Source organism: Lithobates pipiens, unplaced genomic scaffold, assembly GCF_037356315.1.
Source record: "Lithobates pipiens isolate NorthernLeopardFrog02 unplaced genomic scaffold, aLitPip1_a1.2 Scaffold_30, whole genome shotgun sequence".
Taxonomy (NCBI): Eukaryota; Metazoa; Chordata; class Amphibia; order Anura; family Ranidae; genus Lithobates; species Lithobates pipiens.
Window position 1 is genome coordinate 85,885,848 of NW_027507791.1, and position 144,179 is coordinate 86,030,026.

Here is a 144,179-nt window from a genome sequence, read left to right on the forward strand (position 1 = left end):
ACTTTTGTTAGGACTGTTGGTGAAGCCATATTAGATTCCCCGCCCCCCCCCTTTTCACTACACATTAAAAAAATTGAATGCAAGTTTGATTATAACCCTTGTGGCAGCAGGCAGGTAAAGTAACCTGGTTGTATCCAGGATGGAAAATACAGTGGTGTGAAAAAGTGTTTGCCCCTTCCTCATTTCCTGTTCCTTTGCATGTTTGTCACACTTAAGTGTTTCGGAACATCAAACCAATTTAAACAATAGTCAAGGACAACACAAGTAAACACAAAATGCAATTTGTAAATGAAGGTGTTTATTATTAAAGGTGAAAAAAAATCCAAACCATCATGGCCCTGTGTGAAAAAGTGATTGCCCCCCTTGTTAAAACATACTATAACTGTTGGTTGTCCACACCTGAGTTCAATTTCTATAGCCACACCCAGGCCTGATTATTGCCACACCTGTTCACAATCAAGGCATCACTTAAATAGGAGCTGCTTGACACAGTAAGGTCCACCAGAAGATCCTTAAAAGCTACACATCATGCCGAGACCCAAAGAAATTCAGGAACAATTGAGAAAGAAAGTAATTGAGATCTATCAGTCTGGAAAGGGTTATAAAGCCATTTCCAAAGCTTTGGGAATCCAGCGAACCACAGTGAGAGTCATTATCCACAAATGGCGAAGACATGGAACAGTGGTGAACCTTCCCAGGAGTGGCCGGCCGCCCAAAATTACCCCAAGAGCGCAGCGACGACTCATCCAAGAGGTCACAAAAGACCCCACAACAACGTCCAAGGAACTGCAGGCCTCACTTGCCTCAGTTAAAGTCAGCGTTCATGCCTCCACCATCAGGAAAAGACTGGGCAAAAATGGCCTGCATGGCAGAGTTCCAAGGAGAAAACCACTGCTGAGCAAAAAAAACATCAAAGCTCGTCTCAATTTCTCCACAACACATCTTGATGATCCCCAAGACTTTTGGGACAACATTCTGTGGACCGATGAGACAAAAGTGGAACTCTTTGGAAGGTGTGTGTCCAAGTATATCTGGCGTAGAAGGAACACTGCATTTCATAAAAAGAACATTATACCAACAGTAAAATATGGTGGTGGTAGTGTGATGGTCTGGGGCTGTTTTGCTGCTTCAGGACCTGGAAGACTTGCCGTGATAAAAGGAACTATGAATTCTGCTGTCTACCAAGAGATCCTGAAGGAGAATGTCCGACCATCTGTTCGTGTACTCAAGCTGAAACGAACTTGGGTTCTGCAGCAGGACAATGATCCTAAACACACCAGCAAGTCCACCACCGAATGGCTGAAGAAAAACAAAATGAAGACTTTGGAGTGGCCTAGCCAAAGTCCTGACCTGAATCCTATTGAGATGTTGTGGTGTGACCTTAAAAAGGCCGTTCATGCTCGAAAACCCTCTAATGTAACTGAATTAGGATAATTCTGCAAAGATGAGTGGGCCAAAATTCCTCCAGGACGCTGTAAAAGCCTCATTGCACGTTATCGCAAACGCTTGGTTGCAGTTGTTGCTGCTAAGGGTGGCCCAACCAGTTATTAGGTTTAGGGGGCAATCACTTTTTCACACAGGGCCATGATGGTTTGGATTTTTTTTTCACCTTTAATAATAAACACCTTCATTTACAAATTGCATTTTGTGTTTACTTGTGTTGTCCTTGACTATTGTTTAAATTGGTTTGATGTTCCTAAACACTTAAGTGTGACAAACATGCAAAGGAACAGGAAATGAGGAAGGGGCAAACACTTTTTCACACCACTGTATGTGTGCCCTAGATTCAGGCTTTATGCAGACTTGTACAACTAGAGGGGAAGAGTTAATGAGCCCAGCTGAAGTAAGTGGGCTCATTAAGACCTCTACAAAAAACCCCAGCAGGCTTAGGGAGATGTTCCATCCTGGAACCAGTTTTGTGTTTGTATAGACTGGGGAGTGTGACACCTGTTCTGTGCGGTGAGTTAACGCCTGTGTGGCAAACCTCTACGACAGAGACAGCACAAGGCTGCACAAGGCTGCACTCAGTTGTTAGACAGGGAATCTAAGTGTGTGATTAGAGGTCAAGCTGACCAGGATTTATTTTCATGTTTTATTTTTGTTTGGCTGTTATATGTTTCACTGCATGAAGCATAAATAAACCGCATTTTTTGTTTTTTCCACCTACAACGCTGTCTGCTGTGCCTGATTTTGTGTTGTGAACCCATCCAGGGGGTCACACACACCCGCTGCCGAGCTAACCCCTCACAGTTGGTGGAGAATTTTGGCAGTTTTTTTAAAAAAAATTTTTAAGGCCAGCATGGAGGAGATACTGAGACAGCTGGCTATAGCAAATGCAAATCAGCAGCAAACAAATGCGGGTTTACAAAAGAGCCTTGCAGCTCAACAACAGAGCCTTGCAGCCCAGCAGCAGACAAATGCAACTTTGCAGCAGAGTCTGGAAGCTCAGCAGAAAGCTCACCAGCAGAGTCTGGAAGCTCAGCAGAAAGCTCACCTGCAGAGTTTGGAAGCTCAGCAACAAGCCCAGCAGCAATCTGAAGCCCACTTCATAGACCTGTTGCAGAAGCAAGAGCAGAGTTTTCAACAGCAAATAGAGACATTAATACAGCAACGTCCGCAGACCAATGAAGCAAGTGGTTACACTAATACCGCATCCTTTGGTGTGAGCCGTTTACTGACAAAAATGACTGGAGAGGATGATCCGGAGGTGTTTTTCACCACATTTGAAAGGACTGCTGAAAGGGAAAAGTGGCCTAAGGAGCAATGGGCTGGACTGGTGGGCCCTCTGTTAACTGGGGAATCGCAGAAAGCTTATTATGACCTAGAGCCTGACCAAGCAAAAGACTATGTGGTGCTAAAAACAGAAATATTGGCACGGCTGGGTGTCACCCTGGCCGCCCGGGCTCAGCGTGTGCATAATTGGACTTTTCAGGTTGGAAAACCCCCCAGGTCTCAAATGTATGATCTCATTCACCTGAGCAGGAAGTGGCTGCAGCCAGAGATTTTGACCGCACCAAACATTGTGGAACGTGTTGTTATGGATCGTTTCCTGAGAGCTCTTCCTACTGCCATCCAAAAATGGGTAAGCCATGGAGACCCAGAAAATGCAGATAAACTTGTGGATCTGGTTGAGAGGTACTTGGCTACAGAGAACCTGACCACCTCTTCCAGAGACTCACGGACTTTCCACCCTAAGACCAGATCATCCCCAGTGGCGGGTAAGATGACTCCAAGGGGTGAGGGTGGAGAGAGTGAGAGGGTGGCAGTTCTACCTAAGGTCTGGCGGGAAGCCCGGGAAGCCCAGGCTGCAAGAGGCAGCGAAAAAGATTATTTGCTACCGCTGCCGGCAAGAGGGACATATTGCAGCCAATTGCCCAATTGTGGATGAGCCTATGCAATGTGACTTTATAAGGGAGAGATGTCAGTCGCTGTTTGCGACAGTTGCATGCACTGCCATTCGGGGACCTGAGAAACATTTATGTAAAATGTGTATTAATGGTAGAAATGTTGATGTGTTGCTGGATTCAGGTAGCCTAGCAACATTGATAAAAGCTGAATTAGTTACTACAGAGGTCTCTGGGAAGAACAAGGTGGCTGTTATTTGTGTGCATGGGGACACCCGAGAGTATCCTGTAACTTCAGTGTTTTTTGAGACCCCCAAAGGTAACCTCTCTCATCAGGTGGGGTTAGTGTCTCAATTACCACATGATGCTATTGTGGGAAGGGAGTTTCCAAAATTCTGGGAACTCTGGGATTGTCCTGAGCCCCCCACTGGTGCCCCTATAGACCAGGAAGATGACCAGAATTCCTCTGGGAGTGGTGAGGACTCTCCTGAATTTCCCTTGTCGGTATTGGCGGGGGAAACTCGAGAAACTGGGGAGGAGCCAACATCCTCAGATGAAACCATGCCGTCTGTGGAGTTTTCGGATCTTGAGGTTCACAGGGAAAATTTTGCCACAGAACAGTTAAAAGACCCCACCCTAATAAAGGCACGGGAAAATGTGGTGAAAATAGATGGTGAGTTAGTGAACCCAGATAAGACTTGCACTTATCCGTACTTCACTATGGAAAGGGACCTGCTGTATCGAGTGGCTCAAAGGGCAGAAGAAACCATTGAGCAACTTGTGGTGCCCAAACCTTACAGGAAGTTGGTGTTAGAATTGGCCCATGGGCACATTCTGGGAGGTCATCTGGGGACCGAGAAAACCAGAGAGAGGGTATTGCAGAGATTCTATTGGCCTGGGGTCATGAAGAAAACAGAAAATTATTGTTCCCCCTGCCCTGTGCGTCAGAAGTCGGCACCTATGCCACATTTCCGTAACCCATTGGTACCTCTTCCTATCATTGAGGTCCCCTTTGAGAGGATCGCAATGGATTTGGTAGGTCCGATAATGAAGTCTGCTAGGGGGCATCTGTCAGGGTCGTTACCTGGATGGTCGCGGTGCTGCCCGTGTTGGTGTGCGCCGATGTCCTGCAGTGCGTGCTGGGGTGCGTGTTCCTGTGCGCGCGGTGTTGCGCGCTCCTGTGGGCGCTGGTGCGCGTCGGTGTGTGCCCTCGCGTGCCCCTGCTGGCGCCGGTGCGCGCTGTTGTGGGCACTGCGGGTGCCGCTGGTGTGTCTGCTGGCGCCCGGGTGCGCGTGCGCCTATGCGCACGTGCGCGGTGCTTGGCGCCAATCAGCCTATTTGGGCCTGCTGCTGAGACCATTCAGGTGCTGCCTGATCAACAGCTCCTCGGTTCCTGTCCCGTTGTCCGTATCCTGCGTTTCTGTTTCCAGATCTCCTGACAACCCGGCTCTCCTTGGACACCTCTGACCTCTGTCTGCACCTGACCTCGGCCTGTTTGACCTCTCTCTTGCCTGCTCCTTCTGTACCTCTGCTGCCCGCTTGTTGCCAAACCCTGCCTGCACCCGGACCTGCCTGCTCTGCTCCTGCTCCGTACCCAGTTTGCCTGTGTCCTACCTACGCACCTGCTGCTGGAAGTTTCCTGCAGGTTCCTGCTCCTGGAGCCACACCACAGGCTCTCTTACCACTCCGCACTCTCAGCCACCTGTCTGCTCTATCAGGGGTTGTAAGTCGGACACGTACGGGAGACCACCCTCTGCCCAAGCGGACTCACCAGTTCGGTAAGTGCCAGTCTGACAGTATCAGGCAGCCATGACTGAGTCCGGGCAGGGGGCCTCCCCCATGGATGAATTATGCAGACATTTGGCGTTCTTTTCTCGCAAACTGTCATCATCCGAAAGGAACTATGATGTTGGGGACCAAGAACTTCTGGCCATTAAGGCGGCTCTGGAGGAATGGCGTTATCTATTGGAGGGTGCTGCACATCCCATCCTGGTCTACACTGACCATAAAAACCTGGAATATTTGAGAACTGCCAAAAGACTTAGACCACGGCAAGCCAGATGGGCTCTTTTTTTTTCCCGGTTTCAATTCCACATCACCTGTAGACCTGGTTCTAAGAACGTCAAGCCGGATGCCCTGTCACGTATGTTTTCTAACCCTGAAAAGACTCGGCCTCCTGATACAATTCTCCCTTCTGGGAACTTCCTGCTCCTCCAAGGGGACCTTATCTCCCGGATCAGACAGGCTTCTGTTGGAATGCCCCCGAGCCCTGAGGTCAGCTGTAGTGAGGGGTTGTTCTTGCATAAAGGCAAGATTGTGGTTCCTGAAGCCTTGAAGGTGAACGTGTTGGAACTCTGCCACGACCATAAGATGGCCGGACACTTTGGTACCCTGAAGACTGCCGAACTGGTTCAGTGCACCTTCTGGTGGCCTCAACTTCTCAAGGATTGCAAGGACTATGTGGACTCTTGTAGCACTTGTGCCCGAAGTAAAAATAGCCGGACACGGGCTTGGGGTCTACTGAAACCTTTGCCTGTCCCTGAGAGACCGTGGAAAATGATTTCGATGGACTTTATCGTGGAACTTCCCCTATCCGAGGGGTTCTCTACTATCTTTGTTGTTGTAGATAGGCTGTCCAAAATGACCCACTTCCTCCCGATGAAGGGCACCCCCTCGGCAATGGAGACGGCCAAGATCTTTATGAAAGAATTGTGAGGCTGCATGGGGTCCCGGCAAGTATTGTTTCCGATCGAGGTGTCCAATTCACTTCAAGGTTTTGGAAAGCGCTCTGCGGGTCTCTTGAAATTGAATTGGCCTTTTCTTCCGCTTATCACCCCCAGACAAATGGACAAACGGAAAGAACCAATCAGTCCCTGGAGCAGTACATCCGCTGTTTTTCTTCTTTCTCGCAAGATCACTGGGTCTCGCTACTACCTATGGCGGAGTTCGCATATAACAACTCCTTGCATTCCGCCATCAACCAAACACCGTTCTTTGCCAATTACGGCTTCCACCCAGCTTTTTTACCCAGCTCAGTCCCAGAATGCTCTGTTCCGGCAGTTTCCGAGACATTGGACTTCTTCTCTAATAATAACAAACTCCTAAAGGAGACTATGGCCCGGTCCCAGGAATGCTATAAACGGGCGTTTGACAAGAAGAGACGTGGAGAACTTGTTCTGGCGCCCGGCAGCCAAGTATGGTTATCCACAGCTAACCTAAAGATGGCCTGTCCCTCCAGGAAGTTAGGCCCTAAATTCATGGGCCCTTTCACAGTAAAGAGGAGGATAAATGAAGTTGCCTATGAACTTAACCTACCTGACTCTTTTAGAGTGCACCCGGTCTTTCACGTGACCTTACTGAAACCCGTTACTCCAAATCCCTTTGCTGACCGCACTACTGGCCCACCCAAACCTGTTATAGTGGACAATGAAGAAGAGTTTGAGGTCGAAGCAATCCTTGATTGTAGGAAGAGGGGTAATGTAACCCAGTACCTCATCAAGTGGAAGGGGTATGGCCCTGAAGACAACTCCTGCGAGCCCGAGGGCAATCTACATGCTCAAGAACTTTTGCGGGCCTTCAAGAACCGCCAGGTTTCCAGATCGGCTCACCTGGGCAGCCGGAGTCTGCCCTTAAGGAGGGGGCACTGTCAGGGTCGTTACCTGGATGGTCGCGGTGCTGCCCGTGTTGGTGTGCGCCGATGTCCTGCAGTGCGTGCTGGGGTGCGTGTTCCTGTGCGCGCGGTGTTGCGCACTCCTCTGGGCGCTGGTGCGCGTCGGTGTGTGCCCTCGCGTGCCCCTGCTGGTGCCGGTGCACGTTGTTGTGGGCACTTCGGGTGCCGCTGGTGTGCCTGCTGGCGCCCGGGTGCGCGCGCGCCCGCGCGCGTCGGCGCACGTAGTGTGCGGTGCTTGCCGCCAATCGGCCTATTTGGGCCTGCTGCTGAGACCATTCAGGTGCTGCCTGATCAACAGCTCCTTGGTTCCTGTCCCGTTGTCCGTATCCTGCGTTCCTGTTTCCAGATCTCCTGACGACCCGGCTCTCCTTGGACACCTCTGACCTCTGCCTGCACCTGACCTCGGCCTGTTTGACCTCTCTCTTGCCTGCTCCTTCTGTACCTCTGCTGCCCGCCTGTTGCCAAACCCTGCCTGCACCCGGACCTGCCTGCTCTGCTCCTGCTCCGTACCCAGTTTGCCTGTGTCCTACCTACGCACCTGCTGCTGGAAGTTTCCTGCAAGTTCCTGCTCCTGGAGCCATACCACAGGCTCTCTTACCACTCCGCACTCTCAGCCACCTGTCTGCTCTATCAGGGGTTGTAAGTCGGACACGTACGGGAGACCACCCTCTGCCCAAGCGGACTCACCAGTTCGGTAAGTGCCAGTCTGACAGCATCAGTACATTTTGGTTATATTGGACTATGCCACCCGTTATCCGGAAGCAATTCCTCTTCGAAATACCTCGGCCAAAACCATAGCCAAAGAGCTATCTCTTGTTTTTAGCCGCGTGGGTATTTGTAAGGAACTGCTTACGGACCAAGGTACACCCTTTATGTCCCGGGTTATGAAAGAACTATGCAAGTTGTACAAAGTGACACAATTGCGTACATCTGTGTATCACCCCCAAACAGATGGGTTGGTTGAAAGATTCAACAAAACCCTAAAACAAATGTTAAAGAAGGTGGTGGATAGAGATGGAAAGAATTGGGACTGTCTAATACCCTATCTGATGTTTGCCATTAGGGAGGTACCCCAATCCTCTACGGGTTTCTCACCCTTCGAGTTGCTCTATGTGAGACACCCAAGAGGGCTGCTGGATATCGCCAAGGAAACTTGGGAAAATGAGAGTTCTCCTCACAGGAGCGTGATTGAGCATGTCGCCCTGATGCAAGATAGAATTTCACAGGTAATGCCAATCGTAAAGGAACATTTGACCCAAGCGCAGTTAGCACAGCAGAGAGTGTACAACTGTGGGGCCAAGACCCGTACTTTTTCCCCGGGGGATAGGGTCTTGGTGCTAGTCCCTACGGTTGAAAGCAAATTTCTGGCCAAATGGCAAGGTCCATACGAAGTAATTGAAAAAATTTGTGAGGTGAACTACAGGGTTAGACAGCCAGGAAGGCGAAAGCCGGAGCAGATCTATCACGTCAATCTGCTGAAGGCTTGGAGGGATAGGGAATCCCTAGTCGCAGAGACTTTGTCACAAGCCCAGCCTGATTGCTTAGTTCCTGAGGTTGGAATAGCAGTCACCTTATCGAAACCCCAACAACAGGAGGTTAAAGAGTTTGTACTTCGTAACAAAGAGATTTTCTCTGAGCTGCCGGGACAAACATCTGGCGTAGAGCATGACATTATCACCCCGTCAGGAGAAAGGGTAAAACTAAAACCTTATAGAATACCAGAGGCCCGACGGGAGGCAATACGTGGGGAGGTTCAAAGGATGCTGGAATTGGGTGTGATAGAGGAGTCCCAGAGTGACTGGTCCAGTCCTATCGTGCTAGTGCCCAAACCTGATGGGAGCTGGTGGTTTTGTAACGATTTTCGACAATTAAATAAAGTTACAAAATTTGACACCTACCCCATGCCGCGTATAGATGAGTTGATTGACCGGCTGGGAACAGCCCGATATATGACAACTCTTGATCTCACCAAAGGGTATTGGCAAATTCCCCTGGCCGAGTCGGCCAAGGAGAAAACTGCGTTTGTAACCCCAGATGGGGCATTCCAATATAAGAGAATGCCGTTTGGGTTACAGAATGCACCGGCAACATTCCAGCGGAAAATGGATAAGATTCTGAGGCCCCATCAGAAATATGCTGCAGCTTACCTGGATGATGTGATTATCCATAGCACAGACTGGGTCTCACATTTGCCAAAAGTACAAGCAGTCCTAGAATCTATCAGTGTAGCTGGGTTTACGGCCAATCCAAAGAAGTGTACCATTGGACAGGAGGAGGCCAAATATCTTGGGTACACTATTGGGAGGGGGGTGATAAAACCCCAAGTCAATAAAGTCGAGGCCATACAGAGTTGGCCACGTCCCAACAGCAAGAAACAGGTACGAACCTTTCTGGGAATTGCTGGCTATTATCGACGATTCATTCCCCATTTTGCTTCTCAGGCTGTGCCCCTCACCAACCTGACAAAAGGGAAAGAGTCTGTCATGGTTAAATGGTCCCCAGAGGCTGAAGAAGCATTTCAGTCCTTAAAAACAGCCTTATGTAGCCAGCCAGTGTTGTACTTACCAGACTTCTCTAAGGACTTCGTTGTACAAACTGATGCATCAGACGTTGGGTTAGGAGCAGTGTTATCCCAGGTCTGGAACGGGGAAGAGCACCCAGTCATTTACCTCAGCAGGAAGTTGAAGTCCCATGAGGTAAATTACGCCACGATTGAGAAGGAATGTTTAGCAGTGAAGTGGGCTCTAGATTCCCTTCGATACTATCTGCTAGGTAGGCACTTTGACCTGGTGACTGATCACGCTCCTTTAAAGTGGATGGCTCAAAACAAGGAGACCAATAGAAGGGTAAATAGGTGGTTCCTGGCCCTACAGGAATTTAACTTTACAGTTAAGCATCGCCCTGGTGTTAAAATGGGGAATGTGGATGCTTTGTCTCGGATACATGCGTGTCTGACTGCTTGTGTTACAACCCCAAGGTTGAAACAAGAGGGGGGGTATGTGGCAGCAGGCAGGTAAAGTCACCTGGTTGTATCCAGGATGGAAAATATGTGTGCGCTAGATTCAGGCTTTATGCAGACTTGTTGTCAGGTCACCTTGAGGCGAGGTGACAGGTGCACTCCGTAGGGATCCGGAGTGCACCGCAAGGTTGTGGACCCTACGGCTGACTGCTGCAGACGGGGGACAGATCCCACTGGGGATAGAGCGTGAGATTCCCTGGGGCGCGGAGTCTAAGAGCCAGCAGGTGTTCACCAGAGCCTCCAGTGGTGAGGATGGACTTGGCTACAACTGGCTCCAGGTCGCGACCCCCAGGGTCCCCCAGCTCACACCCACAGTAGGCAACAGGAGGATAGGGATGAGGGACAAAGCCAAGGTCGGGGCCACAAGCAGACAAGAATAGTTGGGTACACGCCAAAAGGTCAGGATCACAGGCAAACAAGGATAGTCAAGACACGCCAAAGTCGGTAACAGAAAACAGAAGCAGAGCACACGGCAGGCAAGCGAAAGCTAACACACAAAGAATACACAATGGTTGATCAGCACTGAGGCCTGCAGTGCACAGGTTAATATAGGGCTCCCTGATAGGGCCTGGGGTGGAGCCATGCTTAGAGGAGAGGTTATAAAAACCACCAGGTGGAAGTGGCTGGCTTCTTAGTCTGAAGACATGAGGGAAGGTAAGCAAACACAGGAAGATCACTGCATAACCATGACAGTACCCTCCCTCTTACGAGGCCTCCCCCTTCCCTGCCTGGGTCCAGGCTTAAAGGGAAACTCCAGATGGAACCTCCTTAACAGACAGGGAGCAAAGACCTCAGATGCAGTGATCCAATACCTCTCCTCAGGACCCAACCCTTTCCAAAGTACGAGGTATTGAAGAATGCCTTTACGGAGCCGGGAATCCAAAACTTGACTAAGCTCGTATTTTAGATTATCCTCAGAGACCGAAACAGAGGTAGGGATAGGACGAGAGGACTTGAGGACTAAAGGCTTTTTAGGAATGGGTAAGGGCATGAGAAGATCAGGAGTCTGAGCAGGGTCCCCCAGACCCTTAAAGATGAGTTGGGCATCTATAACCGGACCACCAGACTGGGCAGAGGTCAGTGGATCCCTGAGGTCAGGTTGGATAGAAAGTGACATGTCACAAGAGTCAAGCTGGGTAGCTGAAACAGAAACAGAATGCAGAGTACCCTGAGAAAAAGATTGAAAACCCCTCCTGGCCGAATGAGGTATTCTATTTAAAGGATGGATTGAGCCTCTTAAATGGGTTTGAACGGACATAGTAGCAGTAGGGTGAGGCTGGGTCACAGAAGGTCCTGAACAAGAAGCAGGAAGCTCATTGGGCATGGGCTGGACTATCATAAGTGGTGCAGAGGCCGACTGAATAGTATTGTCAGATGTAGCGACCATCTCAATCACATCACAAGGCATAGCGACTCTGGAACTTGCAGACAAGTTAGCCTGGCTGTGCGTCCAAGGGAGATTAGGGACAGGCAAAGGTAAATGGTTATGCGAACTGGAGTGAATGATCGACTCAGGTTCATAGGTGGGCTCCTCATCCAGAGTACCACATAACCCAGAGAGTGCACCAGTCCGACTATTGCAGGACGTATCACAGGGATCGCTATATACAGCAGGAAAAGCAGAAGATACTGGGATGGTGGAAACAGGAAGTCTCTCCTTTGGGGTACCCTTGAGTAGGCAGGAAGAGGAACAGGAGGAACCCCAAGCCAGGATCTGTCCAGCAGACCAGTCAACGTGTGGAGAATGGAGCCGTAACCAAGGAAGACCTAATATGATAGGAGATGAAGCCTTAGGTAAGACAAGGAAGGATATCCACTCCTGGTGGAGTTTCCCTACTGACATCTTAACAGGAATAGTCTGGAAGCGGATAGGGCCCCCTGGGAGAACCGTGCTATCAATCGCCAAGACCACCAATGGTGTTGTAAGGGGCAAAAGGGTAAGTCTCATGGAGGATGCAGTTTCCCAATCCAAGAAATTCTCAGCGGCTCCGGAATCCAGATGTGCTAAGACCGAACAAGAGGAAGCACCGACATGAAGCAACACAGAAAGGAGAAGACGAGAAGGTGAAGGTGATATTTCAGGGTCTAATACTCCACCTTCCAGATGTATTAGCCCTGAGCGTTTTTCCGGACGAAGAGAACAAGTGTCAAGGAAATGACCTTTGGCCCCACAATAGAGGCATAGGCCCAGAGTTCTGCGCCTAGCACGTTCTTCGGGAGATAACTTAGTCCAGCCCAATTGCATAGGTTCCTCGGTAGGCAGGGGGTGCTCCTCGAATCGAAGAGAAGGGACTGGGGGCTCAGGTTGCCTAAAGAACGGGGAGTGCTGGCGACTTTTTTCCAGGGCCCTCTCCTGAAAGCGAATATCGATCTGGTTACACAAGGTGATGACACTGTCCAGATCAGCAGGAAGGGATCTTCCTGCTAATTCACCCTTCACTCTATCAGAGAGGCCATGTAAAAAGGTTGCAACTAGGGCCTCATTATTCCAGCTCAATTCAGCTGTGAGGATACGGAACTGAAGCGCATACTGTCCCACTGAAATAAATTGATACTTGTAAAATATTTCAAAGTCTTAAGTATATATGTTGAGATCGATTAATCTTGTGCGACGAATTTCCTTAATTAGATCTGAGTCAGCGTAATTCAAAAATGTGTATTTATTTGTACACATTTAAATACAAAAGGATACTTACAAAAATAGTACAATAATAATCATTTGTATCTTTAAAAATTGTCTTATGAAAATGTAAGGTTATTTCCAGGTAACTTCTATTGTCTAAAATGGCGGAATAACCCTTTGTATGCTGGAAGGCTGTGTGCAAGACATGTGTCTTTCTTCTAGCTTGCTTGATCTTCAAAAGCACATCTGCCTCGTTGTCTGAGCAGGATACAACAGGCTGCCCCCCTCCCAGCACTTCTCATTATATTAACCAGGCTCTAATCTCCCGCCCGAAAGATAACTCCTCCTTTACAAAGGTGTGGGCTGAGTGATTGATTACTATAGCAAAGTAACATGTGTTACTACTTTAAGGTTTAAATGACCTATAACCTTAAACATCTCAGTTACATAGAGATAGATTTTTAAAAGCATATATATAATGAGGTGGATAAGTAAAAACTAAACAATGTATCACTTACATAGCCCTTAAAAGCATATATAAGATATACAATATTCATCAAAATCCTGACAGGTTTTAAATGTTTACTTTTTCAATTATTGCAAGTCATTAGGGATGAGCTTCGTGTTCGAGTCGAACGCATGTTCGACTCGAACATCGGTCGTTCGTGCGTTCGCCGAATTCCGAACGTTTGGGCCGTTCGCAGCAAAATTCGTGTGGCCCACAATGCACTGCGATGGCGCAATGCATTGCTGTCTCACGATTGGCCAAGCATGCACTGTGACCCCGCATGCTTGGCCAATCGCAGCGCCAGCAGCGAGGAGAGCCATGGTTGGCCACAGGCATCCTGCCTGTGGCCAATCATAGCTCAGGCTGTGTAGTGCACGCCCCACACTATATAAGGCCGCCATTAAGGCGGCCTCGTGCAGTGTGTTGGCGTCTGAAGCAGTGGGTGTTCTGTGTACCTTCAACACAGTTACACACCAATCGTTTTTGGCTGATTTACTATCTTGCTCTTGTGTAGTGGTTACTGTCTGTGCCCTGACCGCAGTATACACCACTATATACACCTCACCTATATAGCTAGTGATCTAGCTTTAATAATAGAGCTTGCAGTCAGTAGTGTTAGTGCGTGCTGTCTGCGTGCTCTGTACCCAGTACATACCACTATATACACCTACATAGCTGTTCTCTATTTGGGCCCGATTGTCATCTGCAGGAGTTATTGGAAGTTGTGTGTGCTTACAGCACAGCACAGTATACATCTGTATATACCCCTTTAACTCTGCTGTTTTCTGGTTATTGTCTGCGTGCCCTGACCGCAGTATACACCGTGATATTCACCTCACCTATATAGCTAGTGGTCCATCTTTAACAATAGAGCTTGCAGTCAGTAGTGTCACTCAGGAGATAGTGCGTGCTGTGTGCGTGCTCTGTACCCAGTACATACCGCTATAATCCACCTACATAGCTGTTCTCTATTTGGGCCCGATTGTCATCTGCAGGAGTTATTGGAAGTTGTGTGTGCTTCCAGCACAGCACAGTATACATCTGTATATACCCCTTTAACTCTGCTGTTCTATAAAAAAGGCATCTGCAGGAGTTAGTGGGTGTTGTGTGCCTCCAGCACAATATAAACTACCCAACTACTGTTTTACCCAACTCCCTTCAGGCCATTACCATGTCTGGAAGGCCAGCAAGGAGAGGCAGACAGGCGCGAGCTGATAAAAGAGGGCAAGCAGGCTCTGTGTCTAGAGACAACAGTGCTGGTCGTGGACGCGGTGCATTGTCATCAGCACGTGGCCATGGGACATGCTTGTCCTTCTTTTCTGCAGCTGGACATGTTGAACCGCAACATGCCAACGACTTGGTAGAGTGGATGACCAAGCCCTCTTCATCCTCCTCATCCTCTCTCACCCAGTCTCAGGGTAGAAAAAAGGAGCTGCCAACACATCGTCGTCCCTCCTCTCAATGTCATCATCAGTGACTCCTTCCCTAGACCCACCACGTCCTCCTGAGGAGTCTCCTGAACTCTTTGAGCACAGTGTTGGGTACATGCTCCAGGAGGATGCCCAGTGTTTGGTGGGCTCTGATGATGACACTCAGCTAGAGGAAGGCAGTAGCGTGAGCGCAGAGAGAGAGGATGCTCAAGAAGCACAGCAATCTGGCAGTCATGTTCCACAAGCTGCAGCATACTGCCAGGTTTGCTACAGCGATGAAGAGGGAGGGGATGATGAGGGCACTGACTCCACGTGGGTGCCTGGAAGGAGGGAGGAGGAGGAGGAGGAGGAGGAGGCACATGTCCAACGAGGCAGGATGCCCTCCGGGGGCCAGCTTAGGGGCAGCACACCGACTGAATCACACCGCAGAGCTCCGCCTGCGCAGAGCGCTTCCTCTGCGCGTTATTCTAAAAGTTCTTTGGTGTGGGCCTTTTTTGAGACGAGTGCATCAGATCGCACCGCTGCTATTTGCAACATATGTCTCAAGCGTATCTCACGTGGCCAAAACATCAGCCGCTTGGGCACCACATGCTTGACCAGACATATGTTGACCTGCCATGCAGCTCGTTGGCAAGCATACCTCAAAGACCCACACCAAAGAACAAAGCGGACCTCTCCTTGCTCCTCATCAGCTGGCATCTCCAACCCCACTAGACCTTCAGTCCTCTCTGAAACCTGCTCTGAGAGGAATGAAGGTGTAGAATTAGGTGTGTCACAGCCAAGTGCTTCCGGGAACTCTGCTAGTGGTACATCCACGTCCGATTATAGCAGGCAAATGTCCCTGCCCCAGCTGCTGGACCGGCGGAAGAAATTTACTCCCAGCCATCCACATGCCCAGCGGTTGAATGCTAGCTTGGCTAAATTGCTAGCACTTCAACTGCTGCCTTTTCAGTTGGTAGACTCCGCCCCCTTCCGTGAGTTTGTACAATGTGCGGTTCCTCAGTGGCAGGTCCCCAAACGCCACTTTTTCTCACGGAAGGCGATTCCGGCTCTCTACCGGCATGTGGAAGGCAATGTCCTTGCCTCGCTGGACAGGGCGGTCAGCGGTAAGGTGCATATTACCGCTGACTCATGGTCCAGCAGGCATGGACAGGGACGTTACCTGTCTTTCACGGCCCATTGGGTCACTCTTCTGGCTGCTGGGAAGGATGCAGGACAAGGTGCAGTAGTGTTGGAGGTTGTTCCGCCACCACGCCTCCAAAATGCTACTATTGGTTGTGACACACCTCTCTCCTCCACCCCCTCCTCTTCTTCTTCCTCCATGGCCTCTTCCAGTGCTCTGTCCTCAGAACCAGCGGTGCTCCGTAGGCGTTGCAGGGGCTACGCAAGTACGCAGGCAAAACGATGCCATGCCGTGCTTGCGCTGGTTTGTTTGGGGGACAGGAGCCACACTGGGGCGGATGTTTTGTCAGCTCTGCAGGGGCAGGCCGAGAGGTGGTTGACGCCACGCCAGCTTAAGCCAGGAATGGTGGTTTGCGACAATGGCACCAACCTCCTCTCCGCCCTCCGACAGGGACAACTGACCCATGTGCCCTGTGTAGCTCACGTCCTTAACCTGGTGGTGCAGCGGTTCTTGGGCAGGTACCCCGGTTTACAGGATGTCCTGAAACAGGCCAGGAGAGTCTGTGTGCATTTCCGCCGATCATTTAATGCCTGTGCTCGGCTGGCTGAGCTCCAAAAGGAGTTGAACCTGCCCAAGAACCGCCTTATATGTGACATGCCCACCAGATGGAACTCAACATTGGCCATGCTGCAGCGGCTGCACACGCAGCAGAGGGCCATCAATGAGTACCTGTGCGACTACGGCACCAGGACAGGGTCAGGGGAGCTTGGTTTTTTCTCACCACGCCAGTGGGGCATGATCAGGGATGCATGCACTGTCCTGTCACCGTTTGAGGAGGCCACAAGGATGGTGAGCAGTGACAGCGCATGCATCAGTGACACTGTACCTCTTGTCCACCTCTTGGAGCATACGCTGCGTGGAATAATGGACAGGGCACTTGAGGCAGAACAGAGGCAGGAAGAGGAGGACTTCCTTGCCTCTCAAGGCCCCCTTTATCCAGACAGTGTTCCTGCTGTGCCACCCATCACACAGGAAGAGGGTGAGGAGGAGGAAGAGGAGGAGGAGGATGATTGTGTCAGCATGGAGGTGGAGGCTGGCACTCAGCATCAGCAGCAGCAGCAGCAGTCTTATAGGGATGATTTACAGTCCCAAGAAACACGTGGACTTGTACGTGGCTGGGAGGAGGTAGCTGCGGATCATGTTGTCCTTAGTGACCCAGAGGACTCCGGACCGAATGCCTCAGCTAACCTACGCTGCATGGCCTCCCTGATCCTGCAAAGCCTGCGGAAGGATCCTCGTATTCTTCGGATCAAGGAGAGGGACCATTACTGGCTGGCCACTCTCCTTGATCCACGGTACAAGGGTAAGGTTGCCGACCTTATCTTGCCATCGCAGAGGGAGCAGAGGATGAGACATCTCCGGGAGGCCTTGCAGAAAGCTCTGTGCAACGCGTTCCCAGAGACTGGGAGGTCACAAACTCCTGGTCCTGGACAACGTGTTGCTGAGGCATCAGTCAGAAGGAGCGGTGGAGAAGGTGGCCGTCTGACTGATGCTTTCAGACAATTTTTTAGTCCGCAGCCCCAAGGTATGATTGGTTCCAGCACCCATCGCCAGCGTCTAATTTACATGGTGCAGGAATACCTAGGGGCAAGGTCAGACTTGGACACCTTTCCCACTGAAAATCCTTTGGCTTACTGGGTCTTGAGGATGGATCACTGGCCAGAGCTTGCACAGTATGCAATTGAGCTACTGGCCTGTCCTGCATCCAGCGTTCTTTCGGAACGCACCTTCAGTGCTGCTGGTGGCTTCGTTACCGATCACAGGGTGCGCCTGTCCACCGAATCAGTTGATCGACTGACCTTCACCAAGATGAATCAGTCTTGGATCACCCACAGCTACCAAGCACCTGAAGCTGATGTAACCGAATATTTTTTTTGAAATACCACATCCCTTCAAGACTGCCTATGCTGATGCTGAGTGACTGTCCTGTTATGTTGATTGTCTATCCTCTTCCTCCTCCGCTGATATGTTGGAAGAACATTTTTGGTTCTGGGTGATGCCAGCAGCCCAATTTTTCTGCCCCTGTTTAACAGGGGCGTTTAAGTACAATTTTTGATGCAATGCTTTGCAGCAGGGCTAATTCCTGCAATAAAACTAGAGTATATGGCAGAGGTTGCAGTGTGATGGCACCAGTGCCTAAGGCCCAATTTTTCTGCCCCTGTTTAACAGGGGCGTTTAAGTACAATTTTTGATGCAATGCTTTGCAGCAGGGCTAATTCCTGCAATAAAACTAGAGTATATGGCAGAGGTTGCAGTGTGATGGCACCAGTGCCTAAGGCCCAATTTTTCTGCCCCTGTTTAACAGGGGCGTTTAAGTACAATTTTTGATGCAATGCTTTGCAGCAGGGCTAATTCCTGCAATAAAACTACAGTATATGGCAGAGGTTGCAGTGTGATGGCACCAGTGCCTAAGGCCCAATTTTTCTGCCCCTGTTTAACAGGGGCGTTTAAGTACAATTTTTGATGCAATGCTTTGCAGCAGGGCTAATTCCTGCAATAAAACTACAGTATATGGCAGAGGTTGCAGTGTGATGGCACCAGTGCCTAAGGCCCAATTTTTCTGCCCCTGTTTAACAGGGACATGTAATTACAATTCTTGATATAATATTTCACAGGAGGGCCCCTTCCTGTGCCCACCCAGAGTAACGGTGAGGACTTATAGTGTTGTGGCACCAGCACCACAACCACCAAAGGTCAATTTTTCTACCACTGTTCAACAATGGCATGTAATTACAATTCTTGATATAATCGTTCACAGCAGGGCGCTCCAGCGCCCACCAAGAGTCACTTTGAGGGCTTACAATGTTGTGGCAAAACCAACACCTTGTTCCGCCATTTCTGCAGAGCATATAGGGCAGGCCCCTACTTTCAAACATCCAATTTACAAACATCTCCTACTTGCAAACGGAAGGAGACAACAGCAAGTGAGATGAAAAAAGATGGACGACAAAACAAATTATACAGGGGTGATAACCCTTCCCTATGTTTTCCAAAAAGCTTAAAAATAGTTTTTTTGACTGGAGCTACACTTTAAAAATGTACCAGTTGAAAATTACAAACAGATTCAACTTAACACAACAAACCTACACAGTCCCTGTCTTGTTTGCACCACCTGTATACTGCTGTTCTGAGTATATAGGGCCTGGGGGCCACACACATTTCCTTTTTTTAATATGGGTACGGGGTTCCCCTTAATATGCGTACAAGACCCAAATAGGCTGGTAATGGGCAGGGAGGGCTACCCATGCCATTTTTCTGAATGATTTTCAACCATATTGCAGGAACCAGATATAACATTAAAACCGCAAGCAGTTTTAAATGGTGTTATTTCCGTTTAATGTCATTTTGTGCAGGGACTGTTCTAAACACGGGAAACACGTGGCACTTCACAGGCATACTACAGACACCCCCTAGGCACCATATTTAAAGGAATATTTCATTTTTTTTTTCACTTTAATCGTCATTAAAATCAGTGTTCCCGCCAAAACGGCCGCTTTTAAAACTTTTTATTGCATTGACCCATGTCCCCTGAGGCAGGAGTCAGGTCCCCAAACCCTTTTTAGGACAGTATCTTGCATATCAGCCGTTAAAATTAGCACTTTCCATTTCGAACGTTCGAGTCCCATAGACTTCAATGGGGTTCTAACGTTCGTTACGAACGCGGGGTCCGTTCGAAAGTTCTGGTGCGAACCGAACCGGGGGGTGTTCGGCTCATCCCTACAAGTCATAACATAGAATTAATTGATTCAAAGGTTTCTTTCACACAGTATGGAAATATTATATTCTGAATAAAGTATAATAAAGCCAATTAAAATTTAGATATTAAGAATATAACATTCCCCTCTGAAATATGAATACTAATCATATTTTTCAGATTAAAATTCATTCATCACCATTCATGTCACATTTAAACAAACTTTGATTCAATAACTCCAAATGTTTTGTCATGCACAATTGAATTCATACCTTCAAAACCCATTTTCCTCTTCAATTTATTTTGTAACAAGTCATCTCCTTTCTTAATATCACTTCTAATTCGATAATATAATTTTTTCATTCTAAACATTAAACATAACTGGAATATAAGAAATAACATGATAATAATAAAAATAATTACAATACGATGTGATAAAATATTTCCTGCTGCTGAAGTTATCGAAGTTTTTCCCCACATGGATACACTATTACTAAATCTTTTCCACCAAATACTTCCTGAAAATTCTGACCATTGATGTGATATTTCTTGCAAATTACCTTGTTCATGTTTAAACAATACTTCTGCATTCTGCAATTCCTTAGCCAAAGCTATTAATAAACCTTGATCCTTTTGAATTATATTTGCCCATTTTTCCCATGGAAATTCATCTATTTGGGAAATATTATACTGTGTAGGTAGAGCGCTAATATTTTTCATAAACATATTTGTTAAATTTGTTCTCAACCCATTAATACTTATTGCAACAATATCTCCTTCTATACAATACAACCCTTGATTTAGGTTTTCTGTATTTGTACAAGAAGAGAAAAAAGTTTTAACCCTTTCTGTATCTGACATAATCTGAAAACAAACCTTCTTTTTATCTACACGAGTAATTAATTCAGAATTAATTATATTTTCAATTCTTGCTGAACATAATGTATGATTATGATAACAAGAATGAAATATGCTTTTATCTTGATTAGGTAAACATATAATTTTAGACTGGAATTGTAAACATGATGACAAATCTAATTGTTCTAATTCAGAATTTTCATTGTTAAATACAAAATCTGTATACTGTAATTTATAATATAATAATTGTGTATTACTGACAGGTAATCCCAAAACAGTGATTGGAACCAAAATTTGTTCTTTTCCGGCTATTGGAATCATAGAAGAACTATAACATATGTCCTGCTTGCATCCTATCCATTTATTTACCCATAAATCTGTATGATTTATCGCATATAAATATTCTTTGGGTAAATACTGTAAAATGCCAAGAGGAGTTACTCCACTCTGAAATGCTTGCGCAATTATTTTAAAATTAGTGGAATATTCCGTTTGAATCTCTAAACATGCTCTGGCTATATGAGAATGTTGTTCACTTCTCATCAAATCAAGAGTAATATTTTGAAGATGTAAAATAGATGGACCCATTATATTGGCAGTTTTAATTACCATATTTTCTAAAATCTGATTTAAATGTCTTTGTATTTTAATACCATTACTTCCCACTAAACCAGTGGTTTCTAGATCAGACTTTAAAGTATTAATATCCATACTATTTGTTATACTCCCGATTGTGCCAATCCCTCCTAAAATACCTTCAACAATACCACGCTTATTTCTGTTATGATTTCTATTATTAATTCCAAACCATCTCTCAATACCCAATTCCATATTAACCAGATATCCTTGACATTGTGGAAACCTTGTAGAAATTTTCCATTCTGAAACATTAAAGTTCCACAAAATAATGACAAATTTTCCTTCTCTCAAAAGAGTTCTGGATTGAAAATGGTTAATCTGAAAAGGGCTTGCAGAGAAACTTTTCTTATTAACACATGGAGTTTTCCTTGGAGACATAACAATAACACTTGCCTTTGCACATTTCACCGGACAATTTCCTATTGATATGCAACATTCATATATGCCAGTATCATTCAAAGATACTCTCATCTGTTGATAAACAAATGTATCATTGATCCAATTCACACTACCAAAAATTCCTTTATGAATTATGATAGTAGAACTATAAAGAAAACTACCCAAAAACTCATCATTCCTTTTCCAAGTCAACAATGAATTTTGAGGTAAAGATATTTTTGTATCACATATCAAATGCAAATTATCTTTATCTTCCATAATTTTCAAAGATTGTGGGAAAATATTAATTTCTGGAACAATCTTATCAACTATAAAGATATCAATTTTGACCCTTATTTCAGTAAATTTTCTTGTTACTTTAAAATCCCATGTTCTTACAACATCTCCTTTTTCATCTCCAATGATGTTTAAATATTTTGGATTTAATATCTTTACAAAACTTTGAAAAAGATAATAAAATTGATCAAAGGAATAAAGTATTTTCCCAGATCTTGTCATAATATTAGTAACATCTCCAGACCACATTGTTGACTCATTACCTTTTAAATATATAGACCAAAAACTCCTCAACAATATGTTACACTCAAAAGTTCCGGTTTTGTTATTTAGTCTATAAGATCCCTGCATTTTAACAAACTTTGTTTTGGATTCTATTTTAACTTTGATTTCAATATCATTGCTGTGAATGAAATACAATTGTAAACAACAATGATATCCATCTCCAATACATAAAAATCCATATAAATCTTCTGCTGTATTAATATCAACATCACTAAAATTATGATTTTTATCATATGCATTAATATCAATAACTCTATCATTTTTGTCCTTTGTAATGATATCAATGTTCTTATTTTTCAGTTCATCTGCATTGATATCAATGTCTACATCTCTCTTATTTCTGAATAACATATGATCTTTGTTGTGTAATTCTTCATTCCTGTTAGTCTTTATATAACTTGAGCAGTTCTTGATATATCTTATCACAAATAAAATTGTCACTAGGGAAAAGATGCATCCTGTAATGATGATACACTTTCTCTCTTTAAAACTTTTCATTTGTTGTGCTGACATCTTTTTTCTTTTGGAATACGCACTTTCTTCAGGTTCGATTTTTATTTTTAATTCCTGAAAAAAGAAAGGCAGCATCATTATCTTGGAATATAAAATTTGTTATACCCACATTTTTCTTTCTACATACTTGTTTCACTGAAATGAGAAAGTATTTGTACCCCTTGAACATCCCAAAATGTCCATGGACTTTCCCAATTACTTTTCCATGTTTCAACTCCTGAAACTCTGACGTGCATTTCACCATCTCTGGGTGTGACCTCGCATGTAACAATTCTTTAATCATCTTTTATCTTTTCTGTCTTAGACTTGTGTCAACAATATCTAATTTTATCTTAAATAAACCTTTCTGTTCCTGGTCTACTTAATAGACCGCTTATCTTATACAAAAAATAATTTTGGTTTAACAACAAAATAACAAAATGTTACAAAAAAACAATATCAATTGTAAAATATCAAAGAAATAGATTATTCTTACAATGAAGATTAAATCCGATATGTGCGTGGATTTAATAACAATCCTTCATGATATATATAAATATATGTCTTATGTGTACTGGAATGAAACTTTCACTGTAATGTGTGTACTCTATTGTCTGTGTCCACTCCTAAAACAAAAAACCAGCCCCCACTTTATTTTCCTTCTTAAGGTTTTTCTGAGCATGACAGTTCTACAGAATGAGTATTTTCCCTCCCACCTTTCTAAAACAATGGGTGTCTCATTCTAAATTCCTAAGGGTTGCTATGAATAACCCTTTGTATAAAACCATTTTAAACATACACAAACCTTTTTACCTTATTCATATATATACAAATTATTTCTTAATCAAGAAACATTGTAATATAAAAACTTATATTTTTAACTAACAAAGACACTTTTTATCATGAATTAACTTTCTTTCTCAAACTTAGAAATATGAGGAGGAACCATTTTGTATACCTTCTTCAACCAATTATGACTCCACGAGGCAACACAAACTCCATTTTCCTTTCTCCATTAAACTCAAAAGGAGAATACTTTGTAACATCAGAAATTGTGCTTCTTACATCCATTAAAAATAACTGTAACAACATCAACCCAAATATTTTCTTTGTCCAATAACATTTATTTTTAATTCTATATTTAATTATCCAATACATCCTCACAATAATACCTACAAACTGTGAATGTTACCACACATGAAATCTCTGTTCTATTCCCTGATATTACACATCCTCTGTCACTACTGAGGTTTGCTGATATATCCCAAACTAGAAAAACATGATTATTCAACATCTAAACAATAGTTAAAGCATCATCATTAGTGAATCCCACCTGTAGGTGCTGTGAACTATAAAAACACAATAATCCTTTTTTGTCATGACACAAACTTATGGTCTAATGACCCAAATAATAACTTTGTGGCAACCTATGAAGACAAAAAAAAGCTCGTGACCTTTTTTTCCTCTGAAATTAAAGGAATATGTGTGTCCACTTTCTTCACAACATTAATTGATACCATTTCAGGTTGAACTACTAACTTCCCATACAAAACTGTTTCCTTTGCCAATAAATCTGCTGTTCTATTACCTACAGATAACTCACTATCTTTTTTATGTGTTGGAATTTTTATAATAACATATGCAAAAGAATTACTCTCTGCAAGGTCAAAAACTACTTCCAATGTCTCTTTCTGCACAAGAGTCTTATTGGATGAATCCACAAAACCTCTAAATTTCCAAATAGGTAACGTACAACATATGAACTGTCACTATAAATCACTAGTGAACCTTTCTTCTCTTCCTTGTCAATACTCAATGCAGTTTTCATCAACAAATACAAGCTCATCAATATTCTCTGTCTCTCTTTGTTGTCTATTCATTCAATTGCTAATTATGTACCATGCTGAAAATGGTCTTCAGTTACTGAAAACAAAACTATTCTTACTCTTCTTTTCAAGTGAACTAAACCTTTCAATGTTCAGCTTGAACAAAACAAAAATAAAAACGTAATACTCATGACAATGAAACATTGATAAAAAATAATAATCCAATAGATTATCCTTGAAAATATTAAAAATTATATCAAAGTCCTCAATAATATTCCAAACGTCACAACCAAAACTTAAACTCAAATCAATCCTTATTCATAGCCATTAAACATCAACCAGAAAATTCTTACCATATCTGCAGTTAATTTAAGGACTGCTGACTGTTTTCAGAGTGTTATATGCTACATAATTAAACCTTTCCTGTCTTAATGGACTATTTTCAGTTTGCAATCTTTGTCTTTGGGTCTTAGAAGAAAAATGAATTTGCTTATTATGACCTCTATACCTCAGATTACTGTGCCAACGTACAGAATAAACCTCTTGACGCCTGGGCAAAATTTTCGGATAATACAACCTCTTTTGTGTATTATTATTATTCAACTTTTTATAGACTTTCCTCTGAGCATATGGCGATGAAAATCTACATTTCTGCTTAATATCAGTATTATTGAAGTCAACTGACTTCCCACTCCCATTGTCTGAGGAAATATTAACATTTGACTCATTACAGGATATGACGTTCACGTCTGCCTTAGTCACATGTTCACCATCCTCCATTTTTGAGCACTGAGCATGTGCAGGAATCTCAGCTTGCAATAATTGGGTCTTAAGCAAATTTAAAATATTTTCATGTTCAAATTTTTCCTGAGTCAAGACAACAATTTGATTTTCATTTTCTTTAAGAGATTGCAATAATGCATTCATTTTATGTTCCAATTCAATTTTTTCAGTCAATAATTGTTCAGTATATTTCTTCTCCTGCTTTGCTGCAATTTCTATTGCATTCTCTAAATGTTCAATACACGTGCAAAAAGTTTCACAACTTGAACAACTAGGTTCAAAAAATACATTTTCAGTTACACTTTGACTTTGTTTTCCTGGCATATCAAACACCATAGCATTATAACTTTTAACAAGTTTCATTACATTACGTACTTTTTTCTTTGTTTTAACTAATGAGAATCTATCCTTCTCAATGTCAGCATTTGCCTGAAAACATTGATCATACATTAATTTCCATAAAACAGCATCAGAGACCTGTTTCGATAAACCTTTAAATTCTAATGTACTTTCATTAGCTAAAACATCTACAAATTCCATATTACTTTTCTACTCACCAAATATAAAACTCGTCAGTTTTTTTCCGCTGTCCACCGTCTTTCAAGACTTCTGTATATCTGAAATTCTCCGGTCTTTCACAATCAATCGATCGATTTTCCTTCTAGGTTCTTTTTCAATCTTTGCGAAGTTTAATCTCTGTTCATCACTTCCCCTCTGATCAAAAGGATGGAAGTTGAAAAAAAAAAAACTTCCGACTTATGATTGACTGGCTGAAGTTCGCCAATGAAATAAATTGATACTTGTAAAATATTTCAAAGTCTTAAGTATATATGTTGAGATCGATTAATCTTGTGCGACGAATTTCCTTAATTAGATCTGAGTCAGCGTAATTCAAAAATGTGTATTTATTTGTACACATTTAAATACAAAAGGATACTTACAAAAATAGTACAATAATAATCATTTGTATCTTTAAAAATTGTCTTATGAAAATGTAAGGTTATTTCCAGGTAACTTCTATTGTCTAAAATGGCGGAATAACCCTTTGTATGCTGGAAGACTGTGTGCAAGACATGTGTCTTTCTTCTAGCTTGCTTGATCTTCAAAAGCACATCTGCCTCGTTGTCTGAGCAGGATACAACAGGCTGCCCCCCTCCCAGCACTTCTCATTATATTAACCAGGCTCTAATCTCCCGCCCGAAAGATAACTCCTCCTTTACAAAGGTGTGGGCTGAGTGATTGATTACTATAGCAAAGTAACATGTGTTACTACTTTAAGGTTTAAATGACCTATAACCTTAAACATCTCAGTTACATAGAGATAGATTTTTAAAAGCATATATATAATGAGGTGGATAAGTAAAAACTAAACAATGTATCACTTACATAGCCCTTAAAAGCATATATAAGATATACAATATTCATCAAAATCCTGACAGGTTTTAAATGTTTACTTTTTCAATTATTGCAAGTCATAACATAGAATTAATTGATTCAAAGGTTTCTTTCACACAGTATGGAAATATTATATTCTGAATAAAGTATAATAAAGCCAATTAAAATTTAGATATTAAGAATATAACACCCACAGACGCGGACTCTTGAAGACGTAAAAGAGCGCTAGCCGCTGAGGAGACATGACTCGGTTCCTCGAAGATATTCTGAAAAAGTTTCAAGAAATCAGACAGGCTAGAAACCACTGGATCATTCAGTTCCCACAGAGGGGCGGCCCAAGCTAACGCCTCGCCGGACAGGAGGGATATGATATATGCGACTTTTGCCCGATCAGACAGGAAGTTTTGGGGCTGAAGTTCAAAATGAATAGTGCACTGGCTAAGGAACCCCCTGCAAGCCTTGGAGTCCCCAGAGAAACGGACCGGAGCTGGTAGTAGTAATGAATGTGTGGCTGGGACTGATGCGATAGGTGCAGCAGCAGATAGCGGTTGAGGTTGTTGAACTGGGGGTCCTAATGAGGCCTGAACCTTTTCAAAACGGGATGCCAAATCCTGAAGGAATCGCATCACCTGGGTCTGATGCGATTCTTGGGTCTCAAGTCGCCGAACTAAGCTCTGCAATGGATCATCTGTAGGAAGCGGCACGTCAGCCGGGTCCATGGCTGATCAAACTGTCAGGTCACCTTGAGGCGAGGTGACAGGTGCACACTGTAGGGATCCGGAGTGCACCGCAAGGTTGTGGACCCTACGGCTGACTGCTGCAGACAGGGGACAGATCCCACTGGGGATAGAGCGTGAGATTCCCTGGGGCGCGGAGTCTAAGAGCCAGCAGGTGTTCACCAGAGCCTCCAGTGGTGAGGATGGACTTGGCTGCAACTGGCTCCAGGTCGCGACCCTCAGGGTCCCCCAGCTCACACCCACAGTAGGCAACAGGAGGATAGGGATGAGGGACAAAGCCAAGGTCGGGGCCACAAGCAGACAAGAATAGTTGGGTACACGCCAAAAGGTCAGGATCACAGGCAAACAAGGATAGTCAAGACATGCCAAAGTCGGTAACGGAAACCAGAAGCAGAGCACACGGCAGGCAAGCGAAAGCTAACACACAAAGAATACACAATGGTTGATCAGCACTGAGGCCTGCAGTGCACAGGTTAATATAGGGCTCCCTGATAGGGCCTGGGGTGGAGCCATGCTTAGAGGAGAGGTTATAAAAACCACCAGGTGGAAGTGGCTGGCTTCTTAGTCTGAAGACATGAGGGAAGGTAAGCAAACACAGGAAGATCACTGCATAACCATTACACTTGTACAATTAGAGGGGAAGAGTTAATGAGCCCAGCTGAAGTAAGTGGGCTCATTAAGACCTCTACAAAAAACCCCAGCATGCTTAGGGAGATGCTCCATCCTGGAACCAGTTTTGTGTTTGTATAGACTGGGGAGTGTGACACCTGTTCTGTGCGGTGAGTTAACGCCTGTGTGGCAAACCTCTACAACAGAGACAGGGACTGGTGCAGCACAAGGCTGCACTCAGTTGTTAGACAGGGAATCTAAGTGTGTAATTAGAGGTCAAGCTGACCAGGATTTATTTTCATGTTTTATTTTTGTTTGGCTGTTCTATGTTTCACTGCAATGTAGCATAAATAAACAGCATCTTTTGTTTTTTCCACCTACAACGCTGTCTGCTGTGCCTGATTTTGTGTTGTGAACCCATCCAGGGGGTCACACACACCCGCTGCCGAGCTAACCCCTCACACCCTCCTGAATTTACTCCACTGAGTTATGCTCACAAATCAGCTGATATCATCAGAACTCTGTATGTCACTCTGCTCTTCTGCTCTTCTCCCCCCTTCAGGCAGACTGCTTCGGGTGTCTCTTCTGCACATGCAGTAACTCATGGCATGGCAGCTGCCAGCTACTTTGTGGGACTCTGTGATAAGATGGGCAAGCTTCACAGCAACAGGTTGTTTTAAAATGTGGCAAACTCAAAACAGACATTCAGGCTGGGAAGAAGTGTGTTCTGTGTATGTATTGTATGTACTGCTGTGTGTTCTGTGTGTGTGTATTGTATGTACTGTGTGTGTTTTGTGTGTGTGTGTGTATTGTGTGTATTGTATGTACTGTGTGTGTTTTCTGTATGTTGTGTGTGCTCTGTGTATGTACTGTGTGTGTATTGTATGTACTGTGTATGTACTGTGTGTGTTCTGTGTATGTATTGTATGTACTGTGTGTTCTGTGCGTGTGTATTGTATGTACTGTGTTCTTTGTGTGTGTTTGTGTGTGTATTGTATGTACCATGTGTGTATTGTATGTACTCTGTATGTATTGTGTGTGTATTGTATGTATTGTGTGTGTTCTGTGTATGTATTGTATGTACTGTGTGTTCTGTGTGTGTATTGTATGTATTGTGTGTGTTCTGTGTATGTACTGTGTGTATTGTATGTATTGTATGTTCTGTGTATGTTCTGTATGTACTGTGCCTTCTGTGTGTTTTCTGTGTATGTTCTGTATGTACTGTGTGTTCTGTGTATTTACTGTGCCATCTGTGTATGTACTGTATGTATTGTATGTGTTGTGTATGTACTGTGTGTTCTGTGTTCTCTGTATGCATTGTGTGCTCTGTGTATAATGTGTTTGGGTATTAGGAGCCATGACACTGGAGGATGGGTAGGTAGGGACCTGGAGGGGTTTGCGCCCCCCCCCCCAAATTTTTTTATCACCAGCTGCTACTGGTTTGGTATGTTGGAATACTGTCCTGCAGCCCAGTCTCCAAAGGGAGGGGATCATGCTCTGCTTCAGTATGTCACAGTACACGGCATTCATGGTTCCCTTAATGAATTGTAGCTACCCAGTATCAGCAGCACTCATGCAGCCCCAGACCATGACACTTCCACCACCAAGCCTGACTGTAGGCAAGACACACTTGTCTTTGTACTCCTCACCTGGTTGCCGCCACACACACTTGTCACCATCTGAACCAAATAAGTTTATCTTGGTCTCATCAGACCACAGGACATGGTTCAGTACTCCATGTCCTTAGTCTGCTTGTCTTCAGAAAATTGTTTGTGGGCTTTCTTGTCCATCATCTTTAGAAGAGGCTTCCTTCTGGAGCCATGCAGACCAATTTGATGCAGTGTGCGGCGTATGGTCTGAGAACTGACAGGCTGACCCCCCCCCCCCACCCCTTCAACCTCTGCAGCAATGCTGGTAGCACTCATATGTCTATTTTCCAAAGACAACCTCTGGATATGACACTGAGCACCTGTACTCAACTTCTTTGGTCAACCATTGCGAGGCCTGTTCTGAGTAGAACCTGTCCTGTTAAACCGCTGTATGGTCTTGGTCACCATGCTGCAGCTCAGTTTTCAAATTCTTTTACAAATAACTATGTGAAAAGTGTAGCGTGCATTTGTATTCAGCCCCCTTTACGCTGATACCCATAACTAAAATCAATTGCCTTCAGAAGTCACCTAATTAATAAATAGAGTCCACCTGTGTGTAATTTAATTTCAGTATAATTACAGCTGTTAAGTTAATTTCTGTGAAGTCCTCAGAGGTTTGTTAGAGAACCTTTGTCAACAAACAGCATCATGAAGGCCAAGGAACACACCAGACAGGTCAGGGATAAAGTTGTGCAGAAGTTTAAAGCAGGGATAGGTTATAAAAAAAAATATCCCAAGCTTTGAACCTCTCACAGAGCACTGTTCAATCCATCATCCAAAAATGCAAACCTACCAAGACACGGCTGTCCACCTAAACTGACAGGCCAGGCAAGGAGAGCATTAATCAGAGAAGCAGCCAAGAGCCCCATGGTAACTCTGGTGGAGCTGCAGAGATCCACAGCTCAGGTGGGAGAATCTGTCCACAAGACAACTAATAGTGGTGCACTCAACAAATCTCAGCTTTATGAAAGAGTGGCAAGAAGAAAGCCATTGTTGAAAGAAAGACATAAAAAGTCAGTTTGCAGTTTGCGAGAAGCCATGTGAGGGACACAGCAAACATGTAGAAGAAGGTTCTCTGGTTAGATCAGACCAAAATTGTACTTTTTGTCCTAAAAGCAAAATGCAATGCGTGGCAGAAAACGAACACTGCACATCACCCTGAACACACCATCCCCACCGAGAAACATGGTGGTGGCGGCATCATCATGTTGTGGGGATGCTTTTCTTCAGCAGGGACAGGGAAGCTGGTCAGAGTTGATGGGAAGATGGATGGAGCCAAATACAGGGAAATGTTTGAAGAAAACCTGTTAGTCTGCAAAAGACTTGAGACTGGGGCAGAGGTTCACCTTCCAGCAGGACAACGACCCTAAACATACAGCCAGAGCTACAATGGAATAGTTTAGATCAAAGAATATTCATGTGTTAGAATGGCCCAGTTAAAGTCCAGACCTAAATCCGAATGAGAATCTGTGCAAGACTTGAAAATTGCTGTTCAGAGACGCTCTCCATCCAATCTGACAGAGCTTGAGCTATTTTGCAAAGAAGAATGGGCAAATATTTTACTCTAGATGTGTAAAACACATCCCCAAAAAGACTTGCAGCTGTAATTGCAGTGAAAGGTGGTTCTACAAAGTGTTGACTCAGGGGGGCTGAATACAAAGGCACACCACACTTTTCACATATTTCGTTTTATAAAATTTTGAAAAACATTTATAATTTTCCTTCCACTTCAAAATGATGTGTCACTTGGTTTTGGTCTATCACATAAAATACCAATAAAATACATTTATTTACATTTACATCTGCCCAAGAACAAATTGGCCAAAAAAAAAGGCATTAAAATTAACAACGCATCGCAAAAAACACTGCAGAAAGGGACCAAAAGCAAACCGCATAGGTGTGGACCAGGTCTTGGTCCAGTGCAAAGAAATAAAACCTATAAACCATATTTTCTTTGCCAGGGAATAAAATCTAGTGTCCATTAATGGTGCCAATAGTGAATTATTTACCCCTAAGTACAGCCTATATATGCATTCAAAGTTATCGCATTTGTATCTCTAGATAATTCTAAATCTTTGTGGTATCCAAACCATCTGATCCAATGGTGCCTCACTCTGTGTCATCTCAATATTCACCCAACACACGAGCGGAATGTCCGACAGAAAAAGTCAGATGGGCGCTTTTCATCGTATATTCCGATTGTGTGTATGCCCCATTCTGATGGACCTAGAAATGGAACATGTTCTAAATATTTCCAATGGAACCAATTTCTATTGGGAAAACCGCTCGTCTGTATGCTGTTCACGGGTTCCAGTGAAAGAACAAACAGTAGGGGTGATAACAGAAACCCTTGTCTTGGGGCACTGAACTTATGAGCGCAATTTCCGTCTGAAAAATCTTCGATGGTGGATGATAGAATTACGCTCAAGCTTGGCTTGCATACACACGGTCAGACAAAAGTTCTCTAAACTTTCAACCGCCAAGAACGCGGTGACGTACAACACTACCACAAGCCGGGAAAATTAAGTTCAATGCTTCCAAGCAAGCGTCAAATTGTTTCCGAGCATGCGTAGGAATTTTGCACGTTGGAATTGCTACAGACGGTCGGAATTTCCAATCGGAACATTTTCCATTGGAAAAATAGAGAACCTGCTCTCAATCTTTAGCTGACAGAAATTCCGCCAGCAAAAGTCAGATGGAGCATACACACAGTCGGAATTTCTGATGAAAAGCTCACAACAGACTTTTGCTGGCGGAATTTCCGATCATGTGTACGGGGAATGCGTCTTTGCCCCAGGTGAAATAATGTCTAGCTTTGCCACTGTCGCTATTCATGAATCCGCACCGCCAGAGACAGAGCCCGAGCCTCAACCTGTTACTTTGCTTCCCATGCCACCTGATCATTCCTGCAGGCAGCAAGGCTTAGCATCTTGCAGCCTGGGGGATACTGGAGCTCACTCTAGCCCCCAGAGTGCAGTGCCATGTGTAAGCTCCTCCCCCCCAAAATTCATTTTTTTTGCTGCTGTGATCTGACTTCCTGTTAGAGAACATTTGTTCTCCATCTACTGTATAAAGGAATGTAGCCAACCTCTCTTGCACGCTCTTGAGATGGACTAGGAAATATGTGATGAATGAGGGACTATGAACTATGGCAGTGGTTCCCGTGGTTTTTGGCACCGGGAACCCGGCTATGTGGAAGAAAATTAAGAGAAGCCCCGAGGGGGATGTGTTTTTTTTTTTGTGGCAATTTGTTGGGGCAATGGCTGTGTTGGCATTTCAATCATCAGAGCACCATGGTTAATATGGTGTCGGGATGATTGAAACACATTGTTTCTATTGATACATTGTAATATAAAATGAAATAGTTCAGTTTAGCATTGAGAGATGATGTAATCTCTCTTCTGCCCATGGCCGCACAGTGAGTGCAGAACTGATACAGGGCGGACGGTGAGAGATGATGTCATCTCTCTGTCGGTCACCCACCTGCCCGCTGCATTTGCGAGCCCAGCTACAGAGAGGTGGTTGGGGACCCCTGGGCTATGGGATGATCTAGGGAATATTTTGATTAAACCAGCAGCCTTAGGTGAACAACACTGGACTGAGAGGGTCTGTAAGTACATAAAAATATAGAAAACACCAGGTACTAAGAATAATAGGTACAACTGCTCGGGCAATAGTGTGCATACTCACAATTATTAGAAGCAGAAATGAAATGTCCACTGCTGATCTGCTGGTCACAATATTGCTCTAGGGCAGGCTGGAACTGAAAGGCAGTTAATTAATTGTTCCAGTAGTTCAAATACAGGCATGTACTGATGTGTGACTGACAGGCTCGCAGGGCTGCAAACACTGCAATGAGAGAGCCTGAGATCGCTACAGAGGGGATTTCTGCAGATCCTGAGTGAGGAAGAGGTACATGGCTCCTGGGGTTGCAGCAGGCAGGTGCTAACACCATAAGAACTTGGCCAGGTAGCAGTGATGGGAGAGCATCATGACCAACCAGCTCTTTAGGCTCTCTCCTCCTAGTCCTTGCAGTTCTCCACACGAACATCTTCCTTAGTAAGGAAACTAACAGGCTCAGAGAGGCATGCTGACAGTGGAGGCATCACAGATTGAACAATGGACCGGATGTGGCCTGGGGGCAACAATTTTCCCAGGTCTGGACTATTTGATGCACTATGAACTATGGAATGTGGGATAGGCTAGGTCTGTGATGATGCTCAACTTCACTGCAGAGTGCATGAGCATCATGGGAAATGTAGTTCCAAAACATCTGGGGTGCCAAGGTTCGCCATCACTGGTCTAGGTACTATGGACTATTTTATCCACACCAGCCAGATTTCAATTTGAATAGAAATGGTTTTTAGTCTGCTTGTCATTTGGGCTGCTTATTCCTTACTCTTTATCAGGAATTGAACGTCTGGAAGCAGAGCTGTGTCTTGGGCGGCACTTTGCGGGGTGGTGGGGGCTTTTTGCTAACCCCCCACACGAAAACACCCCCGACCCGTCCTCCCCATGTCCCGCACATATACAGCCTACTGTGGCCGGCTCCCGCACAGATAAAGCCTCCCGCGGCTTGCCACATAACATGTGCACTGCACTCAGCACTGGCCGGGCGCATACTTGGTGGGGAGGGGGGGCGATTGCCGCCCCCATAAAACAGACCATGAGTGACCGTCAGAGTAACTGGCCATACCTTGTGCACAATGCACTTGCTACTAGCTTAACTGGAAGAAGGCGAGGCGGAGCCTAAAGCTCCGCCTACCCACCTCTGTGCGGCATCATTGAACGTTCTCCTGCTCAGGGAGTCGGACGGGGACGGATCTCTCTGTAACCACTGCCAGAGCCCAGAGGAGGAGGACCGAGTGAGAGGAGGACAGCGGCGGGAATGGCTCAGGTAATAGATATCGAATGGTCCTGGATATATATTAATGAGTCAGGAGTCCAATTTAAAATCTTATATTGGATCCCCAGTCATCGTATACCCAGTCAGCTTTAGTAATGCAGCCAGAGGCTGCATTTGATGGCACAGTGGCTGCATTTGATGGGCACAATCTGTGCCCATCACACGCAGCCACTGTGCCAAATGCAGCCACGGTGCCCATCAAACACAGCCACTGTGGCCCTCAAACACAGCCACTGTGCCCATTAAATGTAGCCACTGTGCCCATCAAATGCAGAATAGGAAGGAGTGTGGCCTTGACAGGAAGGGTGAGTCGTATTTAAATTAGGGGGTACATGAGTTTAGTCAGGCCTAGGGCAGCACAAAACCTAAATACACCACTGTCTGGAAGTATTATATCTTATAACATAAGCAGTACTGCAAGAGTTTCAGATGTTGCACAGCTAATTCAGGGAAGGGAGAATAATGGTGAAGTGCTGCTGGGAATGGATAATTGTGGTATTTACATGGAGAATGCTGAGTAGGGAATGAGGTACTAATCTTTCTAGGGACATTACACTGGTGGGCCAGGTATGGGAGAGTTTTACTGTGCCCCCAGAGAGATCCTGCAGGGGTTGGGGGACAGTAGTATTTCAAGGGCTTTGCTAGGGGATGGCCTGATATTGGTTGAACTGGATGGACTTGTGTCTTTCTTCAATCAGACTAACAATGTAACTATATTTTGTAGACACTACACTGATAAATCAGATCATCTGGAGACAATCTGCTGCTTGGTATGGGGAAAATGTGGGTTTTGCAAAGAACAACTAAACTCCAGCAAAAACATAACAGAGATATTAATTCTTCCCCGCTCTGTTCAAAACGAAACAGAACATCTTTATCTGAATCAGCGCAGCAATCTTCTACAGACACAAAAATAATACTCGTATAAAAAAAAAAAATATATACAAAGTATACACAAGAGTTTATTAATAAATACACAATTTCTTCATTACAAATAGGAATGTTACACATTTATTTATTACAGGTATTTATAAAGCACTCACAATTTACTAAGCACTTTACATATATTGTACGTTCACATCAGTTCCCGCTCTCAAGGAGGTAACAACCTATGGTCTCTATCCCACATGCATACATACACAAGCCAATTACCCTTCCAGCAAGTCTTTGGAGTTTGGGAGGACACCAGAGTTCCCAGAGGAAAACGAAGCAAGCACAGGGAGAACTCCATGCAGGTAGTGTCGTAGTTGGGATTTGGACTGATGACCTTAGTACTGCAAGGCAGAAGTGCTAACTGCTAATAGATAGTGAATTTTCTGCTATCATTCTAGATCAGCAGTACTGAGGTTCTGTGGAACCCTAGGGTTTCTCCAGATATTGTGAGAGGTTCCTTGAGCTGGTGCCAATTTATCCCCATTTGATTGTGCTTGCATCATTCCAGATCCAACACCGCTTGGCAGACCTTTTTAGCAGTCTGTAAGGGGGTACACTTCCCACTAAGCCCTGGTAAATTCCTTTTAGCAGGGTTTTCCTGAGACCAGAAATGTATTTGAAGGGTTCCCCCGGGGTAAAAACATTCAGAAAGGCAGTCCTAAATATTTCAATTTAACCACCTCAGTCTTGAAGGTTTTACCCTCTTGCTATTTAGAACTGCACTACTTTAACTGGCAGTTGCGTGGTCATGCAATGCTGTATTTAAACAAAATGTATATAATTTTTTTCATAAAAATAGAGCTTTCTTTGATCACCACTGGGTTTTCAATTTTTCATGATATAAAACGGAAAAAAAATCAGTTACAATATTATACACTGTCACTGTACTAAAGACACGAACTGGGAAGGGGTTAACATCTAGAATGATCAAGGGGTTAACTGTGTGCCTCACAAATGTTACTGTGTGCTGCTTTTTACTAAAGATTGTTCCCTCTGTACTGAGCCGATCAGCAGGTCCCAGCCATGAATCATTGGCTGGGACACGCTGACAGACTCTTGCTGTGTACAATCACAGCAGGTGTCGGCGGGGGGGTGTGCATACATGCATTCTAAACCAGGCAACAGGCAGTAACGTACCAGTAAGTCGCTTTGCCTGTACGGGCCACCCGTCTGCAGTACATTGCTAGCATTCACTTCAACTTCACAGTCTAGATTAACACAAACTTTTCCCATGTATGGCAAACCAACAGGTTCCAAAAATACCCAGCAGCCATAGTCATTGTTTCTTTGGTCTAGCTGTTGCTAGAAGGAAAAAAATATTGTGCAAGCTCTAAATTGCTTTAATTGGAGCTTCCGCAGGGCCAAGTCTTTTCTCCCACCCCCATTTGACAGTGCTGGGCGGATCCCCAACCATCAGTGCTGTTACATATGACATTTGAAATTTGAAATTGGAAATGTTTAGGAGCCATCTTCTAATGCATGCACTAGAGTAAACTGCAGTCATCGTAATCCATGGACCAGGGGTAAGGAGTAACACCAAAACAGTCCTCTATGACAGCGGTCACAAACTGCGGCCCACGGGCAGGTTTTGGCCCTTTGCTTGCCTTTATTCAGGACCTGCAGCACTGTTTCTTTCACTGACACCAATGATGGGGCATTTATTCCTTCCACTGACACCAACAATGGGGCACTATTCCTTCCACTAAAAAATATGGATGAGGCATAATTGTTCCCACTGACTTCAATGAAGGGGCACTATTCCTCCCACTTATACCCATGGTGGCACTATTTATTTTACCTACTGACCACAGGAGCTGTGTTACATTTTTTTACTCCCACTGACCACCAAAGCTGGTCATAGACAGGGGACAAAACATTGAAATTTTAGGTCTATGGCCAGGAAACTCCCCAGACCTTAATCCCATTAAGAACTTATGGTCAATCCCCAAGCATTGATTATACAAGAATGGACTGCCATCCGTCAGGATGTGGCCCAGAAGTTGATTGACAGCATGCCAGGGTGAATTGCAGAGGTCTTGAAAAAGAAGGGTCAACACTGCAAATACAGTACTATTTGTATAAACTTAATGTAATTGGCAATAAAAGCCTTTGACACCTATGAAATGCTTGTAATTATACTTCAATATATCATAGTAACATCTGACAAAAAGAACTAAAAACACTGAAGCAGCAGACTTTGTGAAAATGTATATTTGTGTCATTCTCAAAACTTTTGGCCACGGCTGTATATTACCACCTAACACTTACACTCAAAAGTAGAAAAAAAAGTAATTAAAAAATATTTCATTCATATGTATGGATGCCATTGACATAGCATGCTTTTAACTGTATGATGGCTTCTGTTTGGAGTTCTCCTTTATTTGCAGGTGATCTTCTAATGGCCCAGATTTGTGTCTTTGTTTAGTTTGGGTCTGGCGCAATTCACTTTGGAGGTTTTTAGCTTTCCTCCTCTCCACAGCAGTATGGAGAGATTTTATGATCAGATCCTTGTGGTTTAGGAGATTATATTGTGTCAGCTTCATCAGTCGGTCAAAGTCTTGTTCACTGTAAGTAAAGTTTGTGAGAAAATATGGGGACCAGGGTCCTGTAACATCCACATCCCCAGCTGACATTTCTTCTGAAGTCCTCAAAAGCCCTACAAATATATGAAGGAAATACATTAAATACCATGTAAAAGAAAATGGATACCTATTAACCCCTTCCCACCACTGCCTCTGGCCCTTTAAGAGGACCTAAATGCTGGGAGGTGGAGGCGGGCATTCCGATCATATGACCACTGTGATTGGCAGTCACATGATTAGAAAAGCTCCTGATCTTAAGTATGCATCTAGAGCTTTCTGGGATCTACTCATCAGCAAAGTAAAGTGTTTACCTTGGGCCGAAAATATGCGCCATGTTGGCAGGATTTGCTTAAATACGGCGTGTGATGAGAGATTAGTCTTAGAATTGCCTGTGTAGCACATAGATTTTTTAGGAATTGCAGGAAACGGAGTTGGCAAGTCAGAGTTGCATTGCCAACATACCCAGGCAAAAAAATTAATAAATTGTCTATACACCTAGTAAAGCAGATTTCAACAAAAGCTATGCCCCCTTTGGCAATCTAGATGATCAAAAATGGTAGCAATTTTAGGTAATAAAAAAAAAAGAAAAAACACACACACATAAAACACACACACAAAACACACACACACAAAACACATATTAAACTGAAATGAAAATCAATTGACCAAACTAGATAGGATAGTAAATGATAAACCCTCAACTAAAATATGTATGTATCAAGCATATGAACAATCAGCTGCTATAATTATTTTTTATATTAGTTTTTAAAAATGCCAGATACACAGGCATAGAATGAAAAGGACGCACCTGGTTCTTTATATGTTCGGAAAGTGTCATTAACAAGAGGGAAGTGAAGCACTATGGGAGCATTGGAAATGTCTTCATCTTTAAAAATGTAGCACTCTTTGTGTTTCTTTCTGTCCTCGTCACTCAGTGATACTCTGGGGAAACAGATACCCTGCGTTGTACAGTAAGTACATGTCTGTTCCAAGGACTGCAAACAGAAGGAATAGAGATTAATAATTTATTTTGCCCACTGAAGAGGTTCTCATTGTCATCTATGATAAATAACATTTTTTTTAAGAATTTAATAGCTGCTGATGAAAAAATATATATATTATTGAATTAGTAGGGTGAAAAATAAATTACACTGTATCTATAGCCCAAACATTTTTGTTACGGTGGAATAAAATAGGTAAAGGTTAGAACCTCTGTTTGTCTTTTTTTTTCAGATTCCCTTATGTCCCTGCTGAGAAGAATAACTCTCTTTATATGTTCCGGTCACTACGGTCACTGAGACAGAAAGTAATGGGAAATCCCACATTTTCATAGTTGTCACCCAAACGGGAAGCAAGGGGTAATCTTCCAATGGGCTCACCCATACCAGTGACAATTGTCTAAAGGGGCATTTTCCTTCACATTTTCCTTCACTTTACACCCACCCACCTCACTTTATCCTTCATAGATTTGCACCCTCTTTTTTTTTTTTTGTGATAGAAAATCTTCCCAATGGCACACAAGACAGCAAGGAAAAAGCAGCTGGAGGTTCTAGCCATTATACACACTACATTTTGGCTATAGATATATTCCAAATAATGGCTACATTGGATAGCTGACAAACTAATATATAGACAATGTGGGTAATAATTTAATATTAGAGACATAAAAAAAAATTAAAAGATAAATTACCCCTTGAATGATTAAACATTTAAATAAAATGAAACAATTTAATTAGGTTTCTAGCACATAGAGGTTGATTTACAAAGGGCAAAAAGACTGTGCACTTTGGAATGTTGCAGTCTATTGGCCTTTAGTAAGGCTGGATTCACACCTATGAATTTGTAGTGCTTTTTGCATTTTGCAGATTTGCACTACAGTCCATTCACCATGGTTTCCTATGGAACACGTTCTATAGTAAAAATCTGCAAACTAAAACTGCATAGGTGTGAATCCAGCCTAAATCAACCCCATGGTATTACAGCAAAAGGAGATGCAGGAAAAACACTGCTTGTAAAAAATGAGTCGTACTATAGAGTTAAATTGGACTGATATGTTAACCGAAATCGGTCATGCGCCAAAACCTTTTATTTTGCCCTGCCTTCTCCCCCACCCATTCTCACATTTGTATGATACATTTTATTAATGGATTTTTTTTTTCTGTATTTCTTGCCTAAGGCTGGATTCCCACCTATGCATTTTTTGTGCTTTTTTCATTTTGCAGATTTGCACTACAGTCCACCTAACATGGTTTCCTATGGAACATGTTCTGTGGTGCAAATCTGTAAAATGCAAAAAGCACTAAAAATGCCTAGGTATGAATCCAGCCTAAGTGAGAGACATACCCCCCCCATAATCTCATAGGTATAAGCTGTCATAACCACCACTCAAACTAAAAAGTGATATTAGTAGCTTTCTGGTCCCAACCTATCCAACTGTTAAATATCTTTGTGGAAAATCTTGCAGTCAATAATTATAATCTCTTACATTTGATTGGGATGATTGAAAAATGATTGGAATTTCCCAAAGTGCTCACCTGAAGTGGGGTATCTAGAGTATAATCAAATGACAGAATGATATCGACCTTCCTCTCCGGCTGCAGTAAGGGAGGGAAGCTGGCATTGATAAAGTAACCAGCATCTACAAGACACAGGTTGTCAGCCATTGGGGTGAGCTTGTTGGGGAAGTTGTCTAGACTGGAATCTGAAAGACAGCAGTTAACATTCACTTGTTATTAGAAGATGATCAATAAGACAATTATTTCTTTATTTTTTATTTTGGAAAGCATGGAAAAAGTTATAAGTGAACTCTAGACCAATATACAGTAAATTGCACAAAATAATGCAGCTCTGTGAACAAGAATATGTTGTTAAATGTATTTTTAATACAAGTGGTGTGGGTACCTGAATTTGACCTAGTATAAGCTTTGTGCAGTCCCTGTATAAGGCTGGATTCACACCTATGCATTTTTAGTGCTTTTTGCATTTTGCAGATTTGCACTACAGCCCATTTACCATGGTTTCCTATGGAACACGTTTTTTAGTACAAATCTGCAAAATGCAAAAAGCACACAAAACTGCATAGGTGTGAATACAGCCTTACAGGGATATGGCGCAAGAGAAAGCCAATCAGTTCATGTACTACAATAAACATGAAAATCCACAGGATCTAAAAACACCTTCACTAAACAACTGTACCACTGTACCAAAAATACACAAATAATAAACCTACTCAAGCTGCCACTTTATAATAATAGTATAAAAGCAACAAATCTGCCTACGCCAAAAAAAGAAAGGTAAATAGTGGCGCTATAGAATTACATTACATAATTTACTGCAGAGTGACAGATGAGATAATCACTTTGCTGCTTCTCCTTTCACTCTCCACTTACAGACTGGGGTAGGTCCAGAATGACCTGGGCTCAGAGGAAGTGGGTTCAAAGATACTGATCAGACTGAGGGCACCTAGTGGCAGAAAAAAAAAAGAAAATTTCTCAAATGCAGAGCACCTGTTCAATCTTTATTTCATCAGACCAGAGAATTTTGTTTCTCATGGCCTGAGAGTCCTTCAGATGTCTTTTGGCAAAATCCAGGCGGGCTGCCATTTTACTGAGGAGTGACTTCTCTCTGGCCACTCTACCATACAGGCCTGGTTGGTGGAGTGCTGCAGAGATGGCTGTTCTTCTGGAAAGTTTTAATCTCTCAGAATGACCATCGGGTGACTCCCTTCTCCCCAAATCTCTCAGGTTGGCTGGGCAGCCTGCTATAGGAAGAGGTGGTTCCAAACTTCTTCCATTTAGAGATGATGGAGGCTGCTGTGAAAATTGGGTCCTTTAATGCTGCAGAATTTTTTCTGTACCCTTCCCCAGATCTGTGCCTTGATACAATCCTGTCTCGGAGGTCTACAGACAATTTCTTGGACTTCATGGCTTGGTTTGTGCTCTGACATGCATGGTTAACAGTTGGACCTTAGACAGGTGTACTTATGTACCGTATATACTCGAGTATAGGCCGACCCGAATATAAGCCGAGGCCCCCAATTTACCCCAAAAAAACTGGGAAACGTATTGACTCGTGTATAAGCTGAGGGTGAGACATGCCTGTCCATCCCTGTGTGTCCGTCCATCCCTGTGTGTCCGTCCATCCCTGTGTGTGTGTCCATCCATCCCTGTGTATGTGTCCATCCATCCCTGTGTGTGTGTCCATCCATCCCTGTGTGTGTGTCCATCCATCCCTGTGTGTGTGTCCATCCATCCCTGTGTGTGTGTCCATCCATCCCTGTGTGTGTGTCCATCCATCCCTGTGTGTGTGTCCATCCATCCCTGTGTGTGTGTCCATCCATGCCTGTGTGTGTGTCCATCCATGCCTGTGTGTGTGTCCATCCATGCCTGTGTGTGTGTCCATCCATCCCTGTGTGTGTGTCCGTGCAGCCTTGTGTGTCCAGCCTACCTGTGTCCCGAGCCTCCGTCCCGTCCCGAGCCTCCGTCCTTCTGCCATGCCAGGATCGCCGCTCTTCGTCGGGGGCCTCGGCGGCCATTCCACTGTTCAAAAGCCGCGCCTCCGTCTGTGATAGGCGGAACACTCAATTTCCCAGCAGTCTGTGTTCCGCCTATCACGGACATCCTCTCATCCTCGTCCGTAGTATGAGGATGAGCGGATGTCCTTGATAGGTGGACCACTGACTGCTGGGAAATTGAGTGTTCCGCCTATCAGAGACGGAGGCGCAGCTTTTGAATAGTAGAATGGCCGCCGTCTGTCTGCTCGACACGCTGATCGGGCAGGCAGACGGCGATGACTCGAGTATAAGCCGAGGGGGGCACTTTCAGCCTCAAAAAAGAGGCTGAAAATCTCGGCTTATACTCGAGTATATACGGTACATGTGATTTCTTTCATTTTTTATTTTTAGTATATTATTTAGTATATTATTTAGTATATTTACAAAGATTTCAAACAAACTTCTGTCAAATTGTCATTATGGGGTATTGTTTGTAGAATTTTGAGGAAACTAATGAATTTAATCCATTTTGGAATAAAGCTGTAACATAACAAAATGTGAAAAAAGTGAAGCGCTGTGAATACTTTCCGGATGCACTGTAATAATGAATATTGTAGCAAAAGCTGATTTTGTTATCTTATCTTTAAACGGGATACTGACCCCATAGTGGGGATTTTCCTTTAATTCCTGTTTCTGTTCCATTAAGAAATAGGATAGGAAAGCACTCATAGCAATACAAGCATTGTGAGAGGTTTTAACCCTTTTCCCTCCACTAAAAATATATTTTTTCTGTTTCTCCATTGTTGAGATTTCTCATAATTTCTTGCTCTCAGAAGAAGTGAGGCGAAATCTCCACAACAGGGCAAAAAGAACCTGACAGAGCCTCAAAAACTTTCCTGTTCTAACCAAAATGTTTTAGGCTGGGTTCACACTGTTGCAAATTGGATTTGGGTTTCTCCACATCCAGTTCGCATAGCAGGAGATTGTGACTGGCTCTCTATGGAGCCGGTTCACACATCTCTGCAGCGGCTCCGGTGCGAATTGCACAGGAGTCCCGTGCGTCTTTTGGTCTGTTTCAGGTTTCCGAATTCAGCCCAAAATTCAGGCTAAAATGTCCCTTGAGAAAGTCACGTGACCTGTGAAGCAACATGTCGGGAGGAGATGGTGCCAAAACTTCTGGTGGCTCTTATCCTCGGAAGCGCAGTGAGGAGGAGAACTGTCAATGAGCAATAATTGATTATACAAGGCTTTTTAGAAGATGTACTAAATGCAACTGAATCTATTTATTTTAATAAAACAAGTATTGCTTTACAATCTTGGGCGATGATGATCTTTTGTTTGCTTTGAGCATTGAAACTTGGAGGATTGGTTTCCAAATATATTGGGAGAAGCTCATAGGATCTTGGGCCAAACAGCTGGTGTTTAAATCCCTAGGTGGCTGATTTTATGGATTAATGATGTAGCACCCTGATGTTTAAGCATGTTTTGGCATTTCTGCCACGGCCACCGCCCACCAATGTAAGTCACTTAATTAGTCTCACAGACAGTCACCTATGTCAGCGCCCAGCGGCACGGTACAAATTGTGTGTGCCCTGCCGAGTGCGCTCCTGCATTCTCCCTTCCCTCCATTTCACTGTTTACTCCCCCTACGGAGGAGTCTCGTAGTCCCTGCCAGCTGCGTGACGTCACCCACGGCCGGAGGCGAGGTGAGAGGAGCGCAGGAAGCTGTGACTAGGTGCGCTGTGACCTAGAGGAGCGAGGAGCTGCTGCCGCCTGCCTGCCTAGCTGAAAGGAAGCTAGAAGACTGCAGCCGACAGTGTGCTACTGCTACAGTCCGGCCCATAGGTACTCTTTTTTTTTTTTTTTTTTTTAGATGACAAAATTATCACTGGATCTATATATCGGTAGAATATATATATATATATATATATATATATATATATATATATATATATATTTCTTAACCACTAGGCGCCCGCTATAGCCGAAAGACGGCTGCAGCGCGGACGCCAATTGCCGGGAGGGCATCCCTGGATGCATTGGGGAAGTTCTGTGCTGGCCGTGTCCCTGTAAATGGCCAATCACAGCGGCCGTTTACAGCGTGAGCGGCATGTCCGATGAGAGATGATCTTATATGTAAACATATGAGATTATCTCTCATCGCCGGCTCTCCCTCCTCACACAGAGGCAGCATGTGAGGAGGGAGAGATGAACCGCTGCAGCGGTTAGTAAAAAAATAAATAAATAAAGTGCCATCTACCCCCACTGCCACCTGTCCTCACTGCCACCTATCCCCACTGCCACCTGTCCTCAGTGCCACCTATCCCCACTGCCACCTGTCCCCACCTGTCCTTACTGGCACCTGTCCTCACTGCCACCTGTCCCCAGTGCCACCTGTCCCCAGTACCACCTGTCCCCAGTACCAGTGTGCCATCTGTCATCAGTGCTACATGTCGTCAGTGCCACATAGTGCCATCTGTCATCAGTGCCAAGTATAAGTGCCATCTGTCATCAATGCTACGTGTGGTCAGTGCCACATAATGCCATCTGTCATCAGTGCCACATCAGTGCCATCTGTTCAGTGCCACATCAGTGTCACATGTCATCAATGCCACATATCACTGCCATCTGTCATCAGTGCCCGTATCAGTGCCATCTGTCATCAGTGCCACCTGTCAGTGTCACCTGCCATCAGTTATCAGTGTCACCAGTGCTGCGTATCAGTGTTTCAGTGAGAAATAGTGTAATCCCTTGATTTTGCACTTTTATATATTAATATTAACTCTGTTTCTATTGCATTAAACCTAATTTAACTTGTATTGTCTTAAATATATTCTTGTTTTGAAATGACGTTTATTAAAAAGGGGGGGGGGGTGCAGTTTGCCATCTTTGCCCTGGGCACCAAATGGCCTTGTCCCAGCACTGTGTGCAGGGCATATTAAGGGATAAAACTCTCAGGTTATTTTTGCTGCCTGTTTCCTGCTGAGGACAAAATGAGGGGAATTTCCATCCTAGACCACTGTGACCAGAACACTCCCATTAGAAGATTTCCCCTTTTGCGTTTTATGAGAATTCTAAAATGTACTATTTTCACTTTACTGTCTGTTTAGGTGAGTGGGAATCTCCTCGTCTAGGAGTTAAGCCCCATACACACGATCAGATTTTCTGCTGATTTTTGCCTTCAGATTTACCAAAACCATGTAGTGCAAGGGCCTGCCTGATTGTATACACATTGAAACTCCTAAGGTTTGACCTCATATTATATGGTTTTGGTAAATCCGAAGGAAAAAAACAGCAGAAAAAGACAATAATACAAATTTGGCAGAGGGGTTAGCCCTTCTCAACTCTATTCAAAACTAAAACCTGTTTTGTCTTTATATACGCTTTGACTGACTTGGCAAAAAAAGGCACAAAATGCAAAGCAAATATACTGTACGTGCTAACATGTAACATTGGAGATCATGAGCTGCTGTGATGCTGAAAAAATACTGTGTCTTTCATCTTACTTATGGGTTTCGGTGCTTCCGGATCCTTTAGAGTGGCATTTTATCATCACAGAACATCTTTTGGAGGAAAGGGGTAATTATCATTCATTAATCTACTCCTGTTTACATATGATAGCCGGCAGACAGCGGACGTCAGGGGTTTCCTGCACTGCTACAAGTACTGTTTAGCGTTCAGAAAATGTGACAAGTTATGTTAAGTTTTTTTTTATTGTGTTTTTTACATCCTTGTAAAGAAGAATAATTTTAACGTATATCTTAGCATAATGTCTAAAATGTTAAGCAATATTGTTGCCTAGCAGTATAGACTTTTAGCCCTGGTTCACACTGACAGCGGGAATAACATTTTGCGAGTTTATCTGAACTCGCACAATTTCATTCCCGCATGTCAGTCCCAACTTTAGGGGCAATTTCAGAGACATCTGTGTTGGTTTCTGCACAGAAGTCTACTGAAATCGCACCCCGAATTCGCCAAAATTAGGTCAGAAACTACTTTTGGCAAATGCGGCGTTGCACCGATCCGGACAGTGCCATTGCCAGCAATAGCCGCCAATTTTGCATGCGATTTGACATGGCAAATCACTTGCCAAATCGCTGCAACGTGAACCAGGGCTTAATTCAAGTCATTAACGATTATTACATGGAGTCTGTTTTTTTTGTTTGTTTGTTTTAACCACTTCAGCTCCAGAAGGTTTACCCCCTTCCTGACCAGGCCATTTTTTACTATACGGTACTGTTAATTTTTTCCCACAAATACAGCTTTATTTTAGTGGTTTTTGATCACTGCATTTTTTTTGTGCTATATACAAAAAAGACAGACAATTTTGAAAAAAGAAAACAATATTTTTTACTTTCTACTATAAAACCTTCCCAATTACAACTTTAAAAAACTTACCATGCCTCTTACTAAATACCTTGGACTGTCCACATTCCAAAAAGGGGTAATTTGGGGGGTATCTGTACTGTCTTGGCATTTTAGGTCCTTAAGAAATGAGATAGGCTGTCTGTGCATCAGGTGTGATCAATATTCAATGACTGGTGCCATAGCTTGTAGACGCTATAAGGCCGCGTACACACGGGCGGACTGTTCGCCCAACTTTGTCCGTCAAACAGTTTCGGCAAACAGTCCGCTCAAAATTAGCATGGACGGACATGGCCACACACGACGAACGAACAGTTTGCTGAAACCGTGCGCGATGACGTGAACGGCACGTACGACGGGACGAAAAATACGACGTCCTATACACTGCATTATAACTTTCGGCGTGTAAATCCTTTCTGAGCATGCGCGGAACTTAGTTTGACGAACAAGCCTACACACGGGCGGACTGTTCGCTCAAACAAGGTTTCAGCGGACAGTTTTACGGAATTTCCGAAAAACCTTGTTCGTCAAACTGTCCGCTGAAACTGTCCGCTGAAAGCCCACACACGAGCGGACTGTCCGCCCAAACACTGTTCAGCGGACAAAGTTGGGCGAACAGTCCGCCCGTGTGTACGCGGCCTAACTCTCACACAGAGCAAATAATATGCACTGATTTGGGTTATTTTTACCAAAAAACTGCAGCAGTATACATTGTGGTCAACGTTTATTAAGAAAAATTACTTATTTGCTAAATTTTATAACAGAAACTAATAAAAACACATTTGTTACAAAATGTTCAGTCTTTTTTCATTTATAGCGCAAAAAATAAAAAAACCTAGTGGTTATTAAATACCACCAAAAGATTTTCTATTTGTGTGAAAAAAAAATATTATATGGGTAAAATGTTGCATGACTAATTATCATTCAAAGCACTGAAAGCTGAAAATTGGCCTGGGCAGGAAGGGGGTGAAAGTGCCCAGTATTGAACTGGTTAACTTAACACTGCTCAAAAAAAAAGTATGCTCTGTTTTGTTTTGTTTTATTGTCTCAGATTTGAAAAAAAAAATCATTGTTGCAAGGCATTTTATTAAAAAGAAAGCCTTGTTTGCCCTTAAAAATATTATATATAATGTTTTATATATTTATTTATTATATGTAATTATGTGAAATATGTATTGTTTTCTTAAAGCGGTAGTAAACCCGCATTTTTTTTTTTTTTTTTTTTTAAACCTGCAAAGCAAAAGGCATAATGAGCTAGTATGCACCGCATACTAGCTCATTATGAAATACTTACCTTAGAACGAGGCCCCGACATCTCGCCCGATCCACGCCGAGGAAGCCGACATGCTCCCTCGGCGTCTCTTCCGGGTATCGCGGCTCCGGCGCTGTGAGTGGCCGGAGCCGCGATATCGTCACTCCCGCGCATGCGCGCGGGAGATTTAAATCCGGCCGGACGAGCGCTGCCGGATTTTCGCGGAGAGAACCCCCTTGTGCGCATGCGCCGCTGCAGTCAGCGGCGCATACCGAGGGGAATATCTCCTAAACCGTACAGGTTTAGGAGATATTTTTTTTACCTACAGGTAAGCCTTATTATAGGCTTTCCTGTAGGTAAAAGTTAAAAAAGTGGGTTTACTTCCACTTTAAGTAATGACAAGGTTATTGCCAAATAAACAGGTCTATAGCAGAAATGTAGAAATTGCTCTTGTACATAGGGGTGAACAGGAGGGAGGGGTGAAGCTTGTTAAAGTAAAATACTGAATTGAACCACTTGACTACGAGCGATGTATTGGTACATCGGTGAACTTCAAGTGCTTATACCAGGACGATGCCTGTATTGTTTTTTTTTAAAGCAAACTGTTGTCTCTCTTGTGAAAAGCAATCCTAATGGCTAACTAGCCACTGGATTGCTTTTACAAGCAGCAGGAGAGGACATCCCCCCGCTCACACAGCCTTTGTGTCTTTCTCGGGCTCTCCCATCCCATCAGGAGATCAGACGCCTCTGTTCACCTCTATGATATAGGAATGGAAGGGATGAGCATGCATCCTTTCTAGTTTTCCTGCATGCAAACAGCTCCATTTTTAAGAATGAAAATCATCTGATCACACCGATCTTGGTTTGCTTGCTTTTAAGGGCAGAGGAGGGATCTGGGCTCTAATAGACCCCAGATTTCTCCATAAAGAGTACCTGTCATTGCCTATTGCTATCACAGCGGATATTTATATTCCCTGTAATAACAATAAAACTGATTTAAAAAAATGTAAAAGTGACCGTGTAAAAAAAATAAAATAAAAAAAAGAAGGTAAAAATGTTTAGGCATCAGTATCCCTCCTTACCCCTCCCTTTTTTCCTTACCGGAGCCCTCATTTGATCCAGCGCAGTGCACGTCTGCAGCTCTTCTCTCCCCTCACTTCTGGGTCTCACTGGCTTTGCTGGGGCACTGAGTGCCATTGGCTTTCACTGCTGTCAATCACAGCCAGTGACAAGGGAGAGGGGGCAGGGCTAAGTCCCACAGTCTGTGTCAATCGCGGGGTTTGGGAGCAAGCACACACACACGAGTGCCCCCATGGGAAGTGGCTTCCAATGGGGGCAGTTGACATAGAGGAGGAGCCAGGAGAGCCAGCACGGGACTCCAGAAGAGGAGGTTCGGAGCGGCTCTGTGCAGTTCTTTTACACAGAGCAAGTAAGCATGATATGTTTGTTATTTTTTATTTTATTTTACACTTACAACCATTTTAAAGCTACATTTTATAAAGGCAAGTGAGCTGTCAGGCTAGTGACAATTGAACCATAAATGATTCTTGTTATTATTATACCATAACCCTTGCTTTGCACATACCTATGAAAAAGTATGTGCTACAGTGGGGCACGTGTTCATGGCTTACCTTTCCATGTGGTAAATTGTGAGTGCTGATGATAATTCTTATGTAGATGGAGCCCACGCAGGAAGTTTTGCTGCTGTCCATCTATTGGCCTGTTGGTCAGTACTCCCTTCAGAAGCTGGTTGACTGAGCCAGATGGGGTGAACAAACGGGTTTTCAAGTGAGCTGATTCTCTTCTCTGTATGATGTCATCCTTATCTTGAGGAATAAAAGAGGAATATATCATAACCCATTACAATGATTTTCAAGGTAGTATGCAAATTCATTGGTTAAAGAGAAGGTCCAGCCTTCTTTAGAAAAAAATAAAAGCCAGCAGCTCCAAATACTCTAGCTGTTGAAGTATTAGGACACTTACCTGTCCAGGGATCACACAATGTTGGCACCCCAGCTGATTTTTGCTCTTGGGTGCTGCCACCGCCATTGCTTCTAAGGGAAACTGGCAGTAAAGCCTTGCGGCTTCACAGCCAGCTCCCTACTGCGCATGCATGAAGCGCACTGCACTTTCTGAATGGGCCGGAGGTGGGCGAAGGAGGAGGGGGGCCGAACTTTAAAAGACAGATAAGCGCTCCCCCCGAAAGGTGCCAAATGTGGACTGACAACTCATGGGGCCCCCGGGCAATAGGAGATTATGGGGCCCCCATGCAATCCGAGATTATGGGGCCACACAGTATACACACACACAGTATACAATCACACAGTATACACATACATGTACACACAGTATACACAGACATGTTTCTATTGGCTGAGAAGGTACTGGAGAGGTGGGGCAGCTATAATCTCAGGATTTTTAGACCAAAAGGATGTCGGTAAGGGACATTTCAGAGACAGATGTAAAAAAAAAGATTTTTACATCCTGTGCCTTGTTTTACTGAGGCTGGCAACCCTGATGGGGCCCCCTAGTGGCTCGGGGCCCTCGGGCAGTGCCCGAGTGGCCGAATGGTCAGTCCGCCCCTGACTGGGGGGGAGAAGACAGATAAGCAAAGCTTCCACTTTTGGGTGGTGCTCCGCTTTATGCTTATACCCTCCCTAGTTCCTCACCCCCCCCCCCCCCCTATTTTTTGTCAGTCTGTTTTAGCCTTAAATGCCTGAACACAGGTTAATGAATATTATAATAAAAATATATTATACACATTTGGCTCATATAATTACTTCATCAGTGCTAGGACACATCTTTTCATTCAACATTCCAATAACACCACAAAATATACCTATGTCCTTAACTCTGTCTTTCACCCAGTTGTCCCAGAAAGTATCCAACTGTGTTGTGAGATACCACGTGTCCACCAAGTTCAAGGAGAAGACATTTCCCCACAAACCTGCACAAAGAAGCAGAAAATATTTTTTTTTATTTACGTCCAGACTTGAAATGAAATCACTTATAATTTTTCTTGATGCAGTGTAAAATATTTCTCATGCAGATTCCATATTTACTATTTAACCACTTGCCTACTGGGCACTTTTACCTCCTTCCTGACCAGGCTATTTTTCAGCTTTTAGCTCTCTCGCACTGTGAATGACATCTGCGTAGTCATGCAACACTGTACTCAAATCATTTTTATCATTTATTCACACAAATACAGCTTTCTTTTGGTGGTATTTAATTTTTTTTTCTTTTTTTGCCTAATAAACAAATAAAGAAAAAAAAAATTTGTTATAAAATTTTGGAAACGGGTAATTTTTTTCTCCTTCGTTGATGTGTGTTGATGAGGCTGCAATGATGGGCACTGATGAGGCAGCACTGATGGGTACTGGTAGGCAGAACTAATAGGCGACACTGATGAAAAGGCACTGATGGGCACCACTGATTGGCAGCAATGGTGGGCATAGATTGGCAGCACTGGTGGGCACACATTGGCAGCACTGGTGGGCACACATTGGCAGCACTGTTTGGACTGCACTGATAATCATGACACTGATAATCAGTGCCCTGAGTATTAGTGTACATGTCCCTTTTAGAGAAGCCAATTATCTCCTCCAATCCTCGTGCTGACAGCATGAGGAAAGGAATGCCGATAACCGGCTTCTATTTGTTTACATATGAATCTGTTTAAAAATTCTTCTGATACAAAGACATCAGAGGCACAGGAAGAATCAATGAAAATCTGACATGTTTCACACCACTATGGGGTGCTATGACTAAGCACCCCATAGTGGTGTGACAAGGCTAACCTTTACTGTTTTAACAGGTGCTCTGGACTGATGAGTCAAAATGTGAAATATTTGGCTGTAGAAGGAGGCAGTTTTTTGCCAAAGGGTACAATATTGAGTGTCTGCAGGCAACAGTGAAGCATGGTGCAGATTCCTTGCAAGTTTGGTGCTGCATTTCTGCAAACGGAGTCGGAGATTTGGTCAAGATCAATGGTGTGCTTGATGCTGAGAAAAACAGGCAGATAATTATCCATCATAACCAGTGGTGGCTGGTGCTCAACATTTTTTTTTGGAGGGTGCAAACAAACTGAAAAATTAAGATTTTTTTTTACATCACAGAAACGTAACATTTTAACAGGGGTGTGTAGACTTTTTATATCCACTGTATATATATATTTATTTATTTATTAAATATATATACACACACACACACACACACACACACACACACACACACACACACACAAAGCTATACCTTGTAAGTAACAAATACGAGGTTCGGGGTGCTTCTTCATTAACCGCCCCATATAGAATTCACTTCCAAAGTCTTCTGTGCGGATGGAGGCACCATATTTCAGAAGCCCTACTTCATATGGTGTAAACTCACACCACTCTGGAAAGAAATAATATTATATAAAACACAAAAATAGAGGCAGCACAATAACACAGTGTCTGCAGCAAAGTCCACTCTGCTATCCCTATGGACAGGCCATCAGGGGGGTACAGGCAGTACTCAGGTAAGGGGCCCAAGCGTCCCAAGGGGCCCGCTCCACATAGAGCAGCACATGAAATTAATCTATCACCTCCGACCTCCATCGCCGCTAGCAAGAAAAAAAGCCTCCACCTCCTCCTCTCACTAGCACACACATACCCCAGCTGTAGATAGAGAAGTGTAGAAAACCATTAGTTAGATCAAGCCCAAGCCTCCACGCTCGAGTTACAGAGCTGCAGGGATCCCCACCCCATGGAGGACAGAGGACCAATCGTCAGGCGGTGTCCTGTCAAATACTGTCCCCGTCGGATAGTGTCCGCTGTGTACTGCGCACGCGCAGTACACATTACAAGTAGATTCCGAAAATATCCGAAGATGAACGGCGTCCGGGTTAAAGCCCCACCATCCAAGAGGACATAGAGTTAGAATAAAAAAGAGCAGAGAGAAGCAAGGCCGTGCCCGGAGTGTGGCGAGTGAAGTGTGGCTAGCGAAGCGAGCCCGCGAGGGGCCCTCTATGTGCAACCCTATGCCCACTTGGATGGTGGGGCTTGCACCTGGACTCACGGCACATCATCTTCAGAGATTTTCCAAATCTCCTTGTGCTCCGTACTGCACAAGCACTGCGCCTGCACAGTACGGGGCGGACACTATTCGATAGGCGGACATTTTTGGACAGAACACCGGCATTGTCCAGGGTGGGGGGCGGAGACACATAGCCTGCAGTCCAGAGCCTGTAAAGACATGCAGGAGGAGCCGGCTTGTAGATCTTCTTCAGTGGTAAGTCCAAGTGTTATGATCACAACTTGTAAAGCTGAGTTCCTGTCTCTTTGACACAGATTTTACAAGCAGGCAGCATCTTACACATAGTGCCAGTCCTCGGCTCTGGCTCCAAACGCCTAAATTAGTGAGGTGACCATCCATGGCATCATGTAGTGTGGAGTCTACAACAGTAAGATTTCCCAGCCCTAATTTGGGGTGAATATTCTCTGAGGCCAGGTATATGATCAGGAGAATCAATGATCAGTTTGTCTCAGATTTCAGGCCCATGTCCATGCCCATCTCCTATCACCATGGAAACAAAGTTTGGAGTTAAAGGGAACCCATTTACTGGTGCAATCTTTATAAGATTTATTCGTGTACACCCAGCACAATGGCTAATGCTGCAGCAGCTGCACATTATCATGGGTATGATACATTATGAAGATTGCACCAGTAAATGGATTCCCTTTAAAGTAGAACTCTGGGGGAAAAAATGCGTGTCCCATGCAGGGAGGCTATGCCCACGCTACATGGGTTGACTTGTTGGATCAGCCTCTTCTTCCACTTACATCATATCTGAACTCTGGAGGTAGACTTTGGGTTTTACATCTGACCACTTTACTAAGTGTCAGTGTTATGAGCTAAAGTTTAGCTATTAAAAAAAATCAGTACAAGGGACATTCTTTACTGTACCCCCTGCCCTTGTGCTGCTATCTCCTGGCTTAGTGGGAAAAAGAGGACACTCACCAAGAGTGCCTGACTATGCCCTCCCTTTCCCATCCACAGATGACTTACTATAGCTTCTATGAATGAAAGAACAGGTATGCAAAATTAAGCTGGTGGATCTTTCATTCATCCTTCTGTTCTCCATTCATAGATGTTTTTTCTACTAAACCAAGAGACAGCAACACAAGGGACAAATCACACAGATAAAAAAAAACAGCACAGGGGACATTATTTACTATCTGTGTGATGTGTCTCTTGTGTTGCTGTCTCTTGGTTTAATAGAAAAAATATCTATGAATGGAGGACAGGAAGATGAATGAAAGAACCACCAGCTTCATTTTTAATACCTGGTCTTTCATTCATAGAAGTTATAGTAAGTCTTCTGTAGATGGGAAAGGGAGGGCATAGTCATAGTATTGGTGAGTACCTCCTTTTTTCTACTAAACCAAGACAGCAACACAGGGGACACATCACACAGATAGTAAATGATGTCCCTTGTGCTGTTTTTTTTTTTTTTTTTACTAAAAACATAAGCTTTAATGGTACTTGATTGAAAAGTGATTTTCAAAATGTTTTCAAAATGTTTTATAGCATTAGGTATACAAGCGGCCAAAATAGGCTTTTCAAATATTTTGAAGGAGCATCCAGTTCAATAAATAAAAAAGAATGAAATGAGCATTTGGCTTTTGGCTTTTTTTGTCTTAAAGCAAGGAGTTGAGCAAGTTTCACTCCCCCATACATTTGAGTCAATATTTAGTGAATACCTTTAAAGTCCAGTGTGCTGACTGCATCATGCTTTACATTCATAGCCAGGTAAATAGGTAAGGGGTTCTGGCCGTTCTCCAAGGCCGATTGTTGATCAGAAAGCCTGCTTTCATTTCTCTGTAAAGTAAAAAGTTATATTACATCAATGTCTGTACTTTCAACCCAATAAAAAAAAAAAGTCAACCGTTCAACCTAATAATAATCAGGAAAGTAAAAAAGAGTAAAGGTAAACATTTTGGTTTTAAAGGTATGCAAACTTATGCCCCGTACACACGAGCAGACTTTTCGACATCAAAGGTCCGAAGGAACAATTCCGGCAGACCATTCGATCGTGTGTGGGCTGCAGCGGACTTTAGATTTGTAAAAATCCGACAGACTTTAGAAATAGAACATGTTTCAAATTTTTCCGCCGGAACTCTGCCGGACCGAGAAGTCCATTCGTGTGTATGCTAGTCCGACGGACAAAAACCGATGCTAGGGCAGCTATTGGCTACTGGCTATGAACTTCCTTATTCTAGTCCAGTCATACGTCATCACGTTCGAATCCGTCGGACTTTGGTGTGATTGTGTGTGGCCAAGTCCGTTCATTCGGAAAGTCCGTCAGAACTCTGTCAGAACTCCGTCAGAACTCCATCGAAAGTCTGTCGGATCTAGTCCCTCGAAAAGTCCGGTCGTGTGTATGCGGCATAAGCAGAGTTTTCCAAGACCATATCACCAGGATCTCAGTATGCTAGCAGTAAGAGGCGCTGTGGTGAACAAAGAATTTATCGCAGCTTGGTTTTCTTTTTTTTTGTTAACACAAGCAGTGTAAGTACTTGAATAACCCGATATCTGCTTCTTGCAATGCCTATTTAGCAGAGCTCACAAATAGAGAAGCAGAAGCAGCCAATGAGACAGATAGTTGTGTTCAGTGCTCCTATCCTAACAAGGAACATGTTCATGGAAGGACAGAGAAGATATGGGGAAATCAATCTGTTGCTTTTTCACTGTCCCTTCACAGCCTTGGGGAAGCACAAAAACTGTAATGCCGCATACACACGGTCAGATTTTCCGATGGGAAATGTTGGATGTAAGCTTGTTGTTGGAAAGTCTGACCAAGTGTATGCTCCATCGAATATTTGCTGTCGGACTTTCCGCCAACAAATGTTTGCTAGCTGGTTCTCAGATTTTCCGGCAACAAAATGTTGTTGTCAGAAAGTCTGATCGTGTGTATACAAGTCCGTCGCCCATTAACACATGCTCGGAATCAAGCAGTAGGAGCCGCACTGGCTTTTGAACTTCCTTTTTCTTGGTTCGTCATACGTCTTGTATGTCACCGCGTTCCCACGTTTGGAATTGTTGGCCAACATTTGTGTGACAGTGTGTATGCAGGACAAAAATCCACGGTTTTGTAGGCGGAAAGTCCAATCGTGTGTATGGGGCATTAGTGTTACTAAAACAAATGTTATAAGTGTCTGTGCCATTACCTTAAAGTGGTTGTAAACCCTTACAGACCACTTTGAATTACAGGTAAGCCTAGATTAAGGCTTACCTGTAGGTCCAAGAAATATCTCCTAAACCTGCACGGTTTAGGAGATATTTGCAAAAAGACAGGCACCGCTGTCAGCGGCGTGCAGGCGCACTGAGCATGCCGCTGCTAACGGTGATATGCCGTTAGTGGCGGCTCCCATGCGCATGCGCGGGAGTGACGTGATTGCAGCACAAGCCAATCACAGCACCAGAGCCACAATACCCGGAAAGAAGATGGACGTTCCGTTGAAGAGGGGACAGTGGTGACATTGCTGGCTCCTGTGTCAGGTAAGTGACACATAATGAGCTACTATGTGATGCATAGTAGCCCATTATGCTTTACCTTTGCAGGGAAACAAAGAGGAAGTAAACCCATCAGGGTTTACTGCCTCTTTAAATGTAAGCAAAATGTTGTCCACTTAGAATACAGATTTAAATTGCACATCTGTCCTATTCAGCTCTGATTCAGCTGACAAAGCCCATGTAAAAGGGCCCCAAGACTCTAATGGCCTTGGAAAAAAAATGGTAGGTGGCAGGCTGTGATGTCCTCCAGCACGGTCTGCCCGATGTACATGTGGGGGGGTGTGGGCAGCAACTCCGGTTTCCTCTTCCTCCGCCTCGTGTCTCCTCTCTCTTCTGCCTAAGCGTTAGGCATCCAATAGGATCCCTGATGCTTTGGCCAATCAGGAAACAGGTCTCACAACCTGCCTTCTGATCGGCAGGGAGGAACTTTAGTGTGAAAATAGTGAAAATGAATTTGCTATTGTCACAAAACTGTGACGATTGTGCTCTGCGCCCCAAGCCCACCCTTATTTAAACCTATTAGAATCTCTGGCTCTAATCACGTACTTCAAAAAAACATTCCCCCCCCCATTGAAATCCATAGTCCAGCACCCTGATATGTAGGTCAGGGGGCCGGACGCATGGCTGAGGGGAGGGCAGCGCTCGTGCGCCCTCTATGGATGGGCCGCCACTGTTTCAAAACCATTTAACATCTCAACAGAGAACCACTGTTTAGAGAAAAACTAATTCTGATTAGTTGCTACAAAGTACTGACCATAAAATGTATGTACAACCACAATTTAATTTTTCAGCAGAGTTTTGAATACAGTAAGAAAGGGTTAAAACTCCTGGCAGTTTTTTCTTTTTTTTTCTTGTATGTGTCCCAAGGGGAGATTTCCATTACTTGCCCTGGAGATGCAACAGGAAGTTAAAGGAAATCTCTCTAAAGTGAGGTAAGCGAATCCCTTTAGACAGCCGCCACCTCTTATCTGGTGATAATTGTAAAACTTGCGATTCTTAATCACTTTCTGTCCTCTAACAATAGACTCAGGAAAATAAAGAGAGTGAATACACCCAGCAAGCAGCAACAAAAAACTGACTGACAGGGGGTCAAACCTTTCCACCCAAAGGGGGAAGTTCCGCTTTAAGTCCTCCTCTCATGCCATGTTTGGCATTAAATTGTTTTGGAAGTGGGGGGAGGTTTTTTGAAAAGTACCCACTCCCACTTCAGCTCAGATCAAATATTTCCTCTCCCCTCCCTCCCATGCACACTTCTGGGACACGTCACAGATCCCAAAAGACAGCGGGAGTCGGGACAATTCACAAAACGCAGCACGGTTCGAGCATGCGCAGCCAGTTATAAAGCCAAAAGCCCCATAGCCGGCTGCCCACAGTTAGGATGCTGGCACTGGGAACCCAAAAGCTACTAAAGAACTATCCATGGTGAGAATGGCGCTAAACTCCTGGACAGGTAAGTGTCCCTTTATTAACCGCTTGCTGACCAGCCGCCGTCATTATACTGTGGCAGATCGGTACAATTCTGCAAGCCGTCATAGCTATACATCAACTCCTTTAAGCGGGATAGCAGGCGGGTGCGCACCCGCCACACTTGGGGGGTGTCGATGCACGTGGCCAACGGTTATGATGACTGCCGGGTACGATCGATTGCGGTCATGTTAGGCAAAACAGGGATGTGTGTGTTTGTAAACACACAAATCTCTGTTCTGTTCTGTGAGGAGAGACAGATCTTGAGCTCCTAATAGTTAGGAACCAGGATCTGTCATTTCCTCTAGGTCAGTCCCCTCCCCCTACAGTTAGAAACACACACAGGGAACACAGTTAACCCCTTGATTGCCACTTAGTGTTAACCCCTTCTCTGCCAGTGTCATTTTTACAGTAATCAGTGCATTTTTATAGCACTGAACGCTGTATAAATGCCAATGATCACAAAAATGTGTCAAAAGTGTCTGATGTGTCAGCCATAATGTCGCAGTCCTGATAAAAATCGCAGATTGCCACCATTACTAGTAAAAAAAAGATAAGAAAAATGCTATAAATCTATCCCCTATTTTGTAGACGCTATAACTTTTGCGCGAACCAATCAATATACGCTTATTGCAATTTTCTTTTACCAAAAATATGTAGAAGAATATACATCGGCCTAAACTGAGAAAAAAATTAGCTTTCTAAAAACAAAAAAAAATGGGGATATTTATAATAGCAAAAAGTACAAAATATTGGGGGTTATTTACAAACGGCAACTCCACTTTGCAGTACAAGTGCACTTGGAAGTGCAGTCACTCTAAATCTAAGGGGTAGATCTGAAATGAGGGGAAGCTCTGCTGATTTTATCATTAATCACATGCAAGCTAAAATGCTGTTTTTTATTTTCCTTGCATGTCCCGCTCGGATCTACAGCGACTTTTCTTCCAAGTGCACTTTCAGTGCAAAATGGATTTCCATTTAGTTAAAAATTGTTGCTTTTTTGTTTATAGTGTAAAAAATAGAAACCGCAGAGATGATCAAATACCACCAAAAGAAAGCTCTATCTGTGTGAAAACAAAGGCATCAATTTTGCTTGGGTGCAGCGTCGCACGACTGCGCAATTTTTAGTTAAAGCAACTCAGTGGCGAATCGCAAAAAAAGGGCCTGGTCATTCAGCAGCCAAATCTTCCCAGGCTGAAGTGGTTAAAAGTCAGCAGCTACAGGATTTGTAGCTGCTGACTTTTATTTTATTTTTTTATTACAGAGTGGACCTACTCTTTAAAAAAAAAAAGTCTTGACTTGAGACACACTTTTGTTTTTGCACAGGTGTCTTATTTAATAAAATGAACATTATATCCAACAACGAGATGAGAAAAAAATAATCCATAAGTTTTAAAACCTGCAATGATTATAATTAAAATGAATTCAAATTTAACAGACCACATATTTACTTTTAGAATTGTCATACCCCATTATAGAACATTGATTCAATCATTAGCCCCCAGAGGTCAGTAAATGAAGTCTCCTGCCCATCCTTGGCAGCTTGTTTGAGCTCTTTGCGATAGTATTTCAGCCTCTGCATGGACAAGGCGCCTATTTTCTTCCTGGTCACATGCTTCTTTGCATTGCTTATTGACTCTGAAAGCTCCTTTTGTGACCATTCAGGGTCTTCATAAAGCTTACTCATGGTCCTAATTAAGAGGGGAAAAAAAAAACAGAATGGCAAATACAACTTATTTATCAAAATCAATACTGAACTTTAAAAATGGGCAGAACAGAGCATGCACGTGTGTAAACGATAATATCTGCACTTTGCATTTGAAACCAACTTCAGTGGCTTAACCCTGCTACCATCATAAACTGTATTGCAATAAAAATATATTATATGTACATAGTTATATACAGTATATGTTTTTTTACCCAAAAAGTTAGCTTGATCAGTAAAGAAACACATTTTATCACAGATATACCCCGGCCACTTTATTAGGTACACCTTGCTAGTACCGGTTTGGACCGCTTTTGCATTCAGAACTGCCTTAATTCTTGGTGGCATCGATTCAACAAGGTGTTGGAAAAATTCCTCTGAGATTTTGGTCCATAATAACGTGATAGTATCACCCAGTTGCTGCAGATTTGTCGGCTGCACATCCATGATTTGAACCTCCTGTTCTACTACATCCCAAAGGTGCTCTACTGGATTGAGATCTGGTGAGTGTGGAGACCATTGGAGTACAGTGACCTCATTGTCATGTTCAAGAAACCAGTGGCGAGATGACTTGAGCTTTGTGATATGGTGTATTATCCTGCTGGAAGGAGCCATCAGAAGATGGCTACACTGTAGTCATAAAGGGATGGACATGGTCAGCAACAATAATCAGGTAGGCCATTGCATTTAACCACTTAAGGATCGCCCCACGCCGATGTACGTCGGCAGAATGTCACGGCTGGGCACAAGCACGTACCTGTACGTTGCTCTTTAAGTGCCCAGCCGTGTGTCCGACCCAGTCCTGAGCTCCGTGACCGTGGCCGCGGGACCAGTGGACCCGATCGGTTCACAGAGCTGAAGAACGAGGAGAGGTCTGTGTAAACAAACCTCTCCCCGAGCTTCCTACTGTGGCTGTCACCGATCGTCTGTTGCTTGATATAGGGAAAGACGATCAGTGACGTCAAAGCCACGCCCCCTACAATAAAAAAAACATAACGTCATACATAACCCCTACACTGCCCCCTAGTGGTTAACTCCTTCAGTGCCAGTGTCATTTACACAGGAATCAGTGCATTTAAATAGCACTGATTGCTGTATAAATGACAATGGTCCCAAAAATGTGTCAAAAATGTCCGATGTGTCCGCCATAATGTCACTGTCACAATAAAAATCGCTGATTGCCGCCATTACTAGTAAAAAAAAAAATTATTAATAAAAATGCTATAAAACGATTCCCTATTTTGTAAATGCTATAACTTTTGCGCAAACCAATCAATAATCGCTAATTGCAATTTTTTTTACCAAAAATATGTACAAGAATACATATCGGCCTAAAGTGAGGAAAAAACATTTTTTATATATTTTTTGGGGATATTTATTATAGCAAAAAGTAAAAAATATTGAATTTTTTTCAAAATTGTCGCTCTATTTTTGTTTATAGCGCAAAAAATAAAAACCGCAGAGGTGATCAAATACCACCAAAAGAAAGCTCTATTTGTGGGAAAAAAAGAACGCCAATTTTGTTTGGGAGCCACGTCGCACGACCGCACAATTGTCAGTTAAAGCGACGCAGTGCCAAATCCCAAATAGGGGCTTGGTCCTTTGGCTGCAAATTGGTCCGGGGCTTAACTGGTTAAACGATGCTCAATTGGTGCTAAGGGGCCAAAAGTGTGTTAAGAAAATATTCCCCACACCATTACACCACCACCAGCCTGAACCATTGATACAAGGAAGGATGGATCCATGCTTACATGTTGTTTACACCAAAATCTGACCCTACCATCTGAATGTTACAGCTGAAATCGAGACTCATCAGACCAGGTAATGTGTTTCCAATCTTCTGTTGTCCAATCTTGGTGAGGCTGTGAGAATTCTAGCCTCAGTTTCCTGTTCTTAGCTGACAGGAGTGGCACCTGGTGTGGTCTTCTGCTGCTGTAGCCCCTCTGCTTCAAGGTTCGATGTGTTGTGCATTCAGAGATGGTATTCTGCATACCTTGGTTGTAATGAGTGGTTAATTGAGTTACTGTTGCCTTTCAATCATCTTGAATCAGTCAGGCCATTCTCCTCTGACCTCTGACTTCACCAAGGCATTTTCCTCCACACAACTGCCGCCCACTGGATATTTTCCCTTTTTTGGACCATTCTCTGTAAATCCTAGAGATGGTTGTGTGTGAAAATCCCAGTAGATCAGCAGTTTAAATATTCAGACCAGACCGTCTGGCACCAACAACCATGTCACGTTCACAGTCCCTTAAATACCCTTACTTCCCCATTCTGATGCCAGTTTTAACTTCACCAAGTCGTCTTCACCACATCTAGATGCCTAAGTGCATTGAGTTTGCTGCCATGTGATTGGCTGATTAGCAATTTGTATTACCAAGCAATTGAAGAGGCGTACCTAAGTGGTCGGTGAGTGTATATTCATAAAAAACAATAAAAAATTACACAATTTACCGTTACAGCCCTATGACATATGATCCTATGTGGAAATTAATCACTGGTGGTACTACGATGTCACTACGATGTACCCCTTACTCATTCACATAGGGTGGGGGGCCGGGATCTGGGGGCCCCCTTATTAAAGGGGGCTCCCGGATTCCGATAAGCCCGCCACCCGCAGACCCCGACAACCAACGGCCAGGGTTGTCGGGAAGAGGCCCTTGTCCTCATCAACATGGGGACAAGGTGCTTTGGGGTGGGGGGGCCGCAGGTCGCCCCCCCTTCCCCAAAGCTCCAACCCCCCCATGTTGAGGGCACACGGACTGGTACGGTCCAGGAGGTAGGGGGCGCTCGCTCGTCCCCACCCCCTTCCTGACTGGCCAGGCTTCGTGCTCGGATAAGGGTCTGGTATGGATCTTGGGGGGGACCCCACTCCGTTTTTTCGGCGTAGGGGGGGTTCCCCCCAAAATCCATACCAGACCTAAGGGCCTGGTATGCTCCCGGAGGGGGAACCCATGCCATTTTATTTTTTTTAATTTGGCGTGGAGTTCCCCCTTGAGAGCTCATTGTCTGCTTGGCCACGGCCAAAGTCGCCTGGCCTGGGGCGACTTAAAGTCATGTTGTAAGTTGCCCCAAGTCGTGTTGACAAGTAATGTCCAAGTTGCCTACAAAAGTCGCGTTGGAAGTCGTGTTGCCCCTGTGTGAACCGGCTCTTAAGTACACAATGGGGTTTATTTACTAAAGCTGAAAAGTGCAAAATCAGGCTCACTTCTGCATAGAAACCAATGAGCTTCTAACCCCAGTTTGTTCAATTAAGCTTTGGAAATAAAACTTGGAAGATCATTGGTTTCTATGCAGAAGGGAGCCTGATTTTGCACTTTCCAGCTTTAGTAAATAAACCCCATTGTGCACTTAAAAGTGGGGTATGCCTGTAGGCTGCTTTACAAGGTTATCATTTACAATCACTTATAGTGTAGAAGGAGTAGATCAACATCGTGATCCGATGTTGTGCAAAACTCTGCACTAAAAAAGTAGATACACAATTGCCAAACCATAAATTTCCCTCTTTATATGTTGGTATATCACCATCATTTGTAAGTAGACCTTGTGGCACCCATTCATGCACAACGATCACAAACATTGCTGTTCTGCTATATTGCCGATCTGCCGACACCAAAGGTACTCAGGCTGCAATATACAGTATACCAGCCACATGTGTTCATAAAGTGTGTCATCTACAATGTGGTCAAACCAGGCTGCTATAATGAGTATATTTATCTACATTACTACTGCAGTTGTAAATGCTTGAAAGGCACTTCCATTACATTTTCTATCACTGTCCAATCGCTGTCCAAAGCTTGCCGCCTCAACATCTGTAACATCTCCAAGATACGTACCTTCCTAATCAATGGCACCACAAAGCTTCTAATCAACTCCCTGCCTCGACTAGCAACTCCCTCCTCATTGGCTTACCTTTAAATAGGATATCCACCCTTCAGTCCACCATGAACGCTGCTGCCAGGCTCATCCACCTTACAAACCGTTCGGCATCTGCTACCCCTCTCTGTCAATCCCTTCATTGCCTGCCACTCAACCAACTTATTAAATTCAAGATACTAACAATAGCTTACAAAGCCATTCACAACCTGGCCCCCAGCTTCATCACTACCCTGGACTCAAAATACCTCTTCACTCCTTCCAAGACCTCCTGTTTTCTAGCTTCTTTGTTACCTCCCATGCTCACCTCCAGGACTTCTACCAAGCCTCTCCAATCCCCTGGAATGCTCTACCCCAATCTGTCAGAATATCTCCTACTTTGCCCACTTTCACCTCTTCAGAGAAACCTATCTGGCCCCCACCTAACAACTGTACTTTTATTTTCTTTATCAGCACATCCCCCACAGTTATTACCTCTTGTATCTCTTGACCCTCCCTCTTAGATTTTAAGCCCTAAGGAGCAGGGCCCTCTGATTCCTAATGGATTAAAGTTTATTCATAGTTTACAACTGTCCCTGATTTGGAGGGACTGTCCCTGATTTAGAGCAATGTTCCTCTGTCCCTCATTCCTCCTCATTTGTCCATCATTTTCGTCTGATCTATATAGCTGTATTGTATATAAAATGCACTATTTATCTATCAAAAAGTGTTTTCCAGCACTAATCCTTTCATCTGATTTCTAAATTACTGCATTTGTAAATTCCAAAAGCCAATATAAAGGAATAGTAGTAGTAAAAAAAAAAAAAAAAGAACCACTGTTTTTTTTATACAATGGGCCCTCCAATCCAATTCACCCAGACAGAAGAGCACAGATCCCCTTCTGTTTTTTTAAGCGGCTTGAATTGGAGGTAGGTGGGTGTAAATGGACACAAAAAGTCTGTTTACATCTGCTGCTCCATAGAGGTGAATGGAGGGTCTGATTGGGTTGGACTGTTCGTGTGAAAGGGGCCGAAGGCTGATTACACACTGATGCGCTGCAGTTTACCCACAACCGCGAGTACAGCACAGCGCACCTGTGGCTTTCATGCGGGTTAGCTGCACTTTGCCATAGACTTCTATTATATGCTGCAGGTGTGGTGCACTTTCTGAATGAACACCAAACCCGCAGGTAATAACAGAAGTCTATGGCTTAGTGCAGGTAACCCGCAGGTGCACTGCAGCTGCAGATCAGTTTGAAAGCAGTCCAGTAACCACTGCAGAACATATATGCCCATTTATACACTGTGATTTTAGTAATAAACTTACCTTTAATAACAGTCTTCAATTCAAGTATCACCAGCTGTTGCTGTCCCTGGCAGATTGCATTTGGTATCACTCCGCATGTGACAGGAGCCGGTGCTATAGAGCAAGCAATGGCTTATGCAGCTCTGCTCCGCAGCCGCTATCTTCCTCTACCACAGCTTCATTCACAACACTGATGCTCTGGGGTGGAGGGCCGGCAACCCGCGATCTGTGCCTGCCGACCCGCCATCCCAGAGCATTAGGTTGGGGGGCCACATCAGAAGCCTCCGTGGGCCACATGTGGTTGGGCACCCCTGCTCTATCCTGATGTAAACAGTAGCAGGATCTCCAGTATTATCAGTCACTTTAAAAAGGAGGCTTATGTCCCCTAGTACAAGTTTCTACTGAGAATGTAATATTTCAATCAGTTGATTTCTGCTATCTAGTTTTGTGTAAAGTCTTCCAAATTGGCAAGAAAATCCTAGATTTACAAGTTTATATGGTTGTGCATAAAGATCTCTTACCATGTAGATCCAGATGCCCCTGCAATATATGTGATGCAGTCCAGCAGTCCCATCTTCTGCAGCCCGCTCAGATGACTGTACAAAGAGGACATTGCTCGGGCTCCTCCACCCGTTGCCATGATAGCCACAACTGGAATCTATATGTATATAGAAAAAAAAATGGAAATCTTGGAAGACTGTGGGCAATATATCTGCACAATGTATACAACAGGAACATAGGAATAGCAGAGCAGTCTATGTTTATGCTTCTATCCTGACCCCACTGATCCCCCCTGGCAAGGAGCTTTTAAGTGCACGATGCTAAGTATGGTTTCTGAATTTTAAAGTTTACCTGGAGGCAAACAGCTAAATGAAATAAATAAATGACAGCTGTATTATCTGCCAAATGATTTGTATTTGTGTCCATCCAGTCCTAAGTTTTACACAGCTCAGGCACACAGCATGGCCCTGTCTAGCAAGAGAGGGGACAGGATTTTAATCTGCTGCAGTGATAGAGGAACTTCTGGGGGGGGGGGGGGTTCGAAGCAGCTCCAAATCCTGTAGCTGCTAAAACAATAACATACTCTTACCTGTCCAGGAATCCAGCGCTGTCCTCACCCAGGCCAGTTCTTTGCTGGTCTTCAGGTACCTGACGCTGCCATCTTTGATGTGGGAACTTAGCTAGCAGTGACTTGTACATGTGCGAGAACTGACGTGCTTCCTAAATGTCTCCAGGGACCTGTGATGTGGGGGGCGAGGTGAAAGTCTGCTGGGCTTGCCTAGGTCAGCTGAGAGGAAGTGGTGGTGGGCATACCTCCCAACATTTTGAGATGGGAATGAGGGACACCTATCAGCAAAACTATGCAGGCATAGTGTGCCCCTTGCCACGCCCCCTTAAAGGAGAATTGTAAAAAAAAAAAAAAAACAAGATTGGTTAAACACACAAGTGCTTTTTTTACCACTACTATTCCTTTATAATTCCTTAATTAAAGCCATTCCTTTATATTGGCTTTTGGAATTTACAAATGCAGCAATTTAGAAATTGGATGAAAGGTTTAGTGCTGGAAAACACTTTTTGATAGATAAAAAGTGCATTTTATATACAACTATATAGATCAGCCCAAAATGAGGGACAAATGAGGAAGAATGAGGGACAGAGGGAAAGAGGGACATTGCTCCAAATCAGGGACAGTTGGGAGCTATGGTGGTGGTTATCTGCCAGAAATAGGTACCCGCTCCCAGGAAAAAAAAAAAACATACAAAAGTGGGAGGGGAGAAAAGGCAGAACTTTCCTTTTCAGGTGAAGTTCATCTTTAACCTCTTAAAGACCAGCCACCGCAGTTATTCTGCGGCAGGTTGGCTCAGCTGCGCAAGCTGTCGTAGATGTACGCCTGCCGCTTTAAGAGGTATAGGGGAATCGAGCCGATGCTCGTGATCATAGCCGCCGGTAACAAGCAATCGCAATCGCTCCTCAAAAAGACAGAACGGGGATCTGTCAATGTAAACAGACAAATCCCCGTTCTGTCAGGGAAGTAGAGAGAGATCTGCTATTCCTAGTGATCAGAAACAGCGATCTCTCTCCACCCCCTATCAGGACCATCCCCCCCACAGTTAGAAACACCTCCCTAGGGAACACTTAACCCCTTGATTGCAATCCCTAGTGTTAACCCATTCCCTGACAGACATTTAGACAGTAATCAGTGGCTTTTTTTTAGCACTGATCACTGTATAAATGTCAATGGTCCCAAAAAAGTGTCCGATCTGTCTGCCACAATGTCGCAGTCCCGCTAAAAATCGCTGATTGCCTCCATTAGTAGTAAAAAAAATAAAAATTCATAAAAATGCCATAAATATATCCCCTATTTTGTAAACGCTATAACTTATACCAATATATATACGCTTTTTTACCAAAAATATGTACAAGAATACATATTGGCTTAAACTGATGAAGACATTTTTTTGGGGATATTTATTACAGCAAAAAAAAAAAGTAAAAAATATTGGGTTTTTTCAAAATTGTGGCTCTTTTTTGTTTATAGCATAAAAAATAAAAACTGCAGAGGTGATCAAATACCACCAAAAGAAATCTCTATTTGTGGGGAAAAAAGGACATCAATTTTGTTTGGGTGCAACTTCGCACGACTGTTTAATTGTCAGTTAAAACGACGCAGTACCGTATCGCAAAAAATGGCCTGGTCATTAAGGGGTCAAATACGCCCGGGGCTGAAGTGGTTAAAGAGGAGTTCCAGCCAACTTCATAAAAAAATTTAAAAAGTCAGCAGCTACAAATACAAATAATAGCTGCTGACTTTTAATATTAGGACACTTACCTGTCCAGGGATCCCACAGTGTCTTCAGCTTAGCTGATTTTTCCTCGGCTCTCGGGTGCTCTCACCGCCATTGCATGTAAGGGAAACCGGCAGCGAAGCTGTGCAGCTTCATAGCCGGTTCCCAACTATGCATGCGCGAAGAAAGCTGTGCTTTGTAAATAGCCTGGTGGCGGGGGAAGGAGGAGGGGGCAGAACTTCCAGGCGTCAAAAGCAGGTAAACACATCCCCGCCCCCCCCCCCCCCCCCCCCCCGAAAGGTTGAATGCAAATTGTGAAGTGTTTAGGTTTTTAGGTTTGACCTCATATTTTATGGATATGGTAAATCTAAAGGAAAAAATCTAAAGAAAATTGTATAGTGTGTATCCAGCTTTAGTGAAGACTGTGGAAGTGGGTGTGGGTCCTGATAAAAAAAATCAGTATTTGCTCCTCCAAAAGAAATCACTCCATTACAGGCCAGTTGGAAGAAGAGGACCAGCAGGACTTACTTTTTGTGCCGAGCTCTACTGTAAAAGAGAAGTATGGCCAAAGCTGTTTTGGTCATATATATATATATATATATATATATATATATATAAATGTATATAATATATCTATCTATCTATCTATCTATCTATCTATCTATCTATCTATCTATCTATATATATATATATATATATATTTATTATATATAATATATTATATTATATTAATTCTGGGTTACAGCAGTGCACTTAGTTCTGTAGTCCTGTGACCCAAATTCAGCCAAAGTCCACTGTCATCTGATGTCACAGAGCTGGTCCAGACCCCCAGCTTTCTCAGCCTTCATGTGTCCTCCAATGTGGCAGGAGATAAATCTGGCTACAATTTTCTTGTGCAATTTTCCTTCAGATTTACCAAATCTAGAGGTGCCGGAAATGCAGGATGCACTAGGCCAAAAACCAAAACCGAAACCGAAAATTAAAATTTTTAAAAAATATTTATATTTTTATATATATTTGTATTATATTCCACTTTTTAATTAATATCATCAATTTAAAATAATATGAATTTACTGTCGGCCATTATTGCCACCTATAGTGCAAGAAAAGCTCATGAAAAATGTATCCCTTTAAACCGTATGTATGTCTGCACGCTGTTCAGTTGGGCTTCCATTGGGGTGTTAAAAATTCTACTTGCTGCATTTTGTGCACAGAAAAACACACCTCCCAGTTCAAATGCATTGAAAACACAAGGACGCATCATTAACGCACCTGTTACATTTTTGATGCGGTTTTTGAGTCACATAACCTATGAAAAACACACCAAAAAGCACAGGAAAATCATGGTAAAATCACCACAAATTGGTGGCAAATTCACATTTTCGCTGCCATTATTGGCACCTTTTCCTCTTATTTTTCATTTTTCTCTCATTTTTAGCCGAAATGTTTTGGGGTCTGAAATTTGGGTGCATCTGTAACCAAAACCATTTACTATAAGGTCAAACCTAAACACTTTCATTTGTATGCCATCAGGCCAGCTCTTGCACTACATAGTTGAAGGTAAATCTAAAGAAAATTGAACAAGAAAATGATATAACGTGTGGGCAGCTTAATCCTGTCTGTTGGCTCCTGTACACAAGCAGGAGCCGGATATAAATTCTTTGGCTGCACCATCTTCCCAGCTTGTAGATCACTAGTGAGGTAAAGCATAAGTGGAGTCACTCATGACTCTTTCCACGCTATGACCTGCAAGTTAAACACTTCAGGAAGGTTTTACCCCCCTTCACGGCCAGGCCATTTTTTTCTATTTAGCACCGCACTAATTTAACTGACAATTGCGCAGTCATACAACGCTCTACTCAAACAAAATTTATATAATTTTTTTCACACAGATAGTTTTTTTTGGCAGTCATTTGATAACCACAGTTTTTTTTTTTTGTTTTTTTTTGTGGTTTAAATGAAATAAAGGCTGAAAATGTAAAAAAAAAAAAAAAAAAAAAAAATGTATATATTCATATTTCTTCAAAATTTTTTGCCAAAATTCTGCTACATGTCTTTGGTGAAAAAAAAATCCCAATAAGTGTATATTAATTGGTTTGCATGAAAGTTATAGCACCTACAAACTATGGTTTATATACTAGAATTTTCGTTCTTTTTTTTATAGTAATAATGGCGGTGATCAGCGACTTAGTGGAACTGCGATAGTGTGGCGGGCAATCTGACACTGGGGGGAACTGACTAACTGCCATCACCAGTGATCAGTGATAATACTACACACTGTCACTGTAGTAATGACACTGGCTGGGAAGGGGTTTACATCTAGGGCCATCAAGGGGCTAAATGTGTGCCTAACAATGTGTAATGTGTGTAAAGTGTGCTGATTTTACTAGCTGATCTCTAAGTTTCACATCCCTGCTGTGCAGGGATAAGAAACAGAGATTGTTCTCTCTGTACAGAGCCCTGTGTTGATTGTCAACACAGAGCTCTGGGCTGTGATTGGACACAGCTGATCAGCAGGTCTTGTCCGTTAATCATTGGCTGGGACTTCCTGACAGGCTCCCGCTGTGTACAATCAAAACGGGTGTCAGGGGATTGAAGTGTGTCCTAACTCTGGAAGTAGGCAGCAACGTACCACTACACTGCTTTGCCTACAGTGTCTGCAGTACAATGAGGGCATGTGGGCAATAAATAGTTAAGATAGCCAAAGGCCACATCGGTACACATTGTTGTGGTATAGAGAAGTGTATAGATGTTGCTGGCCCAAATAAAGGAGGGTGACATTTATAAAGCAGATAATAGCCTTTTATCACACATTCACTTAATCTTCAAATTAATCTTCCAGCTGCATGTGAGTGAGTGATCTACCGAAGTAGGAGTATGTCTATGGGAATGTTTGACCATTCTTCCAGAAGCCCATTAGTGAGATCAGGCACAGATGTTGGACAAGAAGGCTTGGCTCGCAGTGTCCATTCTAATTCATCCAAAGGTGTTCTAACAGGCTGAGGTCAGGACTCCGTGCAGGCCAGTCAAGTTCCTCCACACCAAACTTGCTCATCCATGTCTTTATGAACCTTGCTCTGTGCACTGGTGCACAGTCATGTTGAAACAGGAAGGGGCCATCCCCAAACTGTTCCCACAAAGTTGGGAGCATGAAATTGTCCAAAATGTCTTGGTATTCCCTTCACCGGAACTAAGAGGCCAAGTCCAACCCTTGAAAAACAATTCCACACCATAATCCCCCCTTCACCAAACTTTACACTTAGCACAATGCATACAGGCAAGTACCATTCTCCTGGCAACGGCCAAACCCAGACACATCCATCGGATTGACAGAGACAGAAGTGTGATTCGTCACTCCAGAAAACATGTCTACACTGCTCTAGGGTCCAATGGTGGTGTGCTTTACACCACTGCATCTGATGCTTTGCATTGCACTTGGTGATGTAACGCTTGGATGCAGCTGCTCGGCCATGGAATCCCATTCCATGAAGCTCTCTACGGACTGTTGTACTAATCGGAAGGCCACGCGAAGTTTGGAGGTCTGTAGCTATTGACTATGCAGATAGTTGGTGACTTCTATGCACTGTGATCTTCAGCATGCGCTGATCCCACTCTATCATTTTACGTTTATGTCTTAAAGCGGGAGTCCACCGGGACTCCGCGTTTTTTTTTTTTTTTTAAAAGCCAGCAGCTACAAATACTGCAGCTGCTGACTTTTAAATAGTGACACTTACCTGTCCAGCGCGCCCGCGATGTCGGCACCCGAAGCCGATCGCTCGCTCGTCTGTCAGGTCCTGCCGCCGCCATCTTGGGTATGGGAATCAGGAAATGGAGCCTTTCGGCTTCATTTCCCGGTTCCCTACTGCGCATGCGCGAGCCGCGCGGCGCAATCCGGACGGTCCCCGCTGCCTCTGGGAGCTGTGTGTTTCCCAGCAGGCAGCGGGGCACTTGCTGAAGGGGGCGGGCGCTTGCGGAAAGGGGCGTAACGTACGCCCCTTTCCGCAGAGAGCTAGCCCGGAAGTGGGTGCAGTTACCTGGATTATCCAGGTAACTGCACCCCCCACCCCCCTGAAAGGTGCCGATTGTGGCGCCGGAGGGGGGAGATTCCGATGAGCGGAGGTCCATTTTAGGGTGGACCTCCGCTTTAAGTTGCTGTTCCCAGTTGCTTCCACTGTGTTATAATACCACTAACAGTTGACTGTGGAATATTTAGCAGCATGGAAATTTCACGGATGGACTTATTGCACAGGTGGCAACCTATCACGGTACCATGATTGAATTCACTGAGCTCCTGAGAGCGACCTATTCTTTCACAAATGTTTGTAGAAGCGGTCTGCATGCCTAGGTGCTTGTTTTTATACACCTGTGGTCATGGAGGTGATTGGAAAATCTGAATCCAGTAATTTGGAGGGGTGTCCCAATGCTTTTGGCAATATAGTGTATTCACATCACAAGTACATCGGTCCATTCATTTGAATGGGCTGCTGTACCTGCAAGAAACACAAGGAAAGAAGTGTATGACCCTGTCCTAAAAACGTGCCACACAGAAGGGCATGTTGTCGCAGCACCGCGTAGTTTTGCACACAAATAAAACATGCAGGTGTCAATGTGTGGGGGTGCGATTAAGAATTAAAGGCATCTCTGTGTGTCTGCTAAAGAGCCCACACAAATGTGACCCTAGCCTTATTCCACAAATGGGGTGTACATGTGTTTACAGAGAACTGAATGTATATGTGTTGGTTTAATGCAGACATATATTACAGTCTGTGCTGTACACTGCAAAGTATCCAAAATATGGTATGGGTGCTGGTCAGTGGGTGCTGGGTGAAAGGGGGGGGGGGGGTGAATGTGATGAGAAATAGACAGAGGATACTGCTTTGGGGGATGGGGAGGCAGAGGGCACTGCTATAGGGGGTGGGAGCAGAGGACACTACAGTGGGAGGGAGGGGTGATGTGAAGGGGGGCAGAGGACACTGCTTTGGGGGGGGCATAACACTACTGTGGGGGGGGGCAGAGGACACTGCTATATGGGGCAAAGGACACTACATTGGGGGGGGGGGGGTGACGTAAAGGGGCAGAGGGCATTGGGGAGTACCGGTCACTACTGTGGGGGGGAGGGGCAGAAGACACTACAGTGGGGGGGGTGTAAAGGGGGCAGAGGACACTGACACTGCATAGGGGTGAGGGGGGGGGGGGTACAGAAGTCTACTGTTGGGGAAGGACACCGCTATGGGGGATTTAAAAAAATAAAAGGGCTGCTTTTTTTATCCCAGTCCGGGCTTGAATGTAGCAATGTAAAAATTACAATACCTAACCTTCAGCTTTGACTAGGGAGCTATCTTCTACACAAATACATAATCAAGACCCATAATGGGTGAAATGCGTTGCTTCACAGTGGACAATGTTATAACATGCTTTTAATGGTCTCAAAATGAAGTTTTAACCCATCTGTTGTGTTCTGCTGATCACTACACGATGATATTTATTTCTACATTTTGCAGCCATCTTCCCATTAGTTGTGAGGATAACAGATAATAACACAGATCCTTGAGGATGTAGCAATATGTTAAAATTCTCACCTCGTCACCCACCAAATCCTGCTCCAGCTGCAGGACTCTTTTCAGGGCTTCAGCTACAACTTGCTGGCGTTTGTGAAGAAAAGTCTTCTCTTTATCACACAGATCAAACCCTAGTCTCACATCCAGCTTTTCTGGGCTAAAAACAGGAAAATTTTACATTAAAATAAAACATTTTTTAAAGCTCGATCCACCTCAAGAACTTGTATCTGTCAAAGTAAAGGTGCAATGTCTTAGTCACGTGAACCTCCCAATAGCAACAATTGGGACAATATTACCCAGGGTTGGATGGCCTGCTGATGGCACAAATAGCCTTGAGTTTTCTCTATGATCTGCATGTTATTATTGGCCTTATTTGCCAGTCTATTTTGCACTGTGTGTCTTTGACCTTGCCCCCTCCTGCTTCCAGGAAGGACATTCGTACTGTGTGTATTTTGAGGTGGGGGGAGGACCAAGCATACTCCCCCACATCATATTCTGAGTATACCCTCTAAATTGAGTTTATCCCCTTCAAACACTGTTGGAGAGCCAGTTGGGTGGATTTGCAAATAGATTGCGTACTTTTCAAGGGCAGTTTCTCCACAGCTTAGTAAATGAGGGGAGATTCTGCTGACTTCCATCATCCAATCATGTGCAAACAAAAATGCTTTTTTTAAAATTTTCCTTGCATGTGATTGGGTAATCTTTGTAACGTGAAGCTTCATCATTTTTAGTAAGCCTTTAGTAAATCAACCCCAGTGAATTGGAGAGCCAATTAGTACACCCATCCTAAACTCTGATTGCAGGCCATTGAGTACACCTACCTCAAACTATGTTAGAGCCAGTGGGGTTGATTTAATAAAACCGGAGAGTGCAAAATCTGGTGCAGCTGTGCATGGTAGCCAATCAGCTTCTAACATCAACTTGTTCAACTAGGCTTTAACAAAAAAAAAAATCTGGAAGCTGATTGGTTTCTGTGCAGAGCTGCACTCGATTCTTCGCTCTCCAGTTTTAGTCAATCAACCCCAGTGAATACATCCACTTCAGACTATGTTAAAGTGGACGTAAACTCCCCTATCGTTTTCAGCCAAGGAAGCTGCCATCTTTGCCTCTGTTTAATCTTCAACTGCTATGGTGCTGCACATGTGATTCGTTATGACACCAGCAATTGGATGGTTTGATAGTTTGGCTGAGAGCACAGCCAGTGTGCAGTTAGCATTCCCGCCATGCCTTTTTTTTTTTAACTGTTTAAATCGATGGGTTTACTTCCACTTTAAAGCTAGTGAGTACATCCACTTCAAACTACAGTGCCTTGAAAAAGTATTCACACCCCTTGACATTTTTCAAATTTTGTCATGTTACAACCAAAAACATGAATGTATTTTATTGTAATTTTATGTGATAGAGTGACCTAAATCCAATTGAGAATCTGTGGCAAGACTTGAAAATTGCTTTTCAGACACTCTCCATCCAATCTCACAGAGCTTGAGCTATTTTGCAAAGAAGAATGGGCAAAAATGTCCCTCTCTAGATGTGAAAAGCTGGTAGAGACATCCCCAAAAAGACTTGTAGCTCTAATTGCAGTGAAAGGCGGTTGTACAAAGTTTTGACTCAGGGGGGCTGAATACAAATGCACACCACACTTTTCACATATTTATTTCTAAACCATTTTAAAAACCATTTATCATTTTCTTTCCACTTCACAATTATGTGCCACCTTGTGTTGGTCTATCAAATAAAATCCCAATAAAAGACATTTATGTTTTTGGTTGTAACATGACAAAATGTGGAAAATTTTAAGGGGTGTGAAAACTTTTTCAAGGCACCGAATTCTAATATAACACATTTCTGGGGGGCAAACAAACTGAAACATTGTAAGGGGGGTTGATTAATTGAAGATTTGGGACCACCGATCAATAATATCTTTTATTTTATGTGGATCATGCCTTGTTGCAATCATCAATTTATGTTGGTAAAATCATAGTTGCCATTACATAAACTGGGCTGAAGCACCCGGTAATGTTGGTCAAATGAAGTATAATCAGGTTCCATCCCTTTAAAGTAAGCTCATGGTTTACTATTATTATCAGGGATTTTGTTTGTCACAACTTTAATTAGCTTAGTTCCATTTGGAATGTACAGGTCAAAATTCAGGAGCCTAGAAAGACAATGACAATGTTTTTCTGAGCTGCAAACAGTCTTGAGATTTTTCTCTGCAGCCACTTGCACTCTCACTAGTTCTGATTGTGTGTTTGGCATCAAACATCAATTGGTTCCAAAACAAAGTGAAGCTAAATATGTGTTAATATAGCGTTCATTTTAGATGAGATTTAGTATAGGACCCCCAGGGCAATAGGCTGCATGAGTGCTATTAAGCATGGGTTTGCTGTAGCACTGTAACATATCAGCTTGTAGAGACTGTTAGCTTTTTAGAACATTATCTGACTTATTTAATAGGGTAGTGCATGTATCAATGACAACCAATCAAACCCATTTTACTAATTTCTCTACAATAAGATAAAACCTATTATGTGCTATGGATTATTTAATTTTGCACAAACTTTTGTAATTTACAATATCGTATTGTATAGACCAGGGGTCTCCAAACTGTGGCCGAGGGCCGGATGTGGCCCTTTGCTAGCCTTTATCCGGCCCTTGGGGTACAATTCCTCCCACTGACACCAACAATGGGACACTATGTCATCCTCTGATACTAATGGTGGGATACTATTCCTCCTACTAATAGGGGGAATCAGGGCCGCTGATAAGCCAGTACAGCTGACCCTGTTGTACCGGGCCCGGCCAGCAGGGGGGGCCCGAGCAATCTTAACAGCATTTAGAATAATAATAAAAAAAAAAAAGTCTGACTGCACAGGGCTGACCAAGGGAGGAGGAGAGCATCACTCCAGGAGCCTGGATCTCAGATAATACAGGGGTCTATGGATAAGAGAAGAGTGGACATGTATTCCTATCAGCACCTGAGCCTCCCTCCCCCCTCCTCGGGAAGGACAGAACACTGGAGCTCTCCTCAAGGCAAGATAACAGGTGACAGATAGCATTCTTCTCCTGTGATCACTGTTGTTCTGCTTCTGTACAAATCTGTGCTGTAAACTTGCCCTGCACCTCAGCAGGACAGGTCTGGTGGAAGTGAAATCTAAAAAAAGGAAAATAATGGGACTTTTCAGGGACTACACACAGATGCATTTCACAAAATCATTCTTTTAATATATGTGTATGTTGAATATATTTATATAGCACCTGAAAAGTCCCAGTATATTCCTAACATATTCATAAAGTTGAGTATTAACAGCAAAGAAAGTGTATACATATATATAATACAGCCCATCTCCAGGAAATGAAATAAAGTCCAACCTTGCAGTGTGTGTGTGTGTGGGGGGGGGGGGGGGGAATAGACTCTTTCACTTACCTGTTTCCATGCTCCAGCCAGCTGCAGAGTCCTCTTCCTCCACCAAACCTCATCACATCGCAGGGGGCTGAAGTGTGAGCAACTGGGCTTAGGTGTCTGTTTGTGAAGCAGCGATCAGCAGTGATCCAGAGGATCGCCGCTGATCACAGCCCATAAACAGTTTATGAACCAGAGATAATCGGGGGAGAAGTGTTTGAATATGTTCTCCCGCCAATTATCTCCACACACTGAGAATACTCATTGAATGACACAGAAACGGCCAGTTTATGAAGCTGCGATCTCAGCGCTTCACTGGCGATCTGTGTCAGAATTCACACTCCCCGATTCACCAACTCAGAGGTAGAGAATCGGGGAGTGAAGAGAGAATGTGGGGGGATCTGAGGAGGAAAGAGGAAGATGATTAACTTCCTTATGCCTCGTTCAGACCCCCCAACACTGTAACCATGTCCCCCTGTCATATTTATGTATATATATATATATATATATATATATATATATATAATGTTTGTGTATATACATGTATATATAATGTCTGTGTGTGTATACATGTATATATTATGTAGGGGGACTCTTTATTTTACTAACATTAATAACACAGTATGTCAGTGTATTGAGCTGTGATAATTTATCACTGCTTAATAAATTGACATCTCTGTGTTTCAGTGAATTTCTCATACTGTAATCTTGTAAAGTCTCACGAGATTCCAGTATTAGGGGCCGTTCTCCAGTGTTAGGCCCCTTTCACACTGACGTCCCGTTCAGGCCCGCCTGTCAGTTTTTCAGGCGGACCTGAACGGGTGCTCCATAGAGCTCTATGGAGCGTCGGATGTCAGTGGTGACATGTCCGCTGACATCCGACCCGCTCCGATCCGAAAAAGTGTAACGTAGGAAAAAGCTATTTTTCCATCCGTCTGCGGATCGAATCGGGTGACGACGGGCACTGCGGTCCGTCGTCATCCGATCTCCCATAGGGGAGAGCGGCGCTGTGACAGGTCCATCCCTGCGCAGTATGCAGAGACGGACCTGTCATCTCCCTGCTCAGCAGGGATCGACGGAGTGATCCCCGCTGAGCAAACGGATATCCACGGAGCGGATCAGAACTGATCCGCCCCGTGTGAAAGGACCCTTAGAAGCATTTGTAGATCTCTTCACTCCTCCAAGGGTGAAGCGATCTACTCCGCTTTATAAACTGGCATACAGAGGAGAAAGATCTCCTCTGTGAATGCCGGAGAATGAAGCAGTGAATAGATTTCACTGCTTCATAAAAGGACACCATAGTCAGTAAAACATACACAAGCACTGTAGGGAACCATTCAGCGCTGGAAGAAGCCAGCTAAAGCAAGAAATTGGGTAAAGCTGGGTACACACACATCAAAATTCAGTTTAGCAGTAATCGGACAAATTTTGATCTATGTGTAGCCCTCCGTGTTAGAAGCCAATCATTATACCACCTTGGTATATTCATATGCCATCCCACATACTGACTCCTACCACCTTTGATCACTTCAAATCACTGAAGTGATCATTGTGGTTAGAGTGTTCCTTTAATATCTCTCAGAAAACGTTAACCTCTGTATACTGATTCCATTTCATTTGATCATCCTCTAGTTGTGTTAAATTGGTGGGGGGGGGTGTCTGTATACCCTAGCCTCTCGGTATAGGGGCGGACCAGGGATGTGGCTAAAGGGGGCCCCATCAGGTAGGCTGTACGGGGCCCCATGATTTCTATCAGCAGCCCTGGGGGGAATACTCCTCCTTCTATTGACCACCAACCCTGAGGCCATATTTGTTTTCACTGATGCTAGGGCTAGGCCCATGACATTTTCTTCCCCTGCTGGCCACAATCCGGCCCTCCTAAAGTCTGAAGGACAATAAAGTGGCCCTTTGTTTGAAAAAGTTTGGAGACCCCTGTTATAGACCATTATCAGGCTGAGAAAGGAGGACAGTGCAAAAAACAACGATGGTGTACAAAGTCCAGAATATCCAAATTACAAAAATATGAAGTCAGAAGGAATAGACCAATGCATCTACAGCATTATAGTGTGCAATATGAATCACTTCTCTATACGTCATAAATTAACCGAAAATTTACCATTCTTTCACTTTAATTTGGATTTCCAATGGCTTGACCTGTAAAGAAAAAAAAAATATATAAATTTATATATATATATATATATATATATATATATATATATATATATAAATATGTTCAATATTACACTACAGTTCAAGTCTCCAAAGGAAAGTTTTAATTTTATCATAATTATAGACAGCATGTAGCCTTTACTAATGTAGCATTCCCAGAAAAGACTCTTAGCTAACTGCACTGAAAGGTTTTTCCTATGGCGATATTTGCAACTCAGGGTGCAAAGTTTTGTTATTTTTAATTACAAGACAGATCATATCATACACATAGGGGGTTATTTACTAAAGGAAAATCCACTTTGCACTGAAAGTGCACTTGGAAGTGCAGTCGCTGTAGATCCGAGGGGGACATGCAAGGAAAATAAAAAACAGCATTTTAGCTTGCACATGATTGGATGATAAAATCAGCAGAGCTTCCACTTATTTCAGATTTATTCCTTAGATTCAGAGCGACTGAGCTTCAAGTGCACTTGCAGTGCAAAGTGGATTTGCCATTTGTAAATAACCCCCATAGATGTTGGTTTACTGAAGGCTAATAGACTGTAATTTGCAAATGCATTTGCTCCAGAGCTTAGTAAATGAGGTGAAGCTTCGAAAAAAATACAAATTACGTGCAAGGAAAATAAAAAAACGGAATTTCTGCTTGCACATGAATGAGTAGTGATGGAAGTCAGCAGAGCTTCTGCTCATGTACTAAGCTCTGGAGCACTTGCAGAGTACACGGCCTATTTACCTTTAGTAAATCAACCCCATTGATACACTTACATTGCACTTCTTCCAGTAATTCGCAAGCAGGTTTGCCACAGATCTGCCTGCGATTTGACAGTGCCGAGGTGTGAATGACAAAACGCGGGACTCGCATTCGAGATGCCATTAATTTTAATGACACATCAAATCGCGGTGCAGGTCTCCCGCGATTGCCGCGCAATAAAACATGCTGCAATCGCAGCAATTGGCATCACAGGACACACATCACCCCAAAGTAGCTCCTGAACTATTTTTGGACGACACGCGCCCCGAGATGCACGTTACCACGATTGCAGTATGTTTTATCGCGTCACAATCGCGGCAGACCCGCACCGTGATTTGAGGTGTCGTTCAAATGAATGGCATCTTGAATGCGAGTTCCGCGTTTTATCATCCACACCTCGGCGCTGTCAAATCACAGGCAGATCCGTGGCAAATCTGCCTGCAATCCAAAACGTTGTAGTGTGAATGCAGCCTATGGCCGCGTACACACGAGAGGATTGTCCGTCCAACTTAGTCCGCTGAAACGTGTTTCAGCGGACAGTCCGCTCGTGTGTGGGCTTCAGCGGACTTTTTCAGCAGACAGTCTGGCGGACTAAGTCTTTCGGAATTTCCGTAATATTGTCCGTCCAACTTTGGTTTCAGCGGACAGTCCGCTCGTGAGTAGGCTAGTTGGACGGACTAAGTATGGCGCATGCTCAGAAAGGATTTACACGGCCGAAGGTTGCATTGCAGTGTATTGGACGTCGTATTTCTAGTCCCGTCGTACGTGCTGTACACGTCATCGCGCAAGCTTTCAGCGGACTGTCTGTTCATCGTGTGTGGTCAAGTCCATTCATTCAAAAGTAGGACGGACTGTCTGTCGGATTGTCTGACGGACTTAGTTGGCCAGACAATCCTCTCGTGTGTACGCGGCCTAAGTGTGCTGGTATGGCCCATGTCACATTTATATAATAGGAACAATATCTGAAGTCTTTACTCCTACAATCCTTGCAGTGTGGAAAACAGATTATGAAAAGGCTGTATTCACTAAACAAAAGGCAGCAATTCTCCTTTGCTTTCCAGGTTTCCTGTCTCTCAAAAAGGCGCAGTAGAGTCCTTCAAATCATTTCCATGTTGATGCTGCCAAAACTTTTATTTCTTTATTGTGTTTTAATTTGCTGTCTTAGCTCATAAGCAATCAACCTTAGGAAAGGCGGATGTTCTGACAAATGCAGCATATACAATGGTCAGGGGAAAACTTGTACCTTATTGAAGAGATTACTAACTGGAAGCACACTTAATAATGTGGACCCTTTATAAAGCCCCCATAAAGTGCAGCTAAGTCTCTTTTCTATGGAACCTGCTGGTTATGAGTTTTTAAACAAATTAACTGCATTTTCCATATCTTTATTCACCCTACAGAAGAATTATCAATTCATTTTATTTAAGTCTTTATTAAATCTCCTAGGAGAACAAGTGTCTGTAGCATTTGGTCTTGTTCTAATCAATCCTGCTGTTGCTGAGCTGCTTACCAACTTATCCCACCTCCCTCCTCCCACCGCTATCCAACCACGCTGCTAACAAGGAGGCAAATACTGTATAGTTATGGCTTATCGACAGAACTTGTCTCTGGCAGCAGGCATACCATCCAACATTTGGAGATGGGAATGAGGGACACCTACTACCGTACGTATGTAGGAATAGGACACGCCCCCTGCCACAACCCCTTAAAGGTGAATTAATCAAAAAAAAATTGTTAATTAGGGCTTTTTATTACCACTACTATTCCTTTATATTGGCTTTTAAAATTTACAAATGCAGCAATTTATAATTTAGATGAAAGGGTTAGCACTGGGAAAAACTTTTTGAAAGATAAAAAGTGCATTTTATATACAACTATATAGATCAGACCAAAATGAGGGACAAATGAGGAGGAAAGAGGGACAGAGGGACATTGCTCCAAATCGGGGACAGTCCTTCGAAATCAGGGACAGTTGGAAGCTACGAGCAGGCACACACTGGAGAAGATTGCCACCATTCAGCACACCAGGGGGCGAGTATAAAATAACAGACAAAACAAGCAAAAGATCAGTCAGCGTTGTGGCACAGTAGATGTTTACTAGCAGCCGCAGATATATCACACAGTCCTGTAGCACTGACTGATTGTTCACTATTGAATTTAGGAATGAACAGTCAGGGCTGTGTAATAGATCTGCGGCTGCTGGTAAACATACACTCAGAGCCGGGACAAGGTCGGTCATCCAGTGCCAAAATATTTCCCACCCCCACCTCTCTTAAAGCGGAGGTCCACCCTAAAGTGGACCTTCCGCTCATCGGAACCCTCCCCCCCTCCGGTGCCACAATCGGCACCTTTCAGGGGGGAGGGGGGTGCAGTTACCTGGATAATCCAGGTAACTGCACCCACTTCCGGGATAGCTCTCTGCGGAAAGGGGCGTAACGTTCGCCCCTTTCCGCAAGTGCCCGCCCCTTCCCGCAAGTGCCCCGCTGCCTGCTGGGAAACACACAGATCCCAGAGGCAGCGGGGAGCGTCCTTATTGCGCAGCGCGATTCGCGCATGCGCAGTAGGGAACCGGGAAATGAAGCCGAAAGGCTCCATTTCCTGATTCCCATACCCAAGATGGCGGCGGCAGGACCCGACAGGCGACCTAGAGATCGGCTTCGGGTGCCGACATCGCGGGCGCGCTGGACAGGTAAGTGTCACTATTTTAAAAGTCAGCAGCTGCAGTATTTGTAGCTGCTGGCTTTAAAAAAAAACGCGGAGTCCCGGTGGACTCCCGCTTTAAGGTTAGGGTCAGGGCACCCCCATCCCTGCAATAAACTATTGCGCCCAGGGCAACCGCTCCTCCTGCCCACCCCTCATCCCAGCCCTGAATACCCTGCACCAGCAGGTATATCGCACAGCCCCACAGCGCAGCTTGATAATTTACTATTGAATTTGTGAAGGAACAGTCAGTGCTGCGGGGCTGTTTACAGAGAGAATCTTTGGGGTGGATTGTAACTAAAGTAATGTGCTTTTATTTATTTCACATGGGGGTTAGGGATCAGAATAGGACCAAGTGCAGCATGCATTTAGTCCACTTGGGCATTTCATAAATATAAAAAAAAATGAAATAATATATACACCATACCTCCCAACTTTTTGACATGGGAATGAGGGACACCTATCAGCAAAAGTATGCAGGCATAGAACACACCCCTGGCCATGCCCCCTTAATGGAGTATTGTACAAAAAAACAAGATTGGTTAAACCCACAAGTGCTTTTTTTTACCACTACCGTTCCTTTATATCGGCTTTTGGAACTTACAAATGCAGCAATTTAGAAATTGGATAAAAAGTTTTAGTGCTGGAAAACACTTGTTGATAGATAAAAAGTGCATTTTATATACAACTATATAGATCAGACCAAAATGAGGCGGAATGAGAGACAGAGGGACATTGCTCGAAATCAGGGACAGTTGGGAGCTATGTATACACAGATCCAAACTAACACACAGTGGCTCAGATATCAAATTCTTTACTTGCCTCCATTGCAGGTAGCTGGATGTTAGTTTCACCTTCCATAGGAGAGATTAAACTAAGTGGGATTGTAGTTTGGTTTAAACAATCATTTTCTGTTTCATTACTCTGAGAACAAAAAGAGTGAAAGTCACAGGTTAAAACACAAACAAGTCTATGGATTGGACAATGAAGATGTTACACCACACTAATGCAGTGATCCTTCCGTTCTATAATGTTTCCTGGCAGCACATATGCAAGCAGCAGAGCCTGATTTGCTAGTAGTGCTGGCCCTCCTTCTCCCAGTCTGGGTACTGCTGTACTGTGGATTACTGGAATCTAATTTAAACATTATTTCTGGTACTTATACTGTTTACTAATTATATATGGGACTTTTAAATGAATGCATATTTGTAATCATTGAATTTTTTTTACATCAAAAAGAAAGGGCTGACACTCGTGGCCAACATCCGTAGTGTATAAATTAAAGAGGAAGTAAACCCTGATGCATTTACTTCTTCTTTGTTTCCCTGCAAAGGTAAAGCATAATGAGCTACTATGCATCACATAGTAGCCCATTATGTGTCACTTACCTGACACAGGACCTGTGATGTCACCGCTGTGCCCTGTAGTAAGGAGCATCCATCTTCTTCTGGTTATCGCTGCTCCGGCCACTCACAACGCTGGAGCAGTGATGACATCACTCCCGCGCATTCGCACGGGAGCCGCCACTAATGGCATATCGCCGTTAGCAGCGGCATGCTGCTAGCGGCGATAGTGCGCCTGCGCGCCGCTGGCTACAGCGCGTGCGCCTGCGCGCCGCTATCTACGGCGCATGCGCCGTAGACAGAGGTGACTGTCTTTTAGTAAATATCTCCTAAACCGTGTAGGTTTAGGAGCTATTTCTTGACCTACAGGTAAGCCTTAATCTAGGCTTACCTGTAGGTCAAAGTGGTTTGTAAGGCCGCGTACACACGGGCGGACTGTTCGCCCAACTTTGTCCGCTGAACAGTGTTTCAGCGGACAGTCCGCTCGTGTGTGGGCTTCAGCGGACAGTTTCAGCGGACAGTCTGACGAACAAAGTTTTTCGGAATTTCCGTAAGACTGTCCGCTGAAACTTGGTTTGAGCGGAGAGTCCGCTCGTGTGTAGGCTTGTTCGACAAACTAAGTCTCGCGCATGCTCAGAAAGAATTTACACGGCGAAGGTTGCATTGCAGTGTATTGGACTTCGAATCTCTCGTCCCGTCGTACGTGCCGTTTACGTCATCGCGCAAGTTTTCAGCGGACTGTTCGTTCGTCGTGTGTGGTCAAGTCCGTTCATGCTAATTTTGAACGGACTGTTTGTCAAACTGTTTGACGAACCTAGTTGGGCGGACAGTCCGCCCGCTTGTACGCGGCCTAAGGGTTTACAACCACTTTAAATAAAAAGAGAGAAGGAAATCATATTATATAGGCCAGATAAGGAGTACATAATCATATAAAATCATTACATTTTATTGTATAAAAGATCTAAAATACCATACAACACATATGATTGTTTATGGTTAAAAAGACAATTGCATTGTTTTTGCTCATAAGTCAGCCGCATATAATAATACAGCAATAACTGTTTACATTCGCAACAGATTACAGGTATCTTCATGTGTCAACATGTTTCGCTAGAAGCAGCTTCCTCAGGACACATGAAAAAATACAGCAGTTGTCTCAACACCATGCAAAAGACTCCCTGGGAGGGCACTGAAGCATAGGGAGGGGCCAAAAGGGGGCAGACACTAGAGTACCTTCTTAAAAATACCTCATGACAGGCAACCAAGCACATCAGAGCATGGGACGAGGAGCCCTGATCCAAAGAAAGGATGTAAGAATAGCCACCAAACAGCTGACATGATGGTAAGAAGTCAAATACGACCATATAAGACCAAAAAGCTCCAAAGCCAATATCTATACAATAGAGAGTCCTTTCAGTCCAGAGCTAAGCATCATTAACCCACAGCCAAACAGACTAGTAATAGAAAATCAGGTCACCAACATCCAGAAGAAGATCCAGAGCTAGAACTGCCCAGGTATCCTGCTCCTGCTACTTATCTGGCCTATATAGTTCGATTCCCTTCTTTCTTTTTGCTTAATGTTTTTACATCAGCATGAAAATCAGCTTCAGGACTCATTAACATTAGAAATACACTTGTTTTAATGCGGTACACCACAGCATACAAATAGTTATATCTGTACATTGCAGTGCTCTACAACATACGTCCACTGAGCTGGTGCATTAGGGTTCTATACAAAATGGTACTACAACACACAGCACTGTGTGCATTACAGTCCATTATCACAGTACAATAGTGTTAACTGGCACTTATGGAATTCAATGAACACTAGTCTTTCAAATAAAACACAATTTACAAATGCATTTTTTTTTTTTTTTTTTTTTACAAATGCATTTTGGTGATGTCATACCAGAGTACTGAGAATTTCATTCATGGGTGTGTATATGTGGGCTTTGGTATTGGAAACTTCATACAAAATCTACACTAAGCCAATAATAAATAATATACGGTACTTAAAAGCAGGGTGTTTTTTCAGCCAGAACTCAGGGCACCTCTGGCACTGAATGTATGTAATGGCTGGGTGGTACTGGAGGGTCTTTTGCTGGCTGAGGGGGATTTGTTTTTTCTGGAGGGGATCTATTGTTGCAGGGGGACTATTGTTGCTGGTGGGAGATCTTTTGTTGCTGAGAGGGATCAACTATTGAGGGAGGAGTCTATTGATTCTGGCTGCTGGGAGATCTATTGTTACTGGGGTGGATCCATTTTGCTGGGGGAAGATATGTTTTTGTCTATTGTTTCTGTGGGGGGGGGGGGGGGAGAGATCTATTGTTTGGGCGGGTCTATTGCTGCTGACTGCAGGGAATCTATTTTACTGCTTTCCTTGTTATCATTAACAAATTCCAAACAAATTACGTAGCACCACAAAATGATACTTGGTTCTGTATTTTCAAAAAGGGGTGATACTGGGAAGTGGGTTGGGGGTGAAACCAAGGGACAATGCTTGGGGTGGGTAGTGGCCATAGGCATCAACAGGGGGTGGCTATTGAGGCTGTAGCCCTGAATCTGGAGCCCATAGCCCTGGCTCTCTCGTGCCACAGGGTCCCTGCCTAACCAGCGGGTCGCGGCTGCGGCGGGCGGGTGGAGGGGAGAGATGAGCGGGTGGACGAGCAGAGATTACATCATCTCTCTCCGTCCATTCCACGTCACCACCCTCACAGCCAGGCCACTTCAATGTGGAAGCGATGTGCGGCAGGGAGCAGAGAGATGACATCATCTTTCACTGCCCGCCACACATCAGCACTCTTCCGCTCTCACAGCGTGGGCCTCTTCAATGTCGGTGGTGCGACGGGGAGCAGAGAGATTACCTCATCTCTCACTGCCCGCCCCACATTTACACTCTCCTGCCCTCAATAAATGGACCAGTGCTGCCAGCCTGCCACCAATTCAGTGACAATGTACATTTGGTGGCACTGGCTAGCATGGCAAGTGACAATCCACATCAGTTGGCAAGTGACAGCCCACATCTAGTGGCAGGTTGACGTGGCAAGTGACAATCTGCTAATGGTGGGAGGTGAAGTGGCAAGTGACAGTCTGCAAATGGTGGCAGGTGAAGTGGCAAGTGACAATCCGCATCAGGTGGCAGGTGACGTGGCAAGTGGCAATTTGCAAATGGTGGCAAATGATGTGGCAAGTGACAATCTGCAAATGGTGGCAAATGACGTGGCAAGTGACAATCTGCAAATGGTGGCAGGTGATGTGACAAGTGGCAATCTGCAAATGGTGGCAGGTGATGTGACAAGTGACGTGACAAGTGACAATCTGCAAATGGTGGCAGGTGACGTGGCAATCTGCAAATAGTGGCAGGTGATGTGGCAAGTGACAATCCACATCTAGTGGCAGGTGACGGTGGCAAGTTAAAAAGCTGCATCTCGTGACAGGTGACGGTGGCAAGTGACATGCTACATCTGGTGTCAGGAGATGTGGCAAGTGACACGCCCAGGGCTCCCACTGATTCTGCATTATGGTGAGTTAAACCATTTCATTATATATTAGAATGTAACAATAGGAACAATGCACATCGATCACCATGACACAATATCAACCATGGTGCCATGATGATTGAAACGTCAACCTTTGCCCGCAAAAAAATGCTTACCACTGGCAGTTGGTGACCGCTGCTATGGGTTCTAGCCCCACCCAGATCTTTTGCAGACCTAGTAACGCCCCTGGTAGTGGCAGATAAAAATGGTCACTCAGAAGTGGGGGGGGAGTATCTGCACCTATTCTCTAAGAAAAAAAAGCCCTGCTAAAAAGAATCTTGTACTGAGATATAATGATGGCTACTATTGCTGCACCATACATTTGAAATGCTAGTTGTTTGGCTGTCATGTTTATTTAATGTCAACTGTCATTCTTAAAAGGTGGTCTGCAATAGCAGTCCTCACATTTCTCTCAATACAGGTTTCCTTCCAGAGCAAGTACTTATTGTATTATCATATAAGTCACTTTTAGATGAGGTAAACATCATTCTATATCAGCTTAGTGTTGAATTTTAAATATATTAGGGGTGAGCTACTATGTAAAAGCACCTTCAGCATCATGACTGGTGTCCAGACCACATCAGTAATCCTTCACAATAGAGACTGAGATGCTCAGAACATTTCTTAATGCCCGGCCTTGAATAAAAGACAGTAATAGAGTGGGTGGCATTAATCAGTGCCAAGGCCATAACTGCTGATTAGGATTGTTTGAGGAACATATTTGAAAAGACTGCAATTTAACTCTTGATACATCTAAAATAAAAAATGTGAAATACTTACAAAGGTGACATCCAAGGAGGAGTAGACCCTGTTCAGACTGGCTGTCATTTCTGTTCCATAATCCTGGGGATAATGGAACATCACTGTTTCCTGTGAACCGGACTCAGAGCTGCTGTTTGATTTGAGTAAGATTCTGTGTTCTGCCTCATAGGAGCCTCTTACAGTCAGAACCAGCTCTGTTTTCCCTAAGAACATACAACAGAAGATACCGTTTAAGCTCATGGAACCTTCCTGACCTCTATGTTAAAAAATGACTGACATGTTGCAAAAGTAATAATGATACGTGATAGCCCGTTAGTAACACATTCCTCCAAGGCCTTGTTGCTACAGGTGGTAGAAACAGGTGGTTCTACTGTGTTTATACCATCCTCCAACCACCCACCTCCAAAGGAACATGGTAGACCCTCAGGTTAGTACACATTGCCGTGGCCACAATGCTTTGCAGTGCAGTGATTTTTAAAAATACCATGCTCTTAAAGTGCAAAAACACCAATAATGAAAAATGAAAAAAAAAAATCTGACAGCTGCTCTCACTATTATCCACATACAAAACAATGTTCAAACTTAAATACTCAAATTGTGTAGTCTTGTCAATCAATGTGTGTAAACCATGCAATATAAATATCAATCAATTCATAAATAGATACATTTAATCAGTATAAATAAAGTGATATCAGTTGATGTAAATAAATAATAATAAAAATAAACAAGTAAAAAATCAATTGAAAAATGGCAATGAATGAATGTGTGATGCAATGAATGAAATAAATGTATATAAAAATATCCAACCCCCCCCCCCCCCCCCCAAAAAAAAAAGTTCATCAGTGAAAGCTTATCAAAACAAAGTCCACCATGAAAATGTCTCTCCAGTGATTAAAGTGTTCCACAGTAAACCCCATACACACTATCAGATTTTCTGCTGATTTTTGTCTTCAGATTTACCAAAACCATATAATATGAGGTCAAACCTTAGGAGTTTCAAATTGTATGCAATCAGGCAGGCCCTTGCACTACATGGTTTTGGTAAATCAGCAGAAAATCTGATAGTGTGTATGGGGCTATAGAGTCATCTCCTTGGGCCCCTGTGAAGAGGTCTTTTTGCACGAAACATGTAGGATGCAGATACTACAGTTACGCCATTACGCCCACTAGAGTGAGTTTTACTGTGGCAGAATGGCACGGCTGGGCGAAACGACATTACCTTAAGCGGCATCGCCTTTTGGCCACTAGGGGCGCTCATTCCCGAAGCATGTGCCAGAAGCCGATGCAAGTGCCTGGCAGGCGCGATGACCGCTAGGCTCCCCCGATCGCTCATGACAGAGCGAGAACACACAGATCCTGGTTCTTTCAGGGGAGAGGAGACAGATCGTGTGTTCATACTATGTATGAACACCAATCTCTCTCCTACTAGACAGTCCCATCCCCCACAGTTAGAAACACACATAGGGAACACAGTTAACCTCTTGATCGCCCCTAGTGCTAAACCCTTCCCTACCAGTGACATTCACACAGTAATTGGTGCATTTTTATAGCACTGATCTCTGTATATGTGTCAGTGGTTTAAAAAATGTGTCAAAAGTGTCCGATGTGTCTGCCATAATGTCGCAGTCCCAATAAAAAACGCAGATTGCCGCCATTACTAGTAAAAAATAATAATAAAAATGGTATAAATCTATCCCCTATTTTGTAGACGTTATAACTTTTGCGCAAACCAATCAATATACACTTATTGTGGGTTTTTTTGAACCAAAAAATATGTAAAAGAATACACATCGGCCTAAACTGAGGAAAAAAAATTTTTTTTTTTTTTTTTATAAAAAATGTGGGATATTTATTATAGCAAAAAGTAAAAGATATTGGGGGTTATTTACTAAAGGAAAATCCACTTTGCACTGCAAGTGCACTTGGAAGTAAAGTCGCTGTAGATCCGAGGGGGACATGTAAGAAAAATAAAAAACAGCATTTTAGCTTGCACGTGATTGGATGATAAGATCGGCAGAACTTCCACTCATTTCAGATCTACCCCTTAGATTTAGAGCGACTGTACTTCCAAGTGCATTTCCAGTGCAAAGTGGATTTGCCTTTTGTAAATAACCCCCATTGCCTTTTTTTCAAAATTGTTGCTCTTATTTTGTTTCTAACGCGCAAAAGAAAAACCGCAGAGGCAATCAAATACCACCAAGCTCTATTTGTGGGGGAAAAAAAGAACGTCAATTTTGTTTGGGTACAACGTCGCACGACCACGCAATTGTCAGTTGAACTGCGCAGTGCCAAATCGCAAAAAATGGCCTGGTCATTGAGCAGCCAACTCTTCCAGGGCTGAAGAGGTTAATGTTATTTATATGTGAGTAGATACACCGTTTTTATTAAAGGTGTTTTAAACTATTGCACTATGAACAATTCCCCATCCTCTTTTTTATGATATAATTGCTTGGGTGTTCCTGGCGTGACCTTACCAGAGCTTTGGAAGGGGCTGACAGGCTGGTTTGAGAGGCTGAGCTTTTATCATCTATTCATCCTGATTTCATCCCAGAAGTTCTGTTAGACCTCCTAGTATATGAGCTCTAACTGTCTGATTTGATTTGTTAATTGATTATTTTTTATTTAATTATTTATTTTCATTACTTGATATAACGTATGGATTCATTTATTCACACTGATTATTTTTATCTATTTACGATTTGGTTTATATTTATTTGCATGTTTTGCACATACTGATTGACAGCGCCGCACAATTTGAATATTTAAGTGTGGTGATTTTAACTTGGCAGAAGAAGTTTGGCAAGCAGTGTCACTTGCTAAACTCGCCCAATGAAATCAATGAGACATCACTGCAACCAAAAGCCAGACCCTTGGCTGGTGGTTGTGGCTTGGTAGTTCAAAGTAAAATCCCCATTCAGCTGTGACACAGGCAGGGCCGTCTTTAATATTGATTGGACCCTGGGCAAAACTTTTCTTGGCCCCCCCCACCGCCATGCAGTTTTGCTCTCCACCTGCTCTGAGACATACAATAAATAGCAGCTATACTCAAAATCAGTTTACTGAATCACATCAGGCAGCTATTGCGATTGGTTGCCAGAGGTTACAGTGTATTATTACCGCTCACTGACTGGTTGCTAGAGGTTACAGCACATATTACAGCTCACTGATTAGTTGCTAGAGGTTACAGCTCATGATTTCTGCTTGTTGAGATTACTGTACAGTAATACTGCTCACTGATTTGTTGCTAGAGGTTACAGCACATCATCTCCTCACTCCAGGGGTCATGCTATACATATGGATGCCGCCTTTATTTACATATCTATGCAGCTATTTACATATGAAAGCTGCTGCTATTTACATATAAATGCTGGTTATTTCCATGTAAACACAGGGTCTGCAGGTGAGTCAGCTGTACACAATAGGGCAGAGCTGGGCAGCATTAGTAGCAGCACTTAACACTGAGATATCAGGACACAGCAAGAGACAAGGAAATTTAAACTAGGGATAGTTGGCAAGTATGAGGCAGCTGCTTTGGGCCCCACAACAATGAAAGGGCCCAGGGCAGCTGCCCCTTTTGCCCTGCCTTAAAAACGGCCCTGGGCACAGGCATTCGGAAGGCTGCAGTTTTGAAGAGGGGCGATAGGGACTGCCGCAATTTGAGCCTACCCTAAAGGACATCTACGTAAACAGAAAATTCGGATGTGAAAACTGGGTGTTTTAAGGGAATAAACTATGCAAACCAAGTCATTAACTTCCATCACCAGCCTTGTCCATCAACCAGGTAAAGCCTCAGTCAGATGATTGGATGCTGGAAAGTTGATGATATTTTGACCACAGTGAGCTGGCTTGTTAGACTGCAGACAAATTCTAATTTTACAAGGATTCAGCTTTGCTCGTCATTCTCTGTCCATTATTGTATATTCATATCTGCCCACTATTGATAGTCAAACAGTGCTTTTCTGGTTCTGTTAGTTCTTGCAGCATTTGTCAGCCTGGTCTGCCACTTTCTGTCAAATTGTACAATGGTATCTATCAAATACACTCTATCAAATTTTCTAGCTTCTACTGATAAGTGATACTCACTTTTAAAGAGTTCTTTCTTCTTTTTGTTTACCATCACCTCCACGGCAGCCATCTCTGGGCACTGAAAAAGAGCCAGCATGAATGAAACACACATGTTCTAGAAATCTGACTGCTAATAGATCTTTAAAGCAGTTGTATAGTCATTTTTGCAACTTTTACCTACAGGTAAGCCTATAGGCTTACCTGTAGGTAAAAAGAATATCTCCTAAACCTCTACGGTTTAGGAGATATTCCCCTCGCAATGAGCTGCTGACTTCAGTGGCGCATGCGCACCGGGGATTCTCGGCTAAAAGTCCAGTAGATGCCAGACCCTGGCGGGAAGAAAAGTGATGGCATCGCTGCTCCGGCCATTCACATCGCCGGAGCCGCGATACCCGGAAGACACGCCAACGGAACATGTCAGCTCAGAGTGAGATTCTGGCACCTCGTTCTAAGGTAAGTATTTCATAATGAGCTAGTATGCGGTGCATACTAGCTCATTATGCCTTTTCCTTTACAGGTGTAAAAAAAAAAAGTCAGCAGGTTTAGTCCCGCTTTAAGCAGATTAAAGTACAACTATAGGCAAAACTATATTGGTAAATTTTGGATAGAGTAAGAAAGGGTTATAACCCTTGTGAGATTTGTTTTTCACCATCCATCTGTGTCCCATTTTGGAGATTTACCTTCACTTCCTGTCCCATAGCCAAACAGAAGAGAGGAAATCCCTGCAAAATAAAGGGATTTTGTTGATGACCCCCAGGTCACCAGAACTAGTGTACCCATTGGAAGATTTCCCCTCTACAGTATTACTTTTCTGGGGACAGCCCAAAATTTGGGGTTTTGTTTTTTACGTTCACTATCAATGATAATGGTGAACAGGACAATTAGAGAGTGAATCTCCTTCACAGGGGGCACAGACAGCAATACAAACTGACAAGCATTTAAATCCCTATCCACTTTATCCAAAACTAAAAAAAAAAATTGCCTTTAGTTATATTTTAATGCTTCTGAGAGACACTATACTGTGGGACATTAGAGGCATATTCAGTGTCTGGCTTATCTCAGGGTAACTATAGCTATTGGCCAGCAACATGGGTTTGCTCCTGGGAATAACACGCCAGAGAGTCAACTGAGTTCACAAAATGATTGCATGGATCCAGAATTGCCAAACTCGTACCTCCCAACATTTTGAGATGGGAATGAGGGTAAAATGTACAAATGCAGATAGAAACTGATTGGAGCTGCTTATATTGGGGGGATCAATACCATTTGAAATGGGTTTTCTAACTAATCTAAACAATGATCAGCTTAATAGTAATCATCCAGTGGGTATCTGCCTAGCCCTACAGACAGGAGAGCAATACCCAGTTTTGCCAAAAAAAGGCCTGAATGGACAATTGTCATGTAGTTTATATGACCACTAGGGTTAAATTGGATTCTAAATATTTAGTATGCTTACCACCAACACTCCATTGGTTGTAACTTTCATTCTTGTTTCTGGTCTGTGAAATAAAGATAACATTAGCAATTTTCATGTGCCTATCCTAACCCCTCTAACTCTACACTTTCTTTTGCATAGGCAACTGCTTCAACCCTCATGGCATGTCAAGTGGTATATCAAACAACAATAGACAACTGAGAGTGGCAAGGCTGTGTTTGTGTCTAGGACACCAGGATATTACCCATACCACCTAAGGCCTGGCTGCAACTGTGAATCTCAACATCCCTATGCTGGCCAGGATTTTTTCTTTTGTACTTCTCATAGAGATCCTTTATGAATCAACACTTAATGTCTTAGACCCCTTTCACACTGGGGCGTTTTTCAGGCATTTTTCAGGAGCTTTAGCGTTAAAAAACAGCGCCTGTAAAGCACTTGAAAGAAGCCTCATCTGCAGTCCCAATGTGAAAGCCCAAGTGCTTTAAGAGCCCTTTCACAATGTCAGCGCCCGAAAAATGCTTGCAATGCACCGCTTAAACTAGCAGCGCTTTACCAGCGTTTTTCAAGCGTTATTGGGGCGCTTTTAACCCCTGCTAGTGGCGAAATAAAGGGTTAAAAGTGCCCACAAACCGCTGCTGCCAATAGTGCTTTTCAGGCGTTTTACAGGCACTTCCCATTGATTTCAATGGGAAGGGGCGCTTTAGGAGCGTTGTATTCACTGCTCCAAAAGCGCTGCAAAGAAGCTGCTTGCAGGACTTTTTTGACTCCCTGCCCAGCGCAGCGCCTCAGTGTGAAAGCACTCGGGCTTTTACATTGGGATTGCAGTTGTGGCTTCTTTCAGGCGTTTTACAGGCGCTTTTTTTTAAAGCTAAAGCGCCTGAAAAACGCCCCAGTGTGAAAGGGATCTCAGTGTGAAAGCACTCAGGCTTTTACATTGGGATTGCAGTTGCAGCTTCTTTCAAGCGCTTTACAGGTGCTTTTTTTAACGCTAAAGCGCCTGAAAAACGCTCGAAAAACGCCCCAGTGTGAAAGGGGTATTAAGGCAGGTTCCCCGAAATTTCTAAATGAAGGGCCAGTTTTCTGTCCTTCAGACTTTAGGGGCCCAACTGCAGCCAGTGGGAATAGAAAATGCATCAGACTTGGTGGTTAGTGGAAAAAAAAAAAAAGTGCCAGTGGTCAATAAGAGGAGGAATAGGGCCCAATCATTGGGGTCAGTGGGAGGAAAAGTGCCCCATGGTTGGTATCAGTGAGATGAATACTGCCCCAAATTATGCCCAATCAATGGTGTCAGTGGGAGAAATGGTGCTCAATCAAGGGTATCAGTGGGAGGAAAAGTGCCCCATCATTGGTGTCAGTGGGAGGAAAAGTGTCCCATCATTGGTGTCAGTGAGAGGAATACTGCCTCTTAGTTGGTGTAATTTGAAAGAATAGTGCCGATCATTGGTGTCAGTGGGAGGAATAGTGCCCCATCGTTGGTACCACTTGGAGGAATAGTGTCTCATGGTTGGTGTCAGTGGGAGGAATTATGCCCTATTGTCAGTGTCAGTGGAAGGAATGGTGGCTCATTGTTGGTGTCAGCATGAGGACTATAGTACCCAGGCATCCAATCATAACAGTGCAATCATTTAGATAGGACTTAAATTGCTCATCCATGTACGCAAAGTTGGTATACTTATTGACACCTGTCACTTGTAGGTAAAATTCAGCACATCACCTCCTTTAGAAATGATGCAAGTGCAATCAGAATGCAGTTTGAGATTCTTTTCAGAGCCTTCTAAGTAGCTTCACAGATACTTCTGATATCCTTCTGACCCTCCTTTGACCTTTTTCTAAACTTCATCAAACTGCTTTTGCATTCTCATTGAATCATATGGAGAATAAAGCTGTTCTGTTCAAGCAAAAGTCTGTGTACATAGTCCCTTACTCATGTATTGTAATGATCAGTATTTGTACTTACATGGTCACCAGATTAAATTCTACATGAAGTTCCTCCTGCAACTGAGAAGGAAAATAATTATATTAACTTCAAGACAAATCAGCTTTAAAGTACATCTTAAGTCAGAATCTTAGTTTTTGGATAGAATTTTGTGAGATTTTCCCTCAATTTCCCGTAGTGGAAACACAGCAGGAAGAAATCTCTTCAAAGTAAGGACATAATCCAGATGTCACTGGGACCATTGTCCCCAATGATTTCAACTGAAAAATGTTGAATTCACCACCACTTTCCATTATGAGGCACATTAATGAAAACCTAACAGGGTTTCCACCCCTTCTACTCTACTCCAAACTAACCAGAAACAAGTTTTGGGTGTAGATACGCTTTAAGGAATAGACATTTTGATTCTATCAGTTCAGAGGTTATGATATTGTATTTAAACACAAAGCAGAAGCGTTAGTTCCAATGCCTTATCTTCAGGGGCCTCTATATATTTTTAGCTGCTCATAAAATCTTGCCAGATCCCAAAACTAGAAAGTATGCTCTGTGGAAATCTCAACTTCTGAGCAAAGTTAAAAGTAGGCACTCTCCCTGGGGTAAAAGTGCAGCACGTAAGTGGGAACCCTGATCCCTAATGTATAAGTCATATATTAAATATCTAATTGCAGGAAGTGTTCACATACTCACAAAACATAATCCTTAATAGTGCCCAAAAATAATAATTTACATGAACAAACTATAACTGTTCCAAACCAGCATGAGCTTAACAACAGCGATAACACTTATTTGTAAAATCAGCACTACAGTGCACCTTCCCCTTTCTTGCAAAAAAAGACAAAAAAACAATGAGTTTTTGCATAAACAAATATAAATATTTGTAATAATATATATGATAAAATGCGTTGGACGGGATTACCCTACGTCACTTCCGCTATGTCACTTCTGCCCATTGGATTGCACGCTTTTGGTTCCACAAACCAACCATATAAAGAAGGGATTGTTAGGCGCCATTTTCTACATTTGTCATTTGCATTTGCTTTGTTTTAACCTTTTAAGATAATAAAGCGGAATTACATTATTCTGGATCTCTCCCTGTCTCTCTGTACATGGTGGCTTATTTGAAGTGGAGAGGAGAAGGGTTTGGCATCCGAATTACCTATAGTGAAAAAAAAGTGCCCAGTTTGTTGGTCCTGAAGACTTATGGTCAAGAGGAAAAGCCAAGGTAAAGGGAATCTTGAATATTTCAGAAAAAAAGACCCACTTATATAAATAATGGGGTCCACAAACATCGGTGAGTGTGTGGCACAGGGGGAAATGTGGGGAGAATTAGCAAGAAAGTGGAGCAGAAAATTGAAAGTTGAAATAATTGATACACAAAAGAACTGTTATAATGGAATTGTAATAGTCACAATTTGCAATGAAGGGGGAGGTGCACCCTAGTGCTAAATTCACAAATTAAGTGTCACTATTGCAGTTGAGTAAATAGTTTGTAATTATTATTATATTTATATTATTTGTTGATGCAATAATTCATAGTTGTCTTTTGAAGTGCTGATTTAACAAATAAGTGTTATCACTGTGGTGGAGCTCATGCACGTTTGGAACAATTACTATATCATGTCTGTATATATATATATATATATATATATATATATATATATATATATATATATATATATATACACATTTTCTTTTCCTATATTGTATTTTTTTCATGCAAATTAATATTTTGGGACACTAATAAGGATTATCTTGTATGGTTATGTGAACACTATAGGCAATTGGATTTTTGACTTATACCTGCACTTTTACTTTTTACTTTTTGTAATTAAAGTGGTTCTAAAGCCTAAACATTTTTTACCTTAATGACATCCTTGCATTGAGGTAAAAAATGTTTAGGCATCATTTTGCCCCCCCCCCCCCCCATTAACTGAGCCTTCATTGGATCTAGCACTGTGGCTTCCCATGGGGGCACGGCACAGAGGGGAGGGGCCAGGAGTGCCGACGGAGGACCCGAGAAGAGGAGGATCAGGGCCACTCTGTGTAATTCCATTGCACAGAGCAGAGCACAATTACTTTAAATCCTAATAATCAGGGGGATATTTGAATGTTTAGTAGTTTAGGAGTTTTTTTTTCATTATTTATCATGTAACCATAGCAGAAATAGCTTCCCTGCTGATAAGTTAATAGTCATGTGAAGGAAATGAGGGACACCTTCTGTGTCTGTACCAAGGCCAAACATTCCAGGGTATGTAAACTTTTTATCATATTTATACTAAAGCGTAAACTGTATTTCATGGGAAAAGAATGGACATTGTCCATGAGACAACTGGTAACTGGATAATGTGATAGCAAAATATGTTCCACTTTCACGGTCTCAGATATACAGGATGTCAAGCTCTAGTAAAAGCACACGCAGATCTATAAAACTAATAAAATTGTAAGTTATAAAAGAAGTTGCTGAAATCAATAAATAACTCTGTTTCAGCATGGAAATGAAACTGCTTACTGTACATCCCAATACATACCTCTTTATTTAGCATGAAGCTTTCCAATATTGTTTCATTAAGTGGGACATTTCCCAGATCATAGTTCACTGTAAAAAGGTGGTCATCTCCAGTCCCTACATCCTCATCATGTAGTGACAACTCTAGGATGTTCTGTGGACAGAAGCAAACAAGATGGAACACTTAAAGCAGAACTCTAGAACTCGAAAATCAAAAAATAATAGCCCATTAAAAGACAAAAGAAAAAAAGCAGCTTTGGCTGCAATATTAACCTTCAGTCCAGAGCTGTTACCCACACTACATCTTTTTCCCCCACTAGATGTCCACAGTCTTACTGGTTGAATGACAAACAGCATCATTCAACCCACTTTCTGTGAGCCTAGACAGTCATGGGCCTGTCCCCAGCCTGTGACCGGACAGTGAAGGAGAAGCAACACAATGATGAGCCCATCTGTCTGTCACTGTTTTGGCCTCCTATTAGGATGCTCCAAGTATGGCTTCTCCCAAGTCAAATTCAGGTAGTACACTGCTTACATTTAGGAAAATACATTTGATTATGTATTACTGAATACAGAGCTTTAAATGTTTTATTTCTGCCTGGAATCCAGCTTTAAAATTACAACCTCCAACTATTTTCAAAGTTAGAGAAACATCCAATATTACAGAGAAGAACATGGACATACTTTTTCAGATTTGTATGCATATTAATGATTGAGATCTTGGCGTTGATTTACTAAAGACAAATAGACTGTGCACTTTGCAAGTACAGTTGTTCTCATTTTTCCCAGAGTTGGGTTAATGAGGTGAAGCTTCACTTTAGAAATAATACCCAATCAGGAAAAAAATTTTTTCTTGCGCATGATTGGATGATGGAAATCAGCAGAGTTTTACAGCAAAAAGAGTGCAACTTCAATTGCAAAGTGTACAGTTTATTTGCACTCTGGATGTACAGTTCATAGATGGCAATAAGCGAGTACAGTCAAAAAGAAAAAAGAAAAGTCTTTGTCTCATTTTTTTTAGAAATATGCAACAAAATTAATTGGTTTTATGTTAAAATACCACACCCCCATCGCAGCAAGCTCCAGTTCATTTACATCAACCTTATGACTTTTCTATGTTCTGGGGAACACATAGAAATATTAATTGTATCAATCCAGTAGAATGAAAATTTGCAGCGTGTCTTCTGGATTGCGAGGGTGCCTAGGCACTCCTTTTTTTGTATCCTTATAGCCATACAATGTATCTGCAGTGTGAAAACGTAGCTACTTCTGACTGTTTGTTTCAGAAGACCTAGAGTGAGATTTGGTGACACTATTACTGCGCTGCTCCCTGTTTTCCCTATTGGAGGCTCTGACACGAGGAAGCAAAGCCCTGCTCATCTACCGAGTTTCTCCATACCGAGTCACAGTGCTGAACAAAGCATGGAAAATCAGTGATGGGGAAAGATCTGCTGTAGGAAGACCACAGGCAATGCTGGCGATCAGCCCTTTGCCCTCGGCATGTCCTTTATCAGGCTCAGCTTTCAGAGTTCCTCTTTAACTTTAGATATATGTAACAAAAGAACAGGTGAAAGAATATGACTCATGTTTTCGGCATTCCTTCTTAACATCAGTTGTCATACCTTAACCTGGCTGTGTATTCTAAAGTGAAATGTCTCATCCCAGGCAGGGTTTTCATTGTTCCAAACTGTCTTGGTTCTCTTCTTATCCGTCAATGATGTTGGCAGCCATAAACAAACATAACAATCTGGTTTGGTCACTGCAGTGGAAATAAAAGACAAAGGTTTGGTTGACAAATTATTCTAAAGCAGATGCTATTATATTATATCGTGTCGATCCACTTCTAGTTGATACTCCATGCATCTTTTACTGACATTGAAAGCTGAAGCCCCAATATTAAAAAAAAAATTGCTAGGAGGTAGTTTTTTGGCAAAAGAGATATGCAAAATATTTTCTTGAAAAAAAAAACTCTCTTAGTATTAGCAATTCTTTTTTTGTGTACACTGCGTGCAGTGCATGCACAGGGCAGTGTACACACCAAGCCCATACCCTATATCTGTAAGAGGCTGGTGTTAAGTCCAGTATGCGCTTTAAGAAAATAGGAACGAACGATCGTCCGGTTTTCCTCGATGTTTCACAACAGGTCGAAACCGAGGAGGGTACTAACTGTATGAAAATTCTCCAACAACAAAAGCTTATTCTTTGTTGTTTATTGTTTCTGATCACACTCTGTCTTTTGTTTTTGATGAAAACTGTATGAAAACAATACACATTAAATGAAAATCATTAGTTCTGTTCTGATTTTTAGTCTCTCTATTGGGGTCAATCTGATCAACAGAAATCAAATAGTTTCCTCTATCCATGCTAAACAGCATGGACTGAAGAAATCCCCTCTGTTGGCTATCGTATTTTGACAGCCAGCATCCATGGCTGTCTAAATTAGTGGTTCTCAACCCTGTCCTCAAGTATCCACAACAGGCCATGTTTTGGGAATTTCTCTTAGATAAAATAGCTGTCCAAAATACCAAGCCATTGACTCTGATTTAAAGCACCTGTGCAAGATAAAGGAAAACCTGCAAACATGGCCTGTTGGGGGTACTTGAGGACAGGTTTAAGAACCACTGGTCTATATACCTGAACAGTAACTGCATCTGATGTGATGCTCGGCTATCAATTTTCTAACTGGCTCTTTGACAAAAAGTCAACTAAAAAATCATATTTTGTTAAGCTGGGTGGTGCTGACAGGGCCACCCGTGACTCAAATCTGAGCAGTCTATAGCAGCCTTTATTATTTCATGCTAGAAAAAAAAAACTGTTTGTTAGACTTTAAAGTGTTACTAAACCCACAACAGTAAAATCAGTGTGTATATGCAGTAAAGCATGCTTGTTACACTCACTGTGGAACCTAAGGGGGTAATCCTCTGCATTGTGTTAAAAGGCTGCTGGTTTCTTGTATGCACAGATCCTCCCTGCACTGTCCCCCTGGACAAGTCTGGATAAGATAGAGCTTTTGGAGTCAGGCTGCACATGCTCAGTTTTTTTTTTTTTTTTGCTTCCTTGGTAGTGCATGTGATCAACACAGGGTCAATCAGCACAGGGCCAATCAGCACTGTCCAAACATGTCCACCCAGAGGGTCAGGAGCCCTGCAGCCTTATAGAACAGCTCAGTCCAGTATGAAAACTCCTAGTACAAGCTTCATCAGGAACTGATAAAAGTCACAAGACTGTTATATACTGCTGATGAGAAAGGGTATTTAGCAGTTTACATTTACTAAAATAATTGCATTTCCATGTTCTGTGTACTGTGGGAGACCAGATATAGTGAATGCAGGGTTCTGGGTATAGTAACTCTTTTAACTTTATTTATTTAATTAAATAAATACAGAAATGTGCATGCAGCCACTAAGAAAGTACTGATGTATTTATTCCTGCATGAATAAAACTAATGCTTACCGATATCTGCCCCATGGATGTTCTGAGCCTGTATTATTCTCACAGTCAGTTCACAACTTGATGCTTGCTCCTGCTCATGAAAAGGAAAACAAATTATTATTATTTTTTTTTAAGGTAAATAAAAATCACTACAGTATAAGAAATATAGTAATTGCGCGGGTGAAAAAATGGTGATGAATGATCAAAAAAAGCAGCTGGCAATCAAAAAATTGCCACGCTAGTGATATAAAAGGTAAATAATAATAATTATTCAAAAAAGTGTCCATAAAGTGTCCAGACACTCCTTGTGGTTCTTGGTGTTGGATGACAAAAACACCCAAAGTGCACCTTCCACCGTGAAATATAAAAGGTGTACCCTTACCGGATAGCTAAACTCCACATTATAGGAGCCTAGTAAAGCATAGAATCACACACATCATTGAAGATCCATCCATTGGAAACAAACAAACCATTTTAGTAAATATAAACTGCTAAATACCTTTTCTCATCATCAGTATATAGCAGTGTTGTGACTTCTATCAGTGTCCAGCCAAGCGCTGGTTAAAGCTTGTAGTAGAAGTTTTAATTCCTCCATGATTGTCCTATGAGGCTGTAAGACCCCTGACCCTCTGTCTTGATAGTGCTGATTGGCCTTGTGCTGATCACATGCTCCCTCCCAAGAAAAAAAAAATCTCTCTAACAATACACACCAAAATGAGCATGTGTAGAGTGCTCCCAAGGCTCTGTCTTATCAGGAGATGTATTGGGGTCTGTGGCAGAAAGAGAGGATCAGAGAAGACAGGATCAAATAGCCTTTTTAAACAATGCATGGGATTAACCCCTTAGATTCCATACAGACTGATTTTACTGTTGTGGGTTTTGTAACACTAACTGCAGCTGCCAAACAGGTCAATTTTAGAACCAGGTGGACAAAAATACAAATCCTTTGGCAAATCAAACAGCTTCTATATTTGTATTTTTTCTGATATTTTGCTTCTGTCAGCGGCATTTAGCGCTCCTGATCCTCATTCCAGCATCCTGGTTTTGGCATTCACTTTGTCTGTCTATTCACCTGCACTGTGATTATTGTGGCCAGTCTCTGGGTGAAGATCAAACCTGATTTAAGCCAGCCAAACCTGCAATCTCATGCGTGTGATAGCATGGGTAATACCTGGTTAAGCTACCTGTTTGTCTGCCCTGCTCTACTAGATTGAATTACCTCATTGACGACCTTGGATTGCATATAACTATTCTCTGAACTCTGCCCACCTTTTGGCTTTGGATTTTGACCTTGACTATTCTGAACCTCAACCTTGTCTGTCTGCCAACCGAAAGTACCTGTTTGCTTTGCTCAATTTGTGCATGCCCTGGTGTGGTAGCCAGGCACTATAGCATTGTGTATAAGTCCTGGGGGCAACTGATTACTGAGTACTGGTGGGTCTGCTTTCCTTATGGGAAATGGGGCTCCTATAGGTGAAGAACACAGAAGCCAGCTATAGTGTCTGATCACCTGCATTAGGGTTAAACGTGACAGCTTCTTGGCTGGAGTTTCGCTTAAAAATATGTGCAAAGCCTTTTGTATGTTGTTAATCAAAAAAAAACAAAAAAAAACCCTGTATAATACTGACCATGCATAAAATAATGGATTGTGATGTCTAAAACATGTGCAATTTACAGCTATAATAGACTAACAGCAGAGGTTACAGGAGTCATATCTACAAAACTATATTTAACATTTGTACTGTACTAGACATATCCTTTCATAAAGGCTTAATCCTATTTATCACCAACCATTAAATTATAATAGCAATAGTAAACCTGAACCTCGGGCAGGTATTAAACACACATTAATACAGCTATGTAATCATTATGAATTCCTAAATGTATATTTTTAAAGGCAACAAGTGTAAGTATGTTAATTTGATCTGGAATCAGCTGTACCTTTTTCTTCCTCTGTGATCACATTGGGGAGATTTTCCTCTTATGTTCTGATTGAGAAAAGGTAACAAGAAATCTCCCCCGAATGGGGACACATATGGCAGTAAAAATCTGACACATGCTCTAAACTCTTTCCTATTCCAAACAACTGTTTGGCTGGAGCTGGGCTTTAAAACCCAATCGTGCTTTATGACATGTGTGTAAATCAAAAATCCCCCCCCCCCAAAAACAAAATCCAGCACTGATCTGCATGCTTGCCAAGGCATAAATTCCACCTGCAAGCCAATATTCACCCCAAATAAAAATGAAAAAATTCCCAGTCCACCTAACTCAAATCCCCCCCCCCCATTCCACCTTCCTAGCACAAATCCTTTACCGTTCACATTTCCCCTTCTAGTACAAATATCCCCCCCCCCCAATCCCCCCTGTTAACACAAATTCTATCCCAGTTCAAAACGCCTTGTCACTGCCTGCCAAATGCCTCTGTAAAATCCCCCTCCTAGCACAAATTGTATCCCCTCCCAAAATCCCCCCTCCCAGTGCAAATCGCCTTGTCACTGCCTGTTAAACCTAGCTGCATGAACCCAAGTTTTAATTATGCGTGCGCATGGGGTTCATGCTGGTTCCCGGCGGTACCTGCTCCATCACTGAGAGATGGGTGGCGTAGTCTAGCAGCACTGGTAGAAAGGGACATTGCAATGTGGTGTCTCCTTCATCCTGAGCAGGTGTATGTATGGTGGGAGCAGGAGGCACCTGTATACTGTACAGCTTCATGTTATAATACAAAGACACCAGTTATAAGGCTCGCTCTTAAGTTGGGGTGCCACCATAATGGCGATGCCACACGAATGCCCACCTGGTTACAGGCATTAGCGAGTGTGTACACCGGAGAGTCCGGAGAAAGGAGAAAGGTCAGAGAGAGCAACTAGATCCCAGTGCAGTTGATACATTACTATAGCTCTAATTGGAAAGATACCACAAATCCATAAACTAAAATAGCTATAACAGTACCCAAACAAGTACATATTCCATCATATTCATAGAATGAACTGCCCCTTCCCCTTTCTCTGTTTTCTATGGTCAGTTAAGAACGAAGTTCACCTTTTTTAGAAAATAGTGCATGCAATTAAGGAGACCCAGTATTGCAAATTTGAGCAGATTTGTAAAATGTTCATTCATTTCATTGGTATACTTGAAGGTCATTTGGGCCCCCCTGGAAGCCTGGCTGGAAAAATCCCAGTTAACAACCCCCACATCCTGTCTTGCTGGTAGGACATGAGAACTGTTGGACAATCGCTCTCAGCAGGAATTAAATAAAACCAATGTTTTTCATGCCCTAGCCTTTAACCAAAGGGTTACTTCTCTGTGTAACCATTATCTATTTATTTCTGTTATTACTTTGTTTCAATATTTTTTATTAATATTGTAAGAAAAGTAAAAGAAAAATTATCACTTTGCGGAGCAGCAAAAAAAACTTGCATGCTCTGTATAAACAATAAGAAATGGTACAAAAGTGGGGGGTAGGGGGAACAAAATGACAAAATATCTTGGCAATTGGGTTAGGTCATCTTTAGGCTCACAGGTGAGCATTTGGCCACCAACTAAAGTGGACAGGAATAACATATTTTGTGCTATAACATGGATATAGAGCAACAAGAACATTGTAAACAGTGGGAGGTGGTCTCCATACAATCACCCCTTGAATCATAACGTAGGACAATATACCCAAGATTTCGAGGTTGAGGCCATCATAAAATGTAATCCCACCAGGTAGAAAAGCCCACGTCCAGCAATCACGGTTCACAAACTAATACTCGTTACCAAGCATTAATACAGTGCCGAAAGAGGGACTTCGGGCCCCCAAATATAAACATCTCTAGCTTAAATAAGAAAGAAAAAAAAAGAAAAGGGTAACTGGGCATGGAGTCAAGGCTGACAGAGTCAAGGAAACAATGAAAGAGATACGAAGAGAAGCAGTGAAAAAGAAAGGAAATGGATCAACTTATTCGAACGATTAGGCCCCTTTCACACTGGGCGGGGCGGGCGTCGTCGGTAAAGCGGTAGGAGCGGTGAAGGAGCGGTGAATACACCGCTCCTTTCACCGCTCCAAAGATGCGGCTAGCAGAACTTTTTTTCAACGTCCTGCCAGCGCACCGCTCCAGTGTGAAAGCCCTCCGGGTGAAAGGGGCCGGTTTTTTCAGGACTTATTTTAAGCGCTGTAGTACTTGAAAACCACCCCAAAGTGGCCTTAGATTCATTCGTTGGGGACCTGCAATTAGGCAAGCCAAGGGGACCATATTTTGTTGAAAATAGATTGTTTATCTCAGAAGACACTCACAATCTTTTCGTTCAGCAGGACCCATGTGAGTTTTCCCTTTACTATCGCAATGTCTATGACGGAGCTTTTCCACGCTGTCGCTATGGCGATTTTGGCTGTTATAAACATGAAGTAAATTAAGGTCTGTGTGTGTCGTGGAACGTTTTCAACAGGCCTATTTAGTAGGACAATACTGCGATCTTTAGTGATGTTAACCATCATGACTGAAAAAATAAACTAGTGAATACTCATCCAAAAACGACAAACCTTAGGACAGTGATGGCGAACCTTGGCACTCCTGATGTTTTGAAACTACATTTCCCATGATGCTCCACTACACTGCAGAGTGCATGAGCATCATGGGAAATGTAGTTCCAAAACATCTGGGGTCCCAAGGTTCGCCATCACTGCCTTAGGACATGACCACCACACATGCAACGGTGAGCCTATCTGGCCACAGCCTCTGAAACACGTAGCCGAGTACATCTTTGACAGGCGCTTTGGCACTAAATACCATCCGGCGTGGACCTTGTAACCTGCCTCAATCAAGGCAACATTAAGGATAGCTTTATGGATTTGTGCACTCCAGTTACGCCAGTCCTTCACCTCAGGGGCAATAGGCAGATCTCTCTCGCATGCTACCTGGTAGGATAATCTAGCAGTGGAGTCGACAAACAGTTTGTATAGCATGGACGCAGCGTCCTGCATACATCTGTTTTCAAACACATTTCGGACAGCTAAGTCAGAGATTTTCTTTCTGCAAAGATTTGAGAAAGTGGTAAATTTGTTGCAAATGGAAGCTCCTTGTGGGAGGCATCTCCATGCTTCCTGTAAAATAGGGGGGGGGGGGGGGGGTGTGTATGCTCCTATGATCGAGATAGTAAACTATACGGTACAATCCCTTATTCAGCCACCAGCCATACCTTTCATGTTGCACGCCTGGTGGAACCTGGGGGTTTTCTGTTATTACTTTACAAAGAATTGTGTGATATGAGTATTTTACAGTCTGTATAATATATTGCCATACTGCATCAAATCTGGAAACATCAAATGTACTCTGGCTAACCTATATCCTGTGTGTATTGCTTAAATTTAATACAATTAAATTAAATTAAATGTAAAAAAATCACAGAAATATCTAAAATACAGAGAATCCTTTATGTTTATTGTCCTAAATGAGTAAAAATAAACAGCACTTTCAAATGCAAAATAACAACATTCTAGATACCACAGATGGCTGATGGGGTGCTACAAAGATCTATTTAACCACCTCAGCCCCGGCAGGATTTACCCCCTTCCTGACCAGAGCACTTTTTGGGATTCGGCACTGCATCGCTTTAACTGACAATTGCGCAGTCATGTGACGATGCACTCAAACAAAATTGACGTCTTTTTTTTCCCCACAAATAGAGCTTTCTTTTGGTGGTGTTTGATAACCTTGGTTTTTATTTTTTGTACTATAAACAAAAAAAGAGCGACAATTTTGAAAAAAAAGCAATATTTTTTACTTTTTGCTATAATAAATATCCCCAAAAATATAGAATAATATATATTATAATATTATATTACATAATATTAATATATATATATATATATATATATATTTTTTTTTTTTTTTTTCCCCTCAGTTTACAGTGGTGTGAAAAAGTGTTTGCCCCCTTCCTCATTTCCTGTTCCTTTGCATGTTTGTCACACTTAAGTGTTTCGGAACATCAAACCAATTTAAACAATAGTCAAGGACAACACAAGTAAACACAAAATGCAATTTGTAAATGAAGGTGTTTATTATTAAAGGTGAAAAAAAATCCAAACCATCATGGCCCTGTGTGAAAAAGTGATTGCCCCCTAAACCTAATAACTGGTTGGGCCACCCTTAGCAGCAACAACTGCAACCAAGCGTTTGCGATAACGTGCAATGAGGCTTTTACAGCGTCCTGGAGGAATTTTGGCCCACTCATCTTAGCAGAATTGTCCTAATTCAGTTACATTAGAGGGTTTTCGAGCATGAACGGCCTTTTTAAGGTCATACCACAACATCTCAATAGGATTCAGGTCAGGACTTTGGCTAGGCCACTCCAAAGTCTTCATTTTGTTTTTCTTCAGCCATTCGGTGGTGGACTTGCTGGTGTGTTTAGGATCATTGTCCTGCTGCAGAACCCAAGTTCGTTTCAGCTTGAGTACACGAACAGATGGTCGGATATTCTCCTTCAGGATCTCTTGGTAGACAGCAGAATTCATAGTTCCTTTTATCACGGCAAGTCTTCCAGGTCCTGAAGCAGCAAAACAGCCCCAGACCATCACACTACCACCACCATATTTTACTGTTGGTATAATGTTCTTTTTATGAAATGCAGTGTTCCTTCTACGCCAGATATACTTGGACACACACCTTCCAAAGAGTTCCACTTTTGTCTCATCGGTCCACAGAATGTTGTCCCAAAAGTCTTGGGGATCATCAAGATGTGTTGTGGAGAAATTGAGACGAGCTTTGATGTTCTTTTTGCTCAGCAGTGGTTTTCTCCTTGGAACTCTGCCATGCAGGCCATTTTTGCCCAGTCTTTTCCTGATGGTGGAGGCATGAACGCTGACCTTAACTGAGGCAAGTGAGGCCTGCAGTTCCTTGGACGTTGTTGTGGGGTCTTTTGTGACCTCTTGGATGAGTCGTCGCTGCGCTCTTGGGGTAATTTTGGGCGGCCGGCCACTCCTGGGAAGGTTCACCACTGTTCCATGTCTTCGCCATTTGTGGATAATGGCTCTCACTGTGGTTCGCTGGATTCCCAAAGCTTTGGAAATGGCTTTATAACCCTTTCCAGACTGATAGATCTCAATTACTTTCTTTCTCAATTGTTCCTGAATTTCTTTGGGTCTCGGCATGATGTGTAGCTTTTAAGGATCTTCTGGTGGACCTTACTGTGTCAAGCAGCTCCTATTTAAGTGATGCCTTGATTGTGAACAGGTGTGGCAATAATCAGGCCTGGGTGTGGCTAGAGAAATTGAACTCAGGTGTGGACAACCACAGTTATAGTATGTTTTAACAAGGGGGGCAATCACTTTTTCACACAGGGCCATGATGGTTTGGATTTTTTTTCACCTTTAATAATAAACACCTTCATTTACAAATTGCATTTTGTGTTTACTTGTGTTGTCCTTGACTATTGTTTAAATTGGTTTGTTGTTCCGAAACACTTAAGTGTGACAAACATGCAAAGGAACAGGAAATGAGGAAGGGGGCAAACACTTTTTCACACCACTGTAGGCCAATATGTATTCTACATATTTTTGGTAAAAAAAAGTCGCAATAAGCGTATATTGATCGGTTTGCACAAAAGTTATAAAGTTATAGCGTCTACAAAATAGGGGATAGTTTTATGGCACTTTTATTATTATTATTCTTTTTTTATTAGTAATGGCGGCGATATGTGATTTTTATCATGACTGTGACATTATAGCAGACACATCGGACACTTTTGACACTATTTTGGGACCATTGTCATTTATACAGCGATCAGTGCTATAAAAAAAAAAGAACTGATTACTGGGTAAATGACACTGGCAGGGAAGGGATTAAACACTAGCGGGCGATCAAGGGGTTAAGTGTGTCCTAGGGAGTGATTCTAACTGTGGGGGGGATGGGCTACTACTCACATAACAGCGATCACTGCTCCTGATGACAGGGAGCAGTGATCTCTGTCATATCACTAGGCAGAATGGGGAAATGCCTTGTTTACAAAGGCATCTCCCTGTTTTTCCACTCCATGACACAATCGCCGGCACACGGCGGACATCTAGTCCGCGGGACCCGTGGTCACAGTCACGGAGCATGCGGCAGGCGCACGTGTGCCCACAATGCCGCATCTTAAAGTGGACTTACCCTTACGCCCTTTTGCCCACAAGTGCCATTCTGCCAACGTATATCGGCATGAGGCATTCGGGAAGGGGTTAAAATACTGATCACTGAACAGCTGTTTAGAATCACAATCAATATTTCCAGACTGAAAAAAAATGTAAATACTTTTAGTTTCTTGTAGATAAAAAATAGCCCATGTTGTGGGAAGAAGAATGTATTAATTATTACATTTTGTAATACAGAAAATCACTTGTACACTTTACCATGTGAATTGTGAAACGTGTAATTAGCCAACATCACACAATGTCTTTTCATGCCTGCGGTAAAGTTAGAAAATTCTGTACACGTGAAAAGAAGGAAGGAGAACTGCACCTGATCTATAGATAGAGCTGAAATCCAGTTTATAAAGTAGAGCTGAGCAAGAATAAAAACAGATGGGCGTCTCATAGCTTATTACAAAATCTCAATCATCAAAAAACAACACCCCTTAGATATATCCACAATAAATTCTTTCCTGAATCACACATTTGTGAATTTAATCAGCTTATCGATGCCTTATATATATAGCTTCATTATCAATTGTAACGCTTGATTCATTCAATAATAAAATTAGTAGAAAGGGGTCTATTACAAAAAAAAAAAAACTTCCATGCAAGTGTCTCAAGCATTTGCTCAGCTGTCACAAAAATTCCCATATTTTGCCTAATATGTTTATTTCTTATGATCATCAGCTCCATCTAGTGGCCATAATGCATTTTTCCTGAAATACCTCAATCAGGGAAATACTGCATTATGACCACCACCAAAATGGAGCTGATGATCATAGGAAATAAACTAATTAGGTAAAATACTGGATTATTTGTGACAGCTGAGCAAATACATTTTTTAAACAGACCGCTTATTGTCCTCTTCAGTATATGGGAAAGGTAGGGGTTATCTACAGTAAAGTGTACATAACTAGAACAAAGAGAAATAGAGTAATGGGATTTTTAGTTGCTAAAACCTCCTATTGGAATAATATCTGACACAGTGATGTAAAAAAAATAACATAACAAAAAAAGTCTTATATGTAACAAAAATATGAAACATCAAACTCTGTATACACTCGTAAACAGCCCCTACAACAAGGTGAACGATTTCCTCAATAGTCACATATATGTGTAATCATGACCCATGATAAACATTCAGGACCAATGTATGAGAAAAGAGGCACAGTACAACGCGTTTCGCTTGGTAGCTTCTTCAGGGATTTTCGTTGACAGGTTGGTTCGCTAGAGCTGATTCAGTAAGTAGCAGTTCTGGGAAACCTCAAAAGAGGTGTTACATGTTCCCACCAGGGCACTGCAGAATGGGTCAAATGTTGGTCTGAAACTAGCCCAAGAAAATGTCCCAGAAAGCACATCAGAAATCCCATAAACAGAAAATGGTGATTCCAAGCTAAATTGATCAATGTTCTGCCATGCTGCACTGGGAGAAATCTCCCCAGGATAGCCACAAACAACTGCAAAGGCAATGAGCAGCTTCCAAATGCTGATATGGTCACAATCTTAAATCTCCAATCATGGCAGAAAACATCAAAAAGCCAACCGCAAAAAAAGGCTCCCTTACTGTTGTCACAATAACAGCAACATTCCCTATGGCAAGCAATCTCCAAATGAGGATGTTTTTGATGTTTTCTGCCATGATTGAAGATTTAACATTGTGACCATATCAGAATTTGGAAGCTGCTCTTTACTTTTGCAGTTGTTTGTGGCTATACTGGGGAGATTTCTTCCACTGCAGCATGGCAGAACTTGGCAGAAATTCTGATGTGCTTTGTGGGACAGCTTTTCTTGGACTGGTTTAAGACCTATATGATTGAGACGGACATCTGACCCATTCTGCAGTGCCCTGGTGGGAACATGCAATGCCTCTTTTATGGGATTTCTGATGTGCCTCAATAGTCACATATAGTGCCCTGGTGGGAACATGCAATGTCTCTTTTATGGGATTTCTGATGTGCCTCAATAGTCACATATAGTGCCCTTGTGGGAACATGCAATGCCTCTTTTATGGGATTTCTGATGAGCTTTGGGGGACAGCTTTTCTTGGGCTAGTTTCAGACCTACATTTGACCCATTCTGCAGTGCCCTGGTGGGAACATGTAACGCCTCTTTTGAGGTTTCCCAGAACTACTACTTACTGAATCAGCTCTAGCGAACCAACCTGTCAATGAAAATCCCTGAAGAAGCTACCAAGCGACACGCGTTGTACTTTGTCTCTTTTCTCATACATTGGTCCTGAGTGTTTATCATGGGTCATGATTACACATTCTGCAGTGCCCTGATGGGAACATGCAATGCCTCTTTTGAGGTTTCCCAGAAATACAACTTACTGAATCAGCTGTAGTGCACCAACCTCTCTGTCAATGAAAACCTCTGAAGAAGCTACTATGTGAAACGCGTTGGGCTGCGCCTCTTTTCTCATACATTGGTCCTGAGTGTTTATTATGGGTCATGATTACACATATATGTGACTATTGAAGAAATTGTTCACCTTGTTATCGGGGCTGTTTACTGGTATATACAGAGTTTGATGATTTTTGTTACACATGTCTTAAACAATATAAGACATTTTTATGTATTTAATAAAATGTTGTTATTTTTATACATCCTTGTGTCAGATATTATTCCAATAGGAGGTTTCAGCATCTAAAAGTCCCATTACTCTATTTCTCTTTGTTCTAGTTAGGTACACTATAGTGTAGATAACCCCTACCTTTCCCATATACTATTTCTCTTTGTTCTATTTAATCCAGGATGTGGTGCTGTATTTCGGCTGATATATACGCATGTGGTGCTGTATTTCGGCTGATATATGCGCTATTATAACTATAGTGTACCTAAAGTCAACAAATGTTTTTTCTTTTTAATTTTGGTGAAGGAAAGGTTAGAACCCGTCAGGTTTTTTATTGTTCTAATTGTTGCCTTGGGAAGACTCATCCATTCAATTTGTCCTGGTGGCCATTGTCACCAGGACAAAAAGTGATGTGAAATCACACGGTTACGCCTGTAATCACGGGGTCACCTATTGTGGTGACAATAGTCTAAGCCCTTGTACACACGGTCGGAGAATCCGTCGGAATGTGTCCTATCGGACCGTGTCGTCGGATAATCCGACTGTGTGTGGTATGCATCGGACTGATTCCGTCGGAATATCCGTCGGACCCAATTTTCCAACTTGTTGGAAATATTTCCCGACCAACTGGTTCGATCGGACATACTCCGATCACGTGTAGAGAATTTTTATCGGACCAAGTTCCACGCATGCTCAGATCAAATTCCTACATCAAAGCTATTGGCTACTAGCCTGAACGTAGTCCCATCGTAACGAAATTACATCATCGCGTTCTGAATGATTGGATTTTTCGACCACTTAGTCCGACCGTGTGTATGCAACAGTTTCGGACAAGATCCGACGGACAAAATCCGACGGATTTGGTTGTCGAAATCTCCGACCGTGTGTACAGGGGCTAACAGTCACTTTGGAGAGATTTCCTCTCACTTCCTACTTTGTCTATGTTACAGGAAATGAAGGAAAATGTCATCAACAGCTGCTTGAACCTTTTCAGGTCAGATTTTTTTCCCTCTCATATTTCTGGAGTTTTTTTTTTTATCCGATACTTTTTTTATTAGAAAGTTTTTTAAAATTTTACAACTTATAACAATACTGATACATACAATACATGCTCACCAAACAACTAAAATTACATTTGCAAAAAAAAAAAAAACAATCCTAAGGCTCCATGCACACTGAAGCTCAAAAAAGCTTTTTCTGGATGCCAGATTGCTGGCAGAAAAAGCTGGTTATAAAACTTGCTTTTAACATCGTTTTGTACTAGCGTTTATTAGCGTTAGCGTTCATGGGCGTTTTCGATAAAAATACACAGAGGACACTCCAAAAATCCGACAGTACATTCCAAACTCCCACAATGCATTGAAAAAATAGAATGCCGAACACTAATTAACGCACGTTTATGAGCGTTTATAAGCGTTTATCAGCGTTTATCAGCGTTTGTCATTTTTTGGCGGTGAAAAACGGCACTTTGAATGCGAATTTCTGGCGTTCAGAAAAAAAGCCCATAAACTCCACTGCTCATTAAAGCTGAAAAACGTCCATGTGTGCATGGACACATAGGCTAACATAGAGTGGAGTTTATGGGCTTTTAAAAAAAACGCCCAAACTCCAATAAACTGCAGTTTATGAGCTCCAGTGTGCATGGAGCCTAATAGACTATGCAACTTCCACATCGTGCAGTCATTGTTACTTTAGACCTTCCATCCAAGCGATGGGTTAATAATTTTGCAACTCTGTAACATAAGTCTTTAATAATTACGGTACTACTTAACAGCTTATATGTATTTCTGTCACCTACATATATGTGGAGTTAGCCTTAAAACAACCTTTTCGCACTTTGTCTATATCCAGCTGAAATTATGGGCTACTACCACTATGACTGTTATTTTAGATAAATAACTAGTTAGGAATTTATGAATGCGTGCATTGATACTGCCTCATAAAAAATGTAAGTGTTGTATGTGGTAACTAAAAAATAAGTAAAAAATCCTCACGTTCCATTTAATAGGCCCATAAGGTGAGTACAGAGGAATTTATGACATCACGTGTTTGACATCAATATGATGCACAGTACTGTCAGCACTCAGAATACTGGAGGATTAAGATTTCAGCACTGAGAATTCTATAAATCTGTATTTGCAAAATGTAGCACTAACAGACATCAGCAAAGCATTCTGTTGTCGCTTAGAATGTTTATGTGCTTCAAGTGTAGAACAGTAAAGCCTTCTTAAAGGATAACTAAACCCCAAAACAAAAACTCTATATATTGCAGCTTACACTCCTTAGATGTGATGGCTGCATTAATTTTCTTGTTTTTTTTCAAGCTGAGAACATTTTCAGAAAATACGTGTTCTTGTCAGTTCCTGTGAGATGCACAGAATAATATCTTCCTTCCTAGCCATCTTCTGCAAGCTACCAATCATCCTGCCCCCTATGTAGTGGAGATGAAAAGGAATGGACATGTCTGAAGTCTACACTCACCGGCCACTTTATTAGGTACTCCTGTTCAATTGCTTGGTAACACAAATTGCTAACCAGCCAATCATATGGCAGTAACGCAATGCATTAAGGCATCTAGACGTGGTGAAGATGACTTGCTGACGTTTAAACCGAGCATCAGAAGATAGGGAAGAAGGGGGATTTAAGTGACTTTGAACGTGGCATGGTTGTTGGTGCCAGACAGGCTGGTCTAAGGCTGCTTTCACACTGCAGCGGGAGCGGCGTCGGCGGTAAAGTGCCGCTATTTTTAGCGGCGCTTTACCGTCGTTTTAGTGGCGGTCTGCGGGCGCTAGCGGGGTGGTTTTAACCCCCGCTAGCGGCCGAAAAAGGGTTAAACCCGCCCGCAAAGCGCCCGCAAAGCGCCCGCAAAGCGGCGCTTTGCCGGCGGTATTGCCGCGGTGTCCCATTGATTTCAATGGGTAGGAGCGGTTTAGGAGCGGTGAATACACCGCTCCTTCACCGCTCCACAGATGCGGCTAGCAGGACTTTTTTCACCGTCCTGCCAGCGCACCGCTCCAGTGTGAAAGCCCTCCGGCTTTCACACTGGAGAGAAAGGGCCGTTTTTTTTCAGGCGCTACACAGGCGCTATTTTTAGCGCTGTAACGCCTGAATACCGCCCCAGTGTGAAAGCAGCCTAAGTATTTAAAAAAAACTGCTCATCTACTGGGATTTCGATGCACAACCATCTCTAGGGTTTACAGAGAATAGTCCAAAAAAGAGAAAATATATAGTGAGTGGCAGTTGTGTGAATTAAAATGCCTTGTTGATGTCAGAGGAGAATGGGCAGACTGGTTTGAGATGATAGAAAGGCAACAGCAACTCAAATATCCACTTGTTAAAACCAAGGTATGCAGAATATCATCTATAAATACACAACACATCAAACCTTGAAGCAGATGGGCTACAACAGCAAAAGACCACACTGGTGATCAGCTAAGAAAAGGAAACTGAAGCTACAATTCACACAGGCTCACCAAAATTGGACACTAGAAGATTGTAAAAACATTGCCTGGTCTCCTTCAGATGGTAGGGTCAGAATTTGGCATAAACAACATAAAAAGCATGGATCCATCCTGCCTTGTATCAACAGTTCAGGCTGGTGGTGATGTAATGGTGTGGGGAATATTTTCTTGGCACACTTTGGGCCCCTTAGTACCAATTGAGCATTGTTTAAACACTACATGCTACCTGAGTATTGTTGCTGACCATTTCCATCCCTTTATGACTACAGTGTACCCATCTTCTCATGGCTCCTTCCAGCAGGATAATACACCATGTCACAAAGATCAAATCCTCTCAAACTGGTTTCTTGAACAGGACAATGAGGTCACTGTACTCCAATGGCCTCCACAGTCATCAGATCTCAATCCAATAGCGCACCTTTGGGATGTGGTGAATCGGGAGATTCGCATTGTGGATGTGTAGCTGACAAATCTGCAGCAACTGCATGTTGCTATCATATCAGTATGGACCAAGATCTCTGAGGAATGTTTCCAATACCTAGACACGTGGGTCCCAGGAGACAGCAGGGACCAGTGGGAACCTGCAGCACGAGTCCCGCATGCGCAGTAGGGAACCAGGAAGCAGGGAACCCTTTCTGAAGATGGTGGCTGCAGCACCCGAGAGCCAACCGACAGATCGGCTTCGGGTGCCAACATCGTGGGCACCCTGGACAGGTAAGTGTATATATATTTAAAAAAAAAAAAACGGCGGAACTCTGCTTTAACAATTGGTAATTTGAGTCATGTGACTTATTTTCAGCTCCTTTTGTCTGTCATTGCTGAAAGTAACAGTTGTTATGGTAGATAAATACAGTCATAGCTTAGGCTCCATTCACACCTTAGCATTCTGGATCACTTCTGGCTCTGTGCCAACATTTGGTACAGTTTTTTTTTTTGGAGCAGTTTTGGAGCAGAGGGAGGCCAATTCAAATGAATGGCACCGCTCCAAAAACACTCAACAAAAAAAAAAAAAAGCTAAAAAAAAAAAGAAGGAGCTGCAGCTGTCACTGCAGGTCACTCGGGTGTGAATGAAGCCTTAGTGAATAGATTTGCATGTCTACATACTGTATGCCAGTGGCTGCCCCCCTAATCCATCCGCCTGGCCCCAAAGTTGTGTGACAATACTATTCGTTAATGTCTTCCTGTTTCTCCTCCTGCCAATCAGGAAGCGATTTGTGAGACTCGATTTCCCGGGAGTCCTAAGACCCAATTGGCAGAGAGTCCTAAGTCCCGATTGGCCCGGGGGGTAGCAGCGATCACCGGAAAGCCGCCAAAGCCGAGACCTGGATGGGGTAAGTGCGGGGCTGGTGAAGAGGCAACCGAGCGAGGGGAGGTGGTTGATTGGCTGGGGGTGGGGGGGTTGGTTGGCTGGGTGGGAGCTGCGGGCTGTGCCCCTCCCCCAAGAAAATTGAGCACCAGCCGCCACTGCTGTATGCTAGACGCGAAGCAGACAGGAGGAGAATACAGAGAAGGAAGAAAAACAAGATTTAATGGAATATACAGTAAGCTACTGATAGTTTTACCCTGTAACCTAAAAAATAAAATAAAAAACAAAGTACAGTGACCATGATGCAAAGTGTGATCAGATCAATAGAAGAGCTTGCTATCAATGTAGAGACATACAGTTGAACTGCGTTGATGCCGGCAGTTTTATCAGGAGGACTTTAAAACAAAGTACCTTCAGCGGGTTGTATGTTTGCTCCTCCTATCAACAAGCAACTGTCTGTTGTCACCATCAAAAAACAAAAGGTACGGTAACAATTACAAATAATGTACACTCAGGTGAAACTGGATGAAAGAATGACTCCCGGTAGAGTGTGCTGGGAACACTACCGGTGCTGGAGAAACAATATATAAACCCAAAAACAAAAATTAATTATATTACAGCTTACCAGACCTTAAATGTCTTAAACGAAAGACCACCTCTCCACCCCTTGTTTTTGGATATTTAAAAAAAATGTACTTTCTAATTTACCTTTTTTGGAAGTGCTAAGAGTATTTCCGATCCAGCCAGGCCGCAGCCGAGGAAGTCACATCCTCTTCTACGGCAAACCCCCCGTTGTCTTCTGTGTGTCCCAGAAGATAAGCTGGCCATTCACAGCAACGCGGGACTCGCGCATGTGCAGTTGGAAACCGGCAGTGAAGCCGCAAGGCTCCACTGCCGGTTGCCCTTATTTGGAATGGTGGCACCTGCACCCGATCCGATGAACGGATCGGCCTCGGGGGAGCTGACATCGCGAGCTCCCTGGACAGGTAAGTGTCCTTATTAAAAGTCAGCGGCTACAGTATAGTATTTGCAGCTGCTGACTTTTAAAAATAATAAAAATTTCGGCTGGAACACGCTTTAATATGAGCTATAAACATTTCCTCGCCTCCTTTACATAGGATGGAGGGGCTGTATAAAAAAAAAAAAAGCTGGGAAAGCTGATAACTGAGACTGACTTGACTAATGCCCCATACACACGGTCAGACTTTCCGACGTCAAAACCCGTCTGATTTTTTCCGACGGATTTTGGCCCAAACTTGTCTAGCATAGACACAGTCGCACAAAGTTGTCGGAAAATCCGATCGTTCTGAACGCGGTGACGTAGAACATGTACGACAGGACTATAAATAGGCCAGTAGCCAATAGCTTTCATCCCGTAATTTATTCTGAGCATGCGTGGCACTTTGACCGTCGGAATTGTCTACACACGATCGGAATTTAAACGATCGGGTTTTGTTGTCGGAAAATTGTAGATCCAGCTCTCAAACTTTGTATGTCGGAAATTCCGACGGAAAAAGTCAGATGGAACCCACACACGATCGGATTTTCCGACAACATGATCTGATCGCACATTTTCCGTCGGAATGTCCGACCGTGTGTACAGGGCATTAGAATTCAGTTTTGTGCACAGATGTTTACAGAGGACAGAGGAATTCTGCTGATAGCAACCAATATTTTTCTTTACTTGCTGAAAATGTGAAGAGACTGAAAAAAAAAAATGAAAAGAAATGCAGCCACCATATTTAAGGACTGGTAAGTTGTAATATGTTATAGTTTTGTTCTTGGATTTAGATAAACTTTTAGTGGTGTAACAAGTACCTAATGTGCTCAGAGTAACAAACCCCCTCCTACCCCCAGATATACCTCCAAGTTACCTACCTTGTAGTGAGTTGATGGTGATGGTGTATTCATCCTACTGGGACTCACTTTCCATAGGTTTCCAAAGTGTTTATGAATCTAGTAATCCCCAGCCTGTGCTTGCTGTAGTCTGATTGTGTCCGTATAGAATGTCACTATACAGCCTTACATCACGGTTTTGTCACATTTAACGATCCCTCCCATCTTTATAACATATTCATTTAGACTACCTGCATTGTTTCTGTGTTGACACCTAGATCATTCCTAATGTGTGAGTTCATACTAGGAAAGGCCATCTAAACCAGCCCTGAGTCTAGGTAGCCCTGAAAACCAGGGGTGGAGGTATTGTGTGGGTGTTTAAGTGGCATTGTAGTGAGACCAACTGCTTAGAACGTATCTAATTTACATGCACTTAGCACATTATGGCAATTACAGAGTTACACAATAAATCATTTAGTAATGATAGTAGCCAAAACTAATAGTTCAGGTATGTTCATCGTGAAAATAAAAATGTGTTATGATGTAATAATAAAACATAGAAACAAATATAATTAAATACACTTTTGTATCTGTTTTTTTGCTTATCCTAGTTGAACTATGTTGGTATTTTTGGTAGGGTTGCCACCTGTCCAGGATTCACCCGGACAGTTCGGGTTTGGAACCATGCGTCCGGGTTTCAGACTGCCTGAAACCCGGACACATTAATCAGACTGGACTATGGCTTCCCAGCTGGGTTGCTGGCTGCAGTTGTCTAAGCTGAGAGTGACTTTTACATTCTTTCACGCTGCCCAAAGCGTAGCACTAACAACCCCCCCAAACACACACACAGACGGGAGAGGAGAGAGGGCTCGATCTGCACCTCGCCCCTCCCCCAAAATGGGGGCTAGAAATTTGAAGTCCAGCAGCCTCAGATACATCTGGATGAGAGGTGCTGATTGCCAAGGGGTGAGTGAGCTCACCATCCATTCCAGTCTGTGACTGAAGTCTCCCCCTTCTCTCTCCTGCCCCTGAGAGAGTACACTAAGGTATATCAGGGTTCTCAGAGCACCCCTTACTTCAGATTTCCCCTTCACACCAAAGGCCACAGTGTTTCCTCTCCATACATCAGAGTTCTCAGTGAACCTCCTTAAATCCGGGTTCCCTGAGGATCCCTTATGTCAGAGTCCCCAGAGTTCTCCTTATCATCAGAGTCTGCAGAGTCCCCCCTTACAGTGAAAAGAAACTCTACGAGTTCAGATGTAAAAGGGGAACTCTGCGGACTCTGATGTAAAGGGGACTCTTGTTATTAATTTCATATGATTAGAAATGTTATTTAATAACAAAATACATATATATATATATATATATATATATATATATATATATATATATATATATAGTTTATAATATAAAAAAATAATAATTGCTGTGCGCAGCTAAAGTGTTCGGGTTTGACTTGAAGGAAAGGTGGCAACCCTAATTTTTGGTTGTCATAAAGGGACAGATAAGGCACTTTGGGTTGTCACAGAGGATTATAGCTGGGTATTTTGAGGGTGGCGCTGCCAGCATTGTTTATCTTGGGAGAGAACAACTGAGAACTAGACAAGCGACCCTTTCTGACCAAGTTGGGTACATGTTATATATTGTTTAACCACTTAAGGACCAGGCCTCTTTTTCAGACTTGGTGTTTACATGTTTAAAACAGTTTTTTTTGCTAGAAAATTACTTAGAACCCCCAAACATTATATATTGTTTTTTTTCTAACACCCTAGAGAATAAAATGGCGGTCATTGAAATACTTTTTTTCACACCGTATTTGCGCAGCGGTCTTACAAGCGCACTTTTTTGGAAAAAATTCACTTTTTTGAATAAAAAAATAAGACAACAGTAAAATTAGCCCAATTTTTTTATATTCTGAAAGATAATGGTACGCTGAGTAAATTGATACCCAACATGTCACGCTTCAAAATTGCGCCCGCTCGTGGAATGGCGTCAAACTTTTAGCCTCAAAAATCTCCATAAACGACATTTAAAAAATTCTACAGGTTGCATTTTTTGCGTTACAGAGGAGGTCTAGGGCTAGAATTATTGCTCTCGCTCTACCGATCGCGGCGATACCTCACATGCATGGTTTGACCACCGTTTTCATATGCGGGCGCTACTCACGTATGCGCTCGCTTCTGTGCGCAAGCTCGTCGTGACGGGGTGTTTTTAAAAAACTTTTTTTTTTCTTATTTATTTTAATTGATTTTATTTATTTTTACACTGTTTTAAAAAAAAAAAAATGGATCACTTTTATTTCTATTACAAGGAATGTAAACATCCCTTGTAATAGAAAAAAGCATGACAGGTCCTCTTAAATATGAGATCTGGGGTCAAAAAGTCCTCAGATCTCATATTTGGGCTAAAATGCAAAAAAAAAAAAAAAAGAAAAATGACATTTAAAAAAAAAATACCTTTAAGAGGTATGGGCGGAAGTGACGTTTTGACGTCGCTTCCGCCCTCCTATGGTATAGAGACGAGTGGGGGCCATCTTAGCCTCACTTGTCTCTATGCCCAGCTAGGAAGAGGACCCGATCGCCTCCGCCGCTACCGACGGCTCCGGTAAGCGGCGGAAGGTGTGGGAGGGCGGAGGGAGGGGGGGTGGCACCTCTCCCGCTGCCGATAGCGGTGATCTCGCGGCAAATCCGCTGCGGAGACCACCGTTATCGTACAGCCGGCCGCCGCCTGAAGAGATTGATATCTCGGTTGTGGCAGCAGCTGCTGCCGTTACCGAGATATCCCTCTTCAAAAATAGGACGTACATCGTCGTGCGGCGGTCGGCAAGTGGTTAAGAACTGCTTAACCACTTCAGTCCCGGAAGGATTTGCCCCCTTCTTGACCAGACCATTTTTTGTGATACAGCACTGCGTCTCTTTAACTGACAGTTTGGCAGGCGTGCGACGTTGTACTCTAATAAAACTGATGTCCTTTTTTTTCTCACAAATTGAGTTTTCTTTTGGTGCTACTTGATCACCTCTGCGTTTTTTTTATCTTTTGCACTATAAACAAAAAAAATGACAATTTTGAAAAAAAAATTGCTATAATACATATCTAATAAAAAAAATGTAAAAAAAAATGTATTCATCAGTTTAGGCCAATATGTTTTCTTCTATATATTTTTGGTAACAGAAAAAAAAAATCGCAAAAAGGTATATTGATTGGTTTGCGCAAAAGTTATAGCGTCTACAAAATAGGGGATATATTTATGGCATTTTTATTATATACATTTTTTTTTTACTAGTAATGGCGATGATCAGCGATTTTTAGCGGCACTGCAACATTGCAGCAGACAGATTGGACACCTTTGTCACTTTTTTGGGATCAGTGACCTTATTACAGTGATCAGAGTGAAAAATATGCACTGATCACTGTATAAATGACACTGGCAAGGAAGAGGTCAAAACTAGGGGGGTGATCAAGGGTTAGGTAGGTGTTCCTAGGGAGGTGCTTTCTAACTGTGGGGGGGGGGGGGGTGGACTGACTGGGAGTACAAAGAGATCGCTGTTTCTGATCATTAGGAACAGACGATCTCTCTGTACTCCCCTGTCAGAACGGGCATCTGCTCTGTTTACATAGGCGGATCCTCATTCCGTTCTGTGTCTCTGAGGCTCCCCCTGCTATGCAGCGAGCACATGTGCCTCCTGTGGCGCACGCGTCCGCAGTGTCTGAAACGACGTACAGGAGCGTAGTTTCGTGCGATAGGGCCACCCTGCTGCAGTGTATATGCGGTGGGCGGTCCATAAGTGGTTAAGGATTGCCTAGACTTAACCAAAGACAATTACAAGAAAGGTATGTTATTTTAAAAAACATTTCAAGAACTACAAATATAATACTTATTGCCTTCTCATACCTTCTTCCAATACCTACAATTGTGGCATGCCTCACAAATGCAGTTTAACCACTTCAGCCCCAGACCATTTTGCTGGTCAAAGACCAGACCACTTTTTGCGATTCGATACTGCAACGCTTTAACTGACAATTGCGTGGCCACGCGACGTGGCTCCCAAACAAAATTGGTGTCCTTTTTTCCCACAAATAGAGCTTTCTTTTGGTGGTATTTGTTCACCTCTGCGGTTTTCATTTTTTGTGTTATAAACAAAAATAGAGCTACAATTTTGAAAAAAAACCCATTATTTTTTACTTTTTGTTATAATAAATACCCCAAAAAATATATAAAAAAACATTTTTTCCCTCAGTTTAGACCGATACGTATTCTTCTACATATTTTTGGTAAAAAAAATCGCAATAAGCGATTATTGATTGGTTTGCGCAAAAGTTATAGCATTTACAAAATAGGGGATAGTTTTATGGCATTTTTATTAATAATTTTTTTTTTTTTACTAGTAATGGCGGCGATCAGCGATTTTTATTATGACTGCAACATTATGGCGGACACATCGGACATTTTTGACACATTTTTGGGACCATTGTCATTTATACAGCAATCACTGCTATATAAATGCAGTGATTCCTGTGTAAATGACACTGGCAGTGAAGGGGTTAACCAGTGGGTGGCAATGTAGGGGTTAAGTGTTCCTAGGGGTGTGTTACTAACTGTGGGGGGCTGGGCTTTCATTTAGTGAACACTGATCAGCGTCACTAGTTGCTAGGCAGAACGGGGGAAATGTTGTTTACAACGGAATTTCTCCGTTCAGCCGCCCCGTGAGATGATCGCGGGTATGCCCGCGGTGATCGAGTCCACGGGACCAATGACCAGACTCACGTGGGGTCCCGACTGACACGCGAGAACGCCGCCGGCGGCATGCAAGCGATGGCAGGGTGGCATTAAAGATTGGACTTACCTGTACGCCAATATGCCTGCCCGTGCCATTCTGCCGACGTACATCGGCGTGCACCGGTCGGGAACCGGTTAAACATAATAACAGGCTAAAGAAACAAACTATTCCACCTATAGATCTTCTTGCGAAGACTCAAGTTAAGAGGGGTCTCATTTCCAGTTCTTTGCCATGAGGCGCCACGTTGAACTTCCAGTGACCAGTATGAGAGAGTGAGAGCATTAACACCAAATTTAACACACCTGCTCCCCATTCATACCTGAGACCCCGTAAGACTAACGAGTCACATGACACTGGGGAGGGAAAATGGCTAATTGGGACAAATTTGGACATTTTCACATAGGGGTGTACTCACCTTGTTGCCAGCGGTTTAGACCTCAATGGCTGTGTGTTGAGTTATTTTGAGGGGACAGCAAATTTACACTGTTATACAAGCTGTACACTCGCTAATTTACATTGTAGAAAAGTGTCATTTCTTCAGTGTTGTCACATTAAAAGATATAATAAAATATTTACAAAAATGTGAGGGGTGTACTCACTTTTGTGAGATACTGTATATATACACACCAGCAGTCAGGACATCTATTAATAAGATGCTATTTATAGCAAGGAAGATAATGGAGGAATGGCGGATACAGGTTGATACTTTATTAAAAGAATGGCAGGTGTATCGGAATAGGGGCTTGCTAAATAAATTTCACAACATATGGGATTCATGGTTAATGATGCCCGGTATGTTACCATTTAGTATAGCATCAGATGGAACTCTGGGGGTGAATAGATATTTCACTATTTATAGAATGAGAGGGCAAGGATAAGCAAAGAAGGGTAAAGTGAAGAGACATAGAGATAATTATATTATATAATCTGTGTGTGGGGGGGACAAAGGAAAAAGGAAAGATAAAGAAAAAGAGAAAAAGATATGGCACCTATATAAATATATAATGGATGATATACAGGTAATTGCCTACTGATTAGGAAAATAATCAGGATTAGAATTGTGTTGGGCATTTATTTTCATTGTTTTTCTTTTTGCTATTTGTAAGTTGAATATGAATGTATTTTGTATTTTATGAGTTGTAAAACATAATATGATGTTAATAAAAATGACAATATAAAAAAACAAATCAAGAAGGTACGGTCACAATCCCCAGGATGGAGACTCTGGAATATGTCCCTCTCTTGAGAGCTGACAAAATGACAGACAATTGAAATTCATCACTAAATCATTAATTTTTGACACAAAAAGGATGATATACATAGGACACAACAAGTAGGGTTCAATAATGCCGCGTACACACGACCAGACTTTTCAACGGACTTGGTCCAGCAGACAATCCGACGGACTTTGCAGCTGACAATCCGACGGACTTTGCAGCTGACAATCTGACGGAATTTCAAACGAACGGACTTGGCTGCAGATGATCACTCCAAAAGTCCAATGGATTCGAACATGATGACGTAGAATAAGGAAGTTCATAGCCAGTAGCCAATAGCTGCCCTAGCGTCGTTTTTAGTCCGTCGGACTAGCACACAGACAAACGGATTGTCCGCTAAAAGCCGAGTTCGGCAGACAAATTTGAAGCCAGTCTTAATTCTAGGTCCGCCGGACTTTTGGGAAGAAAAAGTCCACTGGAGCCCACACAGGTCGAATTGTCTGATGGACTCTGGTCCACCGGAAAGTCAGATCGTGTGTACGCGGCATTAGACTCACAAGGCAAAAGGTCCAGGCAGTGGGGAGACAGTCAAAGAGCAGCAAACAGAGGATAAACCAAAGTAGTAAATGGAATAGCCATCTGGATCGTAGAACACTGGAGTGCAGACAGCTCCTACAATGCAACCACTGAGTGGGGAGATGTCATTATACTGTACATCCTCAAAGGTTTAGCAAATAAAGCCTCGGGCTTTATACGGGCCAAAAGTCAGACGGCATCGGCCAGTTCAATAGAAACCGTCTGGCATTTAGCCCGTATGTACTGCAGCTGGTCCAACAGAACTCCCCGTTCGGTCAGCTTCTGTCGAAGGGTCATGGCTGAAAAAGATCTACCGACTGGCTCCCGATCAGCGCTCTCAGTCAATGGCGCCTCCCTGTCAGAACACAATAGAACAGCAGGGGAGATCACGGTACTAACATTGGATTGTTAGTACAGCAGCTCTGACCTGAGCTGTCAGGGTTTTTTTTTTGTTCAGCCAGCTAGGTTCAATAAAAAAAAAAATAGCAGTGTTTACTAGGCTTAAGATGTCGGTGACAAGAGGGCTTAGAAACTGAATGGACAAATGTGGGCTAGCAGGTAATAGGAAAAGCAAGGCAGAGAGGTTATCCACAGCTCAAAGGAAAAAACAAGGAGAGAGACACTGGATATTGGACATAAACTGTTTATAATCTGCCCGGAGTTCTAGAAGTATATCAGATTTTGAGGAGTGACTAGTGTGTGACTGAGCCAGCTAAAATTATGCTAATTATCAGTTGACACCCATGTAAAATATGGTATTATATAATCTATATACAGTTTAGAACCTATATCAAGTATTTGTACAAATAGCAAAGTCAAACATGCACTTGTGCTACTTCATTAGCCAGGAGAAGATCCCATAAAGAATTATTAAAAACCATTACATGTACAAAACCAATCAATGTAAAACTGCAAACTGACTTTTGGTAAAGAAGTTATGAAGGCCATGTGTTAGTAGAAATCCATTGGTGTCACATGGGGGGTTATTTACGGAAGGCAAATCCACTTTGCTCTGCAAGCGCATTTGGAAGTGCAGTCGCTCTAAATCTAAGGGGTAAATCTGAAATGAGGGGAAGCTCTGCTGATTTTATCATCCAATCATGTGCAAGCTAAAACGCTATTTTCCTTGCATGTCCCCCTCGGATCTACAGCGACTTTACTTCCAAGTGCACTTGCAGTGCAAAGTGGATTTTCCTTTAATAAATAACCCCCACGGACTTTGTCGTGCAGCTTTTTTTCCCATGTTTTCAACTATTTAAGGGCTCTTGTACATGGAATTGTTTTGTATCTGAGCTGCTTTTCTTCACCAATTGAGTTCATGTAAATGTAATAGCATTTCAAAGCCACTTGAAGCAACTTGGAAGTAGCTAAAAATAGCTAAAAGCCTTGAGGAACTCACAGGAAAAAGGCGTTCAATTCATGATCCTAGTCTACAAGAGCCATTTCGTTAAAAAGGCCATAGGTGGGGTTTTGAAGCAACACAAATGGATCTTCCTTTACAGCTGGTTCACACAGGGGTGACACGAATTCTAGGATGACTTTGTGAGGCAACTTGGAGACGACTTGAACACGACTTAGACACGACCTGGGGTGACTTACAACACGACTTTAAGTCGCCCCAGGCCAGGCGACTTTTGCCGTGGCCAATCAGAGAATGAGCTCTGAAGAGGGAACTCCACGCCAAATTTATTTTAAAAAAATTGGCGTGTGTTCCCCCTCCGAGAGCACACCAGGCCCTTAGGTCTGGTATGGATTCTAAGGGGAACCCCCTACACCGAAAAAACGGCGTGGGCCCCCCCCCCAGATCCATACCAGACCCTTATCCGAGCACGCTACCCATGTTGATGAGGACAAGGGCCTCTTCCTGACAACCCTGTCCGCTGGTTTTCGGGGTCTGCGGGCGGGGGGCTTATCAGAATCCGGGAGTCCCCTTTAATAAGGGGGCCCCCGGATCCCGGCCCCCCACCCTATGTGAATGAGTATGGGGTACACTGTACCCCTACCCATTCACCTGTGAAAAAAAATGTACAAAAAAAACACAACACACAAGGGTTAAAATAGTTTATTGCACAGCTCCGGGGGTCTTCTGTCCGTCTTCGGGGGTCTTCTCGCCGGACTCCTCCGCTATCTTCTGCAAGCTCTTTTACTAGCGGAGGAGCCCGGCTTTCTTCTTCATCGCCACCCTCTTTTTCTGACTTCGGGGGTCTTGTCCCCCTCTTCGGTTCTTCTTGCCGGGCCACCGCGCCTTCTTCTAGCTCTTTTACAGGCGGTGGCCCGGTCTTCTGTCGCCGCTGTCGTCATCTTCTGTTCTTCTGTTCTTCTCTTCAGATGTTGCCTCGTCGCTGTCTCTGCTCACAATGTCGGGGACGCGGCGACTTATATAGGGACATCGCCGGATAATGTCCCCGCCCATTATGATGTCACAGTCCCAGCATCCTCTGGGACTGTGACATCATAATGGGCGGGGACATCATCCGGTGATGTCCCTATATAAGTCGCCGCGCGCCGCGTCCCCGTCATTGTGAGCAGAGACAGCGACGAGGCAACATCTGAAGAGAAGAACAGAAGAACAGAAGACGGCGACAGCGGCAACAGAAGACCGGCAAGAAGAACTGAAGTGTTCTTAAACACTTTTTCAGTGTCATTTGCCCTTCATAATACAGCCCCCCCCCCCCCAATAGAGACCCCCCATTAAATCCGAGTCCCCTATATTAGTGCTCCTCTTTGAGAAGTTCCATTAAATCAGAGTCCCTCTTAAATCACTGGCCCTCTTAGAGACCCCCATTAGATCTGTGCTCCCCTTAGAGACCCAAAAAACTAAAACATGCAGCACAGCCTCCCCCTATAATTATATTAATTCATATGTGAATGACGGTGGAAACCCCCAAGGGCAATCCTAGTATTAATATACTCCAATCTTATTCAAACATATACAGTGCCTTGAAAAATGATTCCCACCCCTTGAAATTTTCCACATTTTGTCATGTTACAACCAAAAACTTAAATGTATTTTCTTGGGATAGACTAACACAAAGAGGCGCATAGTTGTGCCACTTTACAGCCAAGAGTCCCATGGTAACTCTGGAGGAGCTGCAGAGATCCACAGCTCAGGTGGGAGAATCTGTCCACATGACAACTATTAGTCGTGCACTCCACAAATCTGGCCTTTATGTTAAAACCTGGACTGTCTGGGTCAAACCCTGACAGGTTGCAATGCTAACTGCAATTGACATTGCTGCATGCCTTATAGTGTGAAGGAATCCTCAATATCTTTATTTAATTGCTCCCAGTTAACATTAAAAATATTTATTATTATTTATTATTAGATAGTAAATCATGTACCATCTGCCTCCCTTGAATTCTTGTCACTCTAGGCTCCATTTTATTAGCCCTTTATATTAATACAGGTCTAGAATGACCCCTGTATATTTGTGTTTGCTATATGATGGAGACTTTCTATGTACAGAGTGAAGCATAAACCTCAGGACTGCAATACATGGGCCTGCGGAGTAAGTTATACATGATTTCCATATTCTGTCAGCACAGCACACTGTATTATTTTTATAGAATCAAATATACTGTAATATCAGTTGTTACACTGTAAGTATGACTAAGGCTCTTATAGCATTAATGAGCTTGTTAGCAATTAATATTTTGTCAGTTATGCATATTTGACCATTGTTATTGTAAACGACGGATTTAGCGTTCATTATGTAATACTACAGGGCAATTACTTATACTTATTAGGCCTCCGTTTTTTTTAAGCACTTGCAACAGCTGATTGAATTACCGTATTTATCAGCAATTTAAGAGGGAAGTTTCAGCGAAAAAAAGAAAGTTTTTTTTTTTTTAAATAAACCACTTTGAAGCAAAATAATGGTCAGTGAGCATCAATGCAGCCTGGATAGTGCCCCTGCAGCCTCAAAGCAGCCTAATCTGTGCCCATCTGCAGCTTCAGTGCAGCCTAATCTGTGCCCCTCTGCAGCCTCAGTGGAGCCTAATCTGTGCCCATCTGCAGCTTCAGTGCAGCCTAATCTGTGCCCATCTGCAGCTTCAGTGCAGCCTAATCTGTGCCCCTCTGCAGCCTCAGTGTAGCCTAATCTGTGCCCATCTGCAGCTTCAGTGCAGCCTAATCTGTGCCCATCTGCAGCTTCAGTGCAGCCTAATCTGTGCCCATCTGCAGCTTCAGTGCAGCCTAATTTGTGCCCATCTGCAGCTTCAGTGCAGCCTAATCTGTGCCCATCTGCAGCTTTTTCCTTCAGAATAAACTCTGATGCCGCATACACACGACCAGACTTTCTGTCAGACTAGGTCTAAAGGGATTAGTGCGTCAGACAATCCGATCGTGTGGGGCAACAGACAAAGCAGCTATATACCGTACACACTAAAATACACAGTGCTAATCTGTTTGAATATACTCATTTGTCCAAACAAAACAAAAAAAATTATGAATAAATAAGCTAAAGAATAATGTGCTTATATACACTATATTGTCAAAAGTATTGTGACATCTGCCTTCGCACACGTATGAACTTTAATGGCATCCCAATCTTAGTCCGTAGGGTTCAATATTGAGTTGGCCCACCCTTTGCAGCTATAACAGCTTCTTCTGGGAAGTCTGTACACAAGGTTTAGGAGTGTGTCTATGGAAATGTTTGACCATTCTTCCAGAAGTGCATTTGTGAGGTCAGGCACTGATGTTGGACGAGAAGGCCTGGTATCACAGTCTCCACTCTAATTCATCCCAAAAGGTGTTCTATCGGGTTGAGGTCGGGACTCTGTGCAGGCCAGTCAAGTTCCTCCACCCCAAACTCGCTCATCCATTCTCTTTATGGACCCTGCTTTGTGCACTGGCACAAATCATTTGATGGAGGGAGGATTATGCTGTGGGGATTATTTTCAGGGGTTGGACTTGGCCCCCTGGTTCCAGTGAAGGGAACTCTTAAAGCTTAGATTTTTTTTTTTTTTAAATAACAAACATGTTATACTTACCTTCTCTGTTCAAGGGTTTTGCACAGAGTGGTCCCGATCCTCCTTTTCTGGAGTCCCCCCTGTAGCACTCCTCCTCTTCTCAAGTGCCCCCACGGAGAGCCACTTTCCTAGGGGGCACTTGTGCGGATGTGCTCTTGAGTCCATTGACACAGACAGCAGGACTTGGCACTGCCCCTTGCTCCTGTGTCACTGGATTTGACTGACAGCAGCGGGAGAGAATGGCTCCTACTGCAGTCAATCTATCCAATGAGGGCCCGAGACAGTGGCTGGAACTGCTGTACTCGTCGCCATCGCTGAAAAGATCGGGTTCAGGTAAGAAAAAAAGGGGGGGGGTCTGGGCGGTGCTGCAGCACAAAACACGCAACCATTAATGTCTAAACTGCTGGCAACAAAATTGAGTACACCCCTAAGTGAAAATGTCCAAATTGATCCCAAAGTATCAATATTTTGTGTGGCCACCATTATTTTTTAGCACTGTCTTAACCCTCTTGGGCATGGAGTTCACCAGAGCTTCACAGGTTGCCATTGGAGTCCTTTTCCACTCCTCCATGACGGCATCACGGAGCTGGTGGATTTTATCATGTTGGAATACTGCCCTGCGGCTCAGTCTCCGAAGGGAGAGGATCATGCTCTGCTTCAGTATGTCACAGTACATGCTGGTATTCACAGTTCCCTCAATAAACTGTAGCTTCCCAGTACTGGCAGCACTCATGCAGCCCCAGACCATGACACTCCCACCACCATGCTTGACTGTAGACAAGACACACTTGTCTTTGTACTCCTCACCTGGTTGCCGCCACACATGCTTGACACCATCTGAACCCAATAAGTTTATCTTGGTCTCATCAGACCACAGAACATGGTTCCAGTAATCCATGTCCTTAGTCTGCTTGTCTTCAACTGTTTGTGGGCTTTCTTGTGCATCATCTTTAGAAGAGGCTTCCTTCTGGGACGACAGCCATGCAGACCAATTTGATGCAGTGTGCGGAGTATGGTCTGAGAACTGACAGGCTGACCCCCCACCCCTTCAACCTCTGCAGCAATGCTGGCAGCACTCATGCATCTTTTTCCCAAAGACAACCTCTGGATAAGACACTGAGCACGTGCACTCAGCTTCTTTGGTCGACCACGGCGAGGACTGTTCTGAGTGGAACCTGTCTTATTAAACCTCTCTATGATCTTGGTGCCATGTTGAACTTCCACTGACCAGTATGAGAGAGTGAGAGTGATAACACCAAATTTAACACAAATGCTCGCTGTTCACACCTGAGATCCTGTAAGTGTAAGGCCGCGTACACACGGGCGGACTGTCTGCCCAACTTAGTCCGCTGAAACGTGTTTCAGCGGACAATCCGCTCGTGTGTGGGCTTCAGCGGACTTTTTCAGCGGACAGTCTGGCGGACTAAGTCTTTCGGAATTTACGTAATTTTGTCCGTCCAAACTTGGTTTCAGCGGACAGTCCGCTCGTGTGTAGGCAAGTTGGACGGACTAAGTATGGCGCATGCTCAGAAAGGATTTACACGCCGAAGGTTGCATTGCAGTGTATTGGACGTCGAATTTCTAGTCCCGTCGTACGTGCCGTACACGTCATCGCGCAAGCTTTCGGCGGACTGTCTGCTCATCGTGTGTGGTCAAGTCCGTTCATTCGAAAGTTGGACGGACTGTCTGTCGGATTGTCTGACGAACTTAGTTGGCCAGACAATCCGCCCGTGTGTACGCGGCCTAAGGAGTCACATGACACCGGGGAGGGAAAATGGCTAATTGGGACAAATTTGGACATTTTCACTTAGGGGTGTGCTCACCTTGTTGTCAGCAGTTTAGACATTAATGGATGTGTGTTGAGTTATTTTGAGAGGACAGCAAATTTACACTGTTATACAAGCTGTATACTCACTATTTTACATTGTAGCAAAGTGCTATTTCTTGACAAATGAAAAGACATAATAAAATATTTACAAAAATGTGAGGGGTGTACTCACTTTTGTGAGATACTGTATGTTCTCTATGTAAACACCACATAAAGAACATATCTGTGCAAAATGAAAGTCTCTTATGCTTTCAAAATATTTTCCACTGGATGGATGATTATTCAAAGTGACTTAGTGCAGCAGCTGTCACTGTAGTGTCAATTGACACTAGAAAAATGTACAAATATAAAAAGAGAGTGCTATCAACCCAACGTAAATTGCTAAACATGTGTCTTAAAAACATAAAACATTAATATGATAAGTCACAAAATATAAAATAAAAACACAAAAAATCATATATACTTACATACATATACACACTTAGGGGGTTATTTACTAAAGGAAAATCCACTTTGCACTGCAAATGCACTTGGAAGTAAAGTCGCTGTAGATCCAAAGGGGACATGCAAGGAAAATAAAAAACAGTATTTTAGCTTGCACATGATTGGATAATAAAATCAGCAGAGCTTCCCCTCATTTCAGATCTACCCCTTAGATTTAGAGCAACTGCACTTTCAAGTGCACTTTCAGTGCAAAGTGGATTTATCTTTCGTAAATAACCCTCAGAGTGTCCAATAGATCATTGTTTCCAGTATATTAGTCACCAAATCTTCACTTAATGTACACTCCCATGCACCAATTATTTAAGTTCCCTGTGCAAACAGTTCACAAAAATGTGCTGTCCAGTAAGATATCAGTCCACCACTTGTGTGTGACTAAGGCCGCGTACACACGGGCGGATTGTCTGGCCAACTAAGTTCGTCAGACAATCCGACAGACAGTCCGTTCAAAATTTGCATGAACGGACTTGACCACACACGATGAGCAGACAGTCCGCTGAAAGCGTGCGTGATGACGTGTACAGCATGTACGACGGGACTAGAAAAACGACGTCCTATACACTGCAATGCAACCTTCGGCCGTGTAAATCCTTTCTGAGCATGCGCCATACTTAGTTCGTCCAACTTGCCTACACACGAGCGGACTGTCCGCTGAAACCAAGTTTGGACGGACAAAACCAAGTTTGAACGGACAAAATTTCGGAAATTCCGTAAGACTTTGTTCGTCAGACAGTCCGCTGAAAAAGTCCGCTGAAGCCCACACACGAGCGGATTGTCCGCTGAAACACGGTTCAGCGGACTAAGTTGGACAGACAATCTGCCCGTGTGTACGCGGCCTTACCCTTCGCCAACCAATGGTATAACAAGAAATATCATCAATAAATGCATAAATCCATCAATAGGGAACTTGGATGCTTCCACCACAAGGGTGTCTCTCCCAAGGGACTCTCATTCCACTCACATGAGCCTCAGACCATCATCATAATGTATCTCAGATAGGGAAGACAATGGTGATCTATTAGTGTATAAAATACCTCTGCGCCAACCACCTTGACAAGGAAAATGGAAGGATGCTGCAAACACTGAAGGGAGCTTAACCTACTCCCTGGGCAATATCGATTAAGTAGTTTTAGTGTTGCGCAAATGGGGAAATACAAGAAAGGAAGGGAGAGGGGGGGAGGGGGGGAGGGGGGAGAGAAAGGGGGAAGAAAAAAAGAAAAGGGGGAGGGAAAGAAAGGGCAGGGAGGGGGATGGGGAACAGATGAGTATGCAGGTAAAGGATAGAAGGGTAAAGGTCAAAGAGTGCTAGTGTAAAATTAAATGTGTCTGGGTGTGCACAAATCCTTGTTCAGTACGTGCTGAACTAAAATAAATGTTATAGGGTGGCAATAGAATATGGATTTTAATATAGTGCCATAAAAATAAAAACTCACAATATTGGATGAATGCCTGAAACACTAGACATACAAATCGTGAGTGCTGTGCAAAACTGCAATAAAATATGCTAACAGTAAATGAGTATATAACTTAAGGTGATAGTCCAAAATATATGACTAAAAGTGTACAGTGAGAATAATCACATAAGCACAATCCCATGTGACATGCCAAGTGAAAAAACACAGATATCAATCAATCCAATATAAAACAAAATACATATTCCATGCAGTGTTTTAAAGTGCAAATGGTGCTAGCAGCAAAAAAACGTTACAACACAGGTGAAATAGTAAACACATAAAAATAAGGTGCTGATAATCAGTCTGGGATATTCAGTCCTGTGGACGTGCTGTGTTCTAAGGGGAAGCACTAGCTTTGAACTTCAGTGACCCATGCAGGCATACATGTGCAGTGACTTAATCCTCCTATTTATCCAATACGTGGATGGATGTGCCCTTACCCCACGGCTGTGAGGTTACAGCCTTAATAATATAGGTGGATTGCTGGCTCCTGTTCCTGGGATTGGTATGCCTCACAAGATAAAGAGATAATGTCCCATAGTGTAGTATTTTAAACCAATTGAATTTTATTAAATATAGTGACAGGGTACTCACATTCTGAGTGAATAAAAACTGCAGTAATAGAGCAACAAGCAGAGTACCGAACGGTGCGTTCCAATGTCCTTCCTAGTGTCTCTCTCACTTCCTTCCTTGCGCATTCGTCACCGTCACGTGACTTCTTCAGGGAAATGAATAGAGAGAAAGGAGTTGTGTTTTTATGCTGATCGTTCGTACTTACGGCGGCCATTTTCTTGTAGACCGGAACCGGAAGTTCCGTGGCGGCCATTTTTGGTAAGATATGTCGCCGGAAATATACCAGCATTCATTAAATTGGAGGTATATCAAGCGAAGTTATACCAAGCCCAGGTTAGAGGGAGAGTGACACCAGGGGACTGATCAGCACCTGGAGATATATCGCTGGGCTCATATAAAATGCAGTGAAATACAATATTATATAAAAATACCCTTTTTAAATATGGGGAAATGGAAAATATAAAAAATAGTATGCCGCACCAAGATATATATAAAAACTATAAAATATAATGAGAGAGAGAATAAAAGTATATTTGCATCGATATGCATGCATAAAAATTAGAAATATATAAAAACACAGAAGCTATATTGGTTAAAAATTGATTTGTGTATGCAAAATAAAACATAGGAATAATATAACGCGCCAAGATAAAATGAGAGAAGAGAGTACAAATAAATTTGCGTCAATGTGCACTTGTATACATATAAAATCTGTAGGTTATGTTGAGGGGAGAGAGTATATATACGTTTTTACATCAGTGTGCACATAATTAGAGGAGGAGAGGTTTAGCCGGATTAATTATTACTTATAAAAATATTAATAAATATAAAAATATAAAAAATATATAATGACTTTAGAGATTAGATAAAGCATTCATAAGAGGTAAAAGTAAAAACAATGGTTAAAATATAGTGGGAGGAGTCTAATGAAAAAACATATATGTATTAAAAATCGCTGATGAAACAGTTCAGGTCAAACTCTATATTTAACCCTTGAGGGGCAAAAGTGTCTAAGGTAAAAATCCACTTCGATTCCAATTGGCTTAATGTTCTAACTTTGTGTCCTCCGTGCCAATGTTTGGTGTAAGGTTCTATGCCCCAAAATTTTAATTGGGATGGATCTTTGTTGTGGACAGCAGCAAAGTGCCTTGATACACTATGCTTGTCAAAGCCTTTTGAGATGTTCTTTACATGTTCCTTCAGACGAACTCTAAGGGGTCTTTTTGTGCGGCCCACGTACTGGAGGCCGCAATTGCACTCCAGTGCGTAGACCGCTCCCTCAGTGTTGCAACTTATAAAATCTCTTATCTCATATGTGTTTCCGGTAGTTGTAGATGTGAACTCCTTTCGTTTCTTATTCTGGCATCCCGTTTTTAAACAAGCATAACATCTTCTACAAGGAAAGAAACCTTTTCCAGTGAAAAATGAAGTTATTTTTGGGGGGATCCGGGACATTTTTTACTAGCTTGTCTCGAATAGTCGGAGCCCGCCTATATATAAATTTAGGTTTTGAAGGGAGTATCTGTTGTAGCTGTTGGTCTGCTAGTAAGATATTCCAATTTCGTCTAATGATTTTCTCCACTTCTTTAAATTGGGAACTATAGTCGAGGATAATTGGTACTGCATCGTCTTTAGGTATATGTTTCGGTTTATCTTCTAGTAGTGTTTTTCGGTCTATCTCCGCAACTTCCATGATCTTTTTATTGATAAATTTATTGTCATATCCCTTTTCCAAGAATTTATCTCTCAGGGTTTCTGCCTGTACTTTGAAAATTCGATCATCAGTGCAGTTCCGCTTTAGTCGCATTAATTGTCCTTTGGGTATATTGAACAGCCAGTTGTTATGGTGGCAACTTCCTATTGGAAGATAGCTGTTCCTGTCTACCTCTTTGAAGTGTGTTTGGGAGGCAATTTTGTTGTCATTCTGTGTAATTTCCAAATCTAGAAATTTAATATTCTTATCGCTGATCTCCCATGTTAGTTGGATATTTCTGTTATTGGTATTCAGGCCTTCTAGGAAGTTGATGAGTGATTCCTTCTTACCCTTCCATATTATTATTATGTCATCAATATACCTCTTGTATAGATGTAAGTCTTCTGGGATGTTTTTTAGTGCCTCTTCTTCTTCCCATTGCGCCATAAATAGGCCCGCCACACTCGGGGCAAATTTGACTCCCATAGCCACCCCTGTTTTTTGGAAAAAGTAATTGCGGTTGTACCAAAAATAGCTATTTTTCAAAGTAAAATCCTGGCATTTTATTATATATTTCCTCTGACTACATGGTAAGGTTGTGTATTTCCTCAGTCCCCATTTTACTGCCTCACATGCCTGGTGATGTAAAATGACTGTGTATAAAGAAGCTACATCTGCTGTGGCCAAAAGCCACGGTTCTTCATTGGCAGGGAGATTGTCTAGTATTTGTAGAATTTGTTTAGTGTCCCTTAAGTATGCTTGTGTCTTCTGGACTGCGGGTTGTAAATAAAAGTCGATGTATTGTCCCATGCGCGATGTTAATGAATCTATCCCATTGACTATTGGTCTTGGTGGGGGATTACTCTGGTCTTTATGTATTTTCGGGACTGTATATATAATGGGAGTACGACACGATTCCGGTATGAGATATTTTGCTTCTTTCTTAGTCAAGATCTCTCTTTTAAGACCCAAGTGGACTACTTGTTCTAGTGCCTTTCTGCATCTGAACATAGGGTTACTTGGTAGACGTGTGTATGTATTTTCATCTTCTAATAATTTTTCCATACTTAAATTGTATTGTTCCTTGGAGAGGATCACAATTCCTCCCCCTTTATCTGCTGGCCGGATTACCAGGTCTTTTCTTTTTGTTAGTTTCCGAATTCCACTCTTGATGTGTTTGGGGTCTTCTTTCTTTCTAATTTTTAGAGACTTTAATTCGTCTGTTACAATTCTCTTAAACACATCGATGTGTTTATTATCTTTTGCTGGTGGATTGAAGGTAGATTTATTCCTCAAGGTGCTATGTAGGGTATTGTCATTAGTGTGGGATATTTTGGTTTTACAAGGGTTACTGGCAATGTATTTCTTGATGTTGAGTTTCCTTATGTACTTCTGAATGCCTATATATGTCTGAAATTTATCTAAGTTTTTTATGGGGGCATATTTGAGAAACTTGTCTAATGTACCAATTTCCTCATGTGTAAGTTGTTTCCCACTAAGATTAAAAATGCCTCCTCCTTTCACTCTCTTTTTCTTTTGTACTCTCTTCCCTCCTCTTCGTCCTCTCTTCTTTCTGGAGTGTGTCTTACGTATCTCATTTCTTCGGCATTTCTTACTGGGTGGTTTTCCCTGCCCCGTTCCAAAAAAGACCTGTCATGTTCTGTATTTGAGTATTGTCGTCTGTCAGGTCTATCTTCCTCTGGTCTGTTTAATAGGGGCGCATAATAGTTATAAGTTCGGATTGGACTCCTCTCGTGCAGTCTATATGAACTATGTGGTTGTGGACCTCTGCTATCTCCATCTCTTCTCTCGTAGTTGTGCGTTTGAGTTGGGCTCCTCTCATATGGTCTGTACAGCCCTTGTGTTTGTGGTCCTCTACCATCTCCATCTCTTCTATCATATTGGTGTTGGTGTTCTGGGCTTCTCGCTCTTAGTCTATTTGTATCTTGTGGGCGATCCCTGTTGTGATAAGGTGTCCCCCTGTGTGTTTGTGGGTATCTTCTTTCATCTCTCTGTTCGTATGGGGGCCTCTGTTCATATACAGGTTTTTGTTTATAATTATTCTTCCTAAAGTTTTTCCAAAATGGCTTTTTCCAGCCATTTCTTGGGGTCCGTTCCTGTTGGTATCTTCTTTCGTTATTATACGGTGTATATTGTTGGTAAGTAGCATGTCTTTCATCATATCTTTGATGTTCTGTAGTTTCCCCTCTGTGATTTTGATGGTCATCTTGAGGTAGATGTTGTGTGTCATTTCTGCTTGGTTGAGGGGGGTGAACTCTCACTGTTTTCTCTGGTGTTGAGTACGTAGATATTGGGTCTGCTTGGTTATGCTGGTTCTGCCATTTAAAAGTATGATCCGTTTTAAAATCGTTTATGTCCCTGGTGTATGTTTTACTTTTTTTCTGTTGGACTTCTTTATCCCTTTTAGTGAGATCCTTGTTCAATTGTGATGTAAGAGTGAGGAATTCAGCCTTATCCTTCCAGGGTTCCAGATCCCTTTTAATCTGAGAGATCAATTCCTCTATTAATCGCAATTTCTTCTTCTTTCTTTCTAATAGGAAGGCAAGTAGTTCTAAGCCTTTCTCATTGAAGAACTTGAACCATTCATTGATGGATTCCTGATCCATGAGTCCATCATTAGGGGTTATGTCCCATCTTAGTCTTCTTGGGACAATACTGTCTTTCATGTATTGTTCAAAGGTTACTATATCCCACCATAGATTAACTTTCTTCTCCATAGCATGGCCCAATCTCCTCATTAGGCTCTCCAGGTCATTGCTTTTTTTGCTAGGGATGGTGGTACTAAAAATTTCCTCCAGATTAATTTGTCGTTTATCCAAGAATGAAAATATGTCCATGGTGGCAGCAAAGGTGGGGAGGAAAAGTGGGGAGCAAATAATTAGTGTATAAAATACCTCTGCGCCAACCACCTTGACAAGGAAAATGGAAGGATGCTGCAAACACTGAAGGGAGCTTAACCTACTCCCTGGGCAATATCGATTAAGTAGTTTTAGTGTTGCGCAAATGGGGAAATACAAGAAAGGAAGGGAGAGGGGGGAAGGGGGGGAGGGGGGAGAGAAAGGGGGAAGAAAAAAAGAAAAGGGGGAGGGAAAGAAAGGGCAGGGAGGGGGATGGGGAACAGATGAGTATGCAGGTAAAGGATAGAAGGGTAAAGGTCAAAGAGTGCTAGTGTAAAATTAAATGTGTCTGGGTGTGCACAAATCCTTGTTCAGTACGTGCTGAACTAAAATAAATGTTATAGGGTGGCAATAGAATATGGATTTTAATATAGTGCCATAAAAATAAAAACTCACAATATTGGATGAATGCCTGAAACACTAGACATACAAATCGTGAGTGCTGTGCAAAACTGCAATAAAATATGCTAACAGTAAATGAATATATAACTTAAGGTGATAGTCCAAAATATATGACTAGAAGTGTACAGTGAGAATAATCACATAAGCACAATCCCATGTGACATGCCAAGTGAAAAAACACAGATATCAATCAATCCAATATAAAACAAAATACATATTCCATGCAGTGTTTTAAAGTGCAAATGGTGCTAGCAGCAAAAAAACGTTACAACACAGGTGAAATAGTAAACACATAAAAATAAGGTGCTGATAATCAGTCTGGGATATTCAGTCCTGTGGACGTGCTGTGTTCTAAGGGGAAGCACTAGCTTTGAACTTCAGTGACCCATGCAGGCATACATGTGCAGTGACTTAATCCTCCTATTTATCCAATACGTGGATGGATGTGCCCTTACCCCACGGCTGTGAGGTTACAGCCTTAATAATATAGGTGGATTGCTGGCTCCTGTTCCTGGGATTGGTATGCCTCACAAGATAAAGATGTGTTTTTATGCTGATCGTTCGTACTTACGGCGGCCATTTTCTTGTAGACCGGAACCGGAAGTTCCGTGGCGGCCATTTTTGGTAAGATATGTCGCCGGAAATATACCAGCATTCATTAAATTGGAGGTATATCAAGCGAAGTTATACCAAGCCCAGGTTAGAGGGAGAGTGACACCAGGGGACTGATCAGCACCTTGAGATATATCGCTGGGCTCATATAAAATGCAGTGAAATACAATATTATATAAAAATACCCTTTTTAAATATGTGGAAATGGAAAATATAAAAAATAGTATGCCGCACCAAGATATATATAAAAACTATAAAATATAATGAGAGAGAGAATAAAAGTATATTTGCATCGATATGCATGCATAAAAATTAGAAATATATAAAAACACAGAAGCTATATTGGTTAAAAATTGATTTGTGTATGCAAAATAAAACATAGGAATAATATAACGCGCCAAGATAAAATGAGAGAAGAGAGTACAAATAAATTTGCGTCAATGTGCACTTGTATACATATAAAATCTGTAGGTTATGTTGAGGGGAGAGAGTATATATACGTTTTTACATCAGTGTGCACATAATTAGAGGAGGAGAGGTTTATCCGGATTAATTATTACTTATAAAAATATTAATAAATATAAAAATATAAAAAATATATAATGACTTTAGAGATTAGATAAAGCATTCATAAGAGGTAAAAGTAAAAACAATGGTTAAAATATAGTGGGAGGAGTCTAATGAAAAAACATATATGTATTAAAAATCGCTGATGAAACAGTTCAGGTCAAACTCTATATTTAACCCTTGAGGGGCAAAAGTGTCTAAGGTAAAAATCCACTTTGATTCCAATTGGCTTAATGTTCTAACTTTGTGTCCTCCGTGCCAATGTTTGGTGTAAGGTTCTATGCCCCAAAATTTTAATTGGGATGGATCTTTGTTGTGGACAGCAGCAAAGTGCCTTGATACACTATGCTTGTCAAAGCCTTTTGAGATGTTCTTTACATGTTCCTTCAGACGAACTCTAAGGGGTCTTTTTGTGCGGCCCACGTACTGGAGGCCGCAATTGCACTCCAGTGCGTAGACCGCTCCCTCAGTGTTGCAACTTATAAAATCTCTTATCTCATATGTGTTTCCGGTAGTTGTAGATGTGAACTCCTTTCGTTACTTATTCTGGCATCCCGTTTTTAAACAAGCATAACATCTTCTACAAGGAAAGAAACCTTTTCCAGTGAAAAATGAAAAGTTATTTTTGGGGGGATCCGGGACATTTTTTACTAGCTTGTCTCGAATAGTCGGAGCCCGCCTATATATAAATTTAGGTTTTGAAGGGAGTATCTGTTGTAGCTGTTGGTCTGCTAGTAAGATATTCCAATTTCGTCTAATGATTTTCTCCACTTCTTTAAATTGGGAACTATAGTCGAGGATAATTGGTACTGCATCGTCTTTAGGTATATGTTTCGGTTTATCTTCTAGTAGTGTTTTTCGGTCTATCTCCGCAACTTCCATGATCTTTTTATTGATAAATTTATTGTCATATCCCTTTTCCAAGAATTTATCTCTCAGGGTTTCTGCCTGTACTTTGAAAATTCGATCATCAGTGCAGTTCCGCTTTAGTCGCATTAATTGTCCTTTGGGTATATTGAACAGCCAGTTGTTATGGTGGCAACTTCCTATTGGAAGATAGCTGTTCCTGTCTACCTCTTTGAAGTGTGTTTGGGAGGCAATTTTGTTGTCATTCTGTGTAATTTCCAAATCTAGAAATGTAATATTCTTATCGCTGATCTCCCATGTTAGTTGGATATTTCTGTTATTGGTATTCAGGCCTTCTAGGAAGTTGATGAGTGATTCCTTCTTACCCTTCCATATTATTATTATGTCATCAATATACCTCTTGTATAGATGTAAGTCTTCTGGGATGTTTTTTAGTGCCTCTTCTTCTTCCCATTGCGCCATAAATAGGCCCGCCACACTCGGGGCAAATTTGACTCCCATAGCCACCCCTGTTTTTTGGAAAAAGTAATTGCGGTTGTACCAAAAATAGCTATTTTTCAAAGTAAAATCCTGGCATTTTATTATATATTTTCTCTGTCTACATGGTAAGGTTGTGTATTTCCTCAGTCCCCATTTTACTGCCTCACATGCCTGGTGATGTAAAATGACTGTGTATAAAGAAGCTACATCTGCTGTGGCCAAAAGCCACGGTTCTTCATTGGCAGGGAGATTGTCTAGTATTTGTAGAATTTGTTTAGTGTCCCTTAAGTATGCTTGTGTCTTCTGGACTGCGGGTTGTAAATAAAAGTCGATGTATTGTCCCATGCGCGATGTTAATGAATCTATCCCATTGACTATTGGTCTTGGTGGGGGATTACTCTGGTCTTTATGTATTTTCGGGACTGTATATATAATGGGAGTACGACACGATTCCGGTATGAGATATTTTGCTTCTTTCTTAGTCAAGATCTCTCTTTTAAGACCCAAGTGGACTACTTGTTCTAGTGCCTTTCTGCATCTGAACATAGGGTTACTTGGTAGACGTGTGTATGTATTTTCATCTTCTAATAATTTTTCCATACTTAAATTGTATTGTTCCTTGGAGAGGATCACAATTCCTCCCCCTTTATCTGCTGGCCGGATTACCAGGTCTTTTCTTTTTGTTAGTTTCCGAATTCCACTCTTGATGTGTTTGGGGTCTTCTTTCTTTCTAATTTTTAGAGACTTTAATTCGTCTGTTACAATTCTCTTAAACACATCGATGTGTTTATTATCTTTAAAGGGGGGGAGGGGGGAGAGAAAGGGGGAAGAAAAAAAGAAAAGGGGGAGGGAAAGAAAGGGCAGGGAGGGGGATGGGGAACAGATGAGTATGCAGGTAAAGGATAGAAGGGTAAAGGTCAAAGAGTGCTAGTGTAAAATTAAATGTGTCTGGGTGTGCACAAATCCTTGTTCAGTACGTGCTGAACTAAAATAAATGTTATAGGGTGGCAATAGAATATGGATTTTAATATAGTGCCATAAAAATAAAAACTCACAATATTGGATGAATGCCTGAAACACTAGACATACAAATCGTGAGTGCTGTGCAAAACTGCAATAAAATATGCTAACAGTAAATGAATATATAACTTAAGGTGATAGTCCAAAATATATGACTAAAAGTGTACAGTGAGAATAATCACATAAGCACAATCCCATGTGACATGCCAAGTGAAAAAACACAGATATCAATCAATCCAATATAAAACAAAATACATATTCCATGCAGTGTTTTAAAGTGCAAATGGTGCTAGCAGCAAAAAAACGTTACAACACAGGTGAAATAGTAAACACATAAAAATAAGGTGCTGATAATCAGTCTGGGATATTCAGTCCTGTGGACGTGCTGTGTTCTAAGGGGAAGCACTAGCTTTGAACTTCAGTGACCCATGCAGGCATACATGTGCAGTGACTTAATCCTCCTATTTATCCAATACGTGGATGGATGTGCCCTTACCCCACGGCTGTGAGGTTACAGCCTTAATAATATAGGTGGATTGCTGGCTCCTGTTCCTGGGATTGGTATGCCTCACAAGATAAAGAGATAATGTCCCATAGTGTAGTATTTTAAACCAATTGAATTTTATTAAATATAGTGACAGGGTACTCACATTCTGAGTGAATAAATACTGCAGTAATAGAGCAACAAGCAGAGTACCGAACGGTGCGTTCCAATGTCCTTCCTAGTGTCTCTCTCACTTCCTTCCTTGCGCATTCGTCACCGTCACGTGACTTCTTCAGGGAAATGAATAGAGAGAAAGGAGTTGTGTTTTTATGCTGATCGTTCGTACTTACGGCGGCCATTTTCTTGTAGACCGGAACCGGAAGTTCCGTGGCGGCCATTTTTGGTAAGATATGTCGCCGGAAATATACCAGCATTCATTAAATTGGAGGTATATCAAGCGAAGTTATACCAAGCCCAGGTTAGAGGGAGAGTGACACCAGGGGACTAATCAGCACCTTGAGATATATCGCTGGGCTCATATAAAATGCAGTGAAATACAATATTATATAAAAATACCCTTTTAAATATGTGGAAATGGAAAATATAAAAAATAGTATGCCGCACCAAGATATATATAAAAACTATAAAATATAATGAGAGAGAGAATAAAAGTATATTTGCATCGATATGCATGCATAAAAATT

General features: G+C 42.8%; 1 protein-coding gene across 2 annotated transcripts; it reads right to left on the minus strand.

Annotated features, from left to right (window-relative positions):
- Window positions 1-35,267: 35,267 nt before the first annotated feature.
- Window positions 35,268-118,728, minus strand: LOC143943049 (cytosolic phospholipase A2 delta-like). 2 transcript variants are annotated; one of them, XM_077464544.1, is made up of 20 exons: window positions 118,577-118,728; window positions 101,235-101,304; window positions 99,404-99,540; window positions 97,804-97,935; window positions 95,297-95,337; window positions 93,361-93,403; window positions 91,923-91,983; window positions 87,858-88,042; window positions 83,018-83,119; window positions 78,692-78,729; window positions 73,197-73,332; window positions 65,353-65,489; window positions 59,435-59,657; window positions 54,690-54,807; window positions 52,204-52,341; window positions 50,789-50,896; window positions 49,581-49,775; window positions 40,375-40,541; window positions 38,649-38,835; window positions 35,268-37,914 (listed from the first exon to the last, which is right to left on the minus strand). In XM_077464544.1, exons 1-20 carry the CDS (start codon window positions 118,607-118,609, stop codon window positions 37,601-37,603), a joined length of 2,565 nt encoding a protein of 854 aa, XP_077320670.1. In that variant the 5' UTR covers window positions 118,610-118,728; the 3' UTR covers window positions 35,268-37,600. The 2 variants fall into 2 exon arrangements, with proteins under 2 accessions (XP_077320670.1, XP_077320669.1); XM_077464543.1 differs by having other exon boundaries at window positions 101,235-101,307; window positions 118,577-118,722.
- Window positions 118,729-144,179: the final 25,451 nt, after the last annotated feature.

Coding starts and splice junctions, on each gene's coding strand:
- LOC143943049 (XM_077464543.1), bottom strand. CDS start 118,609: ATGAATACACCATCACCATCAACTCACTACAAG. Junction 65,490..73,196: donor AGGATTTGGTGGGTGACGAG/GTGAGAATTTTA, acceptor ATATACATATAG/ATTCCAGTTGTGGCTATCAT. Junction 54,808..59,434: donor AATCAATGTTCTATAATGGG/GTATGACAATTC, acceptor TTTACTTTACAG/AGAAATGAAAGCAGGCTTTC.